Here is a 144,179-nt window from a genome sequence, read left to right on the forward strand (position 1 = left end):
CCCGGTGCCTCTCTGGCTGTAAAGACACTGTCTCACAGAGTGGATTCCGGCCATTTAGTGTTTAATTACGAGTGTCAGTGTGCACACAGCAGGCATCTAAAAGATTCAGTTGCGGTAATGTATCATCACACGGACTGACGCTTGCTTTCCAGCCAAGGCTGCTATAGTCAAATAAAAACACAGATGGGTGTACCATCTGGAACCCTCCATGTTTTTAATATAGCCATGTTCTAAAAGAGCAATTGCTACTTACACAGCCTCCAGGCACTCCGGCTGCTGTAACCTACTCTACTCCATCATATTATTATGTAACCCATGTTCCTCACACTGCGACCTCCCTCTCCTGCATGTCCACTCAATGGAGCAAGAGGTGAACCATCTCACTCTGGCCACAGTTAGTACTATACCCCAATCATGTCAATCAAGGTTGCTGTTTGGCTTCTATCTGTTTGTACGAGGGTGAATCTCCACTCCTCGGGTATTCCATCTTCCACCTCACAGCAGGCACCAACTCAGCCAATGTGCAGGAGATGGGTCAGAATGACAGGCAGCTCCTGGTCAGCAGAGTGGCAGTAAAGCATCACCAACCCAAGAACTGGCTTCATTGATTTTGACTTTCTTCTCGCTTTAGTATAAGAAAAACAAAACAGGGACAGTCCTTCCTCACTCTCTCCATTCATCCTGCTCCAGCCCACTCCCCCTCACTCCACCCGACTTATCCCCACTCCTCTGACAATGCAGAGTTCCTGGGGATAGAGAGCAATCTCCCTGATTCTTGGCTACTCGAGTCACATCTTACACTTTCCACTTTTTGATTCGTTCGTGGCATGTGGGTGTCACTGGCTAGGTCAGCATTTATTGCCCATCCCTAATTGCCCTTGCTCAGAGGGCAGCTAAGAGTCAGCCACATTGCTGTGGGTGTGAAGTCACATGTAGGCCAGACCAGGTAAGGATGGCAGATTTACTTCCCTAAAGCAATAGTTTCATGGTCATCATAAGAATTTTAATTCCAAATTTTTATTGGATTCAAATTTCATCATCTGCTGTGGTGAGATTTGAACCCCAGTTTCAGAGCATTATCCTGGGCCTCATTACATACTTGCCCACTGACAATACCACTACCTCCCCAACTCTTGTCTCTCTTTGCCTTGTAAAACTTCCTCAGGTTGGAAGGTCTGATCAGTTCACCTGGGTTAGGGGTTCAATTCACACAGAAATTTGGGATATAATAGACATTAACTGAAGGAATTCACAGTTCAAGGAAGCAAGCCTGAAATTGCTAAGCAAGTTGATCCAATGAGCAGCAACATAGAAACAAGGATTGAAAATAACCATTGCAGACCATCTATCCAGCTGGCTCCAGAGACTAAAAATACTTTAATTCCTTCAATTTTCTTTTTCACCAAAACCTATGCAGCAACCTCTTGAATTTGTTCACATGATTCCTTTCCAATGCCTCCTGGAAACGCTGTCCCAAATGTTCAGCATCTTCTGTGTGAAATGCTTCAAAGCAAACTCTTTACTCACACAGTCTCTTCATGTGCCATGGTTAGACAGTTTGAAAGAAATTTAACCAAATGGTCATTGCACTGGACTTGTACCCTTGAAGATGCTGGATTCAAATTCACCCATTGCAAGTTGTAATATTAACATCAAATTCAATGAACCAGGTAATTTGTTGACCGGGGCCAGAAAATGACCACGAAAGCAGCTGTATTGTTGTTTAAAAAAAACCCGACTGGTCCACTAATGTCCTACCAGGTAGGCAATGTGACATCCCTTGGTGTAATTGTAACCCTTCATTACGCTGTTAGCTTTTAGTATCACCACAGCAACTGTAATAATGGACAATAGATGTTGTTTAGCCAATGCTGCTTAAGTTCCAGGAATAAATGAAAATGAACCTTCTCCAGTGTATTTCCAGCTCCCCCCCCACCCCCATGTCTCCTCTTGGATTTGAGGTCCCCAAACTACTGTTATCAGCTTAATTTCCCTACTCATTTCTAAACTGGATGTCCCAGTTGTGATGCATGATTGGGACTGAAGAGCTATTTAAAATGTTGGCGGATTTTGATAGAGTAGATTGGCAGGAGGGTCGATAGTCAGAGGAGCCAGATTAAAGATAATTGACAATAATAGAATCAGAGGAGAATTTTTTTATACAGCAAGTTATGCTGAGAACATAAGAAACCAGAACAGGAAGAGGCAATATGGCCCTTAAAGCCTACTCCACCATTCATTAAGATTGTAGTTGATCTTCTATAAACACTCCATCTTCCTGCTCTATCCCCATATCCCTTTATTCACACTGTGCCCAAAAAAGACATCAGTCTCAGTCTTGAGTCGACTCATCAACTGAGCATGCACAGGCCTCTGGGGTAGAAAACTCCAAAGCTACAAAGCCCTCTAGGTGAAGGAATTTCCCCTCATCCCAGTCCTAAATGACTAACCCCTTTCCAGAGACATTGACCCCTCGGTTCTAGAATCTGTAGCCAGTGTAAATAATCTCTTAGCTTCTACCTTGTCAAGCCCACCAAGAATCTTATACGTTTTAATAATATCACCTCTCGTTCTTCTAAACAACAAAGAACACAAGCACATTCCATTCAATCTCTCCTCACAGGACAGCCCCTCTTGTCCCAGGAATCAACCCAAAAACAATTTTTGTACCCCCCTTTAAGGTAAGTATATTTTTCTTTAGGTACAGAGATCAAATTTACACAGTGCTCCAGGTGTAGTCTCGCCAATGCCCTGTATAGTCGCAGCAAGCTTTCCTTAACCTTACACTCCAGACCCCTGGCAACGAAGCTGTGGCTCTGTTGGTTGCACTCTTGGTCTGTTGGTTGCACTCTTGGTCTGGTGGCTGCACTCTGGCTCTGTTGGCTGCACTCTTGGTCTGTTGGCTGCACTCTTGGTCTGTTGGCTGCACTCTTGGTCTGTTGGCTGCACTCTTGGTCTGTTGGTTGCCCTCTTGGTCTGTTGGCTGCACTCTTGGTCCATTGGTTGCACTATTGATCCGTTGGCTGCACTCTTGGTCCGTTGGCTGCACTCTTGGTCCGTTGGTTGCACTCTTGGTCTGTTGGCTGCACTCTTGGTCTGTTGGTTGCACTCTTGGTCTGTTGGCTGCACTCTTGATCTGTTGGTTGCACTCTTGGTCTGTTGGCTGCTCTCTTGGTCTGTTGGCTGCACTCTTGGTCTGTTGGTTGCACTCTTGGTCTGTTGGCTGCACTCTTGGTCTGTTGGTTGCACTATTGGTCCGTTGGCTGCACTCTTGGTCCGTTGGCTGCACTCTTGGTCTGTTGGTTGCACTCTTGGTCTGTTGGCTGCACTCTTGGTCTGTTGGTTGCACTCTTAGTCTGTTGGCTGCACCCTTGATCTGTTGGCTGCACTCTTGGTCTGTTGGTTGCACTCTTGGTCTGTTGGCTGCACTCTTGGTCTATCGGTTGCACTCTTGGTCTGTTGGTTGCCCTCTTGGTCTGTTGGTTGCACTCTTGCCACTGAGTTAGAAAGTTGTGCCCAGAGACTTGAGTAAAATCTAGACTGAAACTACAGAACAGTACTGAGAGAGTTAAAAACAAAAAAACTGCGGATGCTGGAAATCCAAAACAAAAACAGAATTACCTGGAAAAACTCAGCAGGTCTGGCAGCATTGGCGGAGAAGAAAAGAGTTGACGTTTCGAGTCCTCATGACCCTTCGACCGAACTGAGTGAATCCAAGAAAGGGATGAAATATAAGCTGGTTTAAGGTGTGTGTGTGGAGGGGGAGAGAAGTGGAGGAGGTTGGTGTGGTTGTAGGGACAAACAAGCAGTAATAGAAGCAGATCATCAAAAGATGTCACAGACAACAGAACAAAAGAACACATAGGTGTTAAAATTGGTGATATTAACTAAACGAATGTGCTAATTAAGAATGGATGGTAGGGCACTCAAGGAATAGCTCTAGTGGGGGTGGGGGGAGCATAAAAGATTTAAAAATATTTAAAAATAATGGAAATAGGTGGGAAAAGAAAAATCTATATAATTTATTGGAAAAAACAAAAGGAAGGGGGAAGAAACAGAAAGGGGATGGGGCTGGAGGAGGGAGCTCAAGACCTAAAGTTGTTGAATTCAATATTCAGTCCGGAAGGCTGTAAAGTGCCTAGTCAGAAGATGAGGTGTTGTTCCTCCAGTTTGCGTTGGGCTTCACTATAACAATGCAGCAAGCCAAGGATAGACATGTGGGCAAGAGAGCAGGGTGGAGTGTTAAAATGGCAAGCGACAGGGAGGTTTGGGTCCTTCTTGCGAACAGACCGCAAGTGTTCTGCAAAGCGGTCGCCCAGGTTACGTTTGGTCTCTCCAATGTAGAGGAGACCACATTGGGAGCAACGACTGCAGTAGATTAAGTTGGGAGAAATGCAAGTGAAATGCTGCTTCACTTGAAAGGAGTGTTTGGGCCCTTGGACGGTGAGGAGAGAGGAAGTGAAGGGGCAGGTGTTACATCATTTGCGTGGGCATGGGGTGGTGCCATAGGAGGGGGTTGAGGAGTAGGGGGCGATGGAGAGTGGACCAGGGTGTCCCGGAGGGAACGATGCCTACGGAATGCCGCCGGGGGGGTGAAGGGAAGATGATGTGTTTGGTGGTGGCATCATGCTGGAGTTGGCGGAAATGGCGGAGGATGATCCTTTGAATGCGGAGGCTGGTGGGGTGATAAGTGAGGACAAGGGGGACCTATCATGTTTCTGGGAGGGTGGAGAAGGCATGAGGGTGAATGTGCGGGAGATGGGCCGGACACGGTTGAGGGCCCTGTCAACGACCGTGGGTGGAAAACCTCGGTTAAGGAAGAAGGAGGACATGTCAGAGGAACGTTTTTGAAGGTAGCATCATCGGAACAGATGCGACGGAGGCGAAGGAACTGAGAGAATGGGATGGAGTCCTTACAGGAAGCGGGGTGTGAGGAGCTGTAGTCGAGGTAGCTGTGGGAGTTGGTAGGTTTGTAATGGATATTGGTGGACAGTCTATCACCAGAGATTGAGACAGAGAGGTCAAGGAAGGGAAGGGAAGTGTCAGAGATGGACCACGTGAAAATGATGGAGGGGTGGAGATTGGAAGCAAAATTGATAAATTTTTCCAAGTCCCGACGAGAGCATGAAGCAGCACTGAAGTAATCATCGATGTACCGTGAAAGAGTTGTGGAAGGGGGCTGGAGTAGGACTGGAAGAAAGAATGTTCCACACACCCCATAAAGAGACAGGCATAGGTGGGGCCCATGCGGGTACCCATAGCCACACCTTTTATTTGGAGGAAGTGAGAGGATTTGAAGGAGAAATTGTTCAGTGTGAGAACAAGTTCAGCCAGACGGAGGAGAGTAGTGGTGGATGGGGATTGTTTTGGCCTCTGTTCGAGGAAGAAGCTAAGGGCCCTCAGACCATCCTGGTGGGGGATGGAGGTGTAGAGGGATTGGACGTCCATGGTGAAGAGGAAGCGGTTGGGGCCAGGGAACTGGAAATTGTTGATGTGACGTAAGGTGTCAGAGGAATCATGGATGTACGTGGGAAGGGACTGGACAAGGGGAGAGAGAAGGGAGTCAAGATAACGAGAAATGAATTCCGTGGGGCAGGAGCAAGCTGACACGATCGGTCTACCAGGACAGTTCTGTTTGTGGATTTTGGGTAGGAGATAGAAGCGGGCCGTCCGAGGTTGGGCAACTATCAGGTTGGAAGCTGTGGGAGGAAGATCCCCAGAGGAGATGAGGTCAGTGACAGTCCTGGAAACAATGGCTTGATGTTCAGTGATGGGGTCATGGTCCAGGGAGAGGTAGGAGGAAGTGTCTGCGAGTTGACGCTCAGCCTCTGCGAGGTAGAGGTCAGTGCTCCATTCAACAACAGCACCACCCTTGTCAGCGGGTTTGATGACAATGTCAGGGTTGGGCCTGAGAGAATGGAGTGCAGTAAGTTCAAAGAGAGACAGATTAGAATGGGTGAGAGGAGCAGAGAAATTGAGACGACTAATGTCGCGCCGACAGTTCTCAATGAAAAGATCAAGAGAAGGTAAGAATCCAGAGGGACGAGTCCAGGTGGAGGGAGAATATTGGAGGTGGGTGAAAGGATCCATTGAATGGGGAGAGGAATCCTGCCCAAAGAAATGAGCCCGGAGACGAAGACGGTGGAAGAAGAGTTCAGCATCATGCCGAGCCCGAAATTCATTGAGGTGAGGGCGTAAGGGTATGAAACTAAGTCCTTTGCTGAGCACTGAACGTTCATCATCGGAGAGGGGAATGTCAGTGGGTATAGTGAATACACGGCTGGGGCTGGGATTGGAAGATGGGGTGGGGACGGAGGGACAGGCCGGGGTGGAGGGTCCTAGATGGATGTTGGTGTCGATGAGTTGTTAGAGCTTGCGTTCCTTAGCACTTGAGAGAAAGAGAAAAAGTTTCTTGTTGAGGCGTCGGATGAGACAAAGAATAAAATGAAGCTGGGGGCACAGTGCTGCTGGAGGGTGAGGTTGAGTGTGTTCATATGGTGGCGCATGGCACTGAGTGTGGATCTCAGAATGTGACGGTAGTGCACTGCCCAAGATGCCATCTTTCAGATGAGACGTTAAACTGAAGCCTATCTGCTGTCTCAGGTCCCATGGTACTATTTGAAGAAGAGCAGGGAAGTTATCCATGGTGTCATAACTAATATTTATCCCTCAATTAATAACACAAAAATAGATTATCTGGTTATTGTCACAAAGCTATTTATTGGAGCTTGCTGTGCACAATTTCACTGCTGCATTCCACAATAGTGACTATAGTCCAAAAGTACTCAGTGGCTGAAAATGCTTTGGGATGTTTCCATCCGTGCTAATACATTACCACAAATCCTGATAGGCACTATATAAATGCAAGGCTTTTTCTTTTCTAATTGTTTGCTATGCCTGTACCACTTTCTGTGATTTGTGTACATTGACACACAAATGCCCCTGAGCACCAACATTTACCACTCAACTTTTAACAATGAATCTGATTTTCCATTCTTCCTACCAAAGTGGATCATTTATAGTCCATCTGCCTCCTTCTTGCCCACTCACTTAACCTGTCTTTATCTCTCTACATTCTCACAGTTACTTTCCCATCTAGTTGCAGCCAACTTGTATATATTATGCTCAGTACTTTTATTAAGTCTTTGGTATAGAATATAAATACACAAGACCCAAAAACTGATCCTTGTGGTACTCCACTAGTAATATCTTACCATCCTGAAAGTGGCCCATTTATCCCTACTTCCTGCTTCTTGCCCGTTAACCAAGATTCCATCCGTACTAATACATTACCACAAATCCTCAGCATTTTAACGTTTTGTATGGCACCTTATCAAATGCCTTTGACATTTACTGGAATGATAGGCAGTTTCAGACCATCAGAGTGAGACCAAAGCATCACCAACCCAAAGTATCAGAAACCCCTGGCTTTCTTGATTTGGACTTAATTCTTACCAAGTAGAAAAAACAAAACAAAGTTCCTCCCCAATCCACCTCCCTCCACCCCACACCCCCATCGTCCTGCTCCTCTCCCCTCCCTAAACCACTCACTCCTCTCCAATCCACCTCACTCCACCCCACATCTCCATCGGCCTGCTCCTCTCCCCTCCCCAAACCACCCACTCCTCCCCAATCCACCCCACTCCAACCCACATCCCCATCATCCTGCTCCTCTTCCTTCTCTAAACCATCCACTCCTCTCCAAACCACCCTGCTTCCCCCTGCTCCACCACTTTCCCCCAAATTCACCCTACCCTCCTCCCCACTGCGTCCTGTTTCTCCTCTCACTCCACTACCTTTCCCCAACAACAATCACAGATGTTCAGTGGTTCCAAAGCCAATTTATTTAAATTCTCATCAAACTGTCACAAGAAGTACCGCAGCCAGTTACTGAAATGGAGATCTACCTTGGAGTGTCCATTGCCAGTCAGTGGTGTGATCATGAGTTTCACACCAGTAAATGTGGCTCACTCACAGGGCAGGAATTTACGCCCCAAGGGCAGGCGGTGCCCAACCCGACCAAGAGTAAAGTAGCGCACGATGATCTTGGGCAAGCGTCCCAACATCATCGTGCGCTCGTGTGGTGGACATGCACAAGAGTTGGCAGAGTGCCCGCCAACAATTAAGTGGCCCATTAAGGCCATTAAACCAGCAATTGATTTGTATTTTTTGCTGCCCATCCAACCTTAGCGATTAGGCCAGGCGGCCTTTGCATTCTTAAGAGACCTCATCCACAGGCGGGATGAGGTTTCCAACACTAATTTAAAAAAAAATTTTAAACATCATTTTTAATGTGACTGAGTCACATGTTTCCCTTATTTTTAAAATCTTTATTTTTGATTGTAAAACTCTTCAGCTCCCTGAGGCAGCTCTGTGCCCTCAGGGAGTTTTCAGTGTGTCCTTTCCCAAGCATGTGCAGACTTTAGCGCTCGTGCTCCTCCCACACCCCACCCCGGTAGCGCTGAGGGAGTCAGCGCTTCTTTCACTCTGGTTGGCCGTTAATTGGCCAGCCAGCGTGAGATCACAGTTGGGGCCCAATCACAGCCTGTTTCACGCCTGCCCAAAGAAGGGAAAACCCTGCCTACTGTTACAGACTGTAAATCTCAGCCATGTTAATTCAATTCCAAAATAGCCACAAGGCGCCTAACCCAGAGTGGGCAGACACTGCAGTCACTTTACTGTTGCTTTGATTTGGCAGAGCGTATGCAACCCTACTGGGACACTGATTGAATAATATTTCTGAGTATTGCTGTAGGAAAATCTGTCAAACCTGGCTATTTCAAATAAGGAGGGTAATGTTACCTGATTTATTGCCTTTTCTCTTGTTTAGTTTTTTTTTCCCATATCCCCAGCTCCCTCACTAATTCATCCCCTTCCATCCCCCCAGTTCCCTCACTAATTCACACCCCCTCCACCCCACCCCCAGCTCCCTCATTAATTCACTCCTCCTCCTCCTCAGCCTCATCATTAATTCACTTTCCCCCCTCTCCTCCCTCACTAATTGACCCTCAAACTCCTGGCTCCCTCACCCCTGGCCCTTCACCCATCTTTGCTGCTGTCCACTTGCACAGCTACATCTGCCTTTGAGGCTTTGGTTCCTACTATCAGTCCATCCCTGGCCAAAACTGTCTTCTGCCCTTACTGTTCCCCATGGCACAAACTCCACCTTGGGCTTCTTGATGTCAGAGAGGTAGGATCTCAAACACTCTTCTGTCTGGATGAAAGCAAAATATTGCGGATGCTGGAATTCTGAAATAAAAACAGAAACTGCTAGAAAAACTCAGCAGGCCTGGCAGCCTGTTGGCCACTGGGTCCAATGGCGACCTGGCGGCCGGTTTAAAACTGGCACAGTCAGGCCCTGGGAGGCTGCCGGTGATGACGAGAACTCCAGTTGTGAGCAGGCGAGTATGAATTATGGAGAGTAATACGGCTGCAGACGCCAGTTGGGAGGGCAGGTCGGGTGGGCACTTGGTCCCCTGGCTTTATGATGAGCACCTCGCAGTCCTCCTGGAGGAGGTGGCTGCCAGGAGGGACGCCCTTGTCCCCAAGGATGGAAGGAGGGGGCCACCACACCTAACGAAAAGAGCTTGGGAGGAGGTGGCAGTGCGGGTCAGCAGCCATGATGTGGTGAGACGCACCTGGGTCCAGTGCTGCAAGAGGTTTACTGACCTGCTGCGCTCAGGAAGGGTGAGTACCGTGTTGCATGGACCAGTGTGGTGAAGTGTTAAGGTCTGGCTGTCCGCCCCCCCACTCCGTGGAGCTCAGGGGTGTTAGAGTCTGTGTGCCGACTGTCAATCACACCAGAGCTGGCCAAGTGGGTGAATCCTGGCTGCTTGGACTGAGGGTGTTGCAGCTTGAGGGCCATGACTCAGATGTGCCCTGTGAGGTGTTCCTCAGCTGGGGTTGGCCAGGCTGCAATGGCGCTGCAGGTAGAGAGTTGACTAATCAATGCTCCTCTGTCCTTTTAGGAGCAGATGGCCCATAACAACCTTGAAAGGTTGCGGACTGGAGGAGGCCCAGCTGACCTCCTAATCCTTTCTAGATATTAGCAGGATGCCTTGGACTTGCAGAGGTTCCACGCACCTCGGTCAACCAGCCGCAGAGAGGCTGTGGTGTCAGACAAAGGTAAGAGTGCAGTGTACAGAAGTGAGAGTTTCAAATGCTGCATTCTTGTGTAGCCTCATCACTGATGGGAGCCTCAAAACTGGAGTCCCCGTTGATCATTGATTGACGATGGCACCATGATGCAGGTCTCACCAGGGTGCCTGGCGTGCACAGTGACAGCGTGATGACTTAAACTAATGACACATTGCTGTTCTCCCTTAGGTTTGCCACCACACACCCAATCGCAGGACCCCGAAGAGCCACCCCTGACGCCAGAGGACCACCAGGATTCAGAAGCACCTGCGTCACAGCTGCTCTCTGAACCAGGCACCAGCATAGATACCAGCGTCTCAATGGGCATTAGATCTTCAGCTAGAGTGTCAGTACATATTGGTGAGGGCACTTCACACTCGCTTGAGGTGCAGGTGGAGGAAGAGAGTGCCCGGGGCGCCGGCAGTCAGAGGACTACTGGAGACCAGGACGATGCTGAGTCAAATGCAGATGATGAGCCTCTGAAGTCATCCATTAGGCGGCAGATGCTGGATGTCCAGCAGGACGTGCAGAAGGATCTGGCAGACATCCATGAGGGTATGCATGCTATGGTCTCCTTTATGGAGGAGTCCATGCGGAGCATGAGCACTGTGTAGACCTTCATAACTGTGGAGTGGCAACTCTCATGGAGAGGCAGCTCCTGGAACAGAATCATGGGTTCTTGGGGTTTGCTCAGACCTACAAGCCCTCACACGGGCAGCGACCTCAGCTGGTCAGTGTCCATGTAGGAGATGGATGAGGCACCCAGTATCTTAGCTAGGCGTCCGACCATCAATGGCGAGCAGGGAGTTCCAGAGTGACCTCACGTTGGCACATGAACTGCTTGTCATCTCTGTGGGGTCCTCTCAGGGCAGCTCCTCTGCCCCTCTGCCAGTGACTGTGGCATCTGATGAGACTGCAATGACTGGGGAGATGCCACCCTTGGCACTGGCCGCTCCCTCCCAGATGGGGCCAACACAGGCTCTACTGGCCAGGGGACGGCCACCAATGTCATCAAGGCCAACAAGACACCAGAGTCAGCAGCTGTCTCCAATGCTGGTGCCAGTGAGGGGTGGCACCAAGACGCGGCACTCACAAATGTAAGTTTAAGGCACCATGAGCACAAGACAGACAGTTCACAGGTGATCTTTTGTTCTGCCATGTTTTGTTTATTGTAACTGGTCTGGTGTTGAAGACCAGAGAAGGTTCTGTTATTTTGTTATGAGTGTCAACATGAGTTAAATTTTCTTTTGTTGTAATTGCCTGAGAATGCTTCACCTTTTTTATTTAATGTGGTGTTGGGTACGCCAGTATCTGAAGCTGGATGTTAGTGGCTCAATACTTTATTGCACTTGAATGGATTTGGCTGCAAATGTAAGGTTTATTTCAGACACCTGAGATGGAGGTGGCAGCCCTGGCTTGAGGTGGGAGCTGATCTTTGTAGCCTAGCTGAAGGACTGTAGGATCAAAGTGTCCCTGGCGTCCCTGCCTCCATGGAGGTTACAGAGGTCTGCCCCATGCCCTCAGCATTCTCCTCTCTGTGCTCCTCTTTTGACTCACTGCTGGACTCATCCTCTGTGGCCTGTCCAGCTGTGTCAAGATTCTCTTCCTCCAATAGGTGCCCCCTTGCCAGTGCCAGATTGTGGAGAGTGCAGCATGCAACCACATCAGTGACACCCGCTCTGGGGAGTATTGTAGTGCACTCCCCGAACAGTCCAGGCATCGGAAGCACATCTCGAGAAGACCTATGGTCCTCTACCACAGCTCTTGTGGAGGTATGACTCGTATTGTAACATTGCTCCACCTCTGTTCTTGGGTGGTGGAGAGGTGACATGAGCCACCTTTTTCAATGGTCAGCCCTTGTCACCCAGAAGCCATCCATCCATTTGGGCTGGAGCACTGAAGAGCCTCGGCACCTGGGAGTGTCTCAGGATGTAATTGTTATGGGAGCTGCTAGGGTACCTTGCACAGACTTGCAGAAACTGCATCCTGCGGTCACAAACTATCTGCACGTTCATGGAGTGGAATCCCTTCCTGTTGATGAAGGCACCCAGCTGACCCACTGGCACCTTGATGGCCACATGTGTGCAGTCGATGGCTCCCTGGATGCGGGGGAACCCAGCAATCGCTGCAAAGTCTCTGGCTTGCTCAGCCTGGCTGGCCTCGTCTGTACGGTAAAAAATAAAGGTCAGTACCCGTGTGAACAGAGCTTCTGTCACCAGCTTAACGCAATTGTGGACAGCTGATTGGGAGACTCCACATAGATTCCCCACTGAGCCCTGGAAAAAGCCAGAGGCATAGAAGTTGGGGGCCGCTGTGACCTTCAGAGCCACTGGCATAGGGTGTCCCACACAGTCGGAGCTGATCTCAGGCCCAATCACCTGACAAATGGGGGTCACGGTCTTCCTGGAGAGGCGGAGCTTCCTCCAGCATTGCACCTTGGACATTTTGAAATAGCTGCATTGTTGCCTGTAAACCCTGGCAGCAGGATAGTGCCGTCATCTGCGGCCCCTTCTGCCTTGTACTTCCTGCTGGCCCTGCGCCCCTTGTGCCTGTGCCTCTCCTCCCACAGGTCCCTCCCTCGAAACTGCATTGAGACAACTGGCCTTCTCTCCCTTCAGCCCTTCTCTTCCTCCTCAGTGGGGGTGCCATTAGTGGAGACACAATCCCCATTACCAGGGTAAGGGAATGCTGTCTGATACCTGGATCCATATGGTCCGAATTCATCAAGGAGTGCTGAAATGAAGCCTGGAAATGCTAACAATGAAACCCTAAACAGAGATGAAGCTGCCAAGTACCGAAAAGCAACCAGCAGCAAACTATCTACCAAACTCCTTACTACTCACACTGGAAATGCTGCTGACACTTTTAGTCCCGCCCTTGGATGAGGTTTTTGAAATTGTTGGCTGCCGCCTGCCTGTTTTACCCATGCAACGAGCACAAAATCACACTGGCAATGAAAAATCACCATCAATTGGCTTTTTAATGGCCTTAAGTGGCCTCTTAATATATGGTAGGTGCAGCTCATGCCCGTCGACCAAAATATCGCGCGATGTCGGGACACTCGCCTGATGTCATTGTGCCTATTTTACGCCCAATTGGGTCAGGCGTGTGCTTGCCTGCCGGACATAAAATTCTGCCCAAAGTTTCAAGGTTGTATTACTCTTCTTCAGAACCTTCTGTTTTTATTCATTCATCAGACATTTCCAGTAATGTCACACCTGTCTATCCCTCTATCCCTCCAGCATAGAAGTGGAAAAACAACACTCTTCTTCTTAATGACTAAGCAGCTCTTCAATCCCCTTTCCTCTATAACCCTTGACTCCAATGCCAAAGAGCTCATGAATTTCTTCACCTCTGACATTGATACCATCCATGAAGCTGCTTCAGCTTCTCTTTCTCTTCCTTTCCCCTCACAATTTTCTCTTAGTCTCCCATCCATTCTAGTGCCTATACTGTTAGTATGATTCTGAAAATTACTGTTAGCACCTCTCCCTCAAAATATCCACCCTCAGTCCATCCATTAGCTCTACGGCCCATTTTTAACCTCCCTTTTCTCTTTTGGTGCACAAGGGCCCTCCCTAAATCCTGCTGCCTCTCCTCTTTTTCACCACCCTCAGGTGAACGTCAAGAATCCCATGGCTTTGTTCAAAGAATTGCAGCTCAGTAAGTTTTTCCAGCTTCTTAGGCTCCTCTTGGGACTGAGGTACCCAAGCTGTAGTTACTAGTTTAGTTTGTCTACTTGTTTCAAAGGTGGGATGTTGTAATTGTGATACAGTGATCAGAATTGAAGAAGCATTCAAATGATGAAGGGCTTTGATTGAATAGACAATCTTTCCAATGGTGGATGAGTTGGGTCATTGAAGACAGTTGGCAGTGAAAGTCACCATAGTCCCAGAGGACCATAGGCTGCTCTCTCATTAGAGAGAGACAACTGATGGTGAGTTTAACTTGAGGGTCACCACACCTCAGGCAAGGGGCAGGGTTGAGAAGGCAGGGCCTTCACAGATGACCTCAGTGGTACAGGAATTGAACCCACGCTGTTGGCATCACTAACCAGCCATCCAGCCAACTGAGCTAACCAACACCCTACAGAATGACCAGAGGAGAGATGAGGAGATTTTGTTTTAATGCAGCAAGTTGCTATCACCTGGACTTCATGAAAGGGTGGTGGAAACAGATTCAAAAGTAACTTTCAAAAGGGAATTGGAAAAAAATATATTTGAAAAGGAAAATTTTGAAGGGCCAAGGGGAAAGGGCATCAGGAATAGGACTAACCATACCATTCGTAATTCCTTAGATACTGAAGCAGTCTGTGCCCTCAGGCAGTAAGACCTGGGCAAAATCCTTGGGCTAATAAGTGGCAAGAAGCATTTGCACCACACGTATTCCAGGCAATGACCATCACCAGCAAGAAAGAATCTAACTACCTACTCTTGACATTCATGCATGTTGAATCATTGAATCCCCACCATCACACTTTGATGGACTACCATTAGCCATAAACTTAACTGGACCAGCCACATAAATGCTGTGGCTACAAGAGCAGGTCAGAAGTTGGGAATTCTGCAGCGAGTAACTCACTTCTTGACTCTCCAAAGTCTGCCCACCATCTACAAGGCAGAAGTTGGGATTGTGATGGAATAGTCTCCAATTGCCTGGATGAGTGCAGCTCCAAAAACCTCAACACAATCCAGAACAAAGCAGCGCACTTGAATGGGCACTCATTCACTCCCTCCGCCATCGGTGTACTGTGGCAGCAGTATGTACCATCTACAAGATGTGCTGCCACAACTCGATAGTACCTTCCAAACAAATGGCCCCTACCACATGGAAGAATAAGGGCACAGTTGCAAGGGAACATTACCAACTCTAACTTCTTCTCCAAGTCACACACCATCCTGACTTTTAAAAATATATCGTTGCTCCTTCATTGTTTCTGAGTCAAAATCCTGGAACTACATATAGTACTGTGGGTGTATTTGCACCACATAGACTGCAACAATTCAAGGTGCCTCACCACCACCTTCTCCAGAGCAATTATAAATGTGCAATTAATGCTGGCCAAGCCAGTGATGCCCGCATCTCATGAATAAATGCATAATTAAAAAAAACAATTTGAATAGATCTTTCAAAGAACCAGCACTGGTATGATGGACTGAATGGTCTCATGTGTGCTGTATGACACTACTCCACATGGGGATTAATAATTGGGACAGGAAATCCTACTGAGGTTCTCCTGATTGCCTGCAGTTACTTTCGTGGGATTTAGGGACAGATACCTACCGCACAGAGAGAAGAGCACAAGAGACAGGAGCAGGAGTAGACCATACGGCTCATCAAGTCTACTCCATCATCCAATATGACCATGGCTTATCTTGGGCTTTAAGTTCACTTTCATACCCACTCTCCATATCCCTCGATTCCCTGAGCGACCAAAAATCTACTTCAGCCTTAAGTATAGTCAACGATGGAGCACCCATAAACCCCTGGGGTAGAGAATTCCAAAGATTCACAACCCTTGGAGTGAAGAAATTTCTTATCTCACTTTAATGATCATCCCCTTATCCTGAGAGATACACATTATTTTCAGCTGTTTTCCCTGTTTCTCCAGAGATTCTGCTGGTGCCCCCCACCTGGAGATTGGGAAAATCCCTGAAGAATTTCAAGGCCCTATCCATGGTCACCATTACCCCCAAGGAATTGGGGTCTGTCTCGGGGCTGAACACCTTAAGGCTGATAATGGGGCCTGAATTCCTGGTGCCATCATTACACAAACCTGCGTACAGAGATGCAACTTCCTGGCAATTTGGCCATGCTTCTCGGCAGGAACTCTGCGGCTGCACTGTTGGGCACCAGTAGCCCTTAAAGGGCCACTGGGTGCCTATTGTGTATTGGGCAAATTCCTTGGTACAGGAGAGGCCAACGTACACGGGGAGAGAGGAGGTTGGTCCTGGGGTGTTGGGGTAATTTAGGGCAGGAGTTTTCTCCAAGCAGGTATTACCTCCTTGTTAAAAATCCCTGCCACCAGGTGTTCTGTCTCACCCTAATCATTCCTTGTTCTGCTTGCTGTTCACCTCTCTGTAAAGCACATGAGATATTACATCTACACGACAGAAATGTAAGGACGCAATCTGTTACCATTATTGCCTGATGAGGAATAGGGCAAACTTTATAAAGCGGTCTTTGTTGTTATTTAACTCCTTTGCTCATACATGGCTGCTGCCACACAACTTTATCAAATAACAGCCGGTCATCTTGAGAAACCACATTCTGAGCAATTTCTGCTGAACACACGAAACAATTCGCTGCTAACTGCTTCCTCGCACAGATTTTCTTTTATCAGCAGAGGTGAGCCCAGGTTAGCTGTGGCCCAAGATATTTTTCTTGTGCATGCTCCTTCTGGCCCCACAGAAATATCAAGCTTTTACACCTGCAACATGTGTCCCGCACAGTTTATGAGGGATTTCCAGTAGGAATGGAGAGCAGGATTCTGGTTTTACATGTTGAAGGCAACTCAGACCTGAATCAAGTGGACGGGCCAGATATGAGGAAGTTTCCCAGGAGAGATTGGGCGTGACAGATCATGCCCTGAAATTGCCTCCGCTCCAAAGCTAATTGTTCACTCCAAACTGATAAGCACGATCAGGACCGAAATCTCCTCCAAACTGTTGTAGTACAGAATCAGTCTGTTTTTACCTTCCTAGCAACCACCTGGTCTCCCCATAATCACCAATTGTTTTTTTTCCAAATTGCTATAGGCCCGATCTAAAGTTCTAATAATCTTGTGTAAAGGATGCTTTTTATAACCTCTCATTCTTCTTTGAGATTTGTCTTAAATTTGTGCCTTTTGCTGTCATCTTACCAACCAGTGAAAATAACTCATCACTATTTACTCTATCTTAACCTTTCATAAGGCTGAAGATCCCTTTCATGTCTCTGCATAACAGCGCCACTGAAAATCCTCTAATTTTCAAGTCTCTTCTCATAATTGTAGCCCTTCATCCCTGGTATCATCCTGGTGAGTTTGAACTGCAACTTTTCCATTTGTTGCTTTTCCTTCAGATAATTGTGGTGCTCAAAACTGTACACAATTCCCTGGCTACTGCCTGACTAAGGCCTAGTATGATTTCAACATTGTTTAGAATCGAAAAGAAAGTCGCCAAATCACAGAATTGTTACTGAGTAGAAGGAGGCCATTTGGCCCATTGTATCTGCACCGGCTTTCTGAGCATTTAACTTAATGCCAATCTCCTGCCTTTTCCCCATAACCCTGCACATTGTTTCTATTTAAATAATTATCCAATGCCCTCTTGAATGTCTCATTTGAATCTGCTTCTGCCACACTTCCAAGCAGGGCATTCCAAACCCTAACTACTCACTATGTGAAAACGTTTTTTCTCACCTCGCATTTGCCAGAGAAGAACATTCATTTTTAAAAACATGTTTCAATGTTCCCAGCACATTCTAAAGTGCTTCACAGTCAATGGATTATTTTAGAACTGCAGTTATTGTTGTTTTATACATACAGACAAGTGCTTAGTAGTTTTGTTTTATTCATTCACGGGATGTAGGCTTCACTGGCTGGGCCAGCATTTATTGCCCATTCCTAATTTCCCTCGAGAAGGTGGTTGTGAGCTGCCTTCTTGAACCGCTGCAGTCCATGTGGTGTAGGTACACCCACAGTGCTGTTAGGGAGGGAGTTCCAGTGACAGTGAAGAAACAGTGATATACTTCCAAGTCAGGATGGTGAGTAACTTGGTGGGGAACCTCCAGGTAGTGGTGTTCCCATATGTCTGCTGCCCTTGTCCTTCTAGGTGGTAGAGGTCGTGAGTTTGGAAGGTGCTGTCGAAGGAGACTTGATGAGTTACTGCAGTGCATTTGTAGATGGTACACACTGTTGCAGCATCAGTGGTGGAGGGAGTGGATATTAAAGGTGGTGGACTGGGTTCCAATCAAGTGGGATGCTTTGCCCTGGATGCTATCGAGCTTCTTTAGTGTTGTTGGAGCTGTGCTCATCCAAACAAGTGGGGAGTATTCTATCACACACCTGACTTGTGCCTTGTAGATGGTGGACAGGCTTTGGGGAGACAGGAGTTACTCTGAGTTACTCTGCAGAATTCCCAGCCTCTAACCTGGTCTTGTGGCCACAGCATTTATATGGCTGGCCAAGTTCAGTTTCTGGTCAATGGTAACCCCCAGAATGTTGATAGTGGAGGCTTCACCAATGGCAATGCCATTGAATGTCCAGGGAGAAAGTCATTGCCTGACACTTATGTGCCACGAATGTTACTTGCCACTTATCAGCCCAAGCCTGGACACTGTCCGGGTCTTGGAGCATTTGGACATGGACTGCTTCAGTGTCTGAGGAGTCACGAATGGTGCTGATCATTTTTACAATCATCAGCAAACATCCCCACTTCTGACCTTATGATTAAAGGAAGGTCATTGATGAAGCAGCTGAAGATGGCTGGGCCTAGGACACTATCCTGAGGAACTCCTACAGCAATGTCTCAAGACTGAGATGATTGACTTCCAACAACCACAACCATTTTCCTTTTGCTGTATGACTCCACCCAGCAGAGAGTTTTCCCCTGATTCCCACTGACTCCAGTTTTGCTAGGGCTCCTTGATGCCACACTCGGTCAAATTCTGTCTTGATGTCAAGGGCAGTCACTCTCACCTCACCTCTTGAGTTCAGCTCTTTTGTCCATGGACCAAGGCTGTAATGAGGGCAGGAACTGAGTGACCTTGGTGGAATCCAAACTGAGTGTTGTTGAGCAGGTTATTGCTGAGTAAGTACCGCTTGATAGCACTGTTGATGACAATTTCCATCACTTACTAATTATCGAGAGTAGAGTGATAGGGCGATGTTTGGCCAGATTCAATTTGTCCTGCTTTTTGTGGACAGGACACACCTGGGCAATTTTCCACATAGTCAGGTAGATGTGTTGTAACGTTACCGGAACAGTAAGGCTAGAGGTGCAGCAAGTTTTGGAGCACAAGTCTTCAGTACAATTATTGGAATATTGTCAGGGCTCATGGCCTTTTCGTGTCCAGTGCCTTCAGCCATATCACATGGAGTGAATCAAATTGGCCGAAGACCGACATCTGTGATGCTGGGGACCTCTGGAGGAGGCTGAGATGGATCATCCACTCGGCACTTCTGGCTGAAGATTTAGCAAGTGCTTCAGCCTTGACTTTTGCAATGATGTGCTGGGCTCCCCCATCATTGAGGATGGGGATATTTATGGAGCCTTCTCCTCCAGTGAGTTGTTTAATTGTCCACCAGCGTTCGCGACTGGATGTGGCAGGACTGCAGAGCTTAGATGTGATCCATTGGTTGTGGGATCACTTAGCTCTGTTGATTGCTTGCTGCTTTCACTGTTTGGCATGCAAGTAGTCCTGTGTTGTAGCTTTACTAGGCAGGGGTCCTGCTGGGCTTATTGGCCCAGGGAAACCCATGAACTCTCTCAGCCAGGTGCCCTTGATGTGGCAAAGGGGTGGGGGAAGACTTCACCACCCCAACATTTTCTCCATGAGGATCTCAGTAGAACTGGACAATTATAACAGTGCTTGGCCCAGTCCAGGGCAAAATGCCAGGCCCCAGTTATCTGCTGACAGCCAAAGCGAGACTAACTGATCCATGATTTCCTGACTTCTGCCTGATAAATCAGAGCCTATGGTTAATATAATTATAACATTAGCTCTGGCTACAAAAGTAACAAAGAACCTCATGACGGACAAGTTTGCAAACAGAAACCCAATTCCATCATTCTCTGCAGGGAGATTGCAAGCACCCAGCCCAGAGAACAAGATTTATCTGTACATATACCACAGCAAACAACAGAGCATTGATCCAGGAATCCACACACAAGCCACTGTAGACGTATATTTATAATTGGCATTTTAAATCTCCATTTAATTATTCTACATTCTGGTCCCAATGGCGTGTAATAATACCAAATGAATACTTAATAGTCCTTTAGAAATGAGGTTGAACTTTGTCTACATGCTATTTTATAGTCACAAAGCCTGAGAGGATCAAACTGAATCCTGCATTTCAGCTATTCCATAATATCATCATTAACCAAAACCGTTCTACAAATTGTCATTCAAGTGTCTTTTTTTTAGCCATTTATTGGCTCTGGTTACCTTGGGATAATTTTAATCTGACCTGCCCAGCAAGAAGATGCTGGGATCGGGCTGGCTGCCTGGTTAATGCCTGTCCGGATTTACTTTCCATGGACCTGGTTTCTGTACCTTCATCCCAGCAGCAGCTTAGGTTAAACTTACTCACCTTTTTAATTAACTGATCATTTTTAGATTGCTTCTGGTTCTCAGCAGTATGGGGTCCATTACCCTCAAAGCCTAAACAGCCCTGTGCAATATTATACAGACTGGGAAGGTCCGTAGTCAGTGCTGAGTCAGCCAATGTCAGCCTGGGCAGGGATGGGAGTTCTCTCCATGGCCCTGGCTAGGGAAAGACGGGGAAAGGTATTTCAGACTTGACTAGATCTTTTAGCTGAGGGAAGAAAAAGAGATCCTTGAGAGGTGCTTGCACAAATTGTTCAACTGTGTCTCCAAGGAGATGTCTATATATGGAATACCCTACATTCCCAACCTAAGGGGAGAGCATGAACGGGGACAAGCAATTTGTAGGCCGGTTCTAAAGCTAATGGTCAGCCTTTCAGGATCAAAGAACTCCCATTAATTGGTAAGGCCTCAAAAGACTCCATTACAAGGACTGTGTCACTGAAGCTGTGGTTAAGAGCATTAAAGAATTGCAGAATGGGTAAAGGGAACTTCAACCCTCCAGCTTCCTTCTCCCCATCACCCAACCAATTCATTCTGAGGGAAATGACAAAAGGCTGATCAAATCATCAAGAAGGTATTCATTTGATGTTCATGGAGGGAGGAGTGAATCTACTTAGTTTATAGAGAAATTGTAATCAGCCTGAGGAGAATTGCTTGCCATTGCCCCATTAGTGCACTCAACCGGCACGAGAGAGAGACTGAGAGTAGCCAACACCTAGTTGGGGGGGGGGGGGGGGGGGAGGTGCAAATGTAGAAGATGGGGAGAAGCAGTTATAACTTGAGGAGCACCATTCCACATCAAGCATGACTAAGCAGGAATTTCTCCCACTCTTACTGCCTGCCATGCACATGCTGGGAAGATCAGTAGGTTGATTATCAATCTAAGAGCTGGACAGATGTTCTGGAACATTCCCTTTCAACTACCTGTGCGGCAACTGGTCTGAGAGTGGTTGGTGCTAACACTGAATGCCTGAAATGGGGAAAAATATCTGATGCTAACACTCCTCACCTTGATGCACATAAACAAAGAAAAGTGCTGAAATGGAATAGAATCATAGAGTACAGGCTGCCATTTAGCCCATCATGTCTGTGTGGGCTCTTTGAAATAGCTATCCACCTCCAAGTTGTCTCACTCTCTTGCTCTTTCCACACAGCCCTGCAAAGTGTTCACCTTCAAGTGTTTATCCAATTCTTTATTTGAGTTTACTATTGAATCTGCTTCCACCAGCCCCTGCAGGCAGTGCTTTCCAGAACACAACATGAAACTGAAGACAGAGTTCAATCAAGTTCAAACTTTGAAGAAAAAGGCAGCTTGCCCTATTGTGATCTCTGGTTTCTAATAATGAAGACGCTTGTGGAGATTTTTTCCATTGTGTTGGGATGAATTTGACGTGCTGGGGTATGAAATCCTGGGATCTCACCACAAAACCGACCAACACCAGGAGGTTTGATTTCTTCTGTGAAGCTATTTTAGTACAGCGGGTTCATGCAAAAATGCATTACAATCCTGTTTCTGCTATTTCAATGCAATTGTCAGCCCATTCATTATAATGGCATTGTGAAGGTAGTTCTGAGACAAATTTAATGCAAATGTGCCCGTCAGTGTGATCAATATAATCACAGAGTAATCCTTATTGCTGATGTTCTGAATTCTCGCTGAAAGATAAACCCTCCAATGCCACTAAAAGACCGAGGAGCTACAAACAGCTTGTTACAACTTCAAATTTCATCTGTTAATGACATTAGTATTTTATTTTGAGCACTGCACACTTAAAGAAACACCACTTCACCACCGTGTTTATGTGCACGGTCCTTGGTGAGGGTCAGCCGTGCAAAACCTGGGATTATAGTTACTGTGGAACTCAGGCAGCAGCAGAAGGATATAAAGAGTGTCTTTGTTTCAGTTTATAGTTCCACCTTATTGGAAACTCGGAATTTCCTCAGTAGCTTGGAATAGAAAGAGATTTTGCTCTGTATTCAGAAGAGCCATTTGATTAAGTCTCCAGAGCATTAAGATATTGCATCAGTTTCTGTCAGTTCGCGGTTATTTGAAATCTTGATCCAGGATCCTCCTCTCCTCTGTCAGCGGGACATCATCCGGACAAATTCTGCCAAGGTAATAACAACAGTAAATAACAAAAAAAGTCCAGCCAACAGCTCCAAAAAACAGTTACAGAGTAATCTGAACAGCAACTGAACTGCCCAGAGCTCCGGCTCCTCTGATAGCTCAGGGTCAGAACTCCCTCTCCTCAGGGTCAGAGCTCACTCTCCAATAGCTCAGGGTCAGAGCACCTTCTCCGATTGCTCAGGGTCAGAGCACTCTCTCTGATAGCTCTGGGTCAGAGCTCACTCTCCAATAGCTTAGGGTCAGAGCTCCCAGTCTGATAGCTCAGGGTCAGAACTCCCTCTCCTCAGGGTCAGAGCTCCCTCTCCGATAGCTCCGGGTCAGAGCTCCCTCTCCGATAGCTCAGGGTTAGAGCACCCTCTCCGATAGCTCCGGGTCAGAGCTCCCTCTCCGATAGCTCAGGGTTAGAGCACCCTCTCCGATAGCTCAGGGTCAGAGCACCCTCTCCGATAGCTCTGGGTCAGAGCTCCCAGTCTGATAGCTCATGGTCAGAGCTCCCTCTCCGATAGCTCAGGGTCAGAGCACCCTCTCCGATAGCTCAGGGTCAGAGCACCCTCTCCCATAGCTCAGGGTCAGAGCTCACGCTCCAATCGCTCAGGGTCAGAGCTCAGGCTCCAATTGCTCAGTGGGTTAATGTCCTGCCCAGTATAATCCTGAGCTGTCCACAGGTTCCACTAACAGATTTGTATTGAGTTAATATGTTAAAAAAGAGTGGGGTAACAATAGCAGTGTTACAATTAGGGTCAGTGCCCCTGGACTAGGAATGGAAAAGATCAGCTAATTCTGATAGTTGTCCTGCTATTACTAATTGTGTGTGTTTCGGGGACTGGGGGGCTGCGGAGGTGGGGGTAACAGAGTGTGTAGGTGGAAGTGTGGAGTCTGAGAATGTGTGTGAGAGAGTGTGGTATGTGGGGTAAAAGCAAAATACTGGAAATACGAAACAAAAACAGAAAATTCTGGAGAAACCCAGCAGGCCTAGCAGCATCCGTGGAGAAACAGAGCCAACACTTTGAGTCCATATGACCCTTCTTCAGAGCTCTGAAGGGTCATACGGACTCGAGCTTTTGGCTCTGCTTCTCTCTCCACGGATGCTGGGCCTTTCCAACATTTTCTGTTTTTATTTAGTATGTGGGGTGTTGGTGCATGGGAGTGTAGTGTGTTGGAGCCTGGTCTCTGGGAGTTGGTGTGTGTCTAGGACACCGGGGAGAACTCCCCAATTCGTCTTCAAACAGTGCAGCTGAGTTTTTTACATCCATCTGAAAGGGTAGACTGCAGGTAACATCCCATCTGGAAGATGATACATGTGACAGTGCTGCACTGGTGTCAACCTGGATTATGTGCTCTCAGGTCTCTGGAATGTGAAATGAACCCATGGCCTTCTGACTCCAAGGCTAGAGGATAGGTTGCATAAACTTGGCTCGCACCCCTTGAGCAGGGGTGAGTGAAGTTATTTAAACTGGTAGTGGGACTTGACAAAGTAGGCAGAGAAATCCAGAAATCTTAAAGTTAGAGCTGGGCCCGTTAGGAGCAAAATCGAGCAGCATTTTCTAACGGAAAGGGCAGTAGAATTGAGGGAAATCCCCTCCTCTAAAAGGCCATGGTTTCTGCATAAACTGAACAATTCAAGATTGAAATTGATACATAATTGTTGGGTAAATATCAAAGGATGTGGAGCAAAAAGCATGTTAATGTAGTCGAGGGGCAAATTAGCCATGATCTAATAGAAGGATAGAACAGGTTCAAGGGGCTGAATAGTCTACTCCTGCTCTTACCTTGATGGAAGCTCAACAAGTAAAAAGTCATTTTAAAATGTTAAAGTAGATTAGAACGTCGGAACTGCCAGATAATAAGGACCAAGGTCCACCTAGTTCACCGTCTACCATCCTGGTATTCACATGATACAACAGTAATGGAGGTGACTAATCATTATAATCAATCTCTAACAACCAGGCCCAGACAAGACACAAGGAAACTGCCAGTGCTGGAGAGCTCTGGGAATTTTGGCTGCAAACGCCAGTTGCGGAGCGCCCATGTTTCTCAACATTATGGGTGCGGCTGAAGGTCCAAAAATGGTATTTGTACACATTTCTGCTGAAGGTCCCTTTAGACGCTATTTTGGTGAAGAGGTAAGTGCGGATGTCAGAAACGTGCAGCAAAAGTATGTGCAGTAGGTGGATTGTGATGTCAATCAGTGAGTGTGCAACACTGATTTGATGCCAGTGCTGCCATTTTTGACCCGAACGCTCTCGCCAATACCCTCTTTCATCAATACCCTCTCTCGCCAATACCCTTTCTCATCAATATCCTCTCTCGCTAATATCCTCTCTCGCCAATATCCTCTCTCGCCAATACCCTCTCTCATCAATACCCTCTCTCATCAATACCCTCTCTCATCAATACCCTCTCTCATCCTCACATAGCTGAACCTACATTTGGCAGCAGGAATGACACCCCAGTAGTGCTATTTAAAGAGATCAGCAACTATCTTTTTGCTGGGTTAGTAGAAGGGTTTGGTAGTTTGTACTCCTATTTACAGTTGCTGCAGTTTACAAGGAGCATTGTGTCATGTGAGGGCCTTAGTTCTGAGTTCAAGTGTTCTGCTCTGACCACTTGTGGTGTCAAAATCCCTGAGAACATTTGCAGACCCATGCAGTTTACAAGCTGCCTGCTTCAGGAGGTACCGCTACAGGTTAATCGCGCATGGTGACCCCTATGCCGTTTACAGAGAGCTATCCATCTTACCCCTTATAGATCCAAAAGCCCCTGTTCCTCCCAAATCTGCCACGCTTAACTTCATCTTGCACTCATCAGGACAGTCACAAGAATACCAATGTCAGGGGAAGCAACATCTTTATACTGTGTGAGAAGAGAGTGCTGATTGGTAGAGCATTGCTATGGAGAATGTACTCATTAAATGATGACTGAGAGTTAACTGTCAAGCATTATTTGAAATTCAAACCAGGCAGCTTGACTCTGATTGGTCACGGCATTGCCCTGAGGAATGACCAGTGAATGGCTGTCACTTCTTTTGTTTAGCTGAAACAGGCGCAGTGTGTGTGTGTGTGTGTGTGGGTTCTTTCTGTCTGCAAAGAACAGGGCCCTAATGTTAAAACACAGAGTCAAGCTGCATGGTTTAAAATTTTAAACAATTCTTGGCAGTTAACTGTTAGTCACCACTAACTGGTGCATTCTCCATGGCAATGCCTCTACCAATCAGAGTCCACTTGCCAATCAATTAGCACTCTCTTCCCATACATTATAAAGTTGTTGCTTCCCCCGACGTTGGTATTCTTGCGATTGTCCTGATGAGTGCAAGACGAGAAGCTTCAACAAAATGACTTCTTTCAGCCTTGCTCAGGTTCTGTGCTACCAAACAACTAATTGTGATACAACAAAGCTGGCTCTTACCTTCAAAGTCAACACGCCCATCCCCATTCAGGTCAACATCTTTCAGTATTTCTTCAATGTCCCTGTGTCCAATCTGCTGGCCCAATAATTTCTTCATGGCTTCACGAAGTTCGGTTGTGCTGATCTCTCCATCTCCATTTGTGTCAAACTGTGTGTTTACAAAATAGTATTCTGTCTCAGTTTAGAGCGTGTAGGAACAGGGTTTGCCTTTTGTAGGTATTCTAACAAATCAAGTAATTCTGAAGCTCCCTGTACACATTTCCTTCATATTTTCCCTTTCAGCTGTGGTTCAGTTGGTCACAGTCTCACCAGACAGAAGTTTGTGGCTTCAGTTCCCACTCCCAAGACCTGAGCACATAATCCAGGTTAGTACTCTAGTGCAGTACAGTGGGAGTGCTGCACAGCATGCTGGAGCTGCTGGTTTTCAAAGGAGACCTTAAACTGAGACACTGCCTGCCGTCTCAGGTGGATATAAAACATCCCATGGCCGGAATTGTCTTGTTCTGCCACCTGAAGATTTGGCAGGGAACGCATCCTTGCCCATACCACCTGCTCTGTAGCCACTTAATGCTCTGAGGAGTGTTAATTGGCTGGAGGAGGGATTTCCACTCCCCCCCCCCCGCCCCCCCAAATCAGAAAGAAGTCCCGCCTCACAGAGCTGCTAGCCAATCTGATTGGTCGACAGGTCTGTAGTCCTAACAGTGCCACTGGGAGCATTGCTGAAACTACAGGTAGTCCCCAGATTCTAAATCCTAGGGCTGGGATGGAGGTTGAGTGTGGGGACCACATGGTTAGGACAGGAGGGGAAGATTCGAGGTGGTGGGGAGGGGCGGTTGGGATCGTGATGGTCAAGGCCAGGCTGGAGGGGACAACCAGGGAAGGGGCTGCCCAATCTCAGAAGGGGGACAGAAATAGGGGTACCCCCCAGCCTTTCCAGCCTGAGGTCTGAGCAGAGTGACCTGCCAGATATCCCCCTCGCCAGCCAGAAAATTGCAGACGGGTGGGAAGTGGCCCTTACATGGCTAATGACTGGCCACTTAAGGGCCTTAATTGGTGTGAGGGTGGGCAAGCCTTGCCTGCATCAATCTCCCCCTCCCTACCCCTGTAAACTTGCAGACAAGGTGGGGGCAGGCAGGGAGGCAGAGGGAAGGCCACATGGGGAATTTTACCCACCTGCCTCCCCAACAGCTGCTTGTAAACCCGCTGGCGAGGGACGGTAAAGTTCTGCCCCATGGCACTATTTCGAAAAACAGCAGCAGAGTTAATCGGGTATCCTAGCCAATATTTATTCCTCAAGTTCAAGCCAATGATTTGGCCATTATCACACTGCTGTATGTAGGACCTTGCTGTATGCAAATTGGTTGCTGCATTTCCTCCTATACAACGCAACACTTCAAAAATACTTCATTGACTGTGAAGGGCTTTGGGTCATCCTGAGGTCATGAAGTGTACTATATAAATACCAGTTATTTTTTTTTCCAGCATTAATCAGTAATGGATATATAGCTTATTTTCGATTGTGACTATTTGGAGGCTTATCCAGTTGGGATATTATGTCGGTTTAACCCCATTGCTTTGAATTTCCAATATTATCCATTTTGGGCAGTGAGGCACTGAGCAGTCTCTCCCCTTGTGGGACTTGATCTGTTTCTCGGGTGAGATGAAGTGTGGGAGGGGAATGTTGCTGTGCTGTCGAGCCTATGCAATGCAAGTCCCCTTCCTGAGCAATGCACCTTCAATTGCCATAATAGCAGAGAAAGCAACCATCTCCTAGGGCATTTTCCTGACTAGTGATCAGAAGGCACAGAAGACTGACCCACTAGAGTTTCCCTATGTGATTTTTACCTCTGCTTTGTGGGGGTGGTGAGAGGTGCTTAAGCTTGTGCTCAGTATCTCAAAACATAGCAGAACTTGGTGAGAAGTTATTCTGATTTAAAGACTTTACTTCCGGAAGTGACTAAGGTAATTGAAGTGTAATGAGAAGACATCTCTATGACAGAATCTGAGGAAACCTCACATTGCTAATGATGTTAAACAGCAAAGAATCCATTGGGTCAAACCTGGTTCCCTCACTCCCCACAGATGTCAGAAGGAATGGAAAAATGGGATTAACAAACTGCTGTGTCTAATGTAACAGGACCACGAGGGAAGAGGCTGGCTGGTTCGGTTGAAAGGCTTTCAGGGTGAATTAAGTTGCTGTTTTTTTTTTTACTGTGGTTGACCTTAATTCTTAAGATGCAGTGCAGACATTTATTAGTGACATCTGTGTTCAACTATCTCAATGATTTGGATGTCACCATTGATTTTGAACTCTTGGGTTGAGAAGATGTAAACTAATTTCTGGAATATGCAGAAGCAGCCTGCGTCCAAAATAACCCCTAAGATGGCTCCCCTCTAGCATTTTGGCCGAGTGACTACCCTTCAGACTTTGCCCGGAAGGTAGGCGCTGGCAGCTTATATGAATGTGAGGGATGACTCTGATCTTGCCTTCACTCACCGTTCATACATATGCATTTAATGGCAAACAGGAGTGGGAACCCTGGCTGATTGTTCTCTCCCTAACCAGCAACACCAAGACAACTTTTTAAAAAATTCTTCCTTGGGATGGGGGTGTCAATGGCAAGCCCAGCATTTGTTGCCCATCTCTAATTGCCCCTGAAAGTGGCTCGCTAGGTCATTTCAGAGGGCAGTTAAGAGTCAACCATATTGCTGTGGGTCTGGAGTCACATGTAGGCCAGACCAAGTAAGAACAGCAGATTTCCTTCCCTAAAGGGCATTAGTGAACCAGATGGGTTCACTATCAATCAATGATGGTTTCATGGTCACCATTACTAAGACCAGGTTTTATTAACTGAATTTAAATTCCACCAGTTGCAATGGTGGGATTTAAGCTCATGATCCCAGAGCTTTAGCCTATGCCTCAGGATTACTAGTCCATGACATTACCAGTACACCAACATCTCTCCCTGCAGTAACTCTTATAACTATCCCAGATAAAACCAACTAACAAAGCGCAACCTCAGCAGGATTGAATCTGGCGTTGTCCTGGTCTGTGTGACTCAGTTCCATATCTGGTGCATCTATCCACTCAGCCACCAGGGACCAAAATGGCCAACTCTTTGGTCTATACAGATCCTCTGTGCGTATAAAGCTTCCTCTTTCAGAAAACAAAATGTGAAGGGAGATGAGATAAAGCTATTTGACCCACTGAAAATAGACCCTTTGATATGCTAGCTTGTCCAGCCTAGTTTCTAGTTGTGTTTCAAATTCCAGTTTGTAATCTGTGCTGCCTCGCAGATTTATTCCAGGATGAATTTAGAATGACCTGAGTTAATGTAAAACCAAACCAGCACCTGGAATTTGCCTGGGGACTTTTCCGATCTCCTGCCATAAGCTTGGCGGAAACCACGGAGAAATGGTAATGAACGGACCGCTGCCCCAATACAAAGTTATGGAAGGAGATCAGGGCAGGTCCCACGGAAATCCCAATTACGGCAATTTCACAATCACTGAAACGGTCACCTCCTTGAAAGCGTCTCGAAGCTCTTTCACTCCGATCATGTCTGCTGTTTCTGCCAATAGCTTTGGTCCCATCAGTTCCAAAAAGTCGTCAAAATCAACATGGCCACCCACTAAAAATAAAACACAAGGAAACAAGAACCTATGTGAACTCATTTTGCAGCAAAGAATTCAGTACATTCAGCACAGGACTGTCCAATAAATAAACAATAACAGCAAACACTTTACACCAGAGATTACTGTTGCCGATATTAGTGGACAAGTGCTCAATAGCTCTGTATTGATTGATTTTAATGGAGCCGCATCTACAATGAAATAACAGACAAAGGAGTATCAAACACACTAAGACATCAATTGCTAACATCACCAACTCATTTTTAGCCACAAGTCTTTTCACTCTTTCATTTTCTCTCCCCACTCAGGAACATACCCTTATCCTTTCTACCCTCACCCTTTCTCAAAATGCTTTCTTCGTTGTGGTGTCTTATTGCGCAAGTCTTGCCCTAATTATATGTACTGTTATTGAACTGTGTGATTTGGCATCTGCAATTATACACTACAACATTATTTGTTCTTATGATATGCACAAATCTGGCAAGGCTGTATTATTGGCAATCCCTAGCTGCTCTGAAGTGGCGATGCTGGTGACAAGCCCTCTTGATCTTCTGCAGTCCTTACCACAATGGTGCTCCCACAATGGTGCATTTCCAGGTTAGAGGCCCAGTGATATGCAGGAACAGTGTCCTCTGTGCGGGATATCCCTTGTAAAGACTGGATGTGCTCAGGGACCCCATCTGAGGGACAAACATCATTTACCCAAAGGAGAGCTGTGCCCTTGTTGTAGTTAGTGGGATAGATCTTGAGTTTGTATGGTTGTGTAAAATGGGCATTAAGTAATTGCCAGCCTGTTTTGCATCTCTTCTCAATTTGAAGTCAATGTAAATAAAAATCGGGATTGATGTAAAATGGGCTGTAGGCTCATTATCACTGTTTCAGACTAAAGTACATCACACTCTAATATGTTATTGGTAGGCAGCAACAGATATTGTGTTCCAAGAAATACAGAATTCAGAATTCTCCTTGCCTTTGCAGTATGCCTGACCTCAAACAGATAATTACCTAATGACCTCGTTGATCCCCCTGGACTCCCTCCATGGACCATCTAGGTCTGCAGACATCAGCAGCCGTATGTTTTAATCACATCCCTTTTTGAAATCTTTTTCCCCTAATCAGAATAATTTGAAACAGCGATCATAATACTGCTTTTATTACGAGTGTGTTTTGACTATTTTAAGCTGCCTAGCTTTCTGTTAAAGGGCTTCTCGTTAACATTATATCAAAGTGTTTTCTAAGCCTCATTTTACTTCTCTGGCAGCTTGCGTCAGGATGACGTAATTTATCTTTAAGTGCTTCACAGTGTTGCTAAAACGTCACTGGGCCCGCTCTTCCCAGCATGGCTATTTCCTTATATATCAGCTGATGTATTTATGTCGATTAAAATTTGGTTTTTGTGCCTCTACCTGATATAAGGCTACTTTGTATCCTTTGTCATGCAGTAAGACTCAGTAATGACACAATCACATCAAAAAATGCTGCAAAAAGTTTTAAAAAGGTTCCTAATTAAAAATTATAATAAAGGCACTTTTATTATTTAGAAGGTTGTAGCCCAGGGGTAGTGTCAAGTCTTTCCGAAAGGGCATCATCTTATTTGACAGTCTGCAAGCCTGGCTCACACTGATGGTGCAGAAACCTCCCACAGCTGTAATGCTACCATAGATTCAACAGGGGGAGCGGGGTGGCGGGCAGGGGGTGATGTTATTTTTATTTTTGGGCAATACCATTTTACATCTCCCTGAGATTTCAGTTCTATTAACGCAGTGAAAATAAAAATCTCTCTCTTTTGATTTGTGCTGCTCCCTCTCTCTCTCCCCTGCCTTCCCTCTCAGGACTCTCGGGTGATTTTTGTCAGTCCTGATACTGTCACCCTCAAAATCAGCAGTGAAGCTGTAATTCTGAACAGCAGGGCGTGCGCACCACAGTTTGGCGACAGTTGGGGACACTGCACACACATGAACCATGGATAGAGGGGCCAATTCTCCCTCGACACCTAGAAGCAGGACTTAGAATACCAACTGCCTAATCTGACAGACTCACACCTGGGCCAGGATTTTACAGCCCCTCCAGCCTGCTGGTCTTGCCGAAAGGATCGGAGATTTAAATGGCTTGCCACGTCAGCCGGGGGGAGACAAGGTGCGGCAGGGGCTGTAAAATCCTGGCCCCAAAGCGGGAACGCTTGCTCAGCAGAAAGCCAGCCCAACTAGTTCTGTTGAAGAGTCATATGGACTCGAAACGTTAACTGTGTTCCTCTCCACAGATGCTGCCAGACTTGCTGAGTTTTTCCAGGTATTTTTATTTTTGTTCAAAGATTTCACCAGCGATCCCAATCACAGAGTGGCTTGTCTCCCATTTGTCAGTTAACATCAAGCCTTTGGAGAGATAGGTGTTAAAAAGGGTGCAGGTGCCAAGCCATGGTGCAAATGGCAGTGAAGAACATATGTCACATTTCTAACAGAGTGTCACTTAAGTATTCAATAAATGAAGAGGAAAGTTTCTTTTTTTAAAGAACTGAGTACACAAGTGGTAAATTTCCTCCGATCTTCTCTGGAACCTGGAACTTTGGCAGAAGCCCTGTTTATATGAGTAAATGAGTTTCCACTGAGGTTATGGCAGCTCCGCAGGAGAAGAACAGACGGTTGAGTAAAAGCCGTTTTTAATGCCTCCATGGGTGAAATGTGGTTCTGCACAACGGAGCTATGCAATTGGAACACTGACCCCCTCCTTTCATTTAAACATTGGCACACACACACCATGATTTTGAATTGGTTCTGAATGAAATTACATGATGCGTTGCGCCAACTCATTCACAGGCACGAGGCATAATTTCTTTCTTACCATTAAGCAGCTCTTTTTGCAGCAAACATCTGTACTGTCCACTGCCTCAGGCTGGATGTACAGTGAACATGGGATCTGTAAGATTTGGTACCAACTCAATGTGGCAAGTCACAAACTAAATTCCCATATTTTGACAGGCATGCTGCAGACGCACACTCTGTAAGGTCCTGGATGTCATGGGTTGCAATCTGAGAAGTGAACCTTTAACAAGGTGCAAAATGCTCTGTTTAACCAAATTCAGCCTAACCATTATCAAACATAGCATTGAATCATTGGCTGGGATCAATTCATTGAAACTGATCAATACTAAACTCAGTACTGAGCAGCAGGCTGAACTGACTCAGCTGCAAAAGAATCTTTGGGTGACAGTTGTCAATCTGAACAAGTCTTGAATAAACTTGTGTGTCAGAGGAGACATGGACTTAAAATAACCTACTAAATTGCTTTTCTCTTTCCTTTTGGGAGATCACAGGCTGCAATACCTCACCTTGATTCCTCTGAGCTGCAATATATTTTTAATGCCCATTTCATTAAATTTCCCCCTTCATTCCATGAAAGAGCGCAGTCCTTGACTCTCCCTCCTCCCCCCGCCCGCACAGGTAGCGCAGAGCGCTTCCGGGTATGCGTCACGCTGGGCAGGCCTTAATTGGCCTGCCCACGTAAAATGGCAGCGCGCAGCTAATCGCTGGCAGCAATCGGCTCTGTGCTCGCCCATGCCCGCTCCCGACCGGCCTGCCCGATGGGAAGAAAATTCTCCCTATGATCTCGTAGATGGGACCAGGTTTCTGCATCTGTGAGATGTTTCACGTTGGGTGATCCCAGCCAGGGCAACAATAAAAGGGGCTAGAATGGACGCCAAAAATCACTGGCCTATGGAGGGCAAAAAAATATCAGCTCAAGTCATCATCTAACTTCTTAAACAGGAATCAAAGCATGTTAGTATGATCATTTTTGGATTGGGCATGGACAAGATTGGACATGGCCATGATACCCCACTAATACCTGATGTCGAGGCTCACATGGGGAATGGGGAAGGTACCTTAGACAGGCTGTTGTCAGCATCTTCATGAAAGGAAAGAAGAAAACTGAGCAGAGTTAGAACTGATGGTTTCTGTCTGGCAGCACCTACCCATGGCAGTGATGGCACAATAGTTACTGGGCACTCATCCTGTGGCATGAACGTGTCCTATTGGGTGGCCCAGTATGTTGGAATAGCACTGCATCATGTTGCTCCATCAGCAACACATGTGCGGCGATTGCCAAAAGCACTTGGCTCCGCAGAGCTGAGGTTTCATCTCTATCATATTCAGCTGGCCTTAAACTGAGGTGAAATTGTCTCATGTTGGAAATCTGTGTTGTTTCAGGTTTCAATATTCGAAAGGTAGCATGATTGCAAACACATCTGGTTAGGTCATCATTGAGTCTCAACTTACAGTTCATGTTGATTTGCTGGGAGAGTTCAATCAGCTCCATCTCTGTTGGCATATAGCCCATCGTCCGCATACAGTTACCCAGGTCTTTACAGCCAATGAAACCATCCTTATCCTTATCAAATTCTTTGAATGCATCTCTTAGTTCTGCCAGCAAAAATTAATTTGTTCAAAATTAAATGCCATTTAATAAGACAAGTCAAAATGGAGTGTGAGTATTAATGAGACCAACAACAACTTGCATTTATATACATTTTTCTCTTTCAAGGGAATCACTAGCAAGGCCCAAACCTAATTGCACTTGCTAGGTAACTTTAGAGGGCAGTTAAGAGTCAAGCCACATAGCTGTGGGTTGGAGTCAGATGTAGGCCAGACCTGGTAAGGACACCAGATTTCCTTCCCTAAAGGCCATTAGTGAACCCAGATGTGTTTTTATGACATTTGATGATAGCTTCATGGTCACCATTACTGAGGCTAGCTTTCAATTCTGGATTTATTAATTGAATTCAAATTCTACCATCTGCCATGGTGGGATTTGAAGCCATATCCCCAGAGTATTAATGTGGGTCCCTGGTCTAGTGACATTACCACTACGCCACCATCTCCCCAGATATACAGAGGTACCTTTAATGTAGTAAAATGTTTCAAGGCCTTTCACAGAAGGTTAATCAGTCGAAAAAGCTACACTAAACCTAAGGAGAAGAGGACAGGTGTCCAAAAAAAAGCTTGGTCAAAGAGATAGGTTGTAGAAGGAGAGGTGGTGGGTAGATGGAAAGCTTTCGGGAGGCAATTCCAGACCTTAGAGTCGCAGATACATTCCAATTGTTTCAGTGCATCCCATACATGTTTTAAAACAGATGCATTCAGTCAAATGACAGAGGCTGATAGCAGTGCAGAAGGAGATGTGTCATGACTGAGGAAGGAAGCATAATAAACAACCTGCAGAATATATCTAACAGTAATGTCTTCAAACACTGTGCTTTCCGTGTTGTTTATTCACTAGCTTATTTCAGGCTCTTTGTTGGCATTTTGCATTAACTTTGTGCCAAGTCAATTTACCAGTGGATCAAAAATTTCTTCCATGAAACTTAAGGGTTGAAAGAGCTTAGAATGAAAAAGGTAATATGTTCAGGGATTCCAATATCTCAGTCTCCAGATGGACTCTCCGTGATTACAAATGGATGAAGTTAATTTCTAAAAACTCAGATCTACAGAGCTGTGGGTTCAAATCCCACTCCATGTCCTGTCTACTACCCTTTCTTCTAATTCTATACCCATTACCAGTATCGAGCATTCTCAGGTCAGTTTTAGCGCAGAGAAAAGTACAGTAGAGGCCTTCTTCTCTTCCCCAACTCGGTGCCTTAATTCCAAACTCACAAAGAACATCCCTTTAATGTCCTCACCGTTGTGCCAACCATCCTTCTAGTCTTTTTCAATAAGTTTGCCAAATTGCTGCTGAAAAAGCACTGCGTTTATGTATGTGGCCCCGTGTTTGTGTATGCGGCTCAGTGCTTGTGTACGTGGCTCAGTGCTTGTGTATGTGGCTCAGTGCTTGTGTATGTGGCTCAGTGCTTGTGTATGTGGCTCAGTGCTTGTGTATGTGGCTCAGTGTTTGTGTATGTGCTCCTGTGTTTGTGTATATGGCACTGTGTTTGTGTATGTGGCACTGTGTTTGTGTATGTGGCCGTGTTTGCGCATGTGGCCCTGTGTTTGTGTATGTGTCCCAGTGTTTATGTACCTGGCACAGTGCTTGTATATGTGGCTCAGTGTTTATGTATGTGGCTCAGTGTTTCTGTGTGTGCTCCTGTGTTTGTGTATGTGGTCCTGTGTTTGTGTATGTGGTCCTGTGTTTGTGTATGTGGCTCAATGTTTGTGTATGTGGCTCAGTATTTGTGTATATGGCCCTGTGTTTGTGTATGTGGCTCAGTGTTTGTGTATGTGGCCCTGTGTTTGTGTATGTGGCCCTGTGTTTGTGTATGTGGCCGTGTTTGCGCAAGTGGCCCTGTGTTTGTGTCTGTGGTCCTGTGTTTGTGCATGCAGTCCTATGTTTGTGTATGTGACCCTGTGTTGTGTATGTGGTCCTGTGTTTGTGTATGTGGCCCTGTGTTTGTGTATGTGGCTTAGTGCTTGTGTATGTGGCTTAGTGTTTGTGTATGTGGCCGTATTTGCGCATGTGTCCCAGTGTTTGTGTATGTGTCCCAGTGTTTGTGTATGTGGCCGTGTTTGCGCATGTGGCCCTGTGTTTGTGCATGCGGTCCTGTGTTTGTGTCTGTGGCCCTGTGTTTGTGTCTGTGGTCCTGTGTTTGTGCATGTGGCCCTGAGTTGTATATGTGGCCCTGTATTGTGTATGTGGCTCCGTGTTTGTATATGTGGCTCAGTGTTTGTGTATGTGGCTCAGTGTTTGTGTATGTGTCCCAGTGTTTATGTACCTGGCACAGTGCTTGTATATGTGGCTCAGTGTTTATGTATGTGGCTCAGTGTTTCTGTGTGTGCTCCTGTGTTTGTGTATGTGGTCCTGTGTTTGTGTATGTGGCTCAATGTTTGTGTATGTGGCTCAGTATTTGTGTATATGGCCCTGTGTTTGTGTATGTGGCTCAGTGTTTGTGTATGTGGCCCTGTGTTTGTGTATGTGGCCCTGTGTTTGTGTATGTGGCCGTGTTTGCGCAAGTGGCCCTGTGTTTGTGTCTGTGGTCCTGTGTTTGTGCATGCAGTCCTATGTTTGTGTATGTGGCCCTGTGTTGTGTATGTGGTCCTGTGTTTGTGTATGTGGCCCTGTGTTTGTGTATGTGGCTTAGTGCTTGTGTATGTGGCTTAGTGTTTGTGTATGTGGCCGTATTTGCGCATGTGTCCCAGTGTTTGTGTATGTGTCCCAGTGTTTGTGTTTGTGTCCCTGTGTTTGTGTATGTGTCCCTGTGTTTGTGTATGTGGCCGTGTTTGCGCATGTGGCCCTGTGTTTGTGCATGCGGTCCTGTGTTTGTGTCTGTGGCCCTGTGTTTGTGTCTGTGGTCCTGTGTTTGTGCATGTGGCCCTGAGTTGTATATGTGGCCCTGTATTGTGTATGTGGCTCCGTGTTTGTGTATGTGGCTCAGTGTTTGTGTATGTGGCTCAGTGTTTGTGTATGTGGCTCAGTGTTTGTGTATGTGGCTCAGTGTTTGTGTATGTGGCTCAGTGTTTGTGTATGAGGCTCAGTGGTTGTGTATGTGGCTCAGTGTTTCTGTGTGTGCTCCTGTGTTTGTGTATGTGGTCCTGTGTTTGTGTATGTGGCTCAATGTTTGTGTATGTGGCTCAGTGTTTGTGTATGTGGCCCTGTGTTTGTGTATGTGGCCCTGTGTTTGTGTATGTGGCTCAGTGTTTGTGTATGTGGCCCTGTGTTTGTGTATGTGGCCCTGTGTTTGTGTATGTGGCCCTGTGTTTGTGTATGTGGCCGTGTTTGCGCAAGTGGCCCTGTGTTTGTGTATGTGGCCCTGTGTTTGTGTCTGTGGCCCTGTGTTTGTGTCTGTGGTCTTGTGTTTGTGCATGTGGCCCTGTGTTGTGTATGTGGCCCTTTGTTTGTGTATGTGGCTCAGTGTTTGTGTATTTGGCCATGTGTTTGTGTATGTGTCCCTGTGTTTGTGTATGTGTCCCTGTGTTTGTGTATGTGGCCATGTGTTTGTGTATGTGGCTGTGTTTGGGCATGTGGCCCTGTGTTTGTGCATGCGGTCCTGTGTTTGTGTCTGTGGCCCCGTGTTTGTGTCTGTGGTCCTGTGTTTGTGCATGTGGCCCTGAGTTGTATATGTGGCCCTGTATTGTGTATGTGGCTCTGTGTTTGTATATGTGGCCCTGTGTTTGTGTATGTGGCTCAGTGTTTGTGTTTGTGGCCCCGTGTTTGTGTATGTGGCCCTGTGTTTGTGTATGTGGCCCTGTGTTTGTGTATGTGGCCCTGTGTTTGTGTATGTGGCCCTGTGTTTGTGTATGTGGCCCTGTGTTTGTGTATGTGACCGTGTTTGCGCATATGGCCCTGTGTTTGCGCATATGGCCCTGTGTTTGTGTATGTGGCCCTGTGTTTGTGCATATGGCCCTGTGTTTGTGTATGTGGCCCTGTGTTTGTGCATGTGGTCCTGTGTTTGTGTATGTGGCCCTATGTTGTGTCTGTGGTCCTGTGTTTGTGCATGCAGTCCTATGTTTGTGTATGTGGCCCTGTGTTGTGTATGTGGCCATGTGGTTATGTATGTGGCCATGTGGTTGTTATGTGGCCCTGCGTTTGTGTATGTGGTCCTGTGTTTGTGTATATGGCACTGTGTTTGTGTATGTGGCTCAGTGTTTGTGTTTGTGGCCCTGTGTTTGTGTATGTGGCCCTGTGTTTGTGTATGTGGCCCTGTGTTTGTGTATGTGGCCCTGTGTTTGTGTATGTGTCCCTGTGTTTGTGTATGTGGCTCAGTGTTTGTGTATGTGACCTTGTTTGCGCATATGGCCCTGTGTTTGTGTATGTGGCCCTGTGTTTGTGCATATGGCCCTGTGTTTGTGTATGTGGCCCTGTGTTTGTGCATGTGGTCCTGTGTTTGTGTATGTGGCCCTATGTTGTGTCTGTGGTCCTGTGTTTGTGCATGCAGTCCTATGTTTGTGTATGTGGCCCTGTGTTGTGTATGTGGCCATGTGGTTGTGTATGTGGCCATGTGGTTGTTATGTGGCCCTGCGTTTGTGTATGTGGTCCTGTGTTTGTGTATATGGCACTGTGTTTGTGTATGTGGCTCAGTGTTTGTGTATGTGGCTCAGTGTTTGTGTATGTGGCTTAGTGTTTGTGTATGTGACTTAGTGTTTGTGTATGTGGCTGTATTTGCGCATGTGTCCCAGTGTTTGTGTATGTGTCCCAGTGTTTGTGTTTGTGTCCCTGTGTTTGTGTATGTGTCCCTGTGTTTGTGTATGTGTCCCTGTGTTTGTGTATGTGGCCGTGTTTGCGCATGTGGCCGTGTTTGCGCATGTGGCCCTGTGTTTGTGCATGCGGTCCTGTGTTTGTGTCTGTGGCCCTGTGTTTGTGTCTGTGGTCCTCTGTTTGTGCATGTGGCCCTGAGTTGTATATGTGGCCCTGTATTGTGTATGTGGCTCCGTGTTTGTATATGTGGCTCAGTGTTTGTGTATGTGGCTCAGTGTTTGTGTATGTGGCTCAGTGTTTGTGTATGGGGCTCAGTGTTTGTGTATGGGGCTCAGTGTTTGTGTATGGGGCTCAGTGTTTGTGTATGAGGCTCAGTGGCTGTGTATGTGGCTCAGTGTTTCTGTGTGTGCTCCTGTGTTTGTGTATGTGGTCCTGTGTTTGTATATGTGGCTCAATGTTTGTGTATGTGGCTCAGTGTTTGTGTATGTGGCCCTGTGTTTGTGTATGTGGCCCTGTGTTTGTGTATGTGGCTCAGTGTTTGTGTATGTGGCTCAGTGTTTGTGTATGTGGCTTAGTGTTTGTGTATGTGGCCCTGTGTTTGTGTATGTGGCCGTGTTTGCGCAAGTGGCCCTGTGTTTGTGTATGTGGCCCTGTGTTTGTGTCTGTGGCCCTGTGTTTGTGTCTGTGGTCTTGTGTTTGTGCATGTGGCCCTGTGTTGTGTATGTGGCCCTTTGTTTGTGTCTGTGGCCCTGTGTTTGTGTCTGTGGTCCTGTGTTTGTGCATGTGGCCCTGAGTTGTATATGTGGCCCTGTATTGTGTATGTGGCTCCATGTTTGTATATGTGGCCCTGTGTTTGTGTATGTGGCTCAGTGTTTGTGTTTGTGGCCCCGTGTTTGTGTATGTGGCCCTGTGTTTGTGTATGTGGCCCTGTGTTTGTGTATGTGGCCCTGTGTTTGTGTACGTGGCTCAGTGTTTGTGTATTTGGCCATGTGTTTGTGTATGTGGCCCTGTGTTTGTGTATGTGTCCCTGTGTTTGTGTATGTGTCCCTGTGTTTGTGTATGTGGCTCAGTGTTCGTGTATGTGATCGTGTTTGCGCATATGGCCCTGTGTTTGTGTATGTGGCCCTGTGTTTGTGCATATGGCCCTGTGTTTGTGCATATGGCCCTGTGTTTGTGCATATGGCCCTGTGTTTGTGTATGTGGCCCTGTGTTTGTGCATGTGGTCCTGTGTTTGTGTATGTGGCCCTATGTTGTGTCTGTGGTCCTGTGTTTGTGCATGCAGTCCTATGTTTGTGTATGTGGCCCTGTGTTGTGTATGTGGCCATGTGGTTGTGTATGTGGCCATGTGGTTGTGTATGTGGCCCTGCGTTTGTGTATGTGGCCATGTTTTTGTGTATGTGGTGGTGTTTGTGTATGTGGTGGTGTTTGTGTATGTGGCCTCGTGTTTGTATATGTGGTCCTGTATTTGTATTTATGGCCCCATGTTTGTCTATGTGGTCCTGTATTTGTATTTATGGCCCCATGTTTGTCTATGTGGTCCTGTATTTGTATTTATGGCCCCATGTTTGTCTATGTGGTCCTGTATTTGTATATGTGGTCCTGTGTTTGTGTATGTGACCATGTTTGCGCATGTGGCCCTGTGTTTGTGTATATGGCCCTGTGTCTGTGGTCCTGTGTTTGTGTATGTGGACCTGTGTTGTGTCTGTGGTCCTGTGTTTGTGCATGCAGTCCTATGTTTGTGTATGTGGCTTAGTGTTTGTGTATGTGGCTCAGTGTTTGTGTATGTGGCTCAGTGTTTGTGTATGTGGCTGTGTTTGTGTATGTGGCTCAGTGTTTGTGTATGTGGCCATGTGTTTGTGTATGTGGCCATGTGTTTGTGTATGTGACCGTGTTTGTGCATGTGGCCCTGTGTTTGCGCATGTGGCCCTGTGTTTGTGTATATGGCCCTGTGTTTGTGTATGTGGTCCTGTGTTTGTGTATGCGGCCCTGTGTTGTGTCTGTGGTCCTGTGTTTGTGCATGCAGTCCTATGTTTGTGTATGTGGCTTAGTGTTTGTGTATGTGGCTCAGTGTTTGTGTATGTGGCTCAGTGTTTGTGTATGTGGCCATGTGTTTGTGTATGTGGCCATGTGTTTGTGTATGTGGCTTAGTGTTTGTGTATGTGGCCTCGTGTTTGTGTATGTGGCTCAGTGTTTGTGTATGTGGCCATGTGGTTGTGTATGTGGCGCTGTGGTTGTGTATGTGGCCATGTTTTTGTGTAAGTGGTCGTGTTTGTGTATGTGGCCGTGTTTGCGCATGTGGCCCTATGTTTGTGTATATGGCCCTGTGTTTGTGTCTGTGTCTCTGTGTTTGTGCATATGGTCCTGTGTTTGTGTATGTGGCCCTGTGTTGTGTCTGTGGTCCTGTGTTTGTGCATGCAGTCCTATGTTTGTGTATGTGGCCCTCTGTTGTGTATGTGGCTTAGTGTTTGTGTATGTGGCTTAGTGTTTGTGTATGTGGCTTAGAGTTTGTGTATGTGGCTTAGTGTTTGTGTATGTGGCTGTGTTTGTGTATGTGGCCATGTGTTTGTGTATGTGGCCATGTGTTTGTGTATGTGGCCCTGTGTTTGTGTATGTGGCTCAGTGTTTGTGTATGTGGCCCTCTGTTGTGTATGTGGCTTAGTGTTTGTGTATGTGGCTTAGTGTTTGTGTATGTGGCTTAGTGTTTGTGTATGTGGCTGTGTTTGTGTATGTGGCCATGTGTTTGTGTATGTGGCCATGTGTTTGTGTATGTGGCCCTGTGTTTGTGTATGTGGCTCAGTGTTTGTGTATGTGGCCATGTTTATGTGTATGTGGTCGTGTTTATGTATGTGGCCGTGTTTGCGCATGTGGCCCTGTGTTTGTGTATGTGGCCTCGTGTTTGTGTATGTGGCCTCGTGTTTGTGTATGTGGCCTCGTGTTTGTGTATGTGGCCTCGTGTTTGTATATGTGGTCCTGTATTTGTATTTATGGTCCCATGTTTGTGTATGTGGCCCTGTATTTGTATATGTGGTCCTGCGTTTGTGTATGTGGGCCCGTGTTTGTATATGTGGTCCTGTGCTCAGAGGTGTCCTTCCTAAAGCTTCGTAAAACCATTTTGCATGGGACCCTAACAGAATCCAGGACCCAGAGGCAAAGTCAGCTTTTATAACACAATAAACCACCCAGTACCCAATGTAGATCAACATATAAAATATTCATATCACGTGATAAATTTTAAAAAGAAAAGCAACCAATTTAAGATTTTGGATTTAAACCTCTTTTTTCTTCAACTACTCTGAAATTAGTAAAGTCGTAGCTTAAAAACAATACTTCTGGAAAGTAATGTTGGGTGAAATTAACTCTGAATACTGGATTATAAAATATTAGTTGAATTAAATAATATTAATTAACATTATTTTTTTCACTAAATTCACTGTAATAGACAGGGGGAGTTTGTAGGATTAGGTCGTCATTTTTGACTTTTTTAACAGGAGAACACAATTTGAATGGAATCAGATTCTACACATTCCCTCTCTCTCCCAGATTCCAGGACCAATGGTGTCCTACACAAACAAGTCAACTGTGGAAAACGTAGTGTGATCAGGAATAATCAGCTGGACCTTTGGTACCTTCAGGAGCTCAGGAGGTGATGATGACCCCAGCAGAGGTTTAAAGGCAATATTATCTGCTTGGAGAGGAAGGCTGAACAGCCTAAGAGGCTATAATGGCTGCAGCCTCCAACAGCACAGACTGCAAACTATTGCTGCAGAATCAAATTCAACAGCTGGGGATGGAGCATTTCTTTCTTTTCTAACTACTGCCTGGTCATTGACGGTGTTATGTAAGGTGGAGAAAAGCTCGAATACTCTTCCCCTAGCAACGTACTTCAGCCCTAACCCCAGCCTTACTGCACCAGTGTGATATTTTTCCTCAGTTCTTGACACTTGTTTTTGTTAAACAGATCTTCCATTTCCTTGTCCACACAAAATAATTCCGGCAACTACTTGGGGGAAATTGAATGGACAAGGAGCTCAACTGCAATTTCTCAAAATGTGTTTTATAGTTTCAAAGCTCTGTACTGATCATGAGCATTCTGAATTCAGCCCTAATGTATTCTGTTGTTTCTCAATTTCCCAGGTCTATAGTCTAGAAGGAACAGAAACAATTACAATTGTACAGAGCAGTTTTTCATTGATGATGAAGGTTACTGATTCAGTGCCAGTGGTGTGGGTAGACTATGGACATTAAAGGTGTTGTAGAGGTTGCCCAGTGTGCCCCTCTCAGCTGGCAGGCTGCACGGATTTTCATTCTGCTGGTTTGTGCTGTTTGATCCCAGGTCCTGAAGAATGGGCAGTGACATGAGCCACTGCACTGCCCAAACTCCCCCCAAAATAAACATGATTTCTGCCCAGCTTAAAGAATGTAGTCAATGGATTTTGTAATTCCTCTGTAAATGTCTCACTTTTTCAACTCTTAGAAAACACAGCAGGCCTTATTGTAAAATTCATAGAAATCCTTTAACAATGCAGTAATGATAACTATACGCCTAATAGAGTAAACCTTGAATCATTCACTTGTGAACAGAACAGCATCTTTAATAGGAACATATAACCCTTTGTAACTTTTAGAGAATATACCTCATAGTTCATTTGGTAAAGACCCCCCCCCCCCGCCCCCCCAAACCCCTCTCTATCCCAGAGGTCTTTCTGAGCTGTCAAAGTCTCAAAGTCCCAGTTTTGTGTCCTGGTCTGCACTGAATTGACTGGTCTCAATTTTGGGCAGCACTTAGGATGCTACAATTGACCTCAGTGCCTCAGGACAAGGGGAAGGGAAATAACCCAGGGCCCCTGCTTCTGATTGCCATACTGTGGGGCTGCTATGGATTAAATCTGGTTGGGCTGTGATGCTACCTGCAGTCAAATAGCCTCCTGCTTTAACTCCTTAAAATAAGTTTAAATATAAAAGAGGATATAGAAGATGGGATTGCTCTCCTCAGAGCTGAGAATGTTAAGGAGAGATTTAGCTGAAGTTTATAAAATTATGAGAGGTAATGATAGAGCAAACAGAGAAACTATTTCACAGGTGGGAAGGTGGCTAACCAGAGGACATAAGTTTAAGATAATTGGCTAAAGAACCAGAGGGGAGAGGAGGAAGCAGAATCAATAATAACTTTCAAAAGGAAACTGGATAAATAGGTGAAAAGGAAAGCTTTGCAGGGGTATGGGGGAAAAGCAGGGGGAATGAAACTAATGAGATAAGGAGCCAGCACAATGGGCTGAATGGCCTCCATCAGTGCTGTAAGATTCTATGACATCAATTAGTGTACAGAAAAGGAATATATCTTAAGTTGTGCATTCAGTAACTATTTCCTCTTATCATGAAATATTGGGATAGCTGACCGAAAGATGAGTTAGAGTGGTTAGAAATGACCCAGCCATTTTGGGGTACAGGGCTTCTGAATAAATTTCTAGTTCCAAAACTCTGTTTAATACCAGTTTCTCACATGCAAACATGCTAATTAGGGGAAGAATGTAACTAAGGCCTCTGGGCAAAAAATATAAAAATCCTGTCATATGACACTTAAAAATTATTCTGCCAAGGGAGTCCACCAAACACCTCCACGAAGAACTCCAAACATTTTCACTGCATTTGTTTTCTTAACTAAATATTTAGTTAGGCTTTCATGGTAAAGGGTTCTTATATACGGCACAAATGAATGAAAATTGAAATAGTCATTTACCTTCAATTTCTTCTGCTCCCAGTTCTCGGTCCTAGTGACAAAACAGTTTGGTATTAGATCATTTCCCATGCACTTATGTAATAGGTTAAACATTCACAATGCAAATACAACTGTGTCAAACAGGATGTTATTACTACAAGTAACACTAGGTTATCTTCAATGTGGAGGCAATAACGTCACTGATTCAGTCTCATTAGTACTAGCGTTAACAGTGTTTCTTTCAATTAAAATAACGAAACATTGGTTTGCCCAGTGTCATCGAACCAAAAATATTAACAAAAGTATTGCCTTTTTTTAAAGGGGCTCAACTGATAGAAACTTAAATGATTAATGAAAAGAAAGCTTATCAAATTAAATAATATTGTTGTCACAGATTCACAGAACTGTTATGGCACAGGAGGAGGCCATTCGGCCCATCGTGCCTGCAGCAGCTCTCCAAATGAGCATTATGATTTTAGTGCTATTCTCCTGTCTTTTCCCCATATCCCGTCACTGTCCGATCTGCAGTCCAGTCCCTGCAGTTCCCACTGGTCACGAAAGAGATTTTAATGTGTTACCTCCCTATTGAATCAGTTCACAATTAAAAAAAAAACTGGTTCCTTTCAGCATGCGGAATCAAAGGGGTCAAACTGCGGTCCAATGCTCCGAGCAGGGAGCAGCACCCGCAGAATGCACATCCTGCAAAACTGCACCTTTGCTGACGGTGGTTCCCTGGGATGCACTGCCCCCTCCCTGGGAGTGCTGGACGGTGGGATTCACTGCGAACAGACAAAGAGCACACCATGCCCAACCACAAAGACTGGAAATGATGAATGGTGGAAGCTGTGAAGCTTTCCATGACCATCTGCCAACTAAAGTATAAGTTCAGGATATAGTGTACAGTTAGCAGGATACATTGTGAGAAATTGAAACAGGAAATGCTGGTGGCACTCGGCAGATCCAGCAGCGTCCGTGGAGAAACAGGTGACTGACCTGAAATGTTAACTCAAGGTGGGATTTTCTGGTCCCGACCACTGCGGGAATCGTTGCCCGGGTTGAGGGGGGTGGCGGTGGTGGTGGTGGGGAGGGGGGGGGAGATGGAAAATTTGACGGACCAGCAAACGGTCCGTTGATTTCGAACAGGTTGATGCAGGACTGTAAAATCCCGCCTTCTGTTTCTTTCTCCACAGATGCTGCACTTACAGCATTTTCTGTTTATATTTCAGATTTCCAGTATTTTGCAACATTGTCCCTTTACATCTTAAAAGATACATTTGTATTTGCGGGCAGGACATGTGTGAGATTTTTGTGAATGGGAGCTGACCAGACCTTACCATATGCATATCAGGGTGGTCAAACCTGTGCATGGACCTAAACAAAGGCTGTGGCTGCCAGGGAATGTGATAAAAGTGCATTCCTAATACACAAAGTGCAAGAGCTATACATGTCTGAGTGCACAGCAATTTGATAGGCCAGAGGTTGTACTGTGTCTCCATGGTGGTTCAGTGTTGTTTTGTGCCCTGCAGCCACTGCTCAGTTAGAGATGCCATGCAGACTAGTCACACTGGCATAGTGATGTTCACATAAAAAAAGACCCCAGGTTGGTCCGAGGTGCCTTACAGAAAATGAAGCAAATTTGAAGTGTAGTCCATGCTGTAATGTACGGAACACACCAGCCAATCTGTGCACAGCAAGCTCCCACAGTCAGCATTGAGAAAATAGCCAGATAATCATTTTTTAGTAATAATGGCTGAGGGATAAATATTGGCCAGGACACCAGGGAAAACATCACTGCTCTTTTTCTAAATAGTGCCAGGGGGTCTTTTGCATCCATTTGAGATGGCAGAGGGGATTGTGGTATCGCATCTCATCCAAAGGATCTCAGTATTGCCCTGGCTTGAAGATGCACACGCTCAGCACATTAACATCAAGGTTGCTGAACAAGCAACATGGTGAAGAACAGGGTGAAGATAATTGCTTATTTTACCATGCTGCTTTGCTGTACTCCTTGTGGAAACAACCTAAAAGTGAAGTAAAATCTCCTGAGCTTGTTTTAGTTGAGCATTCTCACAAAAAAGGGTACAAAATCCACTACTGTAGGCTTCCCCCTGCTCAGGTACCAGATTACCAACCCGCCTCTCAAGTTATACTTTTACATCAATGCCAGTGTACGTGCGAAATGGTTATGTGCAGATACACTGCTGTACCACTCTGTGTTGGCAAAATGTGCCTGGGGAACAGGGATGAATTACACCCTGAAATGGCAAATTCCTCAACATTCAAAACTTTGATGAATATTTTCTTTAAACCTGACAGCAGCGTTGAGTCATTGATGCATAGGCTGAGCAATGGAAGACAGGGCCAGTAATACAAGAACAAATGAAACCTGCACTCTTGAGGACTATTCATAAAGATCTACTGGTCACCAGCAAGCACTATCCTTTCACTTTCAGCTCATTCATAAAGATATACCAAAAACCACCAAGTGCTGTACTGTACCTTAACACCTAGACCATTAATAATGTTTGGTGGCAACCAACAGTCACAGTACCATCACACTCAGCTCATTCATAAAGTTCTAGTGACAACTGTTAGGACTGAGTGTTGTTTTGAATCATTCAATCAACATCTTTGCAGTTCAGTACACACCTTTATTCCTCCCCTCTCCTGTGATGAAATAATACTGATTAAAGCCTATACACTACTCTGTCCAGGTACACAGCTAACTTGCCTCCAGATCCGATCCCATTCTTCACTCCTCCTCCATCTTGAGTCTTTGTGGCTTCTGAGAGTCATGATAACATGTGACTCTGATGGCCTCAGCTGCAGAGGTCTCTGACAAACACATCTTGGCACTTGCATTGAGATCGATCCCCTCATCATGATCACTTAACTATACAGAAGGCTTTGGAGGCCAAGTCACTGAATATATTTAAGAAAGAAGTAGATAGATTTCTAGATTCTGAAGGCAACGAGGGATATGGAGAGAAAGCAGGTGTATGGCATTGAGATAGAGGATCAGCCATGATCATATTGAATGGCGGAGCAGGCTCGAAGGGCCAAATGAACTACTCCTGCTTCTATTTTCTATGTTTCTGCTCAACTACACCCTGTGGAGAAATGCTATTAATGTTTTGTTCAATTCTTTCATGGGATATGGGCGTTACTGGCAAGGCCAATTTTTGTTGCCCATCCCTAGTTGCCCTTGAGAAGGCGCTGGTGAGCTGCCTTCTTGAACCGCTGCAGTCCATGTGGTGTAGGTACACCCACTGTGCTGTTAGGGAGGGAGTTCCAGGGTTTTGACCCAGCGACAGTGAAGGAACTGGGATATATTTCCAAGTCAGGATGGTGTGTAGCTTGGAGTGAACTTGGTAGTGGTGGTGTTCCCATGCACATGCTGCACTTGTCCTTCTAGATGGTAGAGGTAGACACCTGTTCCTAATTCATGTATGTTTCAAAGGTAGTGCCAAAGGAGCAATGATGAGTTTCTGCAGTGCATCTTGTAGATGGTACACACTGCTGCCACTGTGCATCACTGGTGAAGGGAGTGAATATTGAAGATGGTGGATGGGGTGCCAATCAAGCATTGAAACATAGGAAATAAAAGCAGGACTAGGTAATTTGGCCCTTCGAGCATGCTCCACCATTCATTATGACCATGGCTGATCCTCTATCTCAATGCCATACACCTGCTCTCTCCCGTTACCCCTTGACACCTTCAGAGTCTAGAAATCTATTTACTTCCTTCTTAAATATATTCAGTGACTTGGCCTCCATAGTTTTCTGTGGTAGAGAATTCCACAGTTTACCACCCTCTGAGTGAAGAAGTTTCTCCTCATCTCAGTCCTAAATGGCCTACTCCGTATCCTGAGACTGTGACCCCTTGTTCTAGACCCCCCAGCCAGAGGAAACGTCATCCCTGCATCAAGTCTGTCCAGCCCTGTCCAAATTTTGTGTTTCAATGAGATCCCCTCTCATTCTTCTAAACTCCAGTGAATACAGGCTAGTCGACCCAATCTCTCCTCATACAGCAATCCTGCCATCTCAGGAATAAGTCTGGTGAAACTTCACTGCACTCCCTCAATGGCAAGTATATCCTTTTTTAGGTAAGGGGACCAAAACTGCACACAATACTCAAGATGTGGTCTCACCATGGCCCTGTACAGCTGCAGTAAGACATCATTGCTCCTGTACTCAAATCCTCTCACAATGAAGGCCAACATACCATTTACCTTCTGCTTGTTGCACCTGCTTGCTTTCAGTGACTGGTGTACAAGGACACCCAGGTCCCTTTGTATATCAACATTTTCCAAACTATCACCATTTAAATAATACTCTTCCATTCTGTTTTTCCTACCGAAGTGGATAACTTCACACTTATCCATGTTATACTGCATCTGCCATGTATTTTCCCACTCACTCAACTTGTCTAAGTTATCTTGAAGCCCTTTAACATTCTCCTCAAAACTCACATTCCCACCTAGTTTTGTGTTGTCAGCAAACTATGAAAAAATATTGGCAGGTAAAATCAAAGAAAATCCTAAAACGTTTTACCAGTACAGTAAGAGCAAGAGAATAACTAAGGAAAAGGTAGGGCCTATCAGAGATGTACGTGGTAACATGTGGTCTGATGCAGAAGATGTGGTCAGGGTTCTCAATGAGTATTTTGTCTCTGTCTTCACTAAGGAGAGGCGTGATGCAGACATTCTGGTTAAAGAGGAGGAGTGTGAAATATTAGATACAATAAGCATAATGAGAGGGGATGTACTGGAGGGACCGCCAATTTTGCCTTTCTTTGATTTTCTCTGCCAATTTTTTTTGCATTGTCTCTTTGCTTTCCTAATTTCCATTTTTACTTCACCCCTGTACTTTCTGTACTCCTCTAGACTTTCTACAGTATTAAGTCTTTTGTGACTGTTATAAGCTTTCTTTTTCTGCTTTATCTTGGCTTGTATGCTTCTGAATAACCAGGGGGTTCTAGATTTGGCCCCAACTACTCGCAATATATTTCAATGATTTGGATGAGGGAACCAAATGTAATATTTCCCAGTTTGCTGACAACACAAAACTAGGTGGGAATGTGAGTGTTAAGGAGAATGTTAAGAGGCTTCAAGGCAAATTAGACAAGTTGAATGAGTAGGAAAATACATGGCAAATACAGTGTAACATGGATAAATGTGAAGTTATCCACTTCAGTAGGAAAAACAAAATGGCAGAGTATTACTTAAATGGTGATAGTTTAGAAAATGTTGATGCAGAAAGGGACCTGCTTGTCCTGGAGGGTGTACTGGAGGGACTGGCATCCTTGAAGGTGGATAAATCGCCAGGGCCAGATGGATTGTATCCCAGACTGTTGAAGGAAGCCAGAGAGGAAATTGTGGATGCTCTGAAGATCATTTTCCAATACTTACTAGATACAGACAAGGTCCCAGAGGATTGGGGGTCTGTGAAATTTGTACTATTATTTAAAAAGGATGCAAGAGATAGGCCAGAAAATTATTCTGAGAGGCTGGATAAACTGTCATATAGAAATGTACGGTTTGATCAGGGGTAGTCAGCATGGTTTTGTTAGGGGAAGATCGTGTCTTACTAACTTAATAGAATTTTTTGAGGAAGTAACAAGGAGGATTAATGAGGGTAGTGCAATGGATGTTGTCTACATGGATTTCAGTAAGGCATTTGACAAAGTCCCACATGGCAGACTGATCAGGAAAGTGAGATCTCATGGGATAAGGGGAAGGTAGCAGATTGGATCCAAAATTGGTTCAGTAACAGGAAACAAAGGGTAATGGTCACTGGATGTTTTTGCGAATGGAAAACGGTTTCCAGTGGTGTTCCACAAGGCTCAGTGTTGGGGCCCTTGTTGTTTGCTGTATATGTTAATGATTTAGACTTAAATGTGGGAGGCATGATTGGGAAATTTGCAGATGACACCAAAATTGGCCTTGCAGTTGATAATGAAGAAGATAGCTGTTGACTCCAGAATGATATCAACGGCTTGGTTGAGTGAGTGGAGAAGTGGCAAATGGAATTCAATCTGGAAATGTGTGAAGTAATACATTTGGGGAGGGCAAACAAATGGGAAGTTATTGAGAGTGGTTGAGGAAGTGAGAGACCTTGGAGTGCATGTCCACAGGTCCTTGAAGGTGGCAGGACAGGTGGTCAAGAATGTATATGGAATGCTTTCCTTTATTGGGCGAGGTATTGAATATAAAAGTAGGGATGTAATGCTGGAACTATATAAAACACTGGTTAGGCCACAGCTGGAATTTTGTGTACAGTTCTGGTCACTACATTATGGGAAGGACATAATTGCTCTGGAGAGAGTGCAGAGGAGATCTACAAGAATGTTGCCAGGGCTTGAAAATTGCAATTATGAGGAGAGATTGGATAGGCTAGGGTTGTTTTCCTTAGAATAGAGGGGCCTAAGGGGTGATCTAATTGAGATGTTCAAATTATGAAGGGCCTGGATAGGGTTTCCCTTAGCTGAGGGGTCAATTACTGAGGGCATAGATTTAAGGCGATTGGTAGAAGGATTAGAGGGGACATGAGGAAAATCTTTTTCACGCAGAGGGTGGTTGGTTTCTGGAATTCACTGCCTAAGTTGGTGGTTGAGGCTGAAACGCTCAACTCATTTAAAAAGGTTCCTAGATCTGCATCTGAAGTGCTGTAACCTGCAACGCTACAGACCAGGTGCTGGGAAGTGGAATTAAAATGAGCGGCTAGTCTCTTTTTAGGCCAGCACAGACATGATGGGCTGAATGGCCTCTTTCTGCACCATGACTTTTCTATGGTTCTATAGACCCAAGCACTGATCCCTGTGATACCCTACTAGTTACCGCCTGCCACGCCAAAAAACACCAGTTTATTCTTACTCTTTGTTTCCTGTCTGCTAACCAATTCTCAATTCATGCCAATATATTAACCCAATGCCATGTGCTTTAATTTTGCACACTAACCTCTCATGCGGCACCTTATCAGAAGCTTTCTGAAAATCCAAATACACCGCATCCACTGGTTCTCTCTCATCAATTCTGTTAGTTACGTTCTCAAAAAACTCCAGTAGGTTTGTCAAACGTGATTTCCCTTTCATAAATCCATGTTGACTTTGTCTAATCCCACTGATATGTTCCAAGTTCCCAGTTATCATATCCTTTATAATACTCTAGCATGTTCCCTACTACTGACGTTAGACTAACTGGTCTATAATTCCCTGTTTTCTCCCTCCCTCCTTTTTAAGGTAGTGGGGTTACATTTGCAATTTTCCAATCTGCTGGGACTGTTCCAGAATCTAGAATTTTGGAAGATGGCAACCAGCGCACCCACTATTTCCACCTCCTTTAGCACTCTAGGATGTAGATTATCGGGCCCTGGGGATTTATCGGCTTTCAGTCCCATTAATTTCTGCAGCATAATTTGTTTAGTAGTACTAATTTTCTTCAATTCCTCCTTCTCACTAGACCCTTGGTTCCATAGCAATTCTGGGAAGTTATTTGTGTCTTCCTTCATGAAGACAGAACTAAAGTAGTTGTTAAATCGCTCTGCCATTTCCATGTTCTCTATTATAAATTTTCCCGTTTCGTACTGTAAGGGACCTACATTTGTCTTCACTAATTTTTTCTTTTTATGTTCTTATAGAAGCTTTTACAGTCCTCTGTTATGTTCTTTGCAAGTTTACTGTAATTCTCTATTTTTCCCCTTTTAATCAATCTCTTGGTCCTCCTTTACTGAATTCTAAACTGCTCCCAAACTTCAGGCTTGCTACTTTTTCTAGCAATTTTATATGACTCCTCTTTGAATCTAACACTATCCTTAATTTATTTTGCCAGCCATGGTTGCTAGCCACTTTCCCTGTTGTGTTTTTGCGGCAGAAAGAAATGTAGAACTGTTACAATGCATGCATTCGTTCCTTAAATATTAGCCATTGTGCCTATCCACCATCATGTATTTTAATGAATTTCCCCAATCTATCGTAGCCAACTCACCACTCGTACCCTCGTAATTTCCTTTCATTAGATTTAGGACCCTAGTTTCAGATCAGGCTACTTCACTTTCCATCCTAATAGAGAATTCTATCATGTTATGGTCACTGTTCCCTAAAGGACCCTGCACAACAAGATTATTAATTAAACTTTTATCATTGCAAATTAACCCTTTCTCATTGCACTGCGGACTGCTTGTCCTGGATGGTGTTGAGCTTCTTGAATGTTGTTGGCACTGCACTCACCCAGAGAAGTGGAGAGCATTCCATCACACTCCTGACTTATATCTTGTAGATGGTGGACAAACTCTGGGGAGTCACGAGATGAGTTACTTGCCACAGAATTCCCAACCTCTGACCTGCTCTTCTGGGTATATTCTGAGTTCAATCAGAGGCTATTTACAATACCTTTGGGCAGTCTATCTCTCAATCAATAGGATTTGTAAATCTTCAGGGCGAAGCCAGGTTAACAAGGGCAGAAGAAACCAGCAGGAAATGTCTGGCACACTTCCTTTTATTTTTGAACATACGAAATAGTAGTAGAACTAGACCATTCAGCCCCTCGAGCATGCTCCGCCATTCAATAAGATCATGACTGATCTGTTTGTGTTTCAAATTCCACATTCCTATCTATTCCGAAAACCTTTGATTCCCTTGCCTAACAAGAATCTATTTACCTCCATCTTAAGACTATTCAATGAACCCACCTCCTCCATTTCAGAGGCAGAGAATTCCAAAGTCACATGACCCTCAGAGTAAGAAAATTCTCCTCATCTTTGTCATAAAAGGGCAAGCCCTAATTTTAAAACAGTGCCCCCACAAGAGAAAACATCGTTTCCACATCTTGTCAATACCGTTCATGATTTTACATACTTCAAATAAGTCACCCCTCACTCTTCTAAACACCAGTGGGAACAAGGCCAGTCTGTCTAATCTTTCCTCATAAGACATAAGGAATCTTGAGAGGAGGTTCCGCGGGGGAGGTGCACAGCCAGAGTTAGAAGAGAGGGCAAGTGAGTCTGGAAAGAATAGAAATTATAGGCCAGTTAAGGCACAAGGAAGTTTGGCAAGATTGGATGATATTTGTTTTAATGCAAGGAGTCTGATGAATAAGGCAGGTGAGTCGAGGGCACAAATTAACACATGGAAATATGATGTCATTGCTGTCACAGAGACATGGTTGTAAAAGGGGCAGGATTGGCAGCTCAGTATTCCGGAATATAGGGTCTTCAGGTGAGACAGGGAAGGAGGTAAAAAGAGGGGGTATCGTAATATTTATCAAGGAATCAATTACAGCAGTAAGGAGGTTGACATCTTAGAAGGCTCCTCAAATGATCATAAGAATTAGGAGCAGGAGTAGGCAATTCAGCCCCTCAAGCCTGCCCCGCCATTCAATACTATCATGGCTAATCTCATTTTGGCCTCAATTCCAATTTCCCACTTTCTCCCCATAACCTTTCAACCCGTTACTAATTAAAAATCTGTTTATCTCCTCCTTAAACTTATTCAGCGTCCCGGCATCCACTGCACTTTGAGGTAGTGATTTTCACAGATTCACGACCCTTTGAGAAAAGTAATTCCTCCTCATCTCTGATTTAAATCTACCACCCCTTAGCCTAAAACTATGGCCTCTCATTCTAGAATGCTCCACAAGGGGAAACATCCGCTCCACGTCTACTTTGTCTATCCCCTTTAGCATCTTATATACCTCAATTAGATCTCCTCTCAATGAAGCTATATGGGTAAAACTGAAAAACATAAAAGGAGCAATCACATTGCTGGGAGTGTACTATAGGTCCCCAAACAGTTAGAGAGAAATAGAAGAGCAGACATATGGGCAAATTTCAGAGAAGTGTAAAAATAACAGGGTAGTAATAGTGGGAGATTTCAACTTCCCCAACATTAACTGGGTTAGTCATAGTGTGATAGGTTTAGAGGGAGTGGAATTCTTAAAATGCATCCAGGAGAGCTTTTTAAGCCAGTATGTAGAAGGTCCTACAAGAGAGGGGGCGGTCCTGGACTTAATTTAGGGAATGAAGCCAGGCAAGTGGTAGAGGTATCAGTGGGGGAACATTTTGCAGATAGTGATCATAACTCTGTTAGATTCAAGGTTGTTATGGAAAAGGACAAGGATAGGCCAGAAATCAGAGTTCTAAATTGGGGGAAGGCCGATTTTAATAAGATCAGATATGATTTGGCCAGAGTGGATTGGGAGCAGCTACTTTTAGGTAAATCTGCGTCAGAGCAGTGGGACTCATTCAAGAAGGAAATAAGGAGAGTACAGGGCCAACATACTCCAGTAAAGACAAAGGGTGGGACCAACAAATCCAGGGAACCCTGGATGTCGAGGGATATACAGGATTAATAAAGAGAAAAAGGGAGGCTTATGGCTGATACTGAGGGCTCAAAACAGCAGAAGCCCTAGAGGAGTAGAGAATGTGTAGGGGGGAACTTAAAAAGGAAATCAGGAGAGCAAAGAGGGGGGCACAAAAAACATTGGCAGGAAAATAAAGGAAAATCCAAAGCCATTTTACAAGTACATTAAGAGTAAGAGGATAACTAGGGAAAGAGTAGGGGCCATTAAGGACCATAGTGGTAATTTGTGTGTGGAGCCGGAAGATGTAGGTAGGGTTCTATATGAATACTTTATGTTGGTGTTCACAAGTGAGAGGGACGACATGGGTATGGAAATCAGGCAGAAGGACTGTGATATAATTAAAGAAATTAGCATAGAAAGGAAGCAGGTTCTAAGTGGTCTGGTAGGCTTCAACGTAGGTAAATCTCCAGGCCTGGATGAAATGTATCCCAGGCTATTGAGTAAGGCAAGGGAGGAGATAGCAGGGGCGCTGGCAATAATTTTCAATACATCTCTGGCCACAGGAGAGGTGCCAGGTGACTGGAGGGCAGCCAACGTGGTACCGTTATTCAAGAAGGGAGGAAGGGATAAACCAGGGAACTACAGGCCAGTCAATCTAACTTCAGTGGTGGGGAATTTATTGGAAGCTATTCTGAGGAACAGAATTAATCTACACTTGGAGAGGCAGGGATTAATCAAGGACAGTCAACATGATTTTGTTAAGGGGAGGTCATGTCTGACCAATTTGATTGAATTTTTTGAAGAGGTGACCAGGTGTGCAGATGAGGGCAATGCATTTGACGTAGTTTACTTGCATTTCAGCAAGGCTTTTGATAAGGTCCCGCATGGGAGACTGATAACGAAGGTAAGAGCCCATGGGATCCAACGCAATTTGGCAAATTGGATCCAGAATTGGCTGAGTGGCAGGAAGCAGAGGGTGATGGTCGAGGGGTGTTTTTGTGATTGGATGCCTGTGTCCGGTGGGGTTCCACAGGGATCGATGTTGGGTCCCTTGCTATTTGTGTTATATATAAACAACTTAGACTTGAATTTAGGAGGGTTGATCAGTAAGTTCATGGATGACACAAAAATTGGTGGTAAATAGTGAGGAGGATAGCCTTAGATTACAGGAGGATATAGACGGGCTGGGGAGATGGGCTGATCAGTGGCAAATGGAAGTTAATCTGGATAAGCGTGAACTGATGCACTTGGGAAGGACAAACAAGGAACGGGAATACATGATGAATGGTAAGACCCTGGGAGGTACTGCGGGTCAGAGGGATCTTGGCATGCATGTCCACCGGTCCTTTAAGGTAGCAGGACAAGTAGATAAGGTAGTTAAGAAGGCATATGGGATACTTGCCTTTATTAGCCGAGGCATAGAATATAAGAGCAGGGAGGTTATGCTGGAACTGTAATAAAACGCTGGTTAGGCCACAGCTAGAGTATTGCATGCGGTTCTGGAATCCGCATTATAGGGAGGATGTGATTGCACTAGAGAGTGCAGAGGAGATTTACCAGGATGTTGCCTGGGCTGGAGAGTTTTAGTTATGAGTGGATAGACTGGGGTTATTTTCCCTGGAGCAGAGGAGATTGAGGGGGGACATGATTGAGGTGTATAAAATTATTAGGGACATAGATAGGGTAGACAGGAAGGAACTTTTCTCTTTGGTGGGGGGATCAATTAATAGGGGGCATAAATTTAAGGTTGGGGGCAGGAGCTTTAGAGGGCATGTGAGGAAGATTTTTTTCACCCAGAGGGTGGTGGGAATCTGGAACTCACTGCCTGAAAGGATGGTAGAGGTAGGAACCTTCATAACATTTAAGAAGTATTTGGATGTGCACTTGCGATGCCATGGCTTACAAGGCTATGGGCCTAGTGCTGGAAAATGGGATTCGAATAGTTAGGTACTTGTTTGACTGGTGCAGACTCGATGGGCCGAAGGGTCTTTTTCTGTGCTGTAGACTTCTATGGCTCAATGACAACCTGCTCATTCTAGATATTAACCTAGTAAACGTTCTCTGAACCGCCTCCAATGCATTTACATCCTTCCTTAAATAAGGAGACCAAAATTGCACACAGTATTCGAGGGGGGTGGAATTGTCCTAGATTTGCACTAAGTGCGGTAGCTGACAAGAAAAAGAGCATTTTATCTGACGCTCTCAATGGTGGCTTTTTATGGCATATCATCTCATTCCCACCTCATCAATCTCGCATTCCTGGGAAACACGCCGGGTCGCTGGCAGGCGGCTTCTCATTTGCCCGAAGTCACCTCACCGCTTTCTCACGCTGGGCGACATAATTAAAGTGCAGCCGCGTGCATACCTCTCAGCGCTTCCAGCCCACGGCTGCTGCACAGAAGACATGGCCCCGAAAAGCAATAAGACTGCAGGCCCCTGATTCAGTTACGCGTCTTTGGAATGTCTTTTCAATGCCATGGAGGCCCGCTGCGATGTTCTCTACTCCTGCTCTGGCCACCGGATGGGCAGCAACATCACCAATACGGCTTGGGAGGCACTGGCCGTGGTGGTCAGTGCCAACACCCTGCAAAAGAGGGCAGCCACCCAGTGCTGCAAGAGGATGAATGATTTCCTCTGTTCCGCCAGGGTAAGTCACTCTTCTCATCACTCTCACCTCACATACTCACAAACTCATCACACATCCACAGGGGCCTCACTCACTGCCAGTTCAAGGAACATCACCACTCACTTTCTCACACTCACTGTCATTGTCCTCATCCCATTCATAGGGTCACTCACCGCCCACACCACACACAGGCATACTGATCATCTGGCCTGGCAGGCACCCTGCTTACACTCTCTCCATCTCTATTCATGCAGGACAAGCTGGCACACAAGAGGGAGAGATTGCAGACTGGTGGAGGAATGCCTGAAATCAAGGTCCTGATGGACTTTGAAAACAGAGTCATCCAGCTGGCCAGCCAGGATCTGGACTGGTCCTGTACTGATGGTGAGGTCGGCGCTGCTCTAACAAGTGAGGACCCAGCAGTGCAACATCCATCAGACAACCATGCTGTGAGCAATGTGTTCTGTTTCACAGGCCACTGCCATTCACTAATTATCTCCTCCTGTTTTTGCAAGCACATCTGGGGAGCTGCCGAGGTATTCCACAACCCAGGTCCTTGACTCAAGCCCCAAAGACACCGCAGAAGAGGAATCTGCTGAAACCCTAATTGAAGACCCATCACAGCGCTCACCGACACCCTCCAGCGGCACAGAGACACACATCTAGGTGGGACCGAGCTTTAGAATAGCCGTGGGGTCACAATCTGGTGAGCAAATCGCACTGTCTGATCCACAGCAGGTGGCAACAGGGACTTACCATGTGTCCGGCACTCAGAGCACTGCTGGAAGCCAGAAGTCTGCTGAGTCTGAGTCAGAATGATGAACCTCTGGACTTGGTCATTCTTCAGTTGCTGGAGCTGCAAAGGCAAGCTTGGGAACAACAGGAAGGGATGTCCGCTGCACTCCTCAGATTGCAAGGCATGATGGAGGAGTCTGTCCACCTTCACTCTGAGGTGATAACGCTGGCATTGCAACACACCGAGATCAACACTGGTAGGATGGCGGCTGCCATGGAGACCTTGGTTCAGGACATTGGTCCTGCATTGCTGCACAGGCTGAACTGCATCACTTATCGCATAGCTGGCCTCCAACAGTGTCATGAGACATTCACATAAGCTGTGTGAGGATGTATGGAGTGTCCCCACTACATGTCGTCATCATCCTCCTGGAATGTAGGAACTATGGACATCCACTGCGTCTCCATGACAGGAGCCTTATCACAGAGGGGATGCAAACTGCCATCAGTCAGACAGGAGTCAAACATTCACAGATGTAATGTGAGAGGGGGTGGGGCAGCTCGACTTCACTCCTGCTTCCACTTCTCAAGGAGTCAGCCAAGGGCCCTCGGACACCCATAGGGAAGAGGATCAGCAGGTGCATGCACCTGGGGCCATCCACCCAGGAGACTCAGGGAATGTCCAGCTCATCCAAGTCCACTCTTCCTGTGACCTCAGCAGCTCCAGCTCCACAGGACGAGGAGGGTGCCACTGCTACACAGCAGGGCCCTGAAAGCAGGCCGGGACCCTCTAGGTCTCAGCCCTCCAAAGGACGCCCATCAAAGTCATCACAGACAGGGCATGGCAGTAAGCAGGCTGCCTCCACCTCTCCTGTGGTTGTTGGGGGAGCACCAAGATGCAGTGGCAGGATTTGGAAGGTTAATAAGATGTATTTGCACAGCCTGGGCATGGGTGTTAATCGCTTGTACACAATGTTCACCTTGTTAATAAATTTCCAAGAACATTTCCTTGCCTATAGCTCTTTGTTCTGATGAGCAGTGTTCGTGTCAGTCAGATGTGAAAAAAAGTCCCTGCACAAGATAAAGGCAGGTGTGTCAGTCCAGGGCCTCTTCCCTGTGCTTTGTGCAACCTTCCCAGCACACTGATGGTGTGTCTTCACTATCATTGGTCATATCAGTCAGGCCTGCATCTCGATGGGGCTTATCATTGCAGCCAGAATGTCCTGGGCTGGCGGCACAGAGTTCACTCATTCTCTCTGTGTGCTCCCAGCACCTTCGAGGTCAGCTGGCCCCCATCTCATCAGCATCTGTGTCTAGTGACAGTGTGGTCCTGAAGGGTTCATCTCACCAAGGATGCCATAGGATCAGGAGAAGTTAAAGTTTCCCCACTGCATCTCCATGATCTGACCCTGTTCACAGAGAGCAAGCAATCTGCCACCAGCCAGACAGGAGTCAGACATTCACATAAGCTGTGTGACGATCTGTGGAGTGTCCGCACTACATGTCGTCATCATCCTCCTGGACTGTAGGGACTATGGGCATCCACTGCGTCTCCATGACAGGAGCTTTATCACAGAGGGTATGTGCACTGCCATCAGCCAGACAGGAGTCAAACATTCACAGATGTGAGGATCTATGATGTCTCCTCACTGCATGTTGTCATCATCCTCAATGAATCTAGCAGCTATGAGGCCTCGCGAGTGGGCCTGCCTCGTCTGGCCAGTGCGATGGCCTCATCACTGTCATCATCATCTTTGAGGTCTTCCTCAATCTCCTCTCTAACGACATCCTTGGAGGAGAAGGAGATGTGCAGCTCCTCCATCTCCTCCTCAGCCAGGTCCTCACCCCGTTGCAGCTCCAGGTTGTAAAGGGCGCAGTAGGTGACGACAATGCATGACACCCTCTGTGGGCTGTATTTCAGGGCTCCACCAGACTGGTCCAGTCACCGGAACCTCATTTTCAACATCCCAATGGTTTTCTCCATCAAAGTGCGAGTTGCAGCATGAGCCTCGTTGTACCTTTTCTCTGCTGCAGTCTTTGGCCGCCACACGGATGTCATCAGCCACATCCTCTGTGGGTAGCCCTTGTCTTTAAGAAGCCAAAGCTGCAGCTTCTGTGAACCCTGGAAGACGTCAAGGATCTGAGACTTAATGAGATTGTAGGAGTCATGAACACACCCTGGGAACCTGTTTGTGGTGGTCGCTGCTGAACATTCAACAAGTGGAAGCCCTTGCAGTTGACGTGGTTGACTGCTTGTTGGCACGGAGATCTGAGTGCTACGTGTGTGCAATTGATGGCACCCTGCACCTGTGGGAAACCAGGCACTCTTGCTTCCTGGCTTTCCTGATCCTGGACAAAATGCACAAAGTTGTGAGCCTTTGCAAAGATGGTGTTCATGACCTCCTGGATGCATTTATGCGTTGAGGCTTGCGATATGCCACAGAGGTCACCTGTGGATCCCTGAAAGGAGCCCCTGGTGTAGAAATTGAGCACCGCTGTCACTTACATAGCCACTGGCAGTGGATGCCCTCCAGGTCCCCGTGGCACCAAATCCTGCAGCAGGTGGCAGATGTGACCGAACAGTTCCCTGAACATGCACAGTCTTCGGCAACATTGGTTCCTAGTCATCTGCAGGAATGAAAGGTGGCGACTATAGACCATAAGTCATAGGAGCAGAAATTAGGCCATTCAGTCCATCGAGTCTGCTCCACCATTCAGTCATGGCTGATAAGTTTCTCAACCCCATTCTCCCGCCTTCTCCCCGTAACCTTTGATCCCCTTACCAATCGAGAACCTATCTACCTTGGTCTTAAATACACTCAATGGCTTGGCCTTCACAGCCTTCTGTGGCAATGAATTCCATAGATTCACCACTCTCTGGCTAAAGAAGTTTCTTCTCATCTCTGTTCTAAAAGGTCTTCCCTTTACTGAGGCTGTGCCCTCGGGTCCTAGTCTTTCCTACTAATGGAAACATCTTCCCCATGTCCACTCTATCCAGGCCTTTCAGTATTCTGTAAGTTTCAATCAGATACCCCCTCATCCTTCTAAACTCCATCAAGTATAGACCCAGGGTACTAAAACGTTCCTCATATGTTAAGCCTTTCATTCCTGGGATCATTCTCATGAACCTCCTCTGGACCCTCTCCAGGGCCAGCACATCCTTCCTGAGATATGGGGCCCAAAATTGCTCACAATATTCTTAATGTGGTCTGACCAGAGCCTTATAAAGCCTCAGCAGCACATCCTTGCTTTTAAATTCTAGTCCTCTTGAAATAAATGCCAAGATTGCATTTGCCTTTCTGACTACTGACTCAACCTGCAAGTTAACCTTAGGAGAAACCTGGATTAGGACTCCAAAGTCCCTTTGCACTCCAGATTTCTGAATTCTCTCCCCATTTAGAAAATAGTCTATGACTCTATTCTTCCTACCAAAGTGCTTGACCTCACACTTCCCCACGTTGTATTCCGTCTGCCACTTCTTTGCCCATTCTCCTAACCTGTCCAAATGCTTCTGCAGCCTCCCCTGCTCCTCAATACTACCTGTCCCTCCACCTATCTTTGTATCATCTGCAAACTTAGCCAGGATGCCCTCAGTTCCTTCATCTAGATCATTAATGTATAAAGTGAAAAGTTGTGGTCCCAACACTGACCCCTGCGGAACTCCACTAGTCACCGGCTGCCATTCCTGAGAAGGACCCCCTTATCCCCACTCTCTGCCTCCTGCCAGACAGCCAATTTTCTATCCATGCTAATACTTTGCCTCTAACACCATGGGCTCTTATCTTATTGAGCAGCCTCCTGTGAGGCACCTTGTCAAAGGCCTTCTGGAAGTCCAAGTAGATAACATCCATTGGCTCTCCTTTGTCTAACCTACTTGTTACCTCCTCAAAGAATTCTAACAGATTTGTCAAGCACGACCTCCCCTTGATGAAACCATGCTGACTTTGCATGATTTTACTTTGCACTTCCAAGTATTCTGAAATCTCATCCTTAATAATGGACTCTAAAATCTTACCAACAACTGCGGTCAGGCTAATCGGCCTGTAATTTCCCATCTTTTGCCTCACTCCCTTCTTAAACAGGGGGGTTACATTAATGATTTTCCAGTCCTCTGGGACCCTCCCTGACTCCAGTGATTCCTGAAAGATCACCACTAACGCCTCCACTATCTCTTCAGCTATCTCCTTCAGAACTCTGGGGTGTAATCCATCTGGTACAGGTGATTTATCCATCTTCAGACTTTTCAGTTTTCCTAGCACCTTCTACTTGGTAATGGCCACCATACTCACCTCTGCCCCCTGACCCTCTTGAACTTTGGGAATATCATTCGTGTCTTCACCTGTGAAGACTGACGCAAACTACCTATTCAGTTCCTCTGCCATTTCTTTGTTCCCTGCTACTACTTCTCCAGTGTCATTTTCCACTGGCCCAATGTCCACTTTTGCCTCTCTCTTACCCTTTATATATCTAAAAAAACTCTTACTATCTTCTTTTATACTACTGGCTAGTTTACCCTCATATTTACTCTTCTCCCTCCTTATTTCTTTTTTAGTTGTCCTCTGTTGGTCTTTGTAGGCTTCCCAATCCCCTGGTTTCCCACTGCGCTTCACCACATTGTATGCTTTCTCTTTAGCTTTTATGCTGTCCCTGACTTCCTTTGTCAGCCATGGTTGCCTCGTCCACCCTTTAGTATGCTTCTTCTTCCTAGGGATGAATTTTTGCTGTGTCTCCCAAATTACTCCCAGAAACTCCTGCCATTGCTGTTCGACTGTCTTTCCTGCTAGGCTCATCTCCCAGTCAATTCTGGCCAGCTCCTCCCTCATGCCTCTGTAGTTGCCTTTATTCAACTGTAATACTGTTACATCTGATTCCAGCTTTTTCTTCTCAAATTGCAGGATAAATTCTATCATATTATGGTCACTTTCTCCTAAGGGTTCCTTCACCTTAAGCTCCCTTATCAAATCTGCCTCATTACACATCACTAAATTTAGAATTGCCTGTTCCCAAGTGGGCTCCACCACAAGCTGCTCCAAAAAGCCATCTCGTAGACATTCCACAAATTCCTTTTCTTGGGATCTACTACCAACCTGATTTTCCCAGTCTACCTGCATATTGAAATCCCCCATGATCACTGTAACCTTGCCTTTCTTACACACCTTTTCTATCTCCTAGTGTATCTTGTGCCCCACATCCTGACTACTGTTCGGAGTCCTGTACATAACTCCGATTATGTTTTTTTTACCTTTGCGATTCCTCAACTCTACCCACACAGATTCTACATCATCTGACCCTACATCATTTCTTGCTATCGATTTAATTTCATTTCTTACCAACAAAGCAACCCCATCCCCTCTGCCAACCTGCCTATCTTTTTGATAGGATGTATATCCTTGGATATTTAGCTCCCAGTCCTGATCCCCTTGCAGCCATGTCTCCGTGATGCCCACCACATCATACCTGCCAATTTCAATCTGCGCCACAAGCTCATTGACCTTATTTCGTATATTGCATGCATTCAGATACAACACCTTCAGTCCTGTATTTCCCATCCCCTTTCTCATTGTCGTCCCTTTATCTGATGTGCTTGAAGTTAGATTCCTAGCCCTTTCCAAACACTCTGTCCTATTTTGTGTTCTGGAGACTTTAATAGCCTCTCCTGGGCTCTCCTTTTCAGTTTTTTCATAATTTTCCATGAAGTTGAATCCACCCCCCCCCCCTACACAGTAACCTGCTGCTTTGTTTCCCATTAGTCATACTTCTTGGAGTTTTACCCTTCCCTCCACTTTCTAGTTTAAAGTCCTGTTGACCACCCTATTTACCCTTTTCGCTAGAACATTGGTCCCAGATTGGTTCAGGTGGAGACCGTCCCAACGGTACAGATCCCTCCTGTTCCAATACTGATGCCAGTGCCCCACGAAATAGAACCACTCTTTCCTGCACCACTCCTTTAGCCACGTGTTTACTTCCCTTATTTTCGTGTCCCTATGCCAATTTGCACATGGCTCGGGTAGTAATCCGGAGATTATAACCCTTGAGGATCTGTTCTTTAGTTTCTAGTTCCTGATAATCCCCAAACAGGTCCTCTTTCCTAGTCTTACCTATGTTATTTGTCCTGACGTGGACCACAACAACTGGATCCTCCCCCTCCCTCTCCAATATCCTTTCAAGCCGGTCAGAGATGTCCCTCACCCTGGCACTGAGTAGGCAACATACCATGCGGGACTCTCGGTCCTGCTTACAAAGGAAGCTATCAATTCCCCTAATTATAGAATCCCCTACAACTACCACTTGTCTTTTTGCTCCCCCCTCTTGAATGGCTTCCTGTGCCACGGTGCCATGGTCAGCTGGCTCATCCTCCCTACAGCCCTGTTCCTCATCCACACAGGGAGCAAGTACCTCGTACCTGTAGGACAAGGTCAAGAGCTGAGGCTCCTCTGTTCCTGAACACAGGATCCCTCTAGCTGCCTCACTTGCAGTCACACCCTGCTGACCCTGACCACTGACTGGACTTGAGGTACTTAATCTACCAGGTGTGACCGCCTCCTGACACAAAGTGTCCAGGTAACTCTCCCCCTCCCGGATGTGCCGCAGTGTCTGGAGATTGGACTCCAGCTCATCAATCTGAGCTGGAGTTCCTCCAGTAATCAACACTTGCTGCAGATGTGGTCACTGCGGCTCGCAATGGGATCTGCCAGCTCCCACATCATACAGCTACAGCACATCACCTGCCCAGCCATCTCTACTTAGGTAATTAATTTATTAGTTAGCTTTGCAGTGTTTTGGTTTTTAAATTTGGTGCAGATTTCGTACCAACCAATCAGGTCATAGCTTTCCTGTGATGTCACTTTTTCAGTTTTGGCTTCAGTTACTCTGTGCCCCAAGGTCACCACTCCTCCCTCCGAGTCTGCTCCCTAGAGACAAGGCCGCAAATCCCCGAGCTAAGCTAGATTTATACTCACTGCTCCCGTACTCCTCTCTTCGAGTCTGCTCCCTGGAAACAAGGCCGTGAATCCCCGAGGTAAGCTAGATTTATACTCACCGCTCTAGTGCTCCTCCCTCCGAGTCTGCTCCTCTGTTGGATGCCCTTCCTCCTGTTGAGTGCAAGAGTCCTTCTCCTCGATTCCCTCCTGAGTCGTGGTGGCTGTGATGACTTCTCCCAGGATACTTCAGTCACTTCTCACCAGCGCCCTCTGTTGGACCCTGGGTCTAGCTAGGCCCCAACAAGCAATGACTCGTTGTGGCTCTTCAGTGGTCTGTGTGGGAGCCCCAGTCACCCCTTCTTTCTGAGGTGCTGCTTCTCCCTCTGCCTAGTCAGGTGCCTTCATCGCTCTCTTCTCCTTCACCTCCGCTTTCTGTACGCCATGAGGCACACAGCTAGGTCACCAGGCTCCATGCTCCTGATGTACTCTTCTTGCAGGATGAAAGAGAAAGATGCCTGGGTTAGCCTGGGTGTACTAACTGGATGTACTGGGGGTAGCTATCTTGGTTAAGTCTGAAGGTCCCTTACTGCATCCCAGAGAGTGCTGGTCACCATTTGAGTGGCTAGAGTTTAGTGCAGTGCATGGCTGTCTGAAACCCCACCCACCTCTGCCCCACTCCACCTGACCAATTGGCAGCAGCTTTGCCCACTGGACTGCATGCTGTGCTCTCAGCTCAGGTGCAGGCATTCTCCTAACCCACACTGCAAGGCTGCACTGTTAGCTTGAGCCATCGGGGAGACTGGTCCTAACCAGGATGAAGACATTCCAAGGGGCTGTGAGCTCCACGAGTGACTGCTCCACGGCTAGCTTTAGCGAGGAGATTGTACAACATGTCCAGTCGTCCAACTGTTCTGCAGTCCACTAAAACACTCATTAGTTTGCAGTCTGTGCTCGAGGGGTGAAAAGATCTGGAGCATTTTGTGACACTTTCAGGCGCCTGCGTTGCTTGACTGGGCCGAAAAGCTGGAGGCCCGACTCCAAGCATGTCAATATGGCTGTGTCTGAACTGTCTCCGCTACGAAGGAATGGTCATTTTATACAAGGTTTCCCTATTGTGTGGTCACTTCCCTCCCCCACACGTGCTTGTGCATTGCCTTCAACTGCAGGGCAGCCCTTGTATCCCCTCACCCCAACTCAACTTGCCTCAACTGCAGGGCAGCCCTTGCCCCGGCACCGCACTGTCAGCCAGTCGGGAAAAAGGGACTTCCCTGTGCCTCCGCCTTAATGTGTGGTGCCTCAATCTTGAGGTCCAATAGGTGACTCGATTAAGCGTGCGCAACCTTACTGAGCACTCACCGCCGAGTTCCCCTCGAGGTGCAGCTCACCAGATGCATGCCTAATGAATTCTGTTGTGGAACAAGTCAGTGTGCAACCACGCCGACGTGCTCGAATGATCCAGCATGGGGGAGGAATGATTCTGCTGAGCTGGGCTTATAATGATATGCAGATGTATTACAATGAAGTTCCCAACATGCGGTGGCAGGAAATGCGGCCCGTCATTGACGGACAAAGCAGGAGATTGCAAACTGGTTTCACAACGTCGTGAAACTGAATTTTGGCCTTCTCGCCACATTCGCTCATGCCCTCCACGATGCCAGACGGCAGCGGGCACAGAAAATTCCATCCATGGTCTCACCAATGCCCTGTATAACTGAAGCTTAATATCCTTACTTTGATAAAAACAGAATTACCTGGAAAAACTCAGCAGGTCTGGCAGCATCGGCGGAGAAGAAAAGAGTTGACATTTCGAATCCTCATGACCCTTCAGCAGAACTGCGTCCGCAGTTTTTTGTTTTTATCCTTACTTTGATGTTCAATTTCTCCCGTAATAAAGGATAACATTCTATTAGACTTCTTAATTACTTGCTGTACCTTCATACTAACATTTTTTAACTCATGCAGTGGAACACCTAGATCCCTCTGCACCTCAGAATTCTGCAGCCGTTCTCCGTTTAAGTAATACTCTGATTTTTTAAATTCTTCCTGCCAAAGTAAACAATTTCATATTTTCCTACATTATACTCCATCTGCCAGATTTTTGCCCACTCACTCTACCCATCTATATCCACCTGCAACCTCATGCCCTCTTCACAACATACTTTTCTACCTATTTTTGTGTCACCTGCAAATTTAGCTACCGTATCTTCACTCCCTTCATCTAAGTCATTGATATAAATTGTAAAAAGTTGAGGCCCCAACGCAGACCCCTGCAGGACTCCACTCGTCACATCCTATGTCATGAAAATATAATAATTCTCATAATATTATTGTGATTTATTGTAAAAGTGGGTTAATAGTGGGGTTTGGATTAGTTTCTCTGTGTATGTGTGTGTGTGTGTGTGTGTGTGTGTGTGGGTGGGGAGGGGGAATTAATTGAATTGGACACAGCTGTTCTGGAGGCTTTGAGTTATCAACAAGCAACTAGGTTTGAAATGCTAAACACGTAGTTTTAGAGTGTGAGGTGTGAGGAACATTTGCATTTTTAGATAAATTAGGTTAGTTTGAATTGCAAAAAGATGATAAGATGTTACACCTAGCCAGAAGAAGCTAAGCCAAACAGTGTGTCTATTTTTCCCAAAGGTTACTGATAAAATTAATGCTATGAAAATGATTTATATTATGAGAAAAGTAGTTGGAAAAACATATGGGAACAATGGAATTTACATTAAAAAGGGAGAAACATGTATAAAGGAGATGAGGTTATGTGTAAAGGAGAAGGCATTCTAAGATTTAACACAAGTGTGAAAAGCCTCCAGCCTTTGGGCATCAAGTTACTGTCTACAGGAACCGAAGCTAACAAAATTTATTTTGAATGTCACTGTCCAGGGTATAGTGTGCTTTGCCTGGGTCTGTTTAAATCTATTTGTTTTTACTGGTGCCTTAACTGAGATGTAACTGGGAGCCAAATTAATTAGGGGATTTAGGAGTTATTATAGCGATAATTTGTAAACCTATGCATGTGCTGAACATCTTTTCTTTTATTAATAAATGTTTAATTTGTTTTGTAAAAAACCTCTAAGTCTTGGTGGACTTATTACTACTGAATTCAAGGCATGCATCTTGAAATAAAATACAAATTGCAAAACAGTTGTGGCAGTTGTTTCAAGTTTCTCTCTGGGATTTGAGCAGCTCAACACTTACTATCTGCTATGCCATAACATCCTGCCAATCAGAAAAGGGCCCATTTATGCACCATCTCTGTTTTCTACTAGCCAGCCAATTTTCTATCCATGCTAATATGTTACCCCCTACACCATGAGCTTTCACTTTCTGCATTAGCCTTTGATGTGGTACCTTACAAATGCCTCCTGAAAATCCAAATACAGCATGCCTACAGGCTCCCCTTTATCCACAGCACATGCTACTCCTTCAACAAACTCCAATAAATTGGTTAAACATTTATTTCCCTTTCACAAAACCAATCTTCCCGATTACCTTGAGCTTTTCTAAGTACCCAGCTTTAACCTCCTTAATGATCAATTCTGACGCCTTCCCCACGACAGACGTCAAACTAACTGGTCTATAGTTTCCTGCTTCCTGCCTCCCTCCCTTCTTGAATAGAGGGGTTATACTTGCTACTTTCCAGTCTGATGGAACCTTTCCAGAATCTAGTGAATTTTGGACAATTAACACCGGCGGATCGACTACCTTATTAGCCACCTCATTTAAGGCCCTAGGATGAGGTCCATCAGGACCCGGAGACTTGTCAGCCTGCAGCTCCATCAGTTTACTCAATACCACTTCCCTGGTGATTGTAATTTCACCAAGTTCTTCTCTCCCCTTCACCTCCTGATTTACAGCTATTACTGGAATGTTTTTGTATCCTCTATAGTGAAGGCAGAAGCAAAATATTTGTTTATTTCATCCGCCATTTCCTTATTATCTACTGTTAACTCGTCATTACCACTCTCTAGAAGACCAAAACTCACTTTACTTACTCTTTTCCTTTTTAAATACTTGGCTATCCGTTTTTACATTTCTAGCTAGCATCCTCTCATACTCTAACTTCCTTCTCCTGATTAACTTTTTATCTATTCTTTGCCATTCTTTATATTCCGACCAATCATCTGACCTGCCACTCATCTTTGCGCAATTATTTGCTTTTCCCTTAAGTTTGATGCTTTCATTAACTTCTTTTTAATCACAAAGGATGGTGTGTCGTCCCCTTAGAATTTTTCTTTATAGTAGGAATATACTTATTCTGAGTATCCTGAAATATCCCCTTAAATATCTGCCACTGCTTCTCTATTGATCTATCCTCTGACCTAGTATCCCAGTTTACTTTAGCTTGCTCAGCTTTCATGCCCACATAGTTGCTCTTATTTAAGTTTAAAATACTAGTCTCAGACCCATTCTTTTCCCTTTCATACTGGATGTAAAATTCAATCATATTGTGGTCACTGCTACCTTGGGGTGCCTTCACTCTGAGGTCATTAATTAATCCTGTCACATTACACAATACCTAGTCTAATATAACTTGATCTCTGGTTGGTTCCAGAACATGCTGCTCTAAGAAACTCTCTCAAAAACATTCTATGAACTCCTCATCCAGGTTACTACTGCCAATTTGATTTTTCCAGTTTATATGTAGATTAAAATCACCCATGATTATTGCTGTCTCTTTATCACAAGAACCCAATATTTCTTGTTGTATACTTTGTCCTAAATTGTGGGACCTGTAGACCATTCCCACTAGTGACTTCTTTCCCCTACTATTCCTCATCTCCACCCAAACCGATTCTACATCCTGATCTCCTGAACCAAGGTTATCTCTAATATTGCACCAATACCATCTTTGATCAAGTGCTACCCCTCCACGTTTACCTAGCTTCCTATTCTTCTTGAATATTATATCCCCTCGATATTCAGGACCCAATCCTTGTCATTCTATAGCCATGTCTCCGTAACAGCTATCAGATCATATTTATTTACTTCAATATGCACTATCAGTTCATTTACTTTGTTATGAATACTATGCGCATTCAGATACAGAATCTTTAGCTTTGTCTTTTTGTTATCTTTGCAACATCTAGTGTTGACTACTGGTGTATTCTTAGGTTTTAACCCTTCCTGTTCCTTCCTGCTATTCTATGACCCTCATTCCCCATATTACAATTATGATGCTCTACCTTGAATCTACTCCTTGATTTGCCACATCTACCCAAGCCTGATCCCTCACCTTCCCTGTTTAGTTTAAAGCCCTCTCTACTTCTGTAGTTCTGCAATTTGCAAGAACACACATCACAGCACAGTTCAGGTGTAGACTGTCCCAACTGTACAGCCCCCACTTTCCCCAATTACTATGGTTCTCATGCTGACTATGCAGAACCTCCTTCCTTGTCCTGCCTATGGTATTGTTCCTACATGGACCATGACAACTGGATCCTCCCCCTCCTGTGCAATTTCTTCTTCAGCCCTGAGCAGATGTCCTGAACCCTGACACTGGACAGACAACACAGCCGTCTGGACTCTCATTCTTTGCTGCAGAGAACAGTGTCAACACCCCTCAGTATACTATCCCCTACTACCACTACATTCCTGTTTGCTCAGCACCCCACCCCCTACTCTGTGCCTGTACCATGGTGCCATGGCCAGCCTGCTCATCCAGCCTGCAGACTTCGCTTTCGTCCACACAAGTAGTGAGCACCACAAACCTGTTTGACAACTGCAAAGTGTGAGGCTCCTCCACTACTGTCTGCTCGGTCCCATTATCTGCCTCACTCACAGGCACATCCTCCTGTCTCCCACAGCTGACTAAAACACAAGACCCTCTTCTAAGAGTCTCTTCTTGACCAAAGTGTTCAGGTATTTCTTCCCCCTCTCTTATGTTGCGCAGTGTCTGCAGTTCAGCTTCCAGATCAATAATCCTGATCTGGAATTCCCCTAGCTGCTTACACTTTCTACAGGTGTGTCTGTCATGGATCTCCATGGCTTCCAAAAGTCCCCACATTCCACAGCTGCAACATAATACATGCACTGCCACAGTTACTTATGTTACTTAGCTAACTTAATTTAATTACTCATTTAATTAACTTAGAATAATTCCTATGTATACTACACCTCTTTCACCAGTGCATTGAATTACCACTTGAACCTAATTCTCTACTCACTCAGTCTCCATCTCACTTAGGCGTAGTCACCTGTCTCCTCATGCGCACCTTACTGATCACACAGTTTGAAAAGCCTGACTCTTTTATAGACCCTCTGATGAGCCACTGGCTAGTTTAGCTTCTTTCTACAGTAACTAACACCACATGAACCAATTGATTTCAAGTGATTGACAGATAACTACCATTCCAGATGGTTCTCTGTTTAACAAGCTAACCTAACTTACTTGAAGGTTAGTACTGCGTCAGGTCTTGATTCTTAATCTATAGTTAAAAGCTGAAAAGGACTTGCCAGAACTTACCACGCGATGCTACTTGATAATTATCTTCCTGAACCAGTTCAGATCTTTTGCTGTTTTACAGATACAACGTTGGGTGGAAGCGTGACATGCATTTTGTGGGCTGAATTTAATGGCCACAAGCTGGAAAGCCAGGAGCAATCCTGACACAGCCACTTTTGGGAATGCCGATGTAATTGCACAGCCAGCGGGCAATTAACTGCCTGCCATTGGGCAAAAGTCCCACCTCCAAGAGCTGTTGGCCAATTGGATGGAAATTAGCATTGACAAGGAGAGTCAGTCTGCTGATCGTGCCCCATTGCTAAAGAGAGACCACAACAGAGGTGAGATGGAAAAATAAAATTCTGAAAGAAGAGATACCTCTGCGGGTATTACTGTGCACATCGATTGGCACAACTGCTCACCATGAAGTAGTCTGAAAATAGGAATCTAGCAGGGTTTACCCTGACCAAGTTAGTGCCAAATCCCTGCAAGATCCATCTGGCATACCTGTGCCTGGATAATCTTGAACTGCATCAAAGCTTAATGCTATATAAATAACTAACTTGCAATTAGGTAGCAACACAACACAGGAAATCACAAGCATTTCACAGACACTGAAGTGCAATTATAGTAACTGTTGTCATGTAGGGAAATATGGCAATCAGCAATGCTCCTGCTAAGCTGCGTGTGTGTGTATGGCCACGCAGCAACCTGGAAAGTATCGCGCAGATCTCATCCTGGGACAAATATGGTTTGTGTGTGTGGCCATGCAAAAAACTTTAAAGGGATTGTGAACTGAAAAAAAACTGGTCACCTAATAATTAAATGTTAAAGGGAACACTGACAGTCAATTACTGCCTGGCAAGCTCTCGTAATAAGCAATGAGATAAATGACCAGCTAATCTGTTTTTGCCAATATTGGCTGAGGGGTAAATATTGTCCAAGACATTAGGGAAAGCTTCTCTTCTACAAATAGTGTCATTGGGATCCTTGATGGCCAGCTGAGAGGGCAGATGGGAGCTCAATTTAACATCTCATCCAAAAGATGGCACCTCTGACAGTGCAACACTGGAGTGTCAGCCTAGATTATGTGCTCAGGACTCTGACATGGGGCTTGAACCCATAACCTTCTGATTCAGAGGGGAGAGTGCCACCCACCAAGCCAAGGCTGAGAACTTAAATGGCACCAACGAGGATCAGATAATTCAGTCCGCAGCACAGTTCCTGCTATTATAAAAAGCCCAGGCAGAAAGCTGAAGGAAGGCTGTGATAACTGTAAACAAATCAATGAATTAAAATTGCAAAGACTGCAGCCCTTGATTCTACAATTCTTCCTCCTGCCTTCATTACCCCACCAATCGCGTCACAGATCACCGAGTTAATTCTGTTGTCTGTCTGTAATTTAGTGCAGCACAACGCACATTCTATCTCATTGCACCTACATGTTTTTTGGTCAGGGACTGACAGTTATGTTGTGTTTAGATGAATTGGTTGCTCACACTGACAATAATAAATAGAGATATAATAATTGATACCCAGGAGAGATTGGAAGGGAATAAATTACATAGAGGGGTTAGGATGACTTAATAAACTTAGAGGGCAAAGCCAGAACAGTTTGTATCTATCACATGAATCAGCCTTGAGGTGACTGCACCTTTTGATATATATAGCAATAACTTCACATGGTGTTTTTCCTCAGGTTTCACTCTGTTCCCTTTTAAGGTGCTGAGTTATGCCACGATATAATTACTTGGGTAGTGGGAACCTTCACCCCAAGGGCCATCCTTTTTGTGTAAGCAGAGATAGTGAATGTCATCAGGCTATTTTGCCGTGGAGGCCTCACCCCTGAGCCTGACCTGCCAGCCACAAATGTGCACTTTATAGTGCAGTTCACTGCATAGTGATCGGTTCAGAGGCCTCGCCCAATTTTGTTGCCGCTCCCTAGCACTGAGGGCCACCAAGGCCAAAGAAAGCACCCTTACCTCTGACCTTAACTGGGATCAACTAGCTCAGCATAGCCTAGGTATTGAACATTCCTACTCTGTGTGGCTATCATACAGGCAGTGCGTTTACCCACTGACCTATCAGAAAAACTCCCCACAGAACGAAGTAACTATTTTAGAGTCTGTTTTTCACACCAGTGGCTGGAATCCTCTGGCTCCGTGGTGGTGGCTCCCGCTGCTGGAGATTCGGCAGCCTAGCCAAAAGTCCATTGACTTTCGGCGGGACCGGACAATCCCAGCGGTGGGGGACAGCGGAAAATCTCGCCCAGTGACTCTCGGAGAGGATGCTGATGATAGTCGATACTCAGAATAGTGTTGGATGGCCTCGACATAGGAGTACAGTTCTGACAAAGGCACACTGTGATAGCTGAGACATGGATACTGTAAATGTTGTGGTCAGTATTTTCTATTCTGCATCAAAAGACTATTCTTAATGTCTACATGCAATAATGACACTTCATCTACTCTATTGAGCATAGCTGAAACTGAAAATAAAAAGAGAAATAGCCAATGATGCACATTAGCAGTTGAAAGAGAAAATGCTACATAAACTAATATTCCCCTCCAACTGTATTTATTAAAATAGGAAGTTCATACACCCACATTAACAGGTCTAATACTGATATCACACAGTATGGTTTCACTCTTTAGAAGATCAATCTACATTACAACAATAACTTTACTGCATGCAACTCAATGGGGGACAATTTGGGATGTTTCTGAAATGCAAATCTTTCTCCATTACTCAAATATTTTAAGTAGGAAGAATTATCTTAAATCTCATTTATTAATATTTTTAAAAATTCATTTGCAGAATCTGGGGAGCACAAGCAAGCTGTCCTGAGAAGCTGGTCCTGCACCTTTCTTCTGAATGCCTGATAGTGGTTTGATACAAGTGAGTGGCTTGCTAGGAATCGTTAGAGGGCATGTAGAAGTCAACCACATTGTTGTGAGTCTGGAATCACATATAAACCAGATCAGGTAAGGATGCTAAGTACCAGACCAGGTATGGGGGAGACGGTGGAGTACTGGTCATGTACTGGGACATAGGTTCAAATCCCAACGTGGCAGCTGGTGGAATTTAAATTCAATTAATAAAATCTGGAGTTGAAAGCCAGTCTCAGTAATAGTGACCATGAAACTATTGTCATAAAAACCCATCTGGTTCATGAATGTCCTTTCAGGAAGAAAATCTACCATCCTTACTTAGGCTAGCCTACATGTGACTCCAGATCCATAGCAATGTGGTTGGCTATTAACTGCCCTCTGAAATGGCCTAGCAAGCCACTCAAATCAAGGGCAATTAGGGATGGGCAACAAATGGTGGCCTTGCCAGCGACACCCACATCCCATGAAAGAATGAATAAAGAAAGGACAGCAGGTTCCATTCCCTGAAGCACAATACTGAATGTGTTAGGTTTTTATGAGAACCCAACAGATTCATTATCATTGGTACCAGCCTTCTATCACTGGGTTTTTTCTTCTAAAACTGGTGTAATTTGAACTCACATTCTACTAAACTATCAGTCCAAGTCTCTGGGTTACTAATCCAGCAATATAAACATTACATGTAACAGATTTATCCAGCCGTGTTGTTTTTATTTAAAAAATATTAATCCTGATGAGTTCTATAACACAAAGATTGAGTACACATTTAGCCTAAATTACAATCAACCAGGATGTTATACAGATAATAGAATGATGAAATACAAATGGAGGCCATCTGGCCCATTGAATCTGTGCCAGATCCTTGGTATAGCTACTCGGATAGACAAAGAATCTTAATGACAATAGCCGTAGCCATGAAACTCAAAGGTGAAAGCTGTTGATAGGTAGGACTGTCGACCTACCCTGCGCGAATAAAGAGCAGCATATTGTGGAACTATGTAGCTGCGGAGTGCCACATGTGTTTGTGGTTGTATGAGACATATCCTGTTGTATCGATTATTTAAATTTTCCTATTTATTTGAAGTGTCATTCACCTGATAATTCACATTTAATTTACGTTGGTTCTGATTTGCATTAAAGTAAAAGTTACAAAAAGTGGAATCTTGTTGATAATTTTTTTATTTGGTGGTCATTCAGTAAATTTAATTATTTTGGTTTAGTTTTTTTTTTATTCGTTATTGGCTGGGCCAGCATTTATTGTCCATCCCTAAATGCCCTCGAGAAAGTGGTGGTGACCTGCCTTCTTGAACTGCTGCACTCCCTGTGGTGTAGGTACACCCACAATGCTGTTAGAGAGGGAGTTCCAGGGTTTTGACCCAGCGACAGAGAAGGAACGGCGAAATATTTCCACGTCAGGGTGGTGAGTGGCTTACAGAAGAACTTCCTGTTCCCATCTGCCTGCGGCCCTTGTCCTTCTAGATGGTAATAGTACTGGGTTTGGAAGGTGCTCTCTAAGGAGGCTTGGTGAGTTCCTGCAGTGCATCTTGTAGATCGTATACACTATTGCTACTATGCATCGGTGTGGAAGGAGTTTGTGGATGGGGTGCCACTTGAGTTCCCCCACAAGATTCGAACAGAATAGTTCAGCTGAGACCTGACCAATGGCCATTGTAAACCCCATTGACTTGGAACATAAAATCCCACTGCCACAAAATTCCACCCCTAGAGTCTGCTATTATCCTCCTCATTGTTTACTACATTTTGGAATTTTGTGTCATCTGCAAAATTTGAAATGATACCATGCGTACCCAAGTCCAGGTCATTAATATATATCAAACTAAGGAGTGGTCTAAGTACTAAGCCCTGGGGAACCCATCTGCATAATGTCCTCTGAAAAACAATCATTTACCACTACTCTATTTTCGGTCCCTTAGTCAATTTTCTATCCATGCTGCCATGGTCTGTTTAATTCCATAGGCTTTAATTTTGCTAATAAGTCTATTGTGTGATATTTTGTCAAATGTAATTTGAAAGTCTATATACATAACATCGACCAATTACCCTCATCAACTCTCCCCTTGAAGAACTCAATGACGTCGAGTTCTTCAAGGGGAGGCAAACACATTTTGCCTTTAATAAATCCATGCTGCCTTTTGTTTTATTAGCCCCTACCTTTCCAAATGCCAATTAATTTTGTCCCAGATTATCATCTCTCTAAATTTCTCCACAACTAATGTTTAGATAACCGGCCTGCAGTTGCTTGGTTTATCTCTCTCCCCATTTCTAATGAGTGTAATAATTGCAATCCTCCAGTCCTCTGGCAGCACCCTTATGTCCAAGGAAGATTGCAAGATTGAAGCCAGATCCTCCCCAATTTCCAACCTGATTTTCCTCAGTAACCTTGGACACATCCCATCCAGAGTGAGTGTCTTTTCTATTTTAATGACTGCCAACCTTCTAAGTACCTCCTCTGTATCTATTTTTATCCTATCCAATGTCTCTACTGCCTCCTCCTTCATCGCTACCTTCGCACCATCCCTCTTCTCTAGTGAAAATGGATGGAAAGAATTCATTAAGTACCTCAGCCATACCCTCAGCCTCCATTAGAATACATCCCTTTTGGCCCCGAATTGGCCCCATCCTTTTTTTTCCTATGACATAGCCTTGCATGTTAGGTTGTTGATTATCTGGCAACCAGTCCCTTATCCAGGTATTGTTTTGAAGCTTCAGCATTTACTCCAAATTCCAGCATTTTTACTGAAGGACAGTAAAAGGACAGCCCATGACTTTGTATATTAAGATCTGTTCAGCTTTCTGAAATGGTTCTGAACTGTAAGTAAATCATGTAGATTTTATTTTAACATGTCCTTCTAGGCTTACCAGAGTAGTTTAATTACTCTAAAAACTGTCAGCCCATAATCTAATCAGCAAAGCCTGCTATGATAATTTGATCATTAAAACCACCTGAAGATATTCTAACAGCATTGATATTAGTTTTTTTTAGTTGCTAACCTATTCTCATGCTTTCTCTTTGCCCCCCACTCCCCCTTCCCTTTACTCCCTTCTTAAAACCTCCTTTACCTTCTATATTCAGCTTGGATCTCTACTATGAAGTTTGCACATGGCATGAGTCTCTTTTTTCTCTCTCATTTTAATTTATATATCTTTATTCACCCAGGGAGCTTCAACTTTGGATTCCCTTCCTCCACCTCTCTCCACCCTGGAAATATACCCATCTCCTCTTTGAAGGCCTCCCATTAATCAATAACCAGTTTGCCTATTAAGTTTGATTCCAACTTCCTTTTTTAACTCACTGTAGTTAGCCCTTCACAACAAAAACAAAAACAGAATTACCTGGAAAAACTCAGCAGGTCTGGCAGCATCGGCGGAGAAGAAACCTTGAGGACTCGAAACATCAACTCTTTTCTTCTCCGCCGATGCTGCCAGACCTGCTGAGTTTTTCCAGGTAATTCTGTATTTGTTTTTGTTTTGGATTTCCAGCATCCGCAGTTTTTTTATTTTTGTAGTTAGCCCTTCTTTGGTTAAGTATCTTTATGCTTAATTGCTCATAGTCCTTTTCCATAATTATTCTAAACCTGATTATGTTATGATCAGTGTTCCCCAAATGCTCTGCCATGAAACATGCTCTACTTGCCCCATCTAATCTCCAGAATTAGAGCCAGCATTACTGCTTACCTCACTGGGCTGGAAACAGACTGATCAAGGGAGTTCTCTTGTACACATTTCAAGAATTCCTCTTTACCTTATACTGTTCCTATTCTAGTCCATGTTACAATAGTCACCAGCAATGCCCACATCCCATGAACAAATAAAAAAATTGAACTTCCCAATATTCATGACTCTAAAATTCTTTAACGGGCAGAATTTGCCCGTTGGCATGGGGGGGGCGGGCTCTGCATGCTGATGCATAAAATGACGCATGGTAACATCGGGTGAGCGTCCTGACATCACCGCGCACCATCGCGATATTTCGGAGGGCGGGCATGCGATGATCTCCGATGTGCGCCCACCATTGATTAAGGGGCCACTTAATGCCCTTGAGGCACCAACTGATGGTGATTTTTCAGGGCCCGTGCAATTTTCAGGTCGTCACATGTGCACAACGGACAGGCGGGTAGGACACATTTGTATAAACCTCATCCACGGGCGGGATAAGAGGAGTCAGTGGGGTCGCGAATGTGCTCAGTTACTGATACTTGCCTGTGTGAGCAGAAATACTTCAAAATTCATACCAGCTGCTTGGACAGGACTCACAACCTCCAGGTCAGCACTCTACAATGAAGATTCTTTTTGGGACCTGCAGGTTTCAGGAAGCCTTCCTTTAGCCTGGGAATGGGAGTTGTGCTCTCCACTTGAGGCACCTCCTCTGAGGAGGAACAGAGGGCCAGACAGGGGAGGAGGCCAGGAGTGTGCATTCAGCCTCCAGGGGAGCCACCTTTGGGAGGAGAGGCGCAGGCACAATGGGCACAGGGCAAAGAGGAAGTCCAAGGAGGAAGGAGCTGCAGAAGACACCACTATCCTGCTGCCAACGTGGAGACAATGTCAATGTGCATCCCTGTCCCCTGGATCATTATGCGCTCATCCTTCCTTAAGTAATGTTCAAGCCATGTTGCAAACTTCAATCACTGAACATTCAGCAGTGCCATGGCTGCTGGGACACTAATGGTGGCCTCAGTGCTGGGCAAACATACCTGCCCGTGGGCAGCCCAGCTTCTCTGATACTGGTGGACCTGGGTGCATGGCGCCTCTCCACATCGAGGGCTTCCTGCTCAAACCTGCTAATGATGGCCAACTGGGCCGGCCCTCCGCCAGTCCTCAACCGCTCAGTGGCATTATGAATATTCTTCTCCTGAAAAGGAGAGAAGAGCATTGATTACTGCAACTGGTACCTGGAATCTCTTCGCTGCTGTCCCACCCCAATCAGATTGGGACATTGCAGGGCTCCAGTGCTTCCTCACCCCACAGCTGCCGAACACTCACACAAAGAGGCCAGGCCTGTCCCCCGCACCCCCCCCAACTTGGCCAAATGCAGACAATGTCACATTTGGGACCACACAGTCCAACCTTGCAGAGCAAGGAGGCGCAAGATGGATTAGTGCCCCGCCACCTGGAAGCTCCCCTCCCAGCCTGTCAGCACCCTGACTCTGACATGTTTTGCAGTTTCAGCACTGCGCCCAGGTGCAGATCCTCCTGGTTGCCCCCAAAACAGTAACATGAGTGTCACTGTACCACATGCTGCGGGTGCAGAACCCACCACATCAGCACCCTCTCAGGGTGACCCTGACATGGCCAATATCTACTGACCACCCAGCGAAGGATACGTGTCGTCAGTGATTCAATGCAGTAACTGCACTCAGAGTTGGGGGTTGAGGCGGGTGGCTGGCCAAGGGGGAAAGCCTACCTGCTGGGTTAAGTGACCAATGCCAACATGGTACTCACCCTTACAGAATGCAAAAAGTCATTAAAGCGCTTGCGGCACCGGATCCAGGTACGCTGCACCACGTTGTGGGAACTCACCATCTCCGCCACCTCCTCCCAGGCACGTTCGGTCATTGGGGGGGGGGGGGGGGGGGGGGGGGGGCGCCTCCTCCCCTCCTCCTCCTGTCCTGGAGTACGAGGTCCTCTCACCGTGCTGCCACCTCCTTGAGGGCAGCAAGGCAATTGCCTGAGAAACGAGGGGCACAATGGCCCACTGCCCTACCTTCCTCCCTGGCCTGTTCACCAGCAGCGCTCTGGGAAGCCCTTCTGCTGGCTATGATTCACAGCCTTTGCAGGCTGCAGGAGGAGTTTTAAACAGGCCGCTGGGTCGCCATTGGACCCAGTGGTCATAGCAGTCCTGCTGCCACCCGCCCACTCCCGCTGTCCTCGGGAGCCGCGTTTCGCGCTGGGTGGGCCTTAATTGGCCCACCTGCGTATAATGGCGGCGCGGACCCGATCGTGGGCAGTGATTGGGTCTGCGCCTGCCCACGCCTGCATGGCCTGCTTGACAGACAGAAAATTCTGCCCCTTCCTTCTGTAATTTGACTGAAAATTTGTTCCTCTATCTCCTTTCCACTATTTGGTGGCTTATGTACAGGCACAGTAGCATAATAACTCCTCTACTGTTCCTCAACTCTAACCAAAAAGATTCTATCTTTGACCCCTCAACAATGCACACACACTCCAAACCCATCTTAAACTGCATCACATTTGCTGCATATCTAGGTATTCCTATTCCTGAATTATACTCCAGGACTTAGAGCAGGAGTAGGTCATTTGGGCCTTCAAGCCTGCTCTGCCATTCAAATAAGGTCATGGCTGTTTTCATTGTGGTCTCAACTCCACTTTCCTGTCTGCCCCCGATAACCCTTGATTCCCTTGTCTATAAAAAAATCTACCCAACACAGCTTTGAATTAATTCAATGACCCAGCCTCCACTGCTTTCTGAGGAAGAGAATTCCATACATGCATGACCCTCTGAGAGAAAAAAATTTCACCTCATCTCCATCTTAAAAGGGAGACTTCTTATTTTTAAACTGTGTCCCCTTGTCTTAGTCTCCCTGACAAGGGGAAACATCTTCCTGGTATCCACCCTCTCAATCCCCTCAGGATTCATGTTTCAATCACCTATTCTTCTAAACTCCAATGGGTGAAGGCAACCTGTTCAACTTTTTTTCATAAGGTTAGCCCTTCAGTCCAAGAATGCATCTAGTGAAGCTTCTCTGAACTGTTTCTAACACAATTATATCCTTTTTTGAAATAAGGAGACCAAAACTGTGCACAGTATTTCAGATGTAGTCTCACTAAGGTCCTGCAGTAAAAGTTCTCAACTTTTAATTTTGCGCTATTAGTCTGACTCAGTCCTCTGTGCACCTTGTTGTGCTCGCTAATGTCTCACTCTTGTGCCCATCCCGTTAGTAAATTAGTTTAAACCATCCCTCACAGCACTCGTTAACCTTCCCGCGAGGACATTGGTCTCAGCTCTGTTGAGGTGCGACCCATACACCTTGAGCAGGACACTCCAGCTGATCCAATGTGTATGTGAACATCCACCAGGTTAAACAATTCTGGCATAAAATAGGCATTAAAATCAGAAAGTGTTGTACAGAAAGACTTTGAGGAGACTCTGGATAGACAGCCAGGCGTTAGAATGTGATTGAGGACTCTATGTGGGTTGGGTGATCCTTCTAGGGACTTGGTCGATAATCCCCCCCTCCGAAAGATATAGTTGGAGATTGGGAGAATCCCCACAGAATTTCCAGGCCCCTGTATTAACCTCATCTGTGAGAAAGTATAGCAGTTCATCAAACCCCTCTCCTAACCATGCAGTGTTGGCAAGCTCGAGGAGAAAGCAGATCTTTGGCAGAATAAGTGGTTGATGGATACGAGAAGTTGAACAGTGGAGGCTGTTTGGAGTGTGAACTGAGCTGTATGCTCTTGTATGTTCATGCTCACAAGCTTGACCCTTCCATTCATTGTTCAGGCTCCACGGAGTACGTACATTTCTCACATTCATGAAATCGATGCATGATAAACCAGGAAGGCTGTGAGATCGGCACCAAACTCCTGGTCTGATATTCAGACTAATGTTCTCAATGATAAGTCAGATGCAATAATTTCAAAAATCTCTCCCACAATATTCAGGAGCTGTGTCCAAGTTTGCTGACCAGAAGAATGAATGCTATAGATCAATAAAGCCAATCATCTTGTTTTCCAAAGCTTTCTATAAAATATAATATTCTGTACAATTACATTTTTGTTTTGATTCAGCTGGTGGTTAGGCAAGTAAAGGGACTGCCTCTATTGTGTGGCTTAAAAATACAGTCCAAAAGAAATGGTCTGAAAAAGAAACTTTAATTCATTAAGATACTGATCCTCTTGTAGCGAAACTGTTCCACCTCCCACCCTTGGATTAAACAAAGTGGAGGATAGATTAGCAACCACTGTACAACATGGCAGCCTGGGGAACCAGTTCAGGCTGCAGGTAAGCAGGAGTGAAAAATTCCATACAGATCACACCTCCAGGCCAACAAAATGGACTAACTGATGAGGTGACTAAACTAATTTTCTTCTCTTCTGCACCGAGCAGCACAATTGCCAGTCCATTCCTTCATCTGCTTCATCCAGCACATCAACAACAACAAGTTACACTGATATAGCACCTTTAATATAGTGAAACATCCCGAGGCTCTTAATGGGGAGGGGCTTCATTAAAACAAAGCGTGACACCTAGACTCATAAGGAGACATTAGGTCAGGTGAGCAAAGGCTTGGTCAAAGGGGTCAGTTTTACGAAGTGTCTTAAAGGGGCAGAAAGAGGTAGATGGGCAGAGAGGTTTGGGAAGGAGCTTCAGAACTAAATACCCAGACAGCTGAACTCCCAACAGCTAAAGATTGTGTTCTGTATCATTTCTATAATAAAGTCCTTTTTTTTTACATTAGCCTGACACACAACTTCCCACCAGGACAAGCTAATACAATGTGGGTTTGGAACAGGGGCGGGGAGGGGTGGTGTGCAGAGGTAGGGGAAAAGACAGGTCATAACTCCACCTCCTTTGGATGCTTGTACCTAGATGGGTGTTAGCCCCGTTTCAGAGGGTGCAACGATGGTCTAATACTCAGTGGGACCACAATTGGTGGGGAGGGGAGGGGAGGCACTCAGTTCCAATCTGTACTATCTTCTCAAAAGACGGCAATTTCTTTACCCCTGCATATGCAAATACTACAAGATATTGATGCAAATAGCCTTATATTATGAAAGGCTTGTGTGCCACTGGCTTGCAATGCCCCAAGAAAGATCCAGTCCTGAATAAAACGCTCAAAAGTGACACAGATGAAAGTTGGCATTTTAGCTAGACTGGATTCTCATACACCACGGTCACTATGGTGAATGATGAATTATATCGGTCCCATGAATGTCCATGTGGAGTATTTTTATACTAGCAGAGACCCACTAAACATTTTCAGTCAAATTAGTACCTTTATTACATATGAACATATGAATTAGGAGCAGGAATAGGCCATTCAGCCCCTCAGATCTGCTCTGCCAATTGATAAAATCGTGGCTGATATGATTGTGGCCTCAAGTCTACTTTCCCGTCTACCTGCTATACTCTTTGACTCCCTTGTCAATCAAAAATGTATCCAATTCAGCCTTAAAAATATGTACCAACCCAGCCTGCACTGCTCTCTGGGGAAAAGAATTCCACATACTAACCAAGCCTTTGAGAGGAAAGAATTCCACTCATCGCCACCTTAAAAGGGCGACTCCTTATTTTTAAACTGTGTCCCTGAGTTCTAGTCTCTCCCAGAAAGGTGAAACAGCCTCTCAGCATCCACCCTGTCAAATCCCCTCGGGATCTTAGATTGTAACAGTACTTCTTTAAATACAAGGTTTCTAGTTATAATTCCACCGAAGACTTGAACAAGATCAAAACTTCTCACTGCAAAAAGCTGTGAACGTGTGAAAAACTGCTTAGGAAATAATCCAGGCAGACCTAAACCAAGTATTATTACATACGTATGAACTTACGAGTTAGGAGCAGGAGTAGGCCAGCCTTTCGGACCTGCTCCAATACTCAATAAGATCATGGCTGATTGGATTGTGGTCTCAACTCCACATTCCTGTCTGCCCCCGATAACCTTTGATTCCCTTGTTAGTCAAGAATCTAGCTACCGCTGCCTTAGAAATATTCAATGACCCTGCCTCTACCGCTCTCTGGGGAAGAGTGCCACAGACTCATGGCCCTCAGAGAAAACGTTTCTCCTCATCTCCATCTTAAATGGGAGAGCTCTTATTTTTAAACTGTGTCCCCTGGTGCTAGACTCACCGGCAAGGTGAAATATTCTCTGAGCATCCATCCTGTCAAGTCCCCTCAGGATCTTATATTGCAACAGTATTCTTTAAATTATAGATATAGATTATTTTATAGATGTTACATAACTGCAATTTGCAGAAAATCTTCAACAAGAACAGAAAATGGTGGAACTACACAACATTGGCCTCTCGACCCTGGGCTGGAAGACTATTCGAAGGAGCCTTCGGCTTCTCCCAACAAAATGAACCCGACTTTACTTTAAAACGTGCAGAGCGCTGATGAGGAACATGAAGGAAAGGGTTAAAGCTCTCGAAGGATCAGTGAAGATTAAGGATGAGCCAGTTTAAGTGTAAAGCTGCCCCGAGGTGAGAGTCATGCTCCCCTGAGCTGGCCCCTGCTGGCTGCTGCTCTGCGCCCCTATTCAGACGGAAAATTTTCAGACCGTTGGCTGGAAGGACAGGAAAATCGCGGGGGATCATCGCCGGCCGCAAGGGTCGAGCGGACACAGGCTGTGTGTGTGTGTGTGTGTGTGTGTTGGTGTGAACAGGCAGAGTTATAGGTAAAACTAGTGCATTTATTGCTGGGCACACCAAGAAACGTCATTTCGACGCTGCTTGTTCTTGTTAATGAAAGTCTGATGTTGCTGAAAGACTTTTTTTGATTATTTGGTTACTGAAATGATACTTTTGGACAGAACTTCCTTAAATTAGAAACGTAATCGTAGTTAGTTCAAGACAAGACTGGGAATTGAAAACAAAGGATCCACTGGACTGTGGATGCGAGGTGAATGTGAATATAAGGGAGACAGACTTCATTACGAAATCTCTGAATGCACTGAGGGGAAACTTTAATCATGCCGAATGTCTTCTACTTTTAATGTTTATTTTTTTTTTAAAAAAGGTTCGTAAAAAAATGTCTCGTTTATAAATACAGCATGCGTTTCACTTGCAAAGAAAAAAAACCCACTATTTCACCTGGCTGTTGGCAAATGAGCTAAGATTGTTCACACACAGCTCAAGACAGATTAGGATGGGGAGAGAGGATAACAGAATGCGGCAGCGAAATGGTGGTGAAAGCGGAGAGACACGTCTCCCGATGGATGCACAGTTTCCAGTTTGAAGACTTACTTACAGCCTGCCTCTCTGCGAATCCTTTCCTGAGGAATATGCAGGCTGGCCCGAGGAGATTGTGCATGAGTGCACAGTTGTGAGCGAGGGCGAACAAGGGCTCCTGGTACTCGCTCCCTCCAGGGGACGCTCCTGCTGCTGCTGCTCCCGCTGTATCCTCGCACGTCTTGACTACTTGGTAGCAGTTTTTCTCCTCATGTCGAATCTTTTACACCCCAATCATCAGCAGACACAAAATAGATTAGAGCCCAGCCGGCTGGACATTCATTTCTTTTTTAAAAAAAACATGCCGATTTTCTTTAAATAAAAAGTCGCATGCTTTTTTTGGAAAAAAAACTTTGGGTTAAATTTAAGCTAAAAAGTTCTCATGCGAGCAAACGTTACATGGATTTGCATTTCCCTCAGTACAGTTCTGTTTGAATATTCAATGTCCATGCAATGCAGTACTGTACTTAAAATCCGTACAGAATGCTGTTTAGTAATTAAAATAAACCTTAATTTGTAGCCGTGCTGAGGGGGATTCGACACGTGCACAGTATCGAACCGACAGCTCAAAGGAGAATTCAGTTTGAATACAGAGCAATATTCTGTTTTAAAATGCATTGACATTTCACTAAACACTTACACTGTTACACTCCAATAAAACTCAAGATTAGTTATCTTGTTACAAGTCCGAGGGCTGGTTCTCGGTTCAATAAATTGTTTTCCAACATGCATCTCAATGCTCTCTAGTGCATTAGGTTATACAGACACGGAACCTTACGAAATACTGAAACGCCACTTGCACCGTATTTAGATTTTGCCAATTGTTCCAAATTGTGCGATTTACCTTTTTAGACAGGTTTCTGAGCGGTGATTTGACACAGTTCCCCATGTTTGACAGGTGCTCTACACAAGGGTCAATTCGGTCTGCAAACAGTCCCATCAAATGCAATTCCTATCCAGAAACCGAGTCCGTTCTCGAAGTCCCAACCATGAGGGCAGTGGGTTTGCTGGAGCCGCCTGTGTGTTGATAGAGATGAGGTAGTGGATGTGTAATCCGGTGAGGATTAGTGCCTCACCAGGCAAACTAATGAATTGTTGTGGTGACGAAAGACGGATTTTGAGTGGGATTTACAGACTGGGGATGAAGTGACTTTAATGACCATTCGGGGAAGTCGAGCTCCTCTTTCCTCTCTTGATTGTTCTTGATGGGTGATTCAATGCGAGCTGCAACACTTCCAGATATGACTGGACGTCAGTGACGAGGCAGTGTATCGACGTAGCATCGATCAAATACAGAGTCGTTAGCATGTTGTTTACGAAGGGAATGCACACTTTACGGAATTAACAGCTTGTGGACTGTGCTGGCTGAGTGTAAACACTCGTCCCAGCGTGGGGTGGAGGCAGGGTGGGGGGGGGGGGGGGGTGTGGGGTTGGGGAGTAATCCCATCTGTTCTGTAAAAGGAGCCCAAGTGATATGAAAGGTTATGATATTTCCTTCCATTTGTCAGCAGATTTATGCACTTCCCTGCACATTTTGACTTATTTGCATGTTGATTCTCTTGCTCATAAAGTTACAATTTTTTTCATTGACGGTGCAGTTTTTGATGTGGTTTCTCAATTAAAAGTTAGGACAATGGTCTCTTTAAATGTTTTAGTATCTACAGGGGGGTCCTTGGGAACATTTATAAAAGGCCCATGGGAGCGTGCCAATATTTACAGAGGTTATTGGGAGCGTGTCACTTGTTACAATCCTCGTAGAGTCCAGTAACTTTTATAAAGAAATTAGAATTCCTAGTGGCCAACTTAAAGCAAATGCACGACAAGGTTTCAATTTTAAGACTTTTACTAAAACAAACTAAAAGCAACATTGACTAAACACTATTTCGTGGGCAACTTATAGTAGCATAGAAAATAGGAGGAATAGGCCATTCAGCCCTTCGAGCCTGCTCTGCCATTCATTATGATCATGGCTGATATCCAGCTCAACAGCCTGCTCCTGCTTTCTCCCCATATCCTTTGATCCCTTTCGCCCCAAGAGCTATATCTAACTCCTTCTTGAAAACGTACAATGTTTTGGCCTTAACTACTTTCTGTCGTAGCCAATTCCACAGGCTCACTACTCTCTGGGTGAAGAAATTTCTCCTCATCTCAGTCCTAAATGGTCTACCTCGTATCCTCAGATTGTGACCCCTGGTTCTGGACTCCCCCATCATCGGGAACATCCTTCCTGCATCTACCCTGTCTAGTCCTGCTAGAATTTTATAGGTTTCTATGAGATCCCCCCTCATTCTTCTGAACTCCAGTGAATATAACCCTAACCAACTCAATCTCTCCTCATATGTCAGTCTCGCCATCCCAGGAATTAGTTTGGTAAATCTTTGCTGCACTCCCTCTATAGCAAGAACATCCTTCCTCAGATAAGGAGACCAAAACTGCACACAGTTTTCTAGGTTTGGTCTCACCAAGGCCCTGTATAATTGCAGCAAGACATTCCTGCTCCTGTACTCAATATGAAGGCCAACATACCATTTGCCTTCTTTCCCGCCTGCTGCACCTGTGTGCTTACCTTCAGCGACTGGTGTACAAGGACACCTAGGTCTTGTTGCACATTCCCCTCTCTCAATTTATAGCCATCCAAATAATAATTTGCCTTCCTGTTTTTGCTACCAAAGTGGATAACCTCACACTTATCCGCATTATACTGCACCTGCCATGCATTTTCCCACTCACTCAGCTTGTCCAAATCACACTGAAGCATCTCTGCATCCTCCTCACAGCTCACCCTCCCACCCAGCTTTGTGTCATCTGCAAATTTGGAGATATTATAATATTAATATACAATTATAATACTCTAAACTCCAGAAAAATTCCCTTGATAATGCTTTAACATGACTGAAAATCTCCCTCACAGTTATACTTTATCCTTTAAGCAGACACTCTATTCTTCAGGAATCTGTGCAAAGTGACTCTTAGCTCCCGAGGACTTGCTCCCGTTCTTTTCCTTTCCCAGCTGGATAACTTCTAATCCTGAACTGGCTTTTATGGTTAGGGTTACCCTGGAGATTCTTCCTCTTAGCCAAAGCTAGGCAAATCCTTCAGTCTTGTTTAAATTCTCATAAACTCAATCTCTTCAACCTGAGTGGGAGCTTCCACCCTCATTCTTGTGTGGTAAACCATAAAGACTTTCTGCCTCTAACTCTCAGCTTTCTCTCACTCTCTTGGATTTTGGTAGACTGAACCTGACTGTGAGATCCAGTGATATTTTAAGAGAACACCCTGTAAGCCAATCCTACAATATCTTCATATGGACTCTACCCCTCTGAAAGTCCATCTCCATGGCAACGTGAATCACATGGGCCTTGTGTCCAGATAGAAATGCTAATTAGCTGTTCTTTAGACCCCCAAATCTACACTCTCTTGAAATTAAATAGACAGTTTAAGGAATAACCATTTACAACCAAACATTCTTAACACCTCCCTGGGACTTTGGAGCCAAACAATCTATCCACTAACATTGCAGCTGCTTTTGCCACTGTCTACAGGTGTGAACATCTTTGCAACTTCTTCCCAGTAAAATAACCTGCGCCCTCTTTAATCTTTAACAACCACGCCACCAAGCCTCATTGTTAGCAGAATTCAGAACAGGTCACATGACCCCCTTCATTCCATTTTGCTCTAAATTAAAAGCACAGTCCCGAAACATAACAATCTTATAAAACTTCCCATTTGTAACACACTATTTACAGGGGTTACTGGGAGCATGCCAGTATTTACAGGGGGTTACTGGGAGTTAAAAAGTAATTCCTCTCAGAATGCAAAGGAAACATAGACTGAGTGTCTTTTCCAACTCCTTTGGTGAAACCAAGGGCAGGATTTTCTGACTTCGCCCACTGCCAGATCATCTGTCGCGCTGAAAATCAATGGACTTTTGGCTGGGCCACTGCATCCCCATGGTGGATCCCACGGTGGGCTGAAAAATCCCGGCCCAAGTTTAATTCTCTTCATAAATTACAGCCCCAAATTCCAGATTCAAATGCCCTTTTCCTAAACTCTCTCCATCTATGAAGTCTGCTTCCCAGCTCTGCATACAATATGATGAGATTATAGTGAGTGGAACAAAGCCTCACTGGATCGCAGTGTGAGTTTGAGAATTGGGACCTATGTCTCGGATTTTGTAGTCAGTGTCAAAGTGACATTACTCACAGCTGACCTTGAAGAAAACTGACCACAAAAATCTAGCAATCACTAGACTGTACCTTTCCCAATGTTACTTCCATGTCTGCATCCACTTACAGGGGATCTCTGACATCCAGCAACAGTGCAGTCATCAAAAAGACTAAGCAGCCAATTGAGGAATTTTCACAAAGTCCAGAAAGTAAAATGTACTGATTATCCTTAAGTTTTTAATAATTTTACTGAGAGAAAAATAAGTATTGGGACATATTCATGGAATTAAAGTAAAAACTGAAATATCGCAAACAAACTAATTTTTATTATTTTAAATATCTATGGAATTTTTGTTATCATCATGGAGACATTTGACGTTCCACAAATGTAAAATTACTTTTTCAGGGCCAGAGATGTTGTTTATCTGTAATTATGACTTAGTATTCTGGTAAAATCCCAGTTACACCTCATTCAACAGGGCATAATTCTTTCAATGCTTTTTATAATGAGACTAATAATGGAAGTTTTTCTCAAATAAAGTGATTTATAAGATTTCCATATGCAAGGTTGCCAACAGTGGAGAATGGGAAATCAATAACAGCAACTTCTAGCTTTACTTGTTTAACTGTACATGTGTGGACACCAGAAGTTGCTGTCAATTTCACGGCGTATTGATGGCAAACGCTGACAGTTTTACTGTCATTATCACTGCAAAATTTAGGGCATATTGTCAGAGGCTGGAGCGATGCCTCATTGAATTTGTTCTAACATTCCAAGTGTGGCCTCAGCATTGATAGATTTAAGTTTAAATACATTACTCTAATCTCATAATTTTTTTATTGTGATATTATTAATTTTTGATATGATGGATTACCATTTTTAATATGCAGCTACTGTTTTCAGCTGACTGACATTTTAATTTCAATAAGCAGTGTGTATGCAGTGCCTGTGCTCTATCTTTTCTTAGTCACCTAAGCACAGAATGTACAGTAAACAGAGTGCCTTGCAGCCAACTTATTCTCACCACCCCATTCCCTTTAGGAGCCTGCCTATCAGCAGGGTGCCTACTAACATCACTTTGCCAGCCCATGAGTTAGAGGCAGGGCAGGACAGGATTTACAGCAGGAATCACAACAAACAAAGTCTACTTACTCAGTAAACAGCAAAGTAAACAGAGTCTTTTTAAATAGTGCACTATAGCAAACAGTCTACAGAGTCTACTTAAAAAGTCTCAACTACAGCAAATAGAACCTATGACTGAAACACTAGCAACATCTCCCTATAAAAGAAGGGGATTCCCTGAGCAAAATGCAGTAAGTGGAGGCTAGTTGCATAATACAAATTGTGTGCAAAACCAGTGAGCTACCATTTCTCAGATTCAATGTTAAACTGGGGTTCCCTCTGCTCTCAGCTTGATATAAAAGATCCTTTGGCACTATGTGAAGAACAGCAGGTGAGCTTTCCAGGTGTTGTGGCTAATATTTATTCCTCATCCCACTAAAACAGATAATTTGATTATTTACCTCATTGCAATTTGTGAGACCTTGCTGTGCACAAATGGGCTACTGAGTTATGATAATATTACCCTTGAAATGCATTTCATTGGCTGTGAAGCACTTTGGGATGTCCTGAGATATAAGGTGCTTTATAAATGCAAGATCTTTATTATTTTATATACATTCAAATGAATAAAATTAAAATGCATTAACAACTACAACTTATATTTATACCTTTAATGTAATGAAATGTCCCACAAGGCACTTCAAAGGAGCATTATGAACAAAGTATGACACTGAGCCACATAAAGAGATATTAGGCCAGATCACCAAAAGCTTGGTCAAAGAGATAGATTTTATGGAGCGTTTTATAGAAGGAAAGCAAGGTGGAGACTTTTGGGCACAGCCTCCAATGTTGGAGCAATTAAAATTGTGAATGCAGAAGAGGTCAGAATTGGAGAAACGCAGATTTCTGAGCGTTGTGGGGCTGGAGGAGACTATGGAGAGATAGGGAGGAGGGGGGGCAATGTCATGGAGGGATTTGAAAACAAGCATGAATTTTAAAAAATCGGTATGTTGCTTGACCAGGAGCCAATGTAGATCAGTGAGTACAGAACTGATAGGGGAATAGGACTTCCAGCAAGTTAAGATATGGGCAGCAGAGTTTTAAATGACCTCAAGTTTAAGAAGGGTAGAATGTGGGAGACCAGCCAGGAGTGTATCGGAATAGTTGAGTCTCAAGGAAACAAAGGCATGAATGACGGTTTCAACGGCAATTGTTCTGAGACACGGGTGATGCTACGGAGGTGGTCTTAGTGATGGCAGGGATATGACGTCAGAAGCTCAACTTGGGATTAAATGTGATACCAAGGTTGGTTTAATTTCAGACTGTTACCAGGGAGAGGGATGGAGTCAGTAGCTGGGGAATGGAGTTTGGAACAGGGACCAAAAACAATGGCTTCATTCTTCCTAATATTTAATTGGAGGAAATTAACTGGATGTCAGATAAGCAGTCCGATAATTTAGCAACAGTGGAGGAGTCGAGAGAGGTGGTGGTGAGGTAGAGCTGGGTGTCATCAGTGTACATGTGAAAATGAATGCCTTGTCGTTGAGTGATGTCACCGAGGGGCAGCGTGTAGATGGGAAAAAGGAAGGAGCCAAGGATGGATCCTTGGGGACACCAGGGGTAACAGTGTGGGAGCAGGAAGAGAAGCCATTGCAAGTGACTCACTGGCTACGTTCAGATAGATAGGAATGGAACCAGGTGAGCGCAGTCCCACTCAGCTGGATGACAGTGGCGAGGAGTTGGAGGGAGATGGTGTGGTCAACATGTCAAAGGCCTTGGGAAAAAGTTGTAAACTGAAAGAAGGTATTTCACGTGACCTGAGACCCAGCAGTTAAACGTACAGAAGAGTTTTCTTTTCTGTATTTAAGAGTTGGGTCCCAGACTCATGAAATATACTGTCTCTCAGAATTTCTAGTTTTGTAATAATTTGTTTAGACTTATGGTCAAATGTCCTTGAGGTGCATTGCAGCACACGATTACCCTTGTGCATAACAGATTCCCATTAATTAATATTTTCAATGAATATTAAAAAGCTGATTGCTAAATGACCTCCTGTTTATCAATACTGTAAAATTATAAATTTCTTTGACTATTACATAAAACATGTCCTTTTACATATGAATATTGGAAAAATGCAATAGTCTTTTCCTGCAAATCCTCTCCCTCTTTTGATGATGGCCTGCCCCTCATTGCATACATGATTTGCCTTTCCCATTCTTCCATATGTTAAAATGCACGAGCCATTGTTTGTAATGCTATGGTAATATTAAGGCCCTTTGAATGAGATTCCCCCTCCCTGCTATTCGAATATAATTGTTAAAATTGCATATGAAGCAAATGCATTCAATTGCGTTAACATGCTCATCAATTTTGGGCCCACAGATTTGCGCGATCAACAAATTTTCTAATATTTACAAGGTGCCGCCTCCATGCTATATCATTTATAAATAGTGTGAGCAGCAGGGGAATCAAGGCAGAACTCCTCACTGCCACTGCTTCCTCGCCACGGACACCCTTTTCCATTTATCGAGATTTTATTTCGCTTTCACAGCAAAGATAATCCTCTTAGCTAATTTAGCATTAATTCCCCAAGCCAGATTTATTCCCACTGAAGATAGTACATGAAAAATATTAACTTTCAAATGATCCATCAGCCAATGCATAACAGCCACATGATTTCCAGCATGACTGGTCCACTGATGATCTTGTTACTTCTGTTGTATAGCTCTGGAAGCCTTCTCTTGCACATTTTGGCGAATCATCTATAATCGCGTTGGACACCTTCAGTCTTTGACCGGAGAAGGCACTGTGCACTTCTAAACAAATTATCTTCATACAGCCTCCTATCCCAGCTCTGTAGTTTCCTTTCAAATTATTCAGTCTGTGCCGTAATTGATAGCTCATCCTCTTGACTCTTTTTCCATCACCTTAAATATCAAAATAGGAGTATGCCATCCAACCCGTTGGGCCTGCTCAGCCATTCAGTTAGATCATGGCTGATCTGTACCTCAGCTCCAGTTTCCTGCCCTTGTTCCATGTCCCCTGATACCAGTTTAGGCATTTCCCAGATCTTTGACTCTTTTCTTTATGTCAATGACCTCCCCACTCACACTCACTCTCTCCATTCTTTCATCAGTGATCGTATGCCATACTCATCGAGTTTATTTTCTGATTACACCAGCTCTTTTAGTGCACCTGCTGAATCACAACATTATATTACTTTTAATTTTTAAAAAAATTCTTAGTGTAAAAATGACTTCAAATTTACAGAAGGACACTCTATACCCTGACCACTTTCTATGAAATTCTTGTTTCTTTCAGTTCTTCAAAGGAACTGTTTCTTTATTTCTGTCAAATCTTTGATGCCTCTTAGTATCTTATTTAATCTCAAATGGGATGTCCACATCTCCACCGTTACTAAAGCTGCCTCCAAAGAGCTTGATTTTCTCTTTTGCACCAAACTCACTCAACAACTCATAGTTCTGTAAACACCTGAAGGCCATCCCAGACTGTTTCTATCTTGCTTTCTTGGACAAGTTACAAGTGATGGAAACTTCTACAGGAGGTTGGTTTGATGGAGGGGCCGGGGCTGGGGGTGGGGGGTTGGGGGGAGGAGGGAGGTTGGAATTCTACTGCTGTAATTTCAATGGAACCCCTGCAGAAATGATAAACACAGGCATTTTTCCAGGTCTTTTCCACCAGGTTTTCTGCAGGCCTTGTTAAACCAGAAGATGTGACAGAAGATGGAGAGTACCCCAAGGAAGTTCTCCCCCAAGATGTTTGATACATGGCCCATCTCTCACCTCTGTTACCATTGAAAGCTTTATTGCTTTTTCTATTTGGTTAATATTGATAAAGTCAATGTTCTTCATTTTTCTCTTTTATAAGAACATACAGGGCCGTTTAGCTCAGTTAGCTACATGACTAGCATGTGGTTCAGAATAACGCCAACAGCATTGATTCACATCCTGTTCTGGCTGAGGCAGAGTTCACTCTGTCCCTGAGAGTGGAAGGTAATGGCAAACCACCACTGAAGAAAATGGCTCAGGATGAAGCATCAGCAGATAATGAGCCAAGGACCTGCCTTCAGTCAGACATAGATCATCATAAGAACATAAAAAGGAGTAGCATATATCGAAGCCATCAAGCCTGCTCCTATATTCAGTAAGATTATGACTGAGCATCCTTTTCCACCCTATCCCTATAATCTTTCATTCTCTTAGTGTCCAAAGATCTATTAATCTCAGTTCTGAACATACTCAACAATTTAGCATAAACAGCCCTCTGGGGAAGAGAATTCCAAAGATTCACAATTCTCTGTCATCTCGGTATGAAATGGTTGCCCCTTTTCCTGAGATGATTCCCCTTAGTTTTAGACTCCAGCCAGGGGAAACAACCTCACAGCATCTACCTTGTCAAACCCTCTAAGGATTTTATACCCCTCAATGAGATCATGTCTCATTCTTTTAAACTCCAGGGAATGTAGGCCCATTCTAATCAATCCCTCTTCATAGGTCAGCTCTCTCATCCTACGAATCAATTTGGTGAGCCTTTGTTGCACCAACTGTAAGTATAAGTAAGATCAAAACTGTACACGGTATTCCAGGTTTTATGCCATTGAGACTTACATTCCAACTCCCTTATAATATCATACAGTGATATTTGCCTTTCTAATTGCTTGCTGTACCTGCATGTTATTTTTCTGTGATTCATGTACGAGGACACCCACATCCTTCAGAATACCAATCCCCATTGTTTCACCTTCCAAAATACACTGCTTTTCCATTTTTCCTACAAATATGGACATTTCCACACTTCCCCACATTATATTCCATCTGCCACTTTCTTGCCCAATTACTTACTCTGTCTGTATCCCTTTCCAGCTTCTTTGTATCATCCTCACAGCTTACTTTCCCACCTAGCTTTGTATCATCAGCAAACTTGGAAATACACTGTGCCTTCTCCAGTTCAAATGCTTGGGACCATCATTTCTGGATTTCAGAATTTGCTGGATTATAGAATGATGTTAGAATGCCTAATCATAAGTGCGTGAACTGGGGAACACAGTTGTTATAAATATTTGCCTGAAATATAAAACTGACAAAACATTACAAAGTGGCAATAAAAATGATTTCAATTATCCAAATACTGAATCTTTCATGTTTTCGTGCTGTACGAAAATGATGCTGGGGTCTGCTCAAAAAATTTCTTGACAACTGGATTTCTGAATAATAGATTTTCAGATTGGAGAGATTACAGTGTATTACACTCAGTCCTCACATCTAAGTCATGATATAGGTTGTAAATAGCCAAGGCCCAGATACTGACCTTTGTGGCACTTCACCCTGACAACCCAAAAGTAACCCTTTTATTTCTACTCTCTGTTTTCTGTCCGTTAACCAATCTCCAATTCATGCCAATACATTACCCCCAATCTCATGAGACCCAATCTCATGTAAACAACCTCTTGTGTGGCACCTTATGAATGCCTTCTGATGCCGGGATATTCTGGCCCTGGCATGATGGGTCCCACCATGACGGATGCGGTGAGCCAGCCAAAAGTCCATTGACTCTGGTGGGACCAGAGGATCCCGCCAGTGGCCAGGGCTGGAAAATCCCACTCTGAAAATCTAAATAAACTTTATCCTCTAGTTCCCCCTTATCTACCTAGCGAGTTACACACTCAAAAAGCGCCGATAGTTTGGTCAATCGTAACTTCCCTTTCATAAGACTGTGTTAACTCTGTCTGATCATATTGTGATTTGTCAAGAGCCCTGCTACCACATCCTTAATAATAGAATCTAATATTTCCCCTACTACTGATGTCAGGCCAACTGGTCTATAACTCCCTGTTTTCTTTCTCCTTCCTTTCTTCCTGGTCTGGATATACTACTCTCCCTACATCCCCATTGTTAAAATCAACATACATTTATCTTATTTGCTACTCCAAATTATTCTTTCTCAGGACTTCAGGACTGTGCAACGCCTTGCTGTGTTCTGCAATGTCGTCCTCCCGTAGTCTTCAGATTTTTAAATCCAAACTTGGCTCCAATCAGAACCTCCTGATTTATCTACTTTTCCCTTTTTACCTTTTTTAACCTGAGTCTTGGTTGCTATCTTGATTTCCTAATTTAATGATGTCAGTCTGAGTGTGGAAGACATTCCATTTATGGGTTTAGTGACAGGGAAGGATGGGGAGTGGAGATGCTGTTTGGATCCTCTTCAATTTCTCGTTTATTCTTAGGTGACGGTATGAAGTCCCACTTCCATAGAAAAGTTACTCCCATTAAAAAGGTCACATTGGAAAAGGTCCATTACATCCCAGAGCGGTGAAAGAATTAGCTGTGGAGATAGTGGATGCATTGGTGATTATCTTCCAAAATGCTATAGATTCTGGAACGGTTACTGCAGATTGGAAGGTAGTAAATGTCACCCCACTATTTAAGAAGGGAAGGAGAGAGAACACAGGGAACTACAGACCTGTTAGCCTTACATCAGTAGTAGGGAAAATGCTAAAATCTATTCTAAAGGATGTGATAAATTAACACTTGCATAATGATGATCTGATTGGCTATAGTCAACATGGATTTATGAAGGGGAAATCGGGGGGACTTGTTGGAGTTTTTTGAGGATGTTACCAACATAATTGATAAAGGGGAATTGGTTGACATAGCATACTTGATTTTTCAGAAGGCTTTAGATAAAATCCCACAGGGGCCATAATTTTATGTCTTCTGGATGGGCACGTGCCCGACCCGAATGGACTTGAAATAGCGTGAGATGTCGGGCAAGTGTCCCGATGTCATCCCACACACAACCAATCTTCAGGTCGGTGGGTGTGCGTGAGTGTTGGAGCTGCGCCCGCCAACAATTAAAGGGCCACTTAAGGCCATTAAAAAGGCAATTGATCCTGATTTTACATTTCCCGTGCGAATTTGCACTTGCTTCACGGGCAAAGTGAGCAGCTGACCTTTTACAAAACCTTATCCAAGGGCAGGATAAAATGGGTCTGGAGCATTGCCGTTGTGAGTCATGAGGAGTTTTGGAGATAGTTTGCTGCTGTTTGCTTGGTGAAACTTGTCAGACTCACCTCTGTTCTGAGCTTCAGTTTAAGCATTTCTAGGCTTCATTTCAGGACTCATTGGTATCTCCAAGGCCCCCAGAGAATTTTGACGATATCAATCCTTCCAGACACCAGACAGTCTTCTGTAACCCTGGTAATGGGGATTGTGGTCTCTGCTGGTGGCTCCTCCTCTGAGGAGGAAGAGAGGGGCAGAAGGGAGAGGAGGCCAGGTGTGCCAATACAGCTTCCAGGGGAGCGACCTGTGGGAAGAGAGGTGCAGGCACAAGGGGCGCAGGGCCAGCTGGCAGTCCAAGGCGGAAAGGGCTGCAGAAGACGCCACTATCCTGCTGCCAGGGTTTACAGGCAGTGATGCAGCTACCTCAACTGTCTGAAGTGCAATGCCGAAGGAGGCGCCACCTCTCAAGGGAGACAGTGACCCCCATTTGTCAGATGATTGGGCCTGAGATCACCTCCAGCTATGTGGGTGGGCACCCCATGCCAGTGGCTCTGAAGGTCACAGTGGCTCTCAACGACTATGCCTCCAGCTCTTTCCGGGGGTAAATGGGGGATCTTTGTGGAGTGTCCCAATCAGCTGTCCAAAGCTGCGTCAAGCTGGTGACTAATGCTCTGTTCAGGCGGGCAATGACATTTAGTCATTTCTGATTGCTCAAGGCCAGCCAGGCTGAGCGAGCCAGAGGCTTTGCAGTAATTGCTGGGTTCCCCCATTTCCAGGGTGCAATCGACAGTACACACGTAGCCATCAAGACACCAGAGGGTCAGCCGGGTGCATTTGTCAACAGGAAGGGATTCCAGTCGATGAACATCCAGATGGTTTGTGACCATAAGACACAGATGCTGCAAGTCTGTGCAAGGTACCCTGGCAGCTCCCATAACACTTCCATCCTCAGACACTCCCAGGTGCCAAGTCTGTTCACTGCTCCAGCCCGACTGGATGGATGGCTGCTGGGTGACAACGGCTATATGTCGAAGAGGTGGCATATGATGCCTCTCCGCCATCCAAGAACAGAGGCAGAGAAGCGTTATAATAGGAGTCATGCCTCCATAAGGGCGGTGATAGAGAGGACCATAGGTCTTCTGAAGATGCACTTCCAATGCCTGGACCGTGCAGGGGCAGCACTACAATACCCCCCAGAGTGGGTGTCACTGATCGTGGTTGCATGCTGCGCTCTCCACAATCTGGTTCTGGCAAGGGGGGACCCACTGGAGGAAGAGGGTCTTGATGCAGCTCCACAGGCCACAGATGATGAATCCAGTAGTGAGTCAGAAGAGGAGCACATTGAGGAGAATGCTGAGGGTGTGGAGGCAGACCTCTGTAACCTCCATAGAGACGGACACCAGGGATGCCTTGATGTAACGTTCCTTCAGCTAGGCTGGACCAAAGGTCCGCTCCCACCTCATGCCAGGGCTGCCTCCTCCATCCCGGAAGTTTGAAATGACCTTTTCCCTTGAACCAAAAGTTCACACAGTGCCTGTGTAATAAAGTTTAGAGCCACTCACGTCCAGCATGAGATACTGTCGTGCTCTGCACCTACAAAACAGGTGAAGCATACTAAGGCCATTAAGACAAAAGCAAAATTTATATCATGTTGGCACTCACATCAAATGATCATAAAAATAAAAGGTGTTAAGGGTCACATCAGTAAACATATTAACAAAACATGGCAGAACAGAAGATCACCTGTGAACACTGCCTTTTGTGCTCATGATGCCTTAAACTTAGGTTTGTGAGTCCTGCATGTTGGTGCCCCCACCCCCTACCCTCTCACTGGCACCGGCATTGGAGACATTGGAGACAGCTGCTGACTCTGCTGTCTTGTTGGCCTTGATGACCTTGGCACTCGTCCATTGGCCAGTGGAGCCTGTGCTGGCCCCACCTGGGAGGGAGTAGCCAGTGCAAAGGCTGGCATCTCCCCAGTCATTGCAGCCTCATCAGATGCCATGGTCACTGGCGGAGGGGTGGGGGAGCTGCTGCCATCATCCAGAGCGGCCTGAGAGGAGCAGGTTGTCCACCAACGTGAGGTTGCCCTGGGCCTCCCTGCTTGCCACTGGCCGACGGGCACCCAGCTGGGATACTGGGTGCCTCATCCATCTCCCACACTGGTACTAACCTCCTGAGGTCAGTGCTTGTGTGAGGGCTTGCAGGTCCGAATGCAACCCCAGGAACCCCTGATTCTGTCCCTGGAGCTGCTTCTCCATGAGAGTCACCACTCTCTCAATGGAGGAGGCAATACGTTCAGCCATGAGGGTCAGCGCAGTGCTCATGCTTCACATGGGCTCTTCCTCAACAGAGATCATGGCACATATACCCTCATGGATCTCCACCAGATCCTCCTGCGCATCCCACTGGACATCCAGCATCTGCTGCCTAATGGATGACTCCAGAGGCTCATCATCTGCCTTCAGTTCAGCATCATCCTGTTCTCAAGTAGTCTTCTGACTGCCGGCGCCCTGGGCACTCTCTGCCTCCGTCTGCTCCTCAAGCGAGTGTGAAGTGCCCTCACCAATGTGCACTGACATTCTAACCGAAGATCTAATGCACATTGAGGGGCTGGTATCTGAGCTGGTGCCTGGCTCAGAGAGCGGGTGTGATTCAGGTGCATCTAAAGCCCAGTGGTCCTCTGGCATCAAGGGTGGCTCTTCACGGTCCTGCGTTCGAGTGCATGCTGGCGAATTTAAGGGAGAACAGGGACATATCCTTAATTAAAGTCATCACACTGTCACTGTGCATGCCAGGTACCCTGTTGAGACAATGAAGATCTGCATCAAGGGCCATCATCTTTCACTGATCAATGGGGACTCCAGTTTGAGACTACACAAGAGTGTTTGCACAATCCGACATTCTCACCTCTCGCACTGCACTCCTAACTTCATCAGAGACCCCGGCCTCTCCATGGCTGGCTGACTGAGGTGGGTGGCAGCTCTCCAGCTCCAAGGCATCCATCTTGTACCTCATCAGAATGAGGACGTTTGGGGGGTTCTCACCTGTTCTTGATTTTGCGATGGTGTTCTGGCTTCTCTTCTCTTGAAAGGGCAGAAGAGCATTGATTAGTCCATCTCTACCTGCAGCGCCATTACAGTCTGGCCAACCTCACCTGAGGAACACCTCGCAGGGCATTTCCGAGTTGTGGCCCTCGACCCAAAAGGCCCTCAGTCCAAGCAGCCAGGGCTCACCCCCTTGGCCAGCTCCGGCGTCATTGACAGTTGACACTCAAACTCTAACACCCCTGAGCTTCACAGGGGGATGGCCAGACCTCAACACTTCTCCACACTGATTCAAACCAACTCAGCCTCGCTGAGCGCAGCAGATCGTTGAACCTTTTGCGGCACAATGTCATGGCCTCTGACCTTGGCTGCCACCCTCTTTCAGGCTTTTTTGCTCAGGTGCGGTGGCCTCCTCCTGCCAACCCTGGGTATTAAAGTGTCCCATCTGACACCGATCTCCTCCACAAGGACCGCGAGGCACTGGCCTGAGAAACAGGAGAGCCGAGTGCCCACCTGACTTGCTGTCCTGACTGACAATTCCAGCCACTGGTGAGGCTGTTATTCCAGTCTCCTGGACAAACTCCAAAGATTCTCCCCTCTCAGCCTTCAGGGAGCTTCCTCTGCTGATTTTAAAGCGCCCGCTGGGTCGCCATTGGACCTGGCAACCGACAGCCTCCTGCCCCTGCCTGGTCCTTCCTGACCATTGGGAGGGCGCGTTTCACCCTGGGCGGACCTTAATCGGTCATCCAGTGTGAAATCGCGTTTGCAATGCGACTGCGGCCTGGAGTGGATTCCACATCCGCTTCTGCCTCCACTGACTTGGCGCACACGCCAAGTGTGAAATTTAGACCAGCAGGTTGGTTAGCAAATTTAAAGCACATGGGATAGGAGGTAACAACCTGGCATGGATTAAGGATTGGCTAACAGGCAGAAAACAGAGAGTAGGATTAAACGGGTCATTCTCCTGTTGGCAGGCTGTGACTAGTGTACCATAAGGATCAGTACTTGGGCCGCAGCTGTTCACAATATGTATCAATGATTTGGATGGGGGGACCAAATGTAATATTTCCAAGTTCGCGGATGACACAAAGCTCGGTGGGAATGTGTGTTGTGAGGAAGATGTAAAGTGGCTTCAAGAGGATTTGAATAGACTTAGTGAGTGGGCAAGAACATGGCAGATGAAATATAATGTGAAAAAATGCGTGGTTATCCACTTTGATAAGAGGAACAGGTGTGTGGAGTATTTCTTAAATTGTAAAAGATTAGAAAGTGTAGATGTACAAAGGGATAAAAACAAAAAAACTGCGGATGCTGGAAATCCAAAACAAAAACAAAAACAGAATTACCTGGAAAAACTCAGCAGGTCTGGCAGCATCGGCGGAGAAGAAAAGAGTTGACGTTTCGAGTCCTCATGAGCCTTCGACAGAACTTGAGTTCGAGTCCAAGAAAGAGTTGAAATATAAGCTGGTTTAAGGTGTGTGTGTGGGGGGCGGAGAGAGAGAGAGAGAGAGGTGGAGGGGGTGGTGGTGTGGTTGTAGGGACAAACAAGAGTGATAGAAGCAGATCATCAAACGATGTCAACAACAATAGTACAAAAGAGCACATAAGTGTTAAAGTTAAAGTTGGTGATATTATCTAAACGAATGTGCTAATTAAGAATGGATGGTAGGGCACTCAAGGTATAGCTCTAGTGGGGTTTTTTTTTAAAAAAATAATGGAAATAGGTGGGAAAAGGAAAATCTTTATAATTTATTGGAAAAAAAAGGAAGGGGGAAACAGAAAGGGGGTGGGGACGGGGGAGGGAGCTCACGACCTAAAGTTGTTGAATTCAATATTCAGTCCGGAAGGCTGTGAAGTGCCTAGTCGGAAGATGAGGTGTTGTTCCTCCAGTTTGCGTTGGGCTTCACTGGAACAATGCAGCAAGCCAAGGACAGACATGTGGGCAAGAGAGCAGGGTGGAGTGTTAAAATGGCAAGCGACAGGGAGGTTTGGGTCATTCTTGCGGACAGACCGCAGGTGTTCTGCAAAGCGGTCGCCCAGTTTACGTTTGGTCTCTCCAATGTAGAGGAGACCACATTGGGAGCAACGAATGCAGTAGACTAAGTTGGGGGAAATGCAAGTGAAATGCTGCTTCACTTGAAAGGAGTGTTTGGGTCCTTGGACAGTGAGGAGAGAGGAAGTGAAGGGGCAGGTGTTGCATCTTTTGTGTGGGCATGGGGTGGTGCCATAGGAGGGGGTTGAGGAGTAGGGGGTGATGGAGGAGTGGACCAGGGTGTCCCGGAGGGAGCGATCCCTACGGAATGCTGATAGGGGGGGTGAAGGGAAGATGTGTTTGGTGGTGGCATCATGCTGGAGTTGGCGGAAATGGCGGGGGATGATCCTTTGAATGCGGAGGCTGCTGGGGTGATAAGTGAGGACAAGGGGGACCCTATCATGTTTCTGGGAGGGAGGAGAAGGTGTGAGGGCGGATGCGCGGGAGATGGGCTGGACACGGTTGAGGGCCCTGTCAACGACCGTGGGTGGAAAACCTCGGTTAAGGAAGAAGGAGGACATGTCAGAGGAACTGTTTTTGAAGGTAGCATCATCGGAACAGATGCGACGGAGGCGAAGGAACTGAGAGAATGGGATGGAGTCCTTACAGGAAGCGGGGTGTGAAGAGCTGTAGTCGAGATAGCTGTGGGAGTCGGTGGGTTTGTAATGGATATTGGTGGACAGTCTATCACCAGAGATTGAGACAGAGAGGTCAAGGAAGGGAAGGGAAGGGTCAGAGATGGACCACGTGAAAATGATGGAGGGGTGGAGATTGGAAGCAAAATTAATAAATTTTTCCAAGTCCCGACGAGAGCATGAAGCGGCACCAAATTAATCATCGATGTACCGGAGAAAGAGTTGTGGAAGGGGGCCGGAGTAGGACTGGAACAAGGAATGTTCCACATACCCCATAAAGAGACAGGCATAGCTGGGGCCCATGCGGGTACGCATAGCCACACCTTTTATTTGGAGGAAGTGAGAGGAGTTGAAGGAGAAATTGTTCAGCGTGAGAACAAGTTCAGCCAGACGGAGGAGAGTAGTGGTGGATGGGGATTGTTTTGGCCTCTGTTCGAGGAAGAAGCTAAGGGCCCTCAGACCATCCTGGTTGGGGATGGAGGTGTAGAGGGATTGGACGTCCATGGTGAAGAGGAAGCGGTTGGGGTCAGGGAACTGGAAATTGCTGATGTGACGTAAGGTGTTAGAGGAATCACGGATGTAGGTGGGAAGGGACTGGACAAGGGGAGAGAGAAGGGAGTCAAGATAACGAGAAATGAGTTCTGTGGGGCAGGAGCAAGCTGAGACGATCAGTCTACCGGGGCAGTTCTGTTTGTGGATTTTGGGTAGGAGATAGAGGCGGGCTGTCCGAGGTTGGGCGACTATCAGGTTGGAAGCTGTGGGAGGGAGATCCCCAGAGTAGATGAGATCAGTGACAGTCCTGGAAACAATAGCTTGATGTTCAGTGGTGGGGTCATGGTCCAGGGAGAGGTAGGAGGAAGTGTCTGCGAGTTGACTCTCAGCCTCCGCGAGGTAGAGGTCAGTGCGCCAGACAACAACAGCACCACCCTTGTCAGCGGGTTTGATGACAATGTCAGGGTTGGACCTGAGAGAATGGAGTGCAGTAAGTTCAGAGAGAGACAGGTTAGAATGGGTGAGAGGAGCAGAGAAATTGAGACGACTAATGTTGCGCTGACAGTTCTCAATGAAAAGATCAAGAGAAGGTAAGAATCCAGATGGAGGGGTCCAGGTGGAGGGAGACTATTGGAGATGGGTTAAAGGATCCGTTGAACTGGGAGAGGACTCCTGCCCAAAGAAGTGAGCCCGGAGACGAAGACGGCGGAAGAAGAGTTCAGCATCATGCCGAGCCCAAAATTCATTGAGGTGAGGGCGTAACGGTATGAAACTAAGTCCTTTGCTGAGCACTGAACGTTCAGCATCGGAGAGGGGAAGGTCGAAGGGTCATGAGGACTCGAAACGTCAACTCTTTTCTTCTCCGCCGATGCTGCCAGACCTGCTGAGTTTTTCCAGGTAATTCTGTTTTTGTAGATGTACAAAGGGACCTGGGTGTCTTTGTCCATAAGTCACTGAAAGCTAACATGTAAGTGCTGCAGGAATTAGGAAAGTTAATGGAATGTTAGCCTTTATCACAAGAGGATTTGAGTACAGGAGTAGCGAAGTCTTGCTTCAATCATATAGAACCTTGGTTAGACCGCACCCGGAATACTGTGTACAGTTTTGGTTCCCCTACTTTAGGAAGGATATTATTGCCATAGAGGGAGTGCAAAGAAGGTTCACCAGGCTTGTTCCTGGGATGGCAGGACCACCCTATGAAGAGAGATTGGGGAAACTGGGTCTGTATTCTCAAAGTTTCGAAGAATGAGAGGTGATCTCACTGAAACCGACAAAATACTTAAAGGAATAGACAGGGTAGATGCAGGTAAGATGTTTCCCCTGGTTGGGGAATCTAGAATCAGGGGACACAATTTCAAAATAAGGAGGAAGCCACTTGACCGAGATGAGGAGAACTTTTTTTACTCAGAAAGTTATGAATCTTTGGAATCCTGTACCCCAGAGACTGTGGAAGCTTAGTCATTAAGTGTGTCTAAAGCAGAGATTGACAGATTTTTAAATACCAATGACATAAAGGGATATGGGGATAGTGTGGGAAAAAGGCATTGAAAAGGATGACCGGCCATGATTGAATTGAATGGCGGAGCAGGCTCGATGGGCTGAATGGCCTACTCCGATGTTGCTCTTGGGCTTCCTCTAACTAGCAGCATAGGACAAGAAGAGCTCCGGTAAGTTCATTACTAACATTTTAGATTACACAACAGGTAGGGCAACCTTTCTCTTTAAATTGGTTAAGCAATATTTTCCCTTGTGCTCTCATTTGAACAAGTACCATTGTCTCTGTAACGCAGTGTTCCTGTGAGATACCAGGAGAACAAATTTTATTTTTATGCAGTGAAGCTGGTTTCATACCAGCACAAAACAACAGTTGCTCCTTATTGTTAGGAATTCAATAAACTGTTGGGACCCAAAACTGGTGACTGGAGGGCAGCAGCTGAAAATTTAATATATTTCATTTCCAAAAAATCAGCTTTCTTTGTACTTCACTGCTTTTGCGCTTTCTTTTTGCCTGTAACAATTCCAAGTGGTTACTTGGCACTCTGCATAAAGGGGCCAGAGCAGTACCTACCCCATTTATAAGACACTGTGAGCAGAATTTTATGTCCCACGGGTGGACATGCGCCCGATTCGATCAGGTGCAAAATAGCGCGTGGTGACGGTGGGCGAGTGTCCTGACGTCATTGCGCACTCGTGCGATATTTCAGTTGGCGGGTGCGCACGAGAATCGGCAGTACACCCGCTGACAATTCAGGGGCCTGTTAAGACCATTAATGCATTAATTAACAGCGATTTTTCACTGCCTGTCCAACCTTATGGTTGGTGGGGCGGGCGAATCGGCCTAGCGGCCTTTGCATTTTTGAGGAAACCCCATGCAGGGGCAGGTTGACGTTTCTGCTAGTTATTTAAAAAAAAAATGTTTTGACATAATTTTTATTATGTTTCTGTCCATGTGAGGGAGTCCAATGTGGGGACATGTTTTTCAGAATTCCATAGCCTATATTTTTGATTTTAAAATCCTTCAGCTCCCTGAGGTAGCTCTCTGCCTTCAGGGAGCTTTCAGTGCACGCTCCCCCCCCTGTGCCTGCACTGACATTTGCACTAGCCCTCCTCCAATCCGGCAGTGCTGAGCGGTTCAGCAAGCCTTTCATGCTGGCTGGCCACTGATCGGCCAGCCGCCGTGAAATCATGGTTGGGGGGGGGGGGGGGGGGGGGGGGCGGCGTCCGTGAACAGTGGGCCTTTTCCAGGCCACTTCCAGGCCTGCCTGCCATGTCCATCCGATGACCCAAAAACCCTGCCCTGTAAGTTTGCAGGGACTGGGCTGTGGATTTTGTTCTACAGAAGCTTTATTCTACACATATCACTTTATTACATCGTGTGATAACCTTTGACCTGGGAATCGTCACAAAATTGGAGGCTGGGATTGAACCCAGAGACCGAAAAAGGTTCACTGGAGCTTTGCAGCATTTAAACAAATAAGATTTCACATTTGTTTTTGCTACGTTGTGTTGGGAAAGAGAGACAATCTGACTTTTGGAGACTTCAAATAGTTGCGAAAAGACGATTTAAAGGCTGTAGCAGAGCACATGGGGATTATAGTAAGATCAGGAACTAAGAGGGATGGGATCCTTGCAGAATTAGCTAGGAACCTGGGGCTCGAGGAAGAAAGAAGGACTTTTCCCATTAGTGATTGAGCACAACTGGTGAAAATTGATAAAGAAACAGAACCAAGAAAGATTGGCTTTAGCAAGGGAGGGTGGAGATAAAGAGAAAGGGAGAAAGAGAAGTGAAAAAAATTGAAGTGGAGCATGAGCTCCGATTACATGAACTTGAGTTGACAAGTAGGAATTAAGCCAACTCAGAAAGAAATCCTCTTAATTTTGATTTGGTGAAGAATTTTAGCTTAGTACCTATATTTAATGAAGAGGGAGTGGAGATGTTCTTGGTTTCTTTCGAGAAAAGCGCCACAAATCTGAATTGGTTGCAAGAACAGTGGGCTATGCTGCTACAAAGTGTTTTGGTAGGGAAGGTTTTGGAGGTGTACTTGTCCCTTTCAGCAGAGCACTCGTGTAATTATGAGGATGCAAAGACTGTATTCTCAGTGCTCACAAGTTGGTGCCAGAGGTCTGCAGGCAGAAATTTAGAAATTTGAGAAAGAGATTAGGCCAGACCTATTTCGAATTTGCCTGAGAAAAGGAAATGATGTTCAACAGGTGGTGCAGGTTGGTCCAGGTGGAACAGACCGTCAGTGGCCTTGGCTGACTTCATTGTACTCTCATGATTCACAGCTGAAGATTTCCTCTGGTATCTATTCCTTTTATGATTTTACTAGAAACTTGAAGGAAACCCCCCTAAGTATATCTATGATGTCTGATTTGTCTACTGAAGGGATAATATCATGAAGTATAACTCTTGGTAAAGATCAGAGCAGCAAGATTGAAACAGGGCAAACTAACAAATAACAAATACAAACACAATAGATTTCTTGGGCCTCACAGACCAGATGACCCAGGTTTCATGAACCAGATCACCTAGACCTCACTGACTGATTCCCCCAAGTTTCACGGACTGAATCACCTGGGCTTCGTGGGCCAGACTGGCTCGATTTCAGGGACCAAATTTGCATCCTCTCTCTCCACGCCTCCACCCCACCCCCACTCTGCTACACAACATTGCAGTATCCATGACATCTACTGCTGAAATACACTATAATTCAAATGGATTCAAAATGTCTTTTCTGACGTTCGTCAGCATTGAAGCTTCACCCTTCAGCTGCATCAACACCGGCCAATGAATCAAATGTGATTCCTGTTTTCATTTGCCCTTCAGCTTTTCCATATGTTAAGCGCATTTTTGGAATTGACTTTGATTTGCACTGATTCTCCACTGGCCTATGAATAATGATATCTGTCTCGGATATTAATTGTTTCATTCGCAATTTGTACCAAACCATCACAAGCATGGGAAATAAAATACATTTTAAATCCATTTACATAGAACGTACAGCACAGAAACAGGCCATTCAGCCCAACTGAGTTATGCCAGCATTTCAGCTGCAAACGAGCCTCCACCCACCCTACTTCACCTCACCCTACTGCCATATCCTTCTATTACTTCCTCCCTCATGAACCTATCTTGCTTTCCCTTAAACATATCTACACTATTCACCTCACCTACTCCATGTGGTGGCAAGCCCCACATTGTCAGCTCTCTCTGGGCAGGGAAGTTGCTCCTAAAATCCTTCTTGTATTTATTAGTAATTATCTTCCATCAATCACCGGAAGTTTTGGACATCCCCATGAGTCAAAGTATCTTCTTTACATATATCCTATCATAATTTTATACAATATATATCTACATATATTATTATATATTTTTTAGAAGTGATTTGCTGGTGGAATCTCTTATTGAATCAATGGATCCGTTTTTATGGCTGCACTGAAAAGGGATGAGCCCAGTCCTGGGTGAAGCAGATAGATAACTAGATAACTTGCCTCGCAAGCCAAATGTGGGGCAGTTAGATCTCACAACTTTGCAGATAGCATACGTCCTGCCATGTAGTCCATTGGTAGCTGTGCTCTCCCAGGTGATGGGGTTGATACTACAAGATTTCAAGGTGGCTTTCAGTGTTTCTATAAAGAGTTTCACCTGACCTCCTCTTATCCAGACTGCAGCTCACCTCAGAAGATGGCTTTCGGAGTTCGAAAACTAGGCACACACCAACATAACTAGGCCTTTTTGATCATGGCCTTAATTCTGGTTAGACTGCAGCACTTGAGAGGATCAGCGTTAAGCACCTTGTTTTGCCACTTGATGCCAAATGATATCCAGTTAGTCAGCGTAAATTGAAATGATCAAGTCACGGTAGCAATGTCACAACTCAGACTCATAGAATAGGGCAGTGAGAACAACAGATTAGTTGATATTGACTTTTATTGGCAGACTAACTCTTTGTTACTGCCAGAATCTCTGCTCCAGTTTGCCAAAGATAGTGCTGGCCCTCTCAATGTAGGAAGTGACACCATGATGTGGCATTCTGCTAAAGAAAACTACTGACATAGCAGAATTTGTCCATGACCTTAAGTGGCATGTATTTGATGGTGACCATAGGATGATGAATAGGTCTGGGCTGGACCATGACTTCAGTCCTTTTGATGTGGATTGTATGGTCAAAATTCTGTACTACCTGAGCAAAGCAGTCAAATAGAAACTGGATGTGGCTGAGGCTGTGGGGAGTAAGATGCAGTCATCAGCCAAGAGCATGTCACAAATGCTTTACTGCATTACTTACCACTCTCTCCTCCTTCAAAATTCTCCTCAAAATCTGCCTCTTTAGCCAAGGTTTTGGTCACCTGGCAAACGTTGCCTGCTAAGAATGTTCCTCTATTGCACCGTGGAATGTTATACTATGTTAATAGTGCTGTGTGAAAGCAAGTTGTTGCTTTTGTTAATGTTGGTATGATCACCCAAGTAGCAGATCATCATGTTTCATTATCATTGCATAAAGTGACATGGAAGTTTATCTTTTCTACTCCCCTCCCCCTGCATGGGGTAGGTGAGTACACCACAGAACTGCGTGATTCCAGATTTGGTGCAGTATCTGTTGAAGTAACATTGTGCTACTGCATTTAACTGCAATGCCTCTGACTGAGTTCCCGCTTTCTACTGCGATCCAGCTATATGTGGAAATGCTTGGATGTGACACCCCTGTTGATCCAATGGTCTACAAAAACCCAGTGTGCAGGGCCTACACCCACTTGTGTGAGGAAACAGATGTCCAGCAAGTGTGTTACTGGCACTTTCAGTAAAGGCAAGAAAGTTTAAGCTGATAACAAGACTTCATACATACCTCATAACTGCTCAATGCACAATAATACCCACAATACTAACATGCTAACAAGACCCCAGTAAGGCACAGAAAAGCACAGATAGTCAAATATATGTTTACTGAATTTCCTTTTCTCTTTTTGTCAATATAACATCATAATTGGATATGATAAATACTGTTTTAAATTTTAAGGTATGATATCTTAACCAACTATACAATAACATAATTATTCATATAGTTAGAAATTGGGTCATTTATTTACTCAGAAGCCTGTCACTGTGCTAAGAGTCCATCTCACTTTCTGCAGATACCTCAGTGAGATTTCTTTCTTTTATATTCGTTCTTTCCTCCCCTTTTACAACAATTCCCTTCAATTGTCTTTTCCTTTGCTTTCGCTGCATAATATGTTAACAAAAGTATATGTGACATCTTATGCAATGATTTTCAGAATGGGGGAGAAAAAAGTGCAACCAATTTAAAAGATACCTCTAAAAGTTACAGTCACTTGACACTGGGAGAGTTATTCCTCATTGCAGCCTGCAGAGGGAGCTCCAGTAATCAATAACCTTTCACATTCAGTTTTACTTTTCTTTACAGTTGGATTGTTATCTTCCTTCCTTCCTCTCTTTCCTTCTACTGCCCCTACTACCCTTCTCCAGCTTGGCCTGAAGGTGCTTTTCATGGATAGGTGGTCTACCAAAATGGATTCAATTGCTGGCGCTATTACTGAGGGGATTCTGTGAGTGATGTCTTCACAGGGGTAACGTTTACCAGTGACAGAACTGAATGTGCTGTAAGTGCACTGTAGGGTAGTCATCTCCTGAAAGACAGGGTCCTCTATGAAACTGAGAAACCAAGGTGCAGGGCTGAGATAAGGCTGGGGGAATAAGGAGGCAAATGGAATACTTTTCAAATATATATGCAATTCCCTCTTGAAAATGACTGCTTCCACTCCCCTCTCAGGCAGTGCATTCCAATTCATAATGCCGCACTGCGTAAAAATATTGTCCTCATTTCAAAACAGTTTTGAGGGCTTGGAAAGAAAAGGACACAATTGCAGTAGTAATATCGCTAAAATAAAGATTGTGATAATGAGAGTTTGGAAATTCGAAGAGAGGTCAACAGGCGTTATATCCAAGAGTGCAAATGGGAATATAGCACAGAGTATAGAATGGGTATATAGAATAGCCTCCTCATATAAGGGAGCAATGTTCCAGTCTCGGAATGATGTGTATGCTTTCTAGAGAATTAAGGGTTGTTAAGAAATGAGTTTTTTGGCACCAAAGAGGAAACTCCTTAGGGGGTAGCTTTAGACAGCTCTCCTTAAGAACACATCTCTGTCACTTGGTTATAGCCCACCTGGGCTGTAAACTGACTGATGTTGCTAAAGCCATTTATTGTAGCCTGGAATGAGACTGTGGCAGAGGAGTCGAGGGCCACTATTACTTTCACAACCACAGGCAGCACTGTTTGTGCCCTGGTGTCTGGGCCCGATTTCTACAGTAACAGATGACTCGGTCAGTGACCGTCTCTGTGCTGAAGCACAGCCTTCTCTGCACTGCATCTGCCATGATGGCTAGGGCATCCTGTTGCAAAACAACCACAAGATGTATGGCCTCCCTCACCATCTTCTTTGATCTTCTGCTGGTCTGTGCTGCGTCCTCCTATTCCTCCAAGTGCGACAGATCCCAGTAACATTCCCAACTTTCCCAGTACTCTTGCAACCAGTGGAGTGACAACAGACAGCTGCAGCTGAAGGTCATCTCGACTAACAGTCATTTAATATTACAGACTTTCCAAACTCAGCTAAAGTAGCTAAAACATTGCTCCAAGCAGATGCAGTAGGTAAAAATGGCTATCCAGAGACTTAGCTTGTGTGTGTTTCATAACAAGATGTCTTACCTCAAATGATAGAAGAGCAGTGTGTGAGGAGGCAGTCCTTCAGCAAATCTGATCTCCCCGAGATGAGCTCCAGTCTGCTGGTACATGTCATCACCAAGACTGCTTATTTCCCCCTCCAAAACATCGCACAACTCTGCTTCGGCTCAGCTGTTGAAACCCTCATCCATACCGTTGTTGTCTATGGACTTGACTATTCCAATGCACTCCTGGCTGGCCTCCCACATTCTACCCTCCGTAATGTCACAGACAGAGTATGTGTTTTTTTTATTGTCAGCAATCAAAGTATTTTACACATGAAATTATTGTGGTTTTGTTTAACCCTCAGAGAGATTTGTCCCAATTTAAATAATTTTGAGCAGTAAATTTTGGTGAATTTAAAACAAAGAGGATAATTTATTAACATTTGTCCTGGAGCTCAAAACCACTATGATGTCTCTCACACACAAATATTAGATACAGATGAATAAAAAAGGAATACAATTATAAGTAGTAATTATTTCAGTCTCTTTTGTAGCAGGCATGTAGTTTCTTAGAGGAATTAATGCCTTGGCTGGAGTGGAGGTCTTGTAAATTAGAGGATTCTCAGTATGCTGCAAGGCTTCTTGTAGTTGAGTCGTCAGGTGAACCTAAAGAAGGAACAGGTTGGGGAATAATCCTCCCACTTTCAAGGCATAACTGTTTTACCTTGGCTACATAGTTGGATTACATCTGGTTTGATGGCGTTTGGGATAATGCTTCAAATGGTATCTGTCATGGTGTTTCTGGTCTGAACAGCTTCTGTTGTTATTTTTTTTTAAAGAGGTAACAAATATGTCTGCCTCAATCATATGACCAAGTACAAGTTCAAAGTCCTTGTAAAAAAGGTTGTGAGTTGGGTTTTCTCACCTCGAGAGTGCTGAGGGAGTCAGGGCATGTTTTTTTGTAATTGAATGACCCTGTACAATTTAAATCATGTTCATTTTTATTCATTCACGGGATGTGGGCTTCGCTGGCTAGGCCAGCATTTATTGACCATACAAATTGCCCTTGAGAAGATGGTGGTGAGCTGCCTTCTTGAATCGCTGCAGTCCATGTGGTGTAGGTACACCCACAGTGCTGTTAGGAAGGGAGTTCCAGGATTTTGACCCAGCGACAGTGATGGAACGTTAACATATAAGTCAGGATGGTGAGTGACTTGGAGGGGAACTTCCAGGTGATGGTGTTCCCATGTGTCTGTTGCCCTTGTCCTTCTAGATGGTACTGGTCATGGGTTTGGAAGGTGCTGCCTAAGCAGCCTTGGTGAGTTTCTGCAGTGCATCTTGTAGATGGTACATAATGCTGCTACTGTGCGCGGTGGTGGAGGGAGTGAACTTTTGTGGATGGGGTGCCAATCAAGTGGGCTGCTTGGTCCTGGATGGTGTTAAGCTTCTTGAGTGTTGTAGGAGCTGCACTCATCCAGGCAAGTGGGGAATATTCCATCACACTCCTGACTTGTGCCTTGTAGATAGTGGACAGGCTTTGAGGAGTCAGGAGCTGAGTTACTCACCGCAGGATTCCTAGCCTCTGACCTGCTCTTATAGCCACAGTATTTATATGGTTGGTTCAGTTCAGTTTCTGGTCAATGGTAACCCCCAGGATGTTGATAGTGGGTGATTCAGTGATGATAATGCCATTGACTGTCAAGGAGCAATGGTTAAATTTTCTCTTATTGGAGATGGTTATTGCCTGGCACTTGTGTGATGTGAATGTTACTTGCCACTTGTCAGCCAAAGTCTGGATATTGTCCAGGTCTTGCTGCATTTGGACATGGACTGTTTCAGTATTTGAGGAGTCATGAATCATGCTAAACATTATGCATTCATCAGTGAACATCCCCACTTCTGACCTTATGATGGGAGGAAGGTCATTGATGAAGCAGCTGAAGATGGTTGAGCCTTGGACACTACCCTGAGGAACTCCTGCAGTGATTTCCTGGAGCTGAGATGATTGACCTCCAAAAACCACAGCCATCTCCTTAGTGCTAGGTATGACTCCAACCAGCAAAGAGTTTTCCCCCTGATTCCTATTGACTCCAGTTTTGCTAAGGCTCCTTGATGCCACACTCGGTCAAATGCTGCCTTGATATCAAGGATAGTCACTCTCACCTCACTTTTTCAGGAAGAAGACATTGGCCGGAATTTTCCATCCCTTCACACCGGTGGGATTTTCTCGTCCCGCCGATGTGAATGAAGATTTCAGTGGCTCACTGGCCCCGCGAGGAGGAATCTGCCGTGTGTGTGTGTGTGTGTGTGTGTGTGGGGGGGGGGGGGGGGGGGGGGGGGGGGGGGTGTGTGTAGAAGGGGGGTGTAGTAGGGGGTGGTGGGCTGGAAAATTTTGGAACAGTCTGGATGGTTCCTTTTGTCCTCTGGAAACAGGGGAATGTTTCAATCTGCAAAAGAAGTCAGGTGATTCTCGGGTGGCCTTCCTGTGTTTAATTTCCATTTGAAATTAGGCTTTAAAAATTTGCAATATCTTCGTGCACGTAGCGGGCAGGACACACCTCCCTTGCACAGGGTAAAAAAACTGAATTCTATGGCAAGCTTTACATGGTTTCCTTGTGAAAAAAAAGAAAAATGTACACAAACACTTTGTCAGTCACACACAGCCAATCGGTACTGTTACAGTGTCCTCTAGCTGTTGCATTCCCCTTTTTTTAAAATCCCAGGTATGTTTTATCTGGTAAATGTTTATTAATATCAGCACATCAGGTTTTGGGTTTTACTAGACATATGATTCTCAATGCAGTTAAACGGTTGAGGGAAATTCAGAATTCCTGCCAGTTCCTAGGGAGCTGTCATGTTTCATCAGACTGGGCTTTGTTTGGAAGTTTGTAGTATGTAAATAATTCAATCGGCTTTGTTGTGAGGTCTGCAGAGCTCTGAACCCTTTCATGACTGTTTCCACAGTCCATGAGTTTGTTAATTTAGGCGCTAGTCCACTGATGATTCATATTTCTAGGGTAATGATGTGAGGTGTGTTGTAGTTAGACCCCTGTGAGGTGTCTAGGTTCTCCCCTGTCACATTATTGTCCATAGCCTTGAAATTTGAACTGCTGGCTTCAGGTGGATTTAAATTTTGAAGCTGATTCTTTGATGGCTCTGCGGTTAATCCTGTGATAGCTGCACTTGTACTCCCCTTGTGGAATTCCCAAGTGTGGTTAATCTTGAGGATCACTGATTTCCCCATTTCTGTTATGTTGGGAATGGGTCGGTCCCCAATCTGCCCCATATCCTTGGGACACTACTGGCTACAGGTGGAAACTTTGTCTCTGTTTAAATCCTGAAAGATGGTGTCTGCTAACCAGACCTCTGGTTCAGCCCCTCTTTTTAAATTCCAAAGGCCTTTCCTTGACCTCTTTAAGCTCTACTGGCCTGGTTTCCCACACTGGAAGGAAGCCGCGTGTGGTCTTGCTAGTTTATTTCCAGGTTCTTTCTTTCAAAGGTGGGGATTGATCTGCAACGCCTTCCATACTCTCCTTCCCTCTGGTGTTCATTTCTGTTCCTCTACCTCCCTTGCTAAGATCTACCTGATCCAAAATTGCTCTGGTTTAGAGGTTTAATTGTAGATACCAGCCATGATAGCTGCATCTCTGATTCTGGGAACCTTTTGTTCCTCTATGTGAGTTTTGAGGGTGTATAGGGGACAGTTTTTAAAGTCCTCCAACAAAATTACTTCCATTAATCTGTTGTAGGTGCAGTCTATTTTTGGACTCAAACCCAGTGGTCGAAAACTAGTCATTTGATTCTCTCGACCTCCAGCAAGGTCTGTATGCACTTTTTACAGGAATTCTGGAATTGTTGGTGGAATGCCTCTGACACGAGTTCTTAGGCACTGAGAATAGCATCAGACAGCATGGAATAAACTTTGAAAGCTTTTCCAACCAGCTGACCTTGTATCACGGGGGTCAAAAACTCAGGTAGCCATTGTGTTTAAACTGCCAGTTTTTCAAAAGCTGTAAAGAGCGTTTCCATATCCTCCTCTTCAAACTTGGGGACAAATAAGGAATACATTAGGAAATCAAAATTGGGCTAAGGGTATTGAAAACGACACCAGGTGGGGTTAGGTTCTCCCTGCTGCTGAAATCTGTCTCAGTTCCCTACTGTTTTGTGCTTTCAACTCTCTCAAGCATTTTGAGCTGGAAATCATGTTCTCCCCTTTCATTTTGGGCTTCTCTTTCCCTCTCCTTCTTCCTTGCCTGAAACCCTAGCTCCAGCCTCTGCTCTACGAAGCAAATTTTGGCCAGTGTAGCCTGGTCTGTTTCAGGTTCTGTTTTGTCCGCTCATTCCAAGTCTGGAGTGAGGCCCAAATGCTTGGCCAGCATCTTTACCTTGAGTCTCTGTGCTTTATTTTGTACGTTAAGTTCTACCTCTTTAGCTTTGGCATTTAGCTGGTCTATGTTTAGGGATGCTAATTTTTTGCCAAGTTAATTCCTCCTCTTCAGAAGGTCTTTCACACAGAATGTAGCCATCTTATCTATTGTTAGTATTCCCAATCTTATTGCTGCATTTTGTTTCAATAATTTTGACTATGGGGAGAATTTTTGACTCGGCGAGCAGGGGCGGGGCCTGCTCGCCGAGGCTTAAAATGATGCAGGGTGACATCAGGGTGCATCCTGACATCACCACACATCATTTAGATTTTCAGCCGAGTCAGCTACGTGCCCACCAAACTGTCAAAGGCCTATTAAGGCCAATAGTTAACTAATTAACTCTATTGAGAAAGCTGCCCATCCAACCTTAAGGTTGGCAGGCAGGCAAAGAGCCCAGGCGGCCTTCGCATTTTTCATGGAACCTCATCCATGGGTGGGATGAGGTTTCATGAAGGGTTTATAAATTAAGTAAGTTTTCCTATTAAAGTTCATTGACACTGTCACATGAGGGGACATGTCTTAAATTTTTTTGTCTTTATTAAAATTTTTAAAACTTATCTCCCTGTGCTCTTTTGACTCAGGGAACCCCCCATCTCCCACCGCCCGCACAGGGAGCGCACGGCACTTCTGGGTGCATCACGCTGGGCCCGCCCACATAAAATGGCGGTGCAGACCCGATCAGGTACGCACCCGCCTGCCCCCCCCCTCCCCCCCCCCCCAACGAGAGGGAATATTATCTCCTATATGTTACTTTCCCCTCCTACTTCCAATTTCTTTAAAGTTTGGCTCGTTTGCAATGGATTAATCCTGGAAGAGCCCTCAACTTGGCATGGACAGAGTTTATGGGGAGAATTCTCTCCCTGTTGGGCAAGTCGGTCGGGAGCAGGCGTGGAGCCGATCACCGCCCGCAATCGGCTGAGCGCCGCCATTTTACTTGGGCGCGCCAATGAAGGCCCGCCCAGCATGTTGCGCGCCCGGAAGCGCTCAGTGCTACCTGTGCGGGGGAGAGTCAGGCCTTGCGCTGTTTCACGCATGCACGCAAAAGAGCATAGAAATCTCACGGAAGTGCCTCAGGGGGATTGAGTTCAGTTTCAGTGAAAAATAATTTACACATGTCCCCGCATATGACAGTGTCACATGAGCTGGGACCTGTTTATCAAATGTTTGAAAAATATTTATTAATTTAATAAACCCTTCATAAAACCTCATTCTGCCCGTGGATGAGGTTCCATGAAAAATACAAAGGCCGCCTGAGCTCTTCACCTGCCTGCCAACCTTAAAGTTGGATGGGCAGCGTTCAGAATTAGTTTAATTAGTTTATTAATGGCCTTAACAGGCCTTTGACAGTTTGGTGGGAGCGTAGCCACCTCTGGAGCCGAACTAAAGATCGGAATGAAGCGCAGCCGACGTCACCGCGCATCATTTTATGCTTTGGCGTGTGAGGCCCACCCCTGCACGCCAAACCGAAGATTCTGCCCCATATGTTTTCTTTTTCACTGTGATCGATGTAATTTATGTGTGAAGTTAGTGTTGCTTCTTATCCTCAGAGTGGTTTGTCCCAATTTAAATAATTTCCAGCAGCAAGCTTTTGATGAATTTAAAACAATGAGGATTATTTATTTATACACGTTTGCCCTGGAGGTTACAATGTGATGACTCATACACACAAATATTAGATACCGAGGAAGAAATAAAGCAATACGATTTCAAGTAGTGATTATTTCAGTCTCTTTCGTAGCAGGCCTGCAGTTTCTGAAATGAATTAATGCCTTGGCTGGAACGGAGGTCTTGTGAAGCAGAGGATTCTCAGTATGCTGCAAGGCTTCTTGTAGTTGAATGGTCAGGTGAACTTGAAGATGGAACAGGTTGGGGAAGAATCCTTCTCCCACTTTCCAGGTATAGCTGTCTTACCTTAGCTGCATAGGCTTACAGCTAGTTCGATGGTTTCTCGGATGATATTTCAGTTTTAAAAGAACAGGTAACAAATATGTCTGCCTCAACCATGTGACCAACTACGAGTTCAAAGTCCTTCTTGCAATAAAGGTTGTGGATTGGGTTTTCTCACCGTGAGAGTGCTGAGACAGTCAGGGGTTTTTTGTCATTGAATGACCTCATTCAATTTAAAATACCCTTTTGAATGCCTTTTCATGGAGAAGACATTGAGTCAACAACAGTCTGGATGGTTTCTTTGTCCTCTGGAGACAGGGGAGTGTTTCAATTCACAGAAAAGTCAATCCTTGGGTGGCCATTTTTTTGCAGCCTTCTTGTGTTTAATTTCTATTTAAAATTTGGCTTTACATATTTGTAATATCTACATGAGCATGACAATTAACTGAGGTCATCCAAAACTCTGCTGTTCATCTCTTAACACTCACTAAATCCCATTCACCCATCACCCCTGTGCTCACTGACTTACATTCGCTCCAAGTTAAACAATGTTTGAAACTTCTCATCCTTTTTTGCAAGTTCCTATATTTGTATATAAATTCCATATCCCTCCATGGCTTTTCTCTCTATCTCTGTAATCTCCTCCAGCCCTATAACTTTCCAAGAACTCTGCAATTTTCAAATTCTGGCATCTTGCGCATCTCCAATTTTAATCATGATGCCATTGTGGACAGAATAGATAGGGAGATACTGTTCCCATTGGTGGAAGGATTGAGGAGCTGAATAAAATGTTAGTTAGGCCACAGCTGGAGAACTGTGTGCACTTCTGATCGCCACGCTATAGGAAGGTTGTGATTGCACTGGAGAGGGTGCAGAGGAGATACACCAGGATGTTGCCCGGGCTGGAGTGTTTCAGCTATGAAGAAAGACTGGATAGGCTAGGGTTGTTTTCCTTGGAGCAGAGAAGGCTGAGAGGGGACCTGATAGAGGTATATAAAATTATGAGGGGCATAGATAGGGTAGATAGGAAGAAACTTTTCCCCTTAGCGGAGGTGACAATAACCATGGGCTTTGATTTAAGGTAAGGGGCAGGAGGTTTAAAGGGGATTTGAGGAAAAATATTTTCACCCAGAGGGTGGTTGGAATCTGGGATGTGCTGCCTGGTGGGGAGGTAGAGGCAGAAACCCTCACAACATTTAAGAAGTATTTAGATAAGCACTTGTAATGCCATAGCATACAGGGCGACAAGCCAAGTGCTGGAAAATGGGATCAGAATAGATAGGTGCTTGATGGCTGGCATGATGGACTGAAGGGCTTGTTTCTGTACTGTATAACTCTATGAGAACAAGAGGGCACAGATTGAAGGTGACTGACAAAAGGAGCAATGGCGACATGAGGCAAAACTTTTTCACACAGCGAGTGATTAGGATCCAGAATGTACTGCCTGAGAGTGTGGTGGAGGCAGGGTCAATTGGGGCATTCAAAAGGGAATTGGCTCATTATCTGAAAAGGAAGAATTTGCAGTGTCATGGGGAATAGGCAGGGGAGTGGGACTAGGTGAACTGCTCCTTCAGAGGGCCCGCACAGACTTGTTGAGCCAAATAGTTCCATCTGTGCCGTAACCATTCCACGAAGTCTCCATCTCTGAAAGTCTGCAACAGGGAAACCAGTGACGCTGTGAAGCTGAATCATGTAGCCCAGACATTAAACAAGCTGCAGCAACACAGGGTATCTGTAGGGAAGCACTCTGTATCATAATGGAAAGTGGAATTGTATCCCACGCCGGTGATACAGGCACTGAAAGTACAATAGCTGTTTCTTAGAAGTCCTATGCAATCAGTCAGAATGCACTAGCATTGTAAGCTTTCTGAACTTTAATAATAGAAAGCTTACATGCAGCATTCTAAATGATAAAGATTCTTACACATATTGACAGAGGGTGATAAGGCATTAATCATAATGATAATCCACAGACCTTGGAAGTCATGGTACAGGACAAGACATTCTCCTCTCCGATTGAGTTTGGTGCAGCGGCAGATCACTTTACTGATGATGACATTGCCGCGTACTGTATCGAAGCAGTAAAGATGCTGTAAGTCCCCTTTCCCATGAGAGTATTGATTTCACATTAATACTGTTTGACATTCCCTTAATTCAGCTCTACCCACTGACAATGAAAGAGTTTGCATTATCTGCAAGATCCAATGAAAGGTCATCAATCTGAAACGTTAACTCCGTTTCTCTCGCCACAGATACTACCAGGCCTGCTGAGTGTTTAAAGCATGTTCTGCTTTAATCAAGATTTGTACGTTATTTATTTGAATGGCTCACTAGCCTTCGTATTGTAACAATTTGAACCAGGGCTGGTTAACCGGCTGCTGAAAGAATGTCCTTTTCTTGTTAGCCAAATATGCAAAATGTCTGGATTTCTCAGCAGCCTAAGAGCTGTGCAACCAAGTTACAGGTCCTGTGCTGTACGTTATTTTGCCTTTTCCTACTGTGGTCACAGTCATGCAGACATTATGGCACAGAAAGAGGACATTCAGCCCATCTAGCCCATGCCAGCTCTATTTGTGATGCCAACCAAGCATTAGAAGGTGTAAAATCCAGCCAGGTGATGGAGCTAATTAAATTCAAAATGCTGCAAATCCGAAATAAAAACTGAAAATGCTGGAAATACTCAGTAGGCCAGGTAGCATCGAGCTAACAAGCTGGTTTCTCAGATCATGGAGAAAGGGACAGAGTTATTAGTTGCAATGACTCTCCCAGCAAATGGAGCCTATGCTAACAGTACTAAGTTGTTGACCTGAAATGTTAACTCTGTTCCCTACTCCACAGACACTGTCAGACTTGCTGAGTGTTTCCAGCATTTTCTGTTCTCATTTCAGATTTCCAGCATCCACAGTTGTTTGTTTCTATATAAGTCTTGGCATTAGGCTCTGTTCTACCCCATTCTCAATGACAACCAGGAGTGGTAACAGTGCAGGAATACAGGAGCTTGAGTGGATATCAATAGGGCATAATCTCCACCTCAAACCCACCACGTGCTGGTCGTGTGGCTTCTGGCCACGGGAAGTTCCCAATGAAAACAGGTGGGAAAATCACACCCGTGGTGCACTTTTAGTTTTGATCATGTCAAATGGGTGGTCAAAGTCAGTTAAAGAGATCAACACAATTAGGCTGATTTGAATGATTTCTTTTTTCTGGCGTTTTCTAAAGATTTCTTCAGGCAGCCTGTTGCTGAAAAGCTTGTGCTGGAATTTTGGTAAAGCTTTTTTTTCTTAGAACATGTGAATTTGGACGATGGGCCCTGGACTTCCACGCAGACAGAAAGGCTCTCCAACTTTGTGAAAATGACAACAGAGGACTGGATCCAGAATTCCTGCCCCCTAACTCAGCCTTCACTATTTTCGCGCGGTGGGGGGGGGGGGGGGGGGATGGGATGGGATGGGATGGGGGCGGGTTCTAATTTATGCATTTTTAGTTCACAGAGGCAACTGCACATGGTCAAGTTGAGCTGCCTCAGTCAGATCTGCTTTCAGCTAGTGGTATGTCTAAAATATGACTTGTGCACCAGGTAGGAGAAGAGCTAAAGTTGCCAGAGTTCTTTGGATCTTTGGAGAGACAGGATGCCCTTTTGGATGTGATCCACCTTTGGAAGAGGTAAGGTATCCTTTGGAAGCGGTAATGTGCCCTTTAGGATTGTTAAAATCAGACACGAATGTGCATAAAAATTGCATAAACTCATTGGAACTGTCAAGCTTATCGGAACTCTCGTGAGAACTGGCAAAGGAACTAACAAGAAAACTGTCAAGAGAGCTGTCAAGGGATTTAAATATTTAAATCTTTTGCCCTTTAAATTAAAAAAAAGCAGTCTGCTCTGTCTATTGACGTAGCCTTGAAGGTTATCATTACAGGATTCGTGCTGCATGACTGATTTCAAAATCTTTCATTATCACAGTGGGATGCCTGTCAGTTCACAGTTTGATTGACAGCTCCAAGTGGTTATAAACTTTTTGAAGTGGGACTATGAATACAAACGATTAAAGGGAATTAAATGTTATGAATCTTTTTTTAAATGAGTGTTTTTTTAAAAAATAGTGAATGCATCCATAGACTCTTAAGAACTTTATTTGATCTCAGCATACGTCCTGAGATCTACCCATAGCAGATACTGGGTAAGTTGGCATGATAGGTGTAGGGCAAAGGGTGGTGGGTGGGGACATGGGTTGGCATGAATTGGCACTAAGTTGGCATAGGGGCTATAAAGGGCCATGGGAGTGGGTGGAGGGGCATTGGTTGGCATGGAGGTAAAGGTGGCGATGGGAGGTGGGTGGCGGGGCATAGGTTAGCATGGAGGGTATGAAGGGCCATGGGGGGTAGATGGGGGCCATGAGGTGGAATGGGTTGTCATGGATAGGGCATGGGGAGTGTGTGGGAGGGGTGCTGAGGAGGTGCGAGGAGTGAACTGATTTTTGTTTTATTGTTTATTTTCATTGTTTCAACAAAGTTCCAGTGCACCGAGGTCAGCCTGTCACCCAAGCCCGCCTCCACACCTGGCAACCTCTGACCTCTTTCTTGGGTCGCCCGCCACAACTCCTGTTTTCAACTGCATAACCCACTACCCTACCCCCTCCCCACCTCTTCAGACTGAAAATCCAACCTTCTGGAGCATTTTTGCCCCAGGTTGGGTTTGAGGAGCTGGGAATTTTCCCATCTCTGCGCTCCTGTCCCAGGAGCAAAACTTCAGGCCGGTGTTTTCCTATGGGGAGCCCTCAGTGTTAATGTTTCCTGGAAGAAGACATGGAGCAGCAGGGGGATGTCAGGCAAGTGCAGTTACATCAGATGTCCTCCTCCATCTGCCATTACACACTCCACATACACAGGCAGACGTGTGCTTACCTGCAGAATTCCACAGGCGCAGGCTTCCAACTCCAGGGAGGTAGTGGCAGGGCAGCGCCACACCCAAATTCCACCAATAGCATGGCACTGCCAGTGGCTGCGAGCTTATTCACTCCTCACCCTTTCTGCATCATCCGGTTCCAGACATGCCTCACGGAGAGGCTACCATGGGGTGTGAAACTGGACGGCCCTCTGCGTACCTATCTTATGTAGCATGTCCACCATCAAATAGGGGCTCAGGGGTTGAGCAGCCCCATCATCTGCTCACAGATCCCAAACTGGATTTTCTTTCAGTTAGTTTTTGTCAGCGCTTATTTCCCTTCTCCTCCTTGAGTTGAAATACTTCTGGAATTTTTCCAAAGTCTCTTTGAATTTCTCCCCAATGCAGCCATTTATCTTTCAGTAGCCAAATAACAGCACCGTCAGAGAGACAGCTCTACTAATGAGTTATGGGTCTGTCACAGTCATAAAACAAATGGCATTGCTCACTGTCAATGTGGAGATCTGCTCTATTTATTGGGTAATGTGTCTCCAGTGATACGAAACCTGTCTGATTGACATAATATGGTAAAATCTACTGTATAGCAGCATCAGTATTGTCCATTTAAGCAACAGGACATAGCACAAAGTAGGCAAAGCATTGCAATCAAATGTGACTTACTAAGAAGCTAAAGCATATGTTATACTCCCAGGTGATGCAACATCATTTAAGTCTTCCAATATTTGCGTCCTTCAGAACATATCTGAAGCGCCATCAATTGTTCATTTACACAACCGCTATCTATCCATTCTTTAGTGAGTTCAACATTTGTGGTTAAACCGAATGTAAAACTAATTTTTGCTTTTGGCTTGCTTTGTTCCATATATTGGACTGAATTGTCCAGTGGACATAGACGCCACGATGTCAGGAACATATGGGGGTTCCAAGCCCACACATGTTGTTGGGGTACCCACTTACACAACCTCCTCATTGGCTGTCCCCAGATTTGCCACCCTATTAAGGATAGAGGCCGGGCTCCCGAGTGAGGAGGGCCAATCAGAGGGCCCACAGCACAGGACGGACGGCAGTCCCACTAGGAGAGGTGGGCGCTGCTGAGGCAGAAAGGAGATCGCGAGGGCACCTCATTGGGAATGTTTTTGGATGTCTTCTTGAAATCTGAGAATGAAGAGGCCCACAGCTGGTAGGGTCTTCCTCAATGTGGACTTCACAGGATTGTTTCATAGCATGGCTGCAGCCTTTCACCCTGGCAGCTCCTTCTTTGGGGCCTGATGCTTCCAGTTCCCTGGTCTGCCACTGGGAGGCAGCCTCCAAGGAGCTCCTGGGCTCCACACTCAGCTCCTAATGCAGGAAACTGCTGTTGCCTTCACAAAATGGCCCCTGTCTGGTGCTTTGCCTGAGCTAATTAGCTGCCCCTCCATGTGGATTGAGTGTCAATGTAATTCCCAGCCTGACCCAGAAACTCACCCCGGAGACAGAAATATGTGGGGAGCCAGCCTAACCTAGTTTCCCCCTATTTTCCCATCTCACCCTTACCTAATACAGCCACCACCGCCAAGCACCCCCCACATCCGCCCCCCCCCGCCCCAAGCAGACCCATCTCCAGAGAACCAGCAAAGTTCAGCCTATGATTCCAGGCAAAGAAAATGGGTTAGACACCTATAGAATTCAGGCAAGTTAGAGCATGTATATAAAAGCAAATTACTGTTACTGTGGATACTGGAAATCTGAAATAAAAACAGAAAATGCTGGAAAAACGCAGCAGGTCTGACAGCATCTGTAGCGAGAGAAACATCCCCCGCACCGCTGCTCTCAACGCTTCCCCTCCCAGAACCATGATCGGGACCCCTTGTCCTCACTTATTACCCAACCAACCTCCGCATTCAAAGGGTCATCCTCTGCCATTTATACCAACTCCAGCATGATGACACCACCAAACACATCTTCCCTTCAGCCCCCCGGCGGCATTCCACAGGGATCGTTCCCTCTGGGACACCATGGTTCACTCCTCCATCATCCTAACTCCTCCGGCACCTTCCCATGCAATTGCAGAAGGTGCAACACCTGCCCCTTTACCTCCTCACCATTCAAAGGCCCAAACACTCCTTTCAGGTGAAGCAGTGCTTCACTTGTACCTCCTTCAATTTGGTCTACTGAATTTGTGGCTCCCAATGTGGAAGCCGCTATGTTGGAGAGACCAAACACAGACTGGGTGACCGCTTTGTGGAACGCCTTCGGTCTGTCCACAAGCATGACCCAGGCCTCCCTGTTGCTTGCCATTTCAACACACCACCCTGTTCTCATGCCCACATGTCCTGTCCTTGGCCTGCTGCAATGTTCCAGTGAAGCTCAACGCAAACTGGAGGAACCGCACCTCATCTTCCGACTAGGCACTTTACAGCCTTCCAGACTTAACATTGAGTTCGACAACTTCAGACCATGAACTCTCTCCTCCATCTCTACCCATTTTTCAATCCATTTTAAAATTTATTTATTTTTTATGTATTCATTTTTATTTGTTCATTTTTTGTTTGCATTTTTTTCTTCTTTTTAAAATCCTATTTATATGTTCTATATTCTTTCTTCTTTTTTAAAATCCTTTTTTGCATTCTTTTCCCCCCCTCCCAACTCCCCCCCAGAGAGCCATATGTCACTTGTTTCTATATCTTGTTTTCACAGAGCACTGACTCTTGATCTGCTATGAACACATTCTGCTATCTTACCCTTCTGCCACCATTAGCACCTTCTTTAGTCTTTAACACAACCAATAACACTCCCCTTGTCTTGTGTCAATGACATATTTGCCAATACGCTCCTGAGCCCCCCCTATCCCTGACCTTCTATTCTGCTGCATCTGCTCCATCCCCTCTTAAACAGTATAAAATCCATCATATTTCTACTTCTCTTTAGCTCTGAAGAAGAGCCATACAGACTTGAAACGTTAACTCTGTTTCTCTCGCCACAGATGCTGCCAGACTTGCTGTGTTTTTCCAGCATTTTCTGTAAGGACTGCACAAAGGGGTGGGACCATATCAGTGAGCCTGAGCCCTGTTCTCTCTATCTTCAGGTACCATGCTCTAACAGGGTGTTGATAACCATGGACTTCCATTTTGATTTATGTTGGTCTTATGCAGCATGGCTGGCCAGGAGACTCTCTCACTCTTACCGCCTGCCATGAGGCACGTTGGGAGGATGCACAAGTTGATAATCAACCTGTTTGGCTATGTTATGATCACACCTTCTACGGTCATCAAGTCCTGAAGTGGGACTCAAACATGTAGGTTCTGGTTCAGAGGCAGGTCTGCTACCGGACCTCCTGAATCCCCTTTAGGGAGCCAAATAGGGACTGCAGCAGTTCAAGCTGGCAGTTCACCACCAGCTTTTCAAGGGGTGGGCAACAAATGCTGGCCCAGCCAGCGATGCCCACATCCCATGAAAGAATAAGAAAAAAATGATCCCTTCTCACAAAGTCTGCAACACAACCCTGTAGAGAAAGGGTCTGGTTAATGTCAGTGACGGCTGTGCTGCTCACACCTATAGTTGTTATTGCGTTGCATGAATGTGTATAGTTTTACAGTTATATATGGGAGATTATATTGAAGAAGCAATATGCCCTCTTGAAAATGTTCTTTTTGGAATATACACCAGCATTATATCAATGTGGAACTGACCATATTGTACAGTACAGACTGCTATGGAACTGACTCAAACCCTTGCATTTGTGCTGCTACCAGTTCACTACAGAGAAAATCAGTATCAAAAATAAAATGTACTTTTATTCATAATCAACAGAGAATCAGTTTACACTGAAAATACTCCTCCTTTTCCACTCTAAGCATTTGTGCCATTGTTAGCATGGCTCATTTGGTAGCATATTTGCCTCCAAGTGCAAAGTTTTCTCGGTTCAATTATCACTACCTCTACCTGCTGCTGGACAAATAGGGCAGAACTGTCCCAAAAATTGGCAAAGTCCGGTATCGGGCAGGGAAAGCAGCATTTGACCTGCCGATGGCAATGGCGCTTTTTCTGCCGTTTCACGTGGAGCTTTGTTTAAAAAATTTAGAGGCATGGGTTTCACGTCAGATCGCTGGTGGGGTGGCCTCTGATCTGCCCACTCCACTATGACCTCAGGCCTTCAGTAACCTGGGGACCATGTTTAAAGGGTGTTCCTACACAGAGCTAGCTCTCTCCAAGGGATCGAAAGCTGCTGGAAAGTCATGGCTGCCAAAGGGAGGAAACTTGCTGCCCCCAAATTTAACGATGCCTCCCTCAGGCGCTTACTGGGCGCAGTAGAGGCCCCACCGTGAAGTCCTCTACCCCCCGGTCTGGGCGAAGATCAGCAAGCAAGGTCACCAATCCAGCAAGGGAGATGGTGGCAGCGGTGGTCAGCACCAATGCCCTGCAAAAGAGGACAGCCACCCAGTGCAGAAAGAGGATGAATGATCTCCTCTGTTCCGCCAGGGTAAGTCACTCTTCTCATCACTCTCAACTCACACAATCACAAACACATCACACACCCACAGGGACCTCACTCACTGCCAATTCAAGGGACATCACTATTCACTCTCTCGCTCACCTTCATCTGCCCTGCATATCATGTTCTTATCCTGTCCATGACACCGCTCAGCATGCCAGGCTTCCTTCTCATCTGGCCTGGCAGGCGTCCTGCTTACACTCTCTCTATTTGTATTCATGCAGGACAAGCTGACACACAACAAAAGGGAGAGGTCACAGACCGGTGGAGGAATTCCCAACATCAAGGTTCTCACAGACTTTGAGAATAGAGTCATCCAGCTGGCCAGTGAAGATCTGGACCTTTCCTGTGCTGACGGTGAGGTTGACTAGGTTGACTAGGCTGACTCCAAGCATGTCAATTAAGCGCAAGCTAAATGCTCTCAGCTGTGGTGGAGAGCTCATCTTTGTCATGTTTTGTCATTAGCTCAGCCGTTTTCTTCCAGCCCACACCCCCACACATATTTGTGTTCAATCACTGCTGCCATGGCCCCTCCTGGCACTGTTGCCTTTGCCCTGAGGTTGAATTCTCCCCTTTGTACTGTTGCCCTTGCCCCGAGGTTGCCTTCTCCCCCTTCCCATTTTCCACTGTCTCCTTTGCCCTGGCACCGCAAGCCAGCCATGAAGAAGCTGCCGCAGAGACTTGCCTGTGCTCCCCCCAACCCCAAATCCACAGAGCCTCTGGGATCATTGCGAGCACTGCACAAAGTTGTGTGCACTCACCTCCGAGTTCCCCTTGAAGTTGAGGTCACCAGGTTCACACCTTTTAAAGGCAGTTGCAAATCACGCTGACATGAAATCACATCGATGTGGGATTGACGTTGGGAGATAATTCCGGTGAGTGGCCACAATAATTATACGCCAATTTATGACAGTTAAGTTCCCAACATTCAATAGCGGGAAACATGGCCTACCGTTGACAGGAGGAGGGGACAATCGAGTCATGGATTTACATTGCCGGGAAATGCAACTAAGCCTTTCTTGTGAAATTCTCCGATCTCTCCACCGAACACGCCCGCCACAAGCAGGGGTGGAAAATCCCAGACATAATGTGGACAAGACTTCATTGCACCACTGAGTGAGCACTGCATTGTTGGAGGATTAATTTTAAATGAGAAGCTAAGACAGCATCTCATTCAGATGGATGTAAACAATCCTAAAGCACTATTTGAAGAACATGGAGCTTCCCTGTTGTCCTGGCCAATATTCCTCAGTCAATATCATCAAAAGAAAACAGATCACCTGGCCATTCCCCTCCTGTTTGTCACTGACATTCTGTGGTATCCAAAATGGCTGCTTATGTGTTGCCAATATAATCACTGTATCCCAAGTAATTCAATGTGTGAAGCTTTTGAGATAAGGTGACATTTAAACATTAATTTTTCTTTTTTCTTGTGTATATCAGAAATCCAATATGCTGTTTCGAATCCAAAATGAGTCTATGGCTTTATTTTTTATTCCTTCGTGGGAGGTTGGCATCAATCAAGGCCAGCATTTATTGCCTATCCCTAATTGTCTTGAGAAGGTGGGGTTAGATCTCTTTTTTAAAGCGTTGCAGTCTCTTTGGCGAAGTTACACATTGAGTGCTGCTCTGTCAGAGGCATTGTCCTCTGGATGAGGGGTTAAACCCCATTTGCCCTCTCAGGTGCACATAAAAGATCTCACAGTACTATTTCGAAGAGGAGTATGGCAGTTGCCCACAGTGCTCTGGCCAATTTTTACCCCTCTAAACAGATTATCCGGTTGTTATCACATTGCACTTTGTAGCAGCTTGCCTAGTGCAAACTGATTTCTATGTTTCATACATTACAATAGCGACTACACTTTAGAATTGTTTCATTTGCTGTGAAGCACTTTGGGACATCCTGAGGTTGTGAAAGGCACCATATAAATGCAAGTCCTTTCCTGTCATTGTTAACTGGGTTAAGGCCATGCAAACTGACTTCACGTGAGTACTGTTAGAGATTGTAGAGAGGTTTTCATCATATGGTCCAGGTTGGCTTTAAACCTGGCTCCCAGAAGTGAAAGGCTGACATGCTAATCCCACAGTATCAACTGTAACAGCTGGCTAACTAAGTCAACAGTTAATTTAGCTCACCCATTATAGAAACACATCAGCATGATATTCAACTAATTTTATCAGTAAACAATTATGCTGGAGGCAATGCTAATAATCCTTAAAGGTAAAGTCCAAGGGCGGGGGGTGGATGTTTTAATTTCCTCCAATAAAGTATTCCTTTGTCTACCTTTTTCAACCAGTTTCTTTCATAAAGGTTAAAAACTCTATTGAAATAGGGCACAAGGAATTTTAGGGAGTCCACAACCAATGGAAATGAAACCACATTCTGAAGATTGAATGACTCAAAGGTGCAATAAAGATCCAAGGAATGTCTGATATTGATGTCACAGTGAGTGTTTGATCAACATAATGCGCCAAGGCAGCAGCAAAACAAACATCATGCTCAGTGATGGATACCACTAACATTTCATTTCACAACAAAGGTTCTTCCTAACCTTGTGGGTATTGTTACCACTCTCACTCCGTTCAACTAGATAATGTAATACAAAAACAGAATTACCTGGAAAAACTCAGCAGGTCTGGCAGCATCGGCGGAGAAGAAAAGAGTTGACGTTTCGAGTTGTTTTTATCTCTTGTTTTTATCTCTGTAGATAATGTAATAGTTGTTCTCCTGGACCTGCACCACAGAGCCTGTGTTTACTTTTAAATCCCATGGAACTGGCCTTACAATTGTAAAGACAATTGCTGCTCAAAGAGAAAGGAGTTGGTATTTGGTTAAGTGGTTGCACTACTACCTCTCAGTTAAAGCAGGGTGGGTTTGAGCCCAACATCAAACTGACATGGGAATTGGAGACTAGGTCACGGTTTCTAAACATTAGGTGGGGCATTGAGCAGGGTATTGGATTCCAGATGGAGTGACACTGGTTCAAAGATGGTATTTCTGCCTCTGGTTCCAAAAGGTTGGGTTTGGGCCCACTCCAGTGACCAGAATCTGGAACATCACCTCTGAATACTGGACTGTCAATCAGCAGGGGTAATTGTACCCAATGGGTGTGAGTGTCTTCTGCCCCACTCTAAAGGGCGGGAGGGGCTCTTTACTTTTTGCTGAAACCCATCTAGGAGAAAGTACAGCAAAGATAAAAACCATGAGGAAGGCAATGGAAAATCACCTCAGCTATTCAAACTCTAATAAGTAACTCAAGAATTTCATGTGTAAGATGAGTTAAGACTCATCCTAGGGTAGAACATGCAGATGGATTTAAGAAAAGCCACCACTACCTTTTCAAGGCAAGTAGGTAAGGGAAATATTTGGGAGCTTGCTAGTGCTGCTCACAGCCTGAGGAATAAATAGACAGAGGAAGTTCATTGGCAGCGGTCAGCTCAAACATGTATTGTTATTAGTTTCTAACTTCCTCGTATTTGTGGCAAAATTAATCATTCAGCTTTGCCGATTATAATGTTGAAATCAGTTATAAAATTTCATGGGTTAATGAGCTTCAACCCAACTGAAATGACTATCAGTGAACTGAATAACTTTTGTAATGGAGGAAATAAATGATGAGAAACAATGGCCAGGGTTTTACTGCCACTCCGCGGTGTGTCTCCCCCCCCGTCCCCCGGCCGATGCGGTGAGTCATTTAAATCTCCTATCAGTTCGGCAGGACCGTAATATCCCGCCAGGTGGGAGGAGAGGAGCCGTAAAATCCTGGCCATTAAATTAGAGTGTATGCGCTTCTCAATCTGATATCTCCTGCCTGTAATGGCTTTTACCTACAGATGGCACTGAAGGTTACTTCAAGTCTAATCACAGAAAGTTTATCAGTTGTTAAAATACCAGCCCTCCTCCTCCTTCAAGTACCATGCCCTCAGAGGGTGGTTAGTGGCCATGGACCTCCATTGGATTGGTCCATGATTATGCTATGGACCAAGGTGGCATGTCGTAGGGAAGTTGAAATCAAACCATTCCCACTGGAGTGGGGGCTTTGGTCTCTTTGCAAGTGATTCCACGGCCCTGCCTAATACTGTGTCCCTGCGGGCATTGTAATTCTGACATGCTTTAACCAATATTAACCATTCCAAGAAAGAATGTGATGATTCTACATCACAAATCCACAACTATCTTTCATATTGCAATTGTTTTTTTTTCCTCATAGTTTATTTGTATCGTGTAAGTTATGTTCTGAGACACTACACATTGAGCAGAATCACTGGGTCGGTGAGCAGGGGCGGGGCCTGCTTGCCAATGCGTAAAATGACACATGGTGACGTTGGGCAGGCGTCCCGACATCACCGTGCATCATTCAGATAATCAGTTTAGTGGGCACGCACCGGAGTTGGCTGCATGCCCACCGAACTGCCTATTAAGGCCTATTAAGCCCATTTAAATTCCAAATTAAACAATTAACTGAGCTGCCCGTCAGTCAGCCTTAAGGTTGGTGGACAGGCAAAGAGCCCAGGTGGCCTTCGTGTTTATCATGGAACCTCATCCACGGGCGGGATGAGGTTTCATGAAGGTTTTTAAACATTAATAGCAACTTTTAATAAAATTCATTGACATGTCCCAGCTCATGTGACACTGTCACATGAGGGGACAAGTCTTTAATTTTTTTTTCCTTAATAAAATTTTTAAAAATCAAAGTAATCTCCCTGAGGCAGCTCTGTGCCTCAGGGAGATTTCTAGAGCGCAGGCCCCAACTCAGCCTACTCCCCCCACCCGTACAGGGAGCGCTCAGCGCTTCCAGATGCGCGTCACACAGGGCGGGCCTGAGTTGACCTGCCACGTAAAATGGTGGCGCACAGCCAATTGCGGGCGGTGATCAGCTGCGTGCCCGCCTGCACCAGCTCCCGCCCAACCCCCCCCTCGACGGGGAGAAAATTCTCCCCATTATTACTTGGTAAGGGAAAGTGACAGACAGAGCCAAGGAGGATGAAGAGACTAGAGCAAGAAGTTGACAGAGAATAACAGAATGCAAGAAGAACCAGGACTGCAAGTAAGAGACCAAGAATCTTTAATGAAACTTTCATCTATGATCCTCATCATAATTATGAATCACACCCAGAATCTGATATTGGCAGGATATCAGAGGCATGTGAATATTGCGGAGTTACAAAGTTGAAAATAAATGCCAATTTTGGAATGTTGTGCAAATGGCAAAGTGCAATTGCCAACTTTAAGTGAGCCACATCGTCCGCCGAATGTTCCTATGAGAATAACAACATCAAAACACTTCTTGACAAATGTCAGAAAATATAACAACTGAGTAGGATCACTAAGGAATCTCTTTATTTTAGCTCAAGAAGGAAGAACTTCTAACGTGGCCTATCAAGAAATATTTAATGTTTCAACAAACACTGGAAATACACAGTGAGGCTGAAAATGCAGACAGTGATACTACAAATGTTGCCTTTGACACTGATGGTGAAATATTCACAGTATTAACAAACATTGAGGAAATAGATGCAGATTTTCATCCTGAGGATTTTGAGAGTGACACTGAGGATATGGAGAATGATTAGTACAGAGCTTCCCAAACCTTTTCTTGATGTGACCCCATTTTAATGCCTCAGGCTTCGTATGACGCCCCCGTCACCACCCCCCCGACCCCTGAGTGTGAAAATTGGGTTAGAAAGTTGTTGAGCAGGGGTGGGGGCGGGGAAGAGAGTTGTTGAACTGTTGGATTTGCCCTGAAAAAAAGCAAACACCTACCTTTTTGAAGTTCTGCACCATCCTCTGCACAGTTCACAGTGCTTCCAAGTTTCATGTCATTCACAAATTTTGAAATTGTGCCCTATACACCAAGGTCTAAGTCATTAATATATATCAGGAAGAGCAAGGGTCCAAATGCCCAACCCCTGGGGATTACCATTACAAACCTTCTTCCCACTACTCTTGTTTCCTGTCACAGCAAATTTTTGTATCCACGTTACTACTTTATTTCATGAGCTATTGCTTTACTCACAACTCTGTTCATCAAAACATTTTCTTTATCTTATTTTTAATTTTCATCCTTTTATTTCTGGTGTGGTTAGTCCAGCTTGTATACAACTTCTGAGATATTAATCAAAATGTTTGGGAATTCAATGGACACGAAAATGTTTGTGGGTCATTTAGACTTTGGCCAATGTAGTAACGAACAGGAGATATCATCAGGCCATACATTATCCAGCTTTCATTTCCAACAGGAGGGACGTATAATGACTGGTTATCTGTTACCACCAATGTTACATTATTGCCCCAAGACAAAATTTATCCCAATTGTGTCCTCATCTCAGTCCAGCGCATAAACACTTAAGAAATCTGTCTCAGTTTAATGTACAGCTGTGTCTAATTTGCTGACCTACAATGACTCCCAGTCAAACAACGACTGGGATTTTCTTGCAGTGGTGGGACCCGCGCAGGGGATGCGGTGGGCCAGTCAAAAGTCCAATGACTTTCGGCAGGACCGGGCAATCCCAGCAGCAGCCGGGGCTGGAAAATCCCACCCCACGCCTTGACTCTAAAACTCGCATCCTTGTTTTCAAATCTCTCCATGGCCTTGCTCCTCCCTTCCTCTATAATCCCCTCCAGTCCCACGACCCTCAGAAATATCTGCACTCCTCTAATTTTATCCTCTTGTGCATACCCAATTATAATCAGTCTGTAGCTGCCTTAGGCCCAAGCTCTAGAATACCCTTTCTGTGCCTCTCCACCTCTCTAACTCGCTTTCCTCGAAAATGATGCTCTTTAAAACCTACCTCCTTAGCCAAACTGTTGGTCACCTGACCTAATATCCCCTTATGTGGCTCAGTGTTGTATTTTGTTTCATAATGCTCCCCTGAAGCATCATTGGATGTTTCATTGTGTTAAATGTGTTATGTAAAAATAAGTTGTTGTTGTTGCCTAATACTAACCAATCACGCGGCACTTATACTGTCAACTCTACTCCACTGTAGAGTCAATGAGCAGGTTTTTCTGTTAAATCCAATTGATAATAAAACCCAGTTTGCAACCCTTACATCTAGTTTTGTGATCATCACTATCCGCTTGACCGATGTAAATCAGGCAATATGGAAAAACGAGCTGAAGGATTTGTTATCCACTGAAGTAACCCTGCTTCCTTTGTCAGCACCTCTGAGCCCCTGCAACGTCTATTATTGAGAGGCGTTGGCATAGGAACAGCAAGTTCCCATCTAAATAACATAATGTTCCTGTTCATTCCTGGTCACTGGGTCAATATCCTGGTGGTCTCCACCTAACCACCCCGCCCATTAACACCCCCCACCCCCCCCAATCAAGAACTACCATCAGCATACGAATCACAGCAGCTCAAGGGCAAATCCCACCACCCTGGGATGGGCAATAAATGTGGCCTTCCCAGCATCACCCACGTCCCAAAAGCAAATTAATGAAAGCCTCTGCCCTCTTTAGCACCTGCCCCAATTCCACCGTCATTTCCGGAGCTGGCAGCATGTGCAACTGAGCCACTATTGATATGATGATTTTATTGATCTCACTTTCCATAATTTTTACCAGGCCCAAGTTAATTCGTGCTCTTGCCCAAATACACATCCATGGTCGCTTGGCAACATAGAAAAGATGGGAGGGAATTGAAAACCTGGCAAATATTGTAGGATTTGTAGAGTTTCACTCCTCCGCTTGATGGGAACATGGCTTGTGGGGCCTTTTAAAATGGATCATTGAGACTTACCACTCTGGGGGGGTGTTCCCGCTGAAATAATGCTGGCTGCCATTTTAGCAGCTCACTGCAATTAGGTGACTGAGTGATGTAGGCGGGAGTCTCATGAATCAATGAACATTGGGGACTTATTGCATCAATGGGACACTGATTGCATCTTAGTTCAGGGAAATCACTGTGGATTTCCCACCAGGTGAAAGGCAGGCGAGTAGTTGTCGGGAAGGTTGAGGAGGTCCTCCAAGGCAAGTGAAACACTTTCCTTTGTAGGGCCAGGAGGAGCAGGAGAGCATCTCTGAGCTTCACAAGGAAGGTTGCAACCTTCCCGGGCCTGGACTCTCCTAACTCTCTCCAGCGAGACCTTCCTGAGATTCCTTTGACATGCCGGTTTATTGATGATTTTCCTTCAGATGTCTTTGTTTCCCAAACGTTTCTGCCCATCTCTATCGGGCAGTGGCCTGCGGAGAGGCCCAGGACTTAAAATAACCTGGGCCTCAAGCTGAGGCCTGCAAATTGCATTTTTGCACTTACCTCAGTTGCTAGAAACTAAGTGGAGGTTGAAATCAATTCCACTTTCTCTTTCTCAATTTTGGTGTGTTTTTTAGTTTCAATTTTGCCAGGCCTTTCTGAGGAAGGACATCTGAAATGTAGGCACTGTTGTAGCGCTGGGAAGTACAGCATCAAATTTGCACACAGATTTTCTGCTGGTTGTGACAGAAAGATAATTGGTATCCAGGCAATGGAAAAACTTCCCGGATCTTCGTAAAATTCTTCCAGGGGATCTTTCATACCCATCTAAGAGAAGAGATGAAGTCTTAGTTTAACATCTCATATCCAGAAGATGACACCTCCAACACTGCAGCGCTCCCTCAGCAGTACACTGAATTGACAGTTTAGATTATATTCTCAAGGTCTCTGGAGTTGGGCTTGAAGCCGCAGATGCAAGAGTGCTACCACTGATCTACTACTGACATTATAATAAAGACCACACACATAGGGCAGAATTTTGAGTTCGGCAGGCGTCGCTGTTGACGGGCCTGGGAACAGCTGAGAAACGGGTCATCGCCCACGATCGGCCCCCAACTGCGATTTCACGTTGACAGGCCAATTATGGCCTGCCCAGAGTGAAACGTGGTTCCTCACTGGTCAGGAAGGGCCGAGCGGGGGTGGGGGACCTGTCACCATTGGACCGGGCGGCCAGTTTAAAAACAACCCAGGCAGCCTCTTGAAGGCTACCACGGAAGAACATCTGTTCTGTGTTAGCAAAGCAATGGAGTTGAGTGTGGCTGGAGATGCCAGGCGGGAAGGCAGGTTGGGTGGGCACTCGGTCCACCACTTTTCGGATGAGTGCCTCGCTGCCCTTCTAGAGGACGTGGCTGCCAGGAGGGACACCCTTACTCCAGAGAAAGGAGGAGGAGGCCACTGCACCTTACAAAGAGGGCATGAAAGGAGGTGGCAGCACTGGTTAGCAGCTATGACGTGGTGCGGCACACATGGGTGCAGTGCCGCAAGAGGTTCAATGACCTGCTGCACTCAGGAAGGGTGAGCACTATGTTGGCATGGGTCAGTGTGCAGAAGTGTTAAGGTGTGACTATCTCTCTGTGGACCTCAGGGATGTTAGAGTCTGAGTGCCAACTGTCAATGATGCAGGAGCTGGCCAAGGGGATGCGCCTTGGCTACTTGGCCTGAGTGCCTTGCGGGTCGAGGGCCATGACTCGGGTGTGCCCTGCCAGGTGGTCCTCAGGTGGAGTTGGCCAGGCTGCAATGGTGCTGCAGGTAGAGAGTGGACTAATCAATGCTCCTCTGTCCTTTCAGGAGAAGAGAAGCCATAACCAAGTAGAGAGGGCATATACAGGCTGAGGGCAGCCCAATGTGCTGCTGCTGACCAAGATCGAGCAGGACATTATGGAGTTGGAGAACTGGCACACTCCCCATGCAACCGGGCGTGGAGAGGTGCGGATGCTAGACAAAGCTGAGAGTGCAGTGCACTGAGGTGAGAGTTTTGGATTGTGCAACCATTCTAGCGCAGTCCCTTCATTGAAGTGAGCCTCAAACCTGGTGTCCCCATTGATCATTGAAAGACGACGGCACCATGCTGCAGATCTCCATTGTCTCACAGGGTGCCTGGCATGCACAGTGACAGTGAGAAGACTTAAACTAATGACGCGTCCTTCTCCCTTTTAGATTTGCCAGCACGCACTTGCTCTCTGGTCCCCGAAGGGCCACCCGACACCAGAGGACCACCAGGCGTCATTGGCACCTACGTCACACCCGCTCTCTGAACCAGGCACCAGCGCAGATACCAGCATCTAGATGGGCATTAGATCTGTGGCTAGATTGTCAGTGCACATTGATGAGGGCAATTCACACTTGCTTGAGGTGTAGGCAGAGGCAGAGAGTGCCTAGGGCAATGCTCAGTCAAAGGCAGATGATAAGCCTCTGAAGTCGTCCATTAGGCGGCAGATGCTGGATGTCCAGCGGGACATGCGGGAGGTTCTGATGAAGATCCATGAGGGTCTGTGTGCCACGGTCTCTGTTGTGGAGGAGTCCATGCAGAGCATGAGCACTGCGTTGACCTTCATGGCCGTATGTACTGCCTCCTCCATTGAGAGGTGAGAGCTCTCATGGAGAGGAACAGAATCAGGGGTTCCAGTGGTTGTGCTCGGACCTGCAAGCGCTCACACAGGCACTGACCTCAGGTGGTCAGTGCCGGTGTGGGAGATGCTTGAGGCACCCTTTAATCCAGCTAGGTGCCCGTCCATCAGTGGTGAGTAGGGAGGTCCAGAGTGACCTCACGATGGCGCATGAGCTGCTTGTCATTTCTGCAGGCTCCTCTCAGGGCACTTGGGATAACGGCAGCAGCTCCTCCGCCCCTCTGCCAGTGACTGTCACATCTGATGAGGCTGCGATGACTGGGGAGATGCCAGCCATGGCACTGGCCGCTCCCTCCCAGATGGGGCCAGCACAGGCTCTACTGGCCAGAGGACAGCCGCCAAGGTCATCAAGGCCAACAAGACACCAAAGTCAGCAGCTGTCTTCAATGCCAGTGCCAGTGAGGGGAGAGCACCAAGACATAGCACTAGGAAATGTAAGTTTAAGGCACCATGAGCACAAAAGGGACAATTCACTGGTGATTTTCTGTTCATTTATGTTTGGTTTATATGTCTGCTGGTGTGGATATCAATACCACTAATGGTAATGTCATTATGCATTCAATGTGACCATAACATTAAATTTGCTTTGGTTCTGTTGGTCTGAGCATACTTCACCTTTTTTCTTTCTGGTGCGGGGTACGCCAGTATGTAATGCTGGATGTGAGTGGCTCGATACATTATTGCAAGGCACTGAGTGCAAATGAAAGGGTCAATTTAGAGATCCGGGATGAAGACGGCAGTCCTGGCATGAGGTGGGATCCCTGGCAGCCTAGCTAAAGGAGTGTTGGATTAAGGGCTATTCCCTGGTGCACCTGCCTCCCTGGAGGTTACCGAGGTCTGCCTCCACGCCTTCAGCGTTCTCCTCACCATGCTCCTCTTCTGACTCACTACTGAATTAATCCTCTGTGGCCTGTGGAGCTGCTTCAAGATCCTCTTCATCCAGTGGGTCCCCCCTTGCCAGTGCCAGATTGTGGAGAGCGCACCATGCAACCACTATCAGTGACAGGAGGGTATTGTAGTGCACCCCCCTCTACGGTCCAGGCATCGGAAGCACATCTTGAGAAGACCTATGGTCCTTTCTATCACCACCCTTGAGGAGACATGACTCCTATTGTAATGCTGCTCTGCCTCTGTTCTTGGGTGACGGAGAGACATCATGAGCCACTTCTTCAACGAATAGCCCTTGTCACCCAGCAGCCATCCATCCAGTCGGGCTGGAGCACTGAAGAGCCTCAGCACCTGGGAATGTCTCAGGATGTAATTATTATGGGAGCTGCCAGGGTATCTTGCACAGACTTTCAGAATATGCATCCTGCGATCACACGCTATCTGCACATTCATGGAGTGGACGCAGGGGAACCCAGCAATCGCTGCAAAGCCTCTGGCTCACTCAGCCTGGCTGGCCTTGTCTGTACTGTAAAGAATAAAGGTCAGTACCTGCCTCAAATGAGCTTCTGTCACCAGCTTGACGCAACTGTGGACAGCTGATTGGGAGACTCCAAACAGATCCCCCACTGACACCTGGAAAGAGCCAGTTAAGGGCCACTGGGACCTTCAGAGCCACTGGCATGAGGTGCCCATCCACACATTGGAGCTGATCTCAGGCCCAATCATCTGACAAATGGAGGTCACTGTCTCCCTTGAGAGGCGGAGCCTCCTTCGGCATTGCACCTCAGACATACTGAGGTAGCCGCATCGCCGCCTGTAAACCCTGGCAGCACGATAGTGGCGTCTTCTGCGGCCACCTTGGACTTCCTACTGATCCTACATCCCTTGTGTCTGCGCCTCTCCTCCTACTGGTCCCTCCCCTGGAAGTTGCACAGGGATACCTGGCCTCCTCTCCCTTCTGCCCTTCTGTTCCTCCTCAGAGGAGGTGCCACCTGCGGAGACCACAATCCCCATTATCAGGGTAAAGGAAGGCTGTCTGATACCTGGGAGGGTCCAGATGGTCGGAATCCTCCACGGGCCTTGGAGAAACCAATAAGTCTTGAAATGAAGCCAGGAAATACTAACGATGAAGCCCGAACAGAGATGAAGCTGCCAAGTACCAATAAGCAGCCAGCAGCAAACTATCTCCAAAACTCCTCACTACTCACACTGGCAATGCTGCTGACCCTTTTTATCCCGCCCTTGGATGAGATTTAGCAAATTGTTGGCTGCCAATTTTGCCCGTGCAACAAGCGCAAAATCACATGGGCAAGGTAAAATACAGTTTAATTACCTTATTAATGGCCTTAACTGGCATGTAATTGATGGCGGGTGCAGTCGACTGAAATATCGCGCGAGTGCGAGATGGCTTCGGGACAGTCACCCAATGTCATCATGCGCTATTTTACGCTTGAATGGGTCAGATGTGCAAATTTCTGCCCATAATGGCAGCAATTATGATATTTTTAAATTCATTCATGGGATGTGGGCTTCGCTGGCTAGGTCAACCGGCGGAGAGTTTTCCCCCTGATTCCCAATGACTCCAGTTTTGCTAAGGCCCCTTGATGCTGCACTTGGTCAAATGCGGCCTTGAAAGAAACATAGAAACTAGGAGCGGGAGTAAGCCATTTGGCCCTTCGAGCCCGCTCTGCCATTCATTATGATCATGGCTGATCATCCAACTCAATAGCCTGCTCCCGCTTTCTCCCCATATCCTTTGATCCCTTTCGCCCCAAGAGCTATATCTAATTCCTTCTTGAAAACTTATAATGTTTTGGCCTTAACTACTTTCTGTGGCAGCGAATGCCACAGGCTCACCACTCTCTGGGTGAAGAAATTTCTCATCTCGGTCTTAAATAGTCTACCCCATATCATCAGTCTGTGACCCCTGGTTCTGGACTCCCCCACCATCAGGAACATCCTTCCTGCATCTACCCTGTCTAGTCGTGTTTGAATTTTATAGGTTTCTATGAGATTCCCCCTCATTCCTCTGAACTCCAGCGAATATAATCCTAACTAATTCAATCTCTCCTCATAAGTCAGACCCACCATCCCAAGAATCAGTCTGGTAAACATTTGCTGCATTCCCTCCAAAACAAGAACATCCTTCCTCAGATAAGGAGACCAAAGCTGCACACAATATTCCAGGTGTGGTCTCACCAAGGCCCTGTATAATTGCAGCAAGACATCCCTGCTCCTGTACTCGAATCCTCCCACTATGAAGGCCAACATACCATTTGCCTTCTTTACCACCTGCTGCACCTGCGTGCTTACCTTCAGCGACTGGTGTACAAGGACACCCAGGTGTTGTTGCACATTCCCCTCTCTCAATTTATAGTCATTCAGATAATAATCTGCCTTCCTGTTTTTGCTACTGAAGTGGATAACTTCACATTTATCCACATTACAACGTTACACTGCATCTGCCATGCATTTGCCCACTCACTCAGCTTGTCCAAATCGCCCTGAAGCATCTCTGCATCCTCCTCACAGCTCACCCTCCCACCCAGCTTTGTGTCATCTGCAAATTTGGAGATATTACATTTAGCTCCCTCATCTAAAGCATTAATATATATTGTGAATAGCTGGGGTCCCAGGACCGATCCCTGCGGTACCCCACTAATCACTGCCTGCCATTCGGAAAAAGACCCTATATTCCTACTCTTTGTTTTCTGTCTGCCAACCAGTTTTCTATCCATCTCAATACCCTACCCCAAAACCCATGCGCTTTAATTTTACACGCTAATCTCTTATGTGGGACGTCGAAAGTCTTCTGAAAGTCTAAATAAACCCACATCCACTGGCTCCCCCTCATCAACTCTACTAGCTACATTCTCGAAAAGTTCCAGTAGATTTGTCAAGCATGATTTTCCTTTCATAAATCCATGCTGACTCTGTCCAATTCTGCCATTGTTTTTCATGTGCTCAGCTATTAAATCTTTTATAACGGACTCTAGAATTTTCCCCACTACTGATATCAGGCTGACTGGTCTATAATTCCCTGTTTTCTCTCTACCTCCCTTTTTAATGATGTCAAAGGCAAGTCACTCTCACCTCACCTCAGGTGCTGAAGAGTTCAGCTCTTTTGTCCATGTTTGAACCAAGGCTGTAATGAGGTCAGGAGCTGAGTGACCCTGGCGGAACCCAAACTGAGCATCAGTGAGCAGGTTATTGCCAAGCAAGTGCCACTTGATAGCACTGTTGATAACCCCTTCCGTTACTTTACTGTTGATCAAGAGTAGACTGATGGGGCAATAATTGGTCGGGTTGGATTTGTCCTGCTTTTTTTGTGTACAGGACATACCTGGGCAATTTTCCACATAGCTAGGTAGATGCCAGTGTTGTAGCTTTACTGGAACAGCTTGGCTAGGGGCGCAGCAAGTTCTGGAACACGTCTTCAGCACTATTGCTGGAATATTGTCAGGGTCCATAGGCTTTGCAGTATCCAGTGCCTTCAACCATTTCTTGATATCACGTAGAGTGAATCGAATTGGCTGAAGACTGGCATCTGTGATGCTGGGGGCCTCCGGAGGAGACCAAGATGGATCATCCACACAGCACTTCTGGCTGAAGATTGTAGCAAGTGCTTCAGCCTTATCTTTTGCACTGATGTGCTGGGCACCCCCATCATTGAGGATGGGGATATTTGCAGAGCCTGCTCCTCCAATGAGCTGTTTAATTGCCCACCACCATTCACAATTGGATGTGGCAGGACTGCAAAGCTTAGATCTGATCCGTTGGTTGTGGAATTGCTTAGCTCTGTCTACCACTTGCTGCTTATGCTGTTTTGCACGCAAGTAGTCCTGTGTTATAGCTTCACCAGGTTGACATCTCATTTTTAGGTATGCCTGGTGCTGCTCCTGGCATGCCCTCCTACACTCTTCATTGACCCAGGGTTGATTCCCTGGCTTGGTGGTAATGGTAGAGTGGAGAATATGCCAGGCCATGAGGTTAGTGATCGTGGTTGAGTACAATTCTGCTCTGCTGATGGCTCACAGCACTTCATGGATGCCCAGGCTTGTGTTGCCAGATCTGTTTGAAATCTATCCCATTTAGCAGGATGGTAGTGCCACACAACCTGATGGAGGGATCTTCAATGTGAAGCCGGGACTTGGTCTCCACAACAACTGTGCAGTGGTCACTCCTACCAATACTGTCATGGACAGGTGCATCTGCAGCAGGCACCAGTGGTGCTACCAAGCCACTCTTGGTGATGGACATTGAAGTCCCCCACCCAGAGTACATTCTACACCCTTGCCATCCTCATTGCTTCCTCCAAGTGGTGTTTAATGTGGAGGAGCACAGATTCATCAGCTGAGGTATTGCGGTATGTAGTAATCAGCAGAAGGTTTCCTTGCCCATGTTTGACCTGATGCCATGAGACTTCATGAGGTTCAGAGTCGATGTTGAGGACTCCCAGGGCAACATCCTCCCGACTGCATACCACTGTACTGCCACCTCTGCTGGGTCTGTTCTGCCGGCGGGACAGGACATATCCAGGAAAGGTGATGGTGATGTCTGGGAGACAGCTCTCCCAATTTGGGCACTAGCCCCCAGATGTTAGTAAGGAGGACTTTGCAGGGTCGACAGGGCTGAGTTTGCTGTTATCGTTTTCGGTGCCTAGGTTGATGCCGGGTGGTCCGTCTGGTTTCATTCCTGTTTTGAGACTTTTTAGCAGTTTGATACAACTGAATGGCTTGCTAGGCCATTTCAGAGGGCATTTAAGAGTCAACCACATTGTTGTGGATCTGGAGTCACATGTAGGCCAGACCAGGTAAGGATGGCAGATTTCCTTCCCTAAAGGGCATTAGTGAACCAGATAGGTTTTTACAACAATCAACAATCATGGTCATCATTAGACTTTTAATTCCAGATTTTTATTGAATTCAAATTCCACCATTTGCCACGGCGGGATTTGAACCTGGGTTCCCAGAGCATTACCCTGGGTCTCTGGATTACTAGTCCAGCGAGTTTGGGGCTATTGGTGTTGAAGTGTTTTGTCACTTCTTAACAATTAAGAATACACGCACAGCTATTTGTTTCTGAACTCCAACTTCTGTATGAAAAACAGAAGGCTCCTTTATTCATTAATCTCCACTAGAGGGCAATGCATCCAGTACACCCTACTGGCAGGTTTTATATAACAATTCTTTTAAACTAAAATGTCCTTCTGCAAAAAAGCATAAACATTAAACACAAACATCACATCTCCTCCCCCTTCAGCCAGGAACAATTTGGTCA

The 144,179-nt window shown here is 45.5% G+C and overlaps 1 protein-coding gene across 2 annotated transcripts; it reads right to left on the reverse strand.

The window, feature by feature from the left end:
• Nucleotides 1-21,948: 21,948 nt before the first annotated feature.
• Nucleotides 21,949-86,265, reverse strand: cabp1a (calcium binding protein 1a). 2 transcript variants are annotated; one of them, XM_041203291.1, is made up of 7 exons: nt 86,142-86,186; nt 85,317-85,517; nt 44,472-44,502; nt 33,889-34,032; nt 29,507-29,616; nt 25,985-26,132; nt 21,949-22,559 (listed from the first exon to the last, which is right to left on the reverse strand). In XM_041203291.1, exons 1-7 carry the CDS (start codon nt 86,184-86,186, stop codon nt 22,534-22,536), a joined length of 705 nt encoding a protein of 234 aa, XP_041059225.1. In that variant the 3' UTR covers nt 21,949-22,533. The 2 variants fall into 2 exon arrangements, with proteins under 2 accessions (XP_041059225.1, XP_041059226.1); XM_041203292.1 differs by lacking the exon at nt 85,317-85,517 and having other exon boundaries at nt 86,142-86,265.
• Between the last annotated feature and the right edge of the window lie 57,914 nt (nt 86,266-144,179).

The sequence above is a fragment of the Carcharodon carcharias genome, chromosome 13 (assembly GCF_017639515.1).
Source record: "Carcharodon carcharias isolate sCarCar2 chromosome 13, sCarCar2.pri, whole genome shotgun sequence".
In the NCBI taxonomy this organism is placed as follows: domain Eukaryota; kingdom Metazoa; phylum Chordata; class Chondrichthyes; order Lamniformes; family Lamnidae; genus Carcharodon; species Carcharodon carcharias.

Excerpts from the sequence above, each read along its gene's own strand:
- cabp1a (XM_041203291.1), bottom strand. The coding sequence starts at position 86,186 with ATGGGGAACTGTGTCAAATCACCGCTCAGAAACCTGTCTAAAAAG. Across the intron at positions 85,518-86,141 it reads TCAGAAACCTGTCTAAAAAG|ATTCGACATGAGGAGAAAAA; the intron begins GTAAATCGCACA and ends GGGGTGTAAAAG. Across the intron at positions 29,617-33,888 it reads CCAGCAAATCAACATGAACT|TGGGTGGCCATGTTGATTTT; the intron begins GTAAGTTGAGAC and ends TTTTATTTTTAG.